Here is a 144,179-nt window from a genome sequence, read left to right on the forward strand (position 1 = left end):
TGCGCTAGTGGCTACCTGAGCAGCACAAATGAAGTCTTTACATAACTTGCCAGCAAGAAAAGCTGCAAATCAGTGAGAAGATTTGATTCAGTTGATCTCAGTTTTGTATACAGTTGTTATGGTCAGACAAAGAGCCAACGCAGCAGTCTGTATGGTGCTGTTCTCAGTAACAAATGTATTGAACCATCACGTCTTAAACCAGGGTTAGGTGTTTGGCCAGTTTTCTTGCATGTGTCATATATGAATATTGTTTTGTAAGTTTGTCTTAGTGGTTTGTAATGTCTGTTATAATGCTGATCCTTGGAGAGTGTAGTATTTCTCAAGGTGGCACTTGCTATGAAAAGTCTGAGGATCTAACCTGTCACAAAATCTAGATGCAAAATTACAATCTCCATTTGCATGTAAAGCCACGTTTAGCTGGGGTGTACTTCATTGAAATCCCCAGGTCAATCATAACATTCAGCCTCTGAAGTGTATATACACAGTGCTTTCCCTTGCATACATATCACTGTACTCGCCATCTCTACTTTATATTCCAGTAATGAACTTCTAACATGTACGCCTTTGCTGTCTCACATATGGTAGAAAGCTGAAGAGCCCTTTAAATCCAGAGCACACTAAGCTGTTGGCTACCAGAGTGATTGCAAAACCTCCATCAAATACTTCTCCTGCTGTCAGTGTCTGGTTTGCAGCACAGCAGATAAAAATGATATGGGCATATTTATGCAGGCGAGGTTCCTCGTGGCCCTGCTTTAAACAGGGGGAGAGGATGTTACGGTGCCTGGAGGGAACATCTGATGGAGAGCTGAGATGGGATCACAGCCAGCAACAGATTGGCTGATGGGCCAAAGAAACTGACCTATAAAGATGACACATTTAACACAAATATGGATACATACAGTATTAAATTAATTTCACAAGAAAAAAGATTACACAGTAGAGCATTAAACAAATAAACTATTTGACCTCATTTTATTTTAATGTTTGATATTAATGTCATTCTGATGAACACACAAATTAAAGAGCTGTATCAATGTTAGGCACGGTTTCAAACTTTCATTATTAACCTACAAGAATGCCTCTAAAGGACAGCTACATTTAAGGCTAACTAAACTTTGAGGTCAAACCTTGTCTTCCATCTGGACACAATGGTCAAATCAAAAGATCCCTTTTCTGTGTCCATTCTTTTAATCTTATTTCCTATCAACACAAAACAAAGGAGAAAAAGTTGATTTATTGAATTATTTACCATTAATGATGGTGCAGCTCAAGAAAACCAGTAAAACCCTTCAATTGGGGGTTTGATCCCTAGCCCATGCAGTGTGCCAATGTGTCCTTGGATCCTTGGACAAGACACTGAACTCTTACCTTTCACCAATATGCTTATCAGTGTATGAGTGAGAATATATATATTATATATGTATAAAGAATTGTATATATTGTAGAGCGTTTTACCTCCTCCACCAGATTTAGGATATTCTTCTGCTGTATCCTGACAGAAAGTCTAGGGATTTCTTGATGTCCTCTATCGCCTCCACTGAGGGAGCTCTTTTTGGGTCCATTTTACTATGTTGCTTTTGTGTTTTGTTCCTATTCCTATTCCTATTACTTCTCTTCCTGGTGGTTCTGGAGAAACCCGATGGTTTAGCTGCTGCCTCTCCTCCAGGCGGCTCCTGAGAGGCCTGGTGGATTAGCTAATATAGTGTCTAAAACTATATAAATTAAAGCACTGTATGAGTGTGTGTATAAATGAGTGAACGTGAAACTCAATAAAGCACTTTGTGAAACCTGGAGAGGTTTAAAAGGCACTATATAAGTTGTGGACCATTTACCATTCTCTAGTGGATTCTGGCTTCATACTTTCAAGCACAGTTCAAACATGGAAATACATGGTATTCATAGGTACCATAGGTATTCTGATTTTAAATTCATTCAAACAGTGACTGGGAGAGCTTAACTGTCCTAACAATTTAGGGACCAGACCGAGAGATCTAGAGCCAAGGCTGGCTTGTACATTAAATTGTTTTAATGATTATTAAATAATGCAAAAAATGTTAATGTTTCAATAAACAACAAACACATATAAGTGATCATAGCAGCACGTTAGAATTACAAAACAGGAGGGCTGAAAGCTATTCAAATTAAATTAGTGACACAGAATTGGATTTGAATTTGTAGGCTGATGGCAAACAGCAACATGAAGTATGAGATCAAATCCTAACCTCATGCTGTCCCACCCTGTTTATGTTTATTTTATTTTTGATTTTGCATCTCAGTTTACTATCTTAGTCATGATCACTTTATAAACCCTAATGCAATTTAAAAAAAACATAAGAACCATGGGCCTAAGCATAGGCCTAGCACAACCACTTTCATGGCTGATACCAGATATCTTCTATTATCATAACATAAAAAAAGAAAAAAAAAAACCTTCCAGAAAGTTCAGAGCTATGTTTTGGGGACTGAAGCACAGTAGTTTTGGCCTAATTCCAAAACTGGCAGCTGCAGGCAGGAATAAACAGCTCCTGAAGAGGTTAGCCCAGATGTTTAAACTGCAGAGTGTTCCTTTGAAAGAAGGCCAAAGAACAGGAAGTTTTCTTTTTCGGTCAAAAGGTGTATTTGCCCTTTTCCTGAGTTCCCTAGTTTAAATTTCTTATTTTCTTCCAGTTTATTGATTTGTCTGGCTAAAATAAAAGTGTGACAGACAGTTTATACAAACCAGAGCAAATATTTTTAATTGCCTACGCTTTTCAAATTATGGCACAAAACAATTTCCCAGATTTCTTTTTAACAAGTTGGTAAAAACAATCTTTACTTGTAGCCTTTACGAGCCTAAAAATACCTCAGCTGGTTAAGTATATGTTATTAGTTTTGTGCACTTCAATTTAACCTATTAGATTATCTCTGTATTATCTCAGAAAAATGGGACAATCTGCAAAATTAACTACTCTGACTTTATCAGACATAAAATGATTTCTATTCTAAGTCTTGTCATACAAAGTCTGATATATATATATATATATATATATATATATATATATATTTTTTTTTTACATACATATTAAAATCAGTATTAGTAACACATCTCTAAGAAATCAGCTTGACGTTACAAATTTCTAAAAGATCTTCAGAACAAATGAAACATAAAATGTGGTATGTGCAAAAAAGTTAATTTTTGTCTCTAATCTGTCAAGCAAACAAATCACACTCATTACAAAGTGGCAAGAATTAGTCTCTGTGATAGTTTTTTAAGTACACTAGGGACATCTGTTTGTCTCTGTAGGAGATAATACGGATGTATTTTATGATGGATGTCATAAAACTCTATGAACCTACAATATACAGATTCTTCCTCCGAAGCAGAACGCTTTGCAAAAACCTTTTGAAATATCTGCATATTAAACTGAGGTAACCAAACACTGGAAACTGAGACTTTACCAACTTCATGTCGATAATAAAAAAAACATTAAAGTTCCTTTTCTGTTACACTGATTATTTCTAATATAAGATAATGTTTGATGATGTCAACATGTATTGTCTTGTCCTTAAATGTCAGACAAATGTTAATCACTTTGTCTACTTTTAATCAAATAATTATAAATATTTCTAATCTTTTTTTTGCCAGGCTTTGCTTTTTTTGTTTTATTCTTATTGTTTTTACAGTGATAGCAGCTGATCCTGATATTTCTGCTTTCTCTGTTTATACTGTAATGTGATGAAGAACAATAGCCCTGCTTGAGGTGATTTTCATGTATTGTTCTTGGAAATATGGCTCTCGGTACAAGAAAAAGGTGCATTGTTTTAATAAATAAATAATTTTCTAATTGTCTTTTGTCTTGAGCTCATGTCAAGAAATAAATGAACATTAGAATCAATTTTTTTAGCTGTGCTGTCACCATTATCTACCAGGAGCTGTTCCACAACAACTGGTTCAATATGAGTTTTCTTTCTCACTTTTTGTGCACAAATGTTCTTTAGTGCTATCTGTTCTTAGCTTATGTGTGTATTATAAAAGCTTGTGGTTAAGGGTTGGCCAGTGACTACAGTTTTGTTTGGCCTGTTTTAGGTGAATCTTTGCCTCAAGCAGAGGAGTTCAAGTATCTGGGAGTCTTGTTCATGAGTGATGATAGACTGAAGCGGGAGATGGATCAATGGATTGGGGCCTTGTCTGCAGTAATGAGGGTGTTTTGCCTGTCTGTCATGGTGAAAAAGAACCTGAGCTGAAAGGCTCTGTTCCAACCCTCACCTAAGGTCATGAAGTATGGATCATGACCGCAAATACAAGATCCTGGATACAAGCATCTGAAATGACCTTCCTTAGTAGGGTGACCAAGCTCAGCCGTAGAGATAAGGTGAGGAGCTCTGTCATCCAGGGGGAACTTGAAAAAGAGCTGCTGCCCCTTTGCATCTAACGGAGTCAGCTGATGTGCTTTTGCCATCTGATTAGAATGCCTCCTTTTGAAAGTCCTCCAGGCATGCCCCACCTGGAGGGGACCCTAGGGGCAGACCCAGAACTTGATGGAAGGATTATCAATTATAGATGGGAAGACCTTGGAATACTACAGGAGGAGCTAGAGTGTCACTGGGAAGAGGGATTTTGAGTTACCCTTCTTGACCTGTTGCTTCTGCAATCCAATCATTATTAAGCATCAGAAAATAGATGAATGGATGGATAAATAAATCTACACAAGTGGCATCCATCCAACTTGAAAAGGCTGGAGGTCTTGAAGAGATTTGCTGCAAAAGACGGCTCTGTAAAGCAATGTTGCAACCTAGAATTTTGATTAATAATATAAAAAATAAAACTACGATATCGGTGGTGGTATACTTGTTTGCTTGACATCTTTCAAAAGTTATAAAGTCAATGCTAAAACTCAAATCTGGTGCAACCTATCTAGAAAAGAGATTTTTAAACAAAGACATATTTGGGCATGAAGCAGGCCTATCAGGCACAAACTAAGGTTGTGCTCCACCATTAGCTCATCATTTGCAACTGACATTGGCTTCCTCTCAGCATCATCTTCCCAAAACAAATAGCACTATTTATATACTGGTACAAACACACCCATTCACGTTCCACTGCTTTTGCATCATAATGCTTAATCTAAATTTGACTTTTCGCCGCTAACACAGCAGGCACAAAAGTGAAAGACAGAAAGTGAAACATCTCACATTTCCCTCAAGGAAGAATTATGTTCAGGATGGTATTTCTAAACCAATAAAGGACATTTTGAACTTAATCAATCATGACTATATCCTCTTCTTTTCATGTTATAAATAAAAAAAAGAGTCCTTCTGGACCATGGGGTGTGCGCTGCACCTTCTCCCTCCTCTTTCATTCCTGGGAAGGTCGGACCCACCTGGGGGTAAATTCTCTGCAGTAGTTATCTTGTGAAGCAACTTAAGGTTTTCTTTTTTAACATCTGGATGCGAAGCACTGTCTGTTGAAATGTTTTATATTAATAAGGTTTTGTATTTTGAATGCAAAACACCAACAGTTGATTTTACACACATTTTTGACAATTTATTTTCAGACGCAACCATGTCTGACACTTTGGAAGTGAGACTGAATTATACTTTTCCCCACACTCCTGTTTTCTTTTTGTGAAGGCAGCAGTTCAGCAGATTGTTAAATTTTCACTGTTCATTTGCCGCAACGCAGCTACCACCACAGTTATTTACATGAACATAGGTGGAGTTTCCTTTAAATGCATGCATAATAGCTCATTTAAATGTAGGCAAACTGCACCGGTGCAAAAAGACACTGTTTGGTTGGCAGCAAAGTTTGAGGCACAAATGTCACTTTGAAAAAGCTTTGTGAATCATATGAATGTGCAAAACCTGTCATTGGACCTGCAAAGAACAAACAATGCATTGGCGAATCCAGGCTTCTGTCTCTAAAGGCATGCTGTCGTGAGTCATGCTGACATTATCCTACAAAAATAACCTTAGACCTTCCACGAAAATATAACAACTTAATGGTAGCATATTTCTCTCCACAATTTTTTTTGGGCCTTGGACTAAATTATACCATCGCACACATATATAAGTCAACAGTAACAAGGGTTGGTTGCATTTGTGTAATAGGTCAAAAGAATGCCATAGTCAATATCAAAAGCTTAATAATGCTTCATGGTGAGATTTATTAGACTCGTTCCTAGGGGTCTTTTTTTCCTTTCCTTGTCTTTCTTTCCTGTAGTCCACATCAAAGCTGCTATTTGCTTTTGTCCCTATCATTATGCCCTTCTATCTCTCGGTCAATGGCTACCTCTCCCAGACATCCAACCCCAATTCAGATGGCATCTCTTCAGGGCCACTCTCTATCCTGCCACAGACACAGAATAAAAGCCCGTAAAATCACATTACTCTGTTTGTATGGAGCTTCTATTACATTAGGTCAGCGAACACTCAACTGTAATTCTGCTACTGTAGAGAAAAAGAAAGTGAATTGAGCACAGCAGCCAGCACAGCTTGACAAATTGTTGCTTGTGGTCATTTTCCAAATGTTACTCACACCGAGCCCACATTCAGAGAGGTGGAAGGACATTTTATAGAGCTGGAAGATGTATGACTTTGATAAAATCTTATAATCTCTCTGCAAGAAAACCACTGGTAGAGTGAAGCCAGAAATCAAGGATAGACGGACAGTGGTACATGACCTCTACTTGCTATGGCCTAATAGCATTATTGTACAGTACAGGGAAAAATAACACAAAGTCTGCCTTCAAATCAGTACTCATTAGATTACTGTTCTCTGACAACATTAGAGCAGACACCTAAATCAATAGTTCAAATCATTTGAAGTGGGATTTCTATAGAAAAAATATGAACAATTAATACCATATCTGTTGCAGATAGCTCTTTGAACAACCTCAATTTGAAAAAAATTGAAGCTGTATGATGCGTTACATTTGTACTTGCAAGTTGGAAATTTAGGGTTCCAAATCTAAAAACATCAACAAAAACGGTCCCTAAAGCTGGACTTCCAGCTAAGAAAGTCAAAGATGCCTCACCAACACAAAGCTTAACATTTAATATGGCTGCCTTGAGCATCAAAAGAGCAAGGATAAACTTTTCATGTTCACTTCTTTCAGTTTGCATGGCAATAAATTAGTCACACAAGGTACTGTACTATCCCAATTTTGAAACATGTTGCTGAAAAGTTTGAATGCAGAGAAATCACTAATAATACTTAACTTGCCCATTGAAAACAATTAGCAAACGATACTGATTTTTCTGCTCGTAACATGGGTGTTTTTGGATGTAATGTCATTCCCAGATCCAAGTTTTCACATCCAAGATGAATGAAACACAAAATAATCTTGGCCGAACTTACAAGCTAATAGCTAGTCTGGCAGGACCAAGAACACGGTCTAGCCCTTAACTCAGTCAGAACTCAGCACTCAGCTCTGTTTTTGAAAACTGAAGTTGTTCAGATAACTCTGTACAACAAGTAAGATTAATATTAGATTAAGATTAATTGTTCATAACTATTCCACAGAACAAACATAATGTAGGTATTTCTCCTTTTTTTTTGTCACAGAATAAACAATGAATAAATCCTGAGGGTAATCAATTATAATCAACTTTAAATGTACACTCATAAGAAGAGTGCAGAAATCCTTATTTTGCATAAAAATGTGTTAAAACTGGTTAAATTTAACACTCTGTAAAACCTTATACCTTTCCTTTAAACATGAATCAGCCAAAAAGTCAGACTGGCGTTTTCTTATCGCACTGAACCAAAAACTTAAAGGACAAAAAAGTTTGAAGTTTTGTGCTGACATGGCTTGGCTCCCTGTGTGTGTGTGTGTGTGTGTGCATACCTGTCATTCAGTGTGCAGCCAAGTAGCACTGTGTGTGTGTGTGCTCTGTGCCCTGTTTATTGGAGTGTATACTTCAGCATCTGCAGCTTTGCCCTTACTATGTGTGCAGAGTGTGTCCATTTTTCTTTTCATTCAGACAATGACAGAATGTCAAGTACTGTGTGTGAGAGGGTAGACAGCAGAAACAAGATTGCTGGCCTCTAGATGACTGCTTTCTTGTGTTTACACCAGCACTCCTTTCTCTACATGAAAACACATGAATAGGGCCACCACACAGCTTATTAATTCAGCCTGGTAGTTTCAATCTGATACAACATGGCGAGCATTCATATTCAAATGAGGCATTTTTCATTTAAAAATAAATCTGAGCTATTCTAAAGGTTGGGGTGTCAATAAAATTGCAAAGCAGCAAAAGCGACTGAGCTATGTCTGAGTGCCCAACTCAGGGGGCTCAGTGAGCATTCCCAGTGAGCTGCTCAGCAGCTGGGTCGGTGTTTGAATCAGGAGAAAAAGTTTATCTTTTTTTTTTATTATTGTTGCAAACTTTTCTGTCAAGAGCACAACTGCCTGGAGAAAAGAACAGCGCCTGACCCATTTTGTCCAAATGCTCCACCTTCTAAGTACAATCGCCCCTGAGTTTGTAATTAGACAAAAGGTAAGCTTTTCTGAAAGATAATTGTGTAATAGAAGCAGAAATGATCATTGCAGTATTAAAAGTATATGTAAAATCTATTTTGTTTATCCCAAGTTAAAGATGCGTAGTCTCTTTGAAAAAAGTAGATTGTAACGAACACAAAATGGATTGTTTCAATAGGCAAATCAACTGGACACTGAATATTGTGAGTTTATTCTTATCACCCTCTACTGAAATCAAAGATGGATGATAACATTTTTGTCAGTGCCTGTGTGTGTGTGTGTGTGTGTGTGTGTTCATCTGTTATCATATTATCTCATGAACCACTGGACATATTTAATAAAACTGGCACAAAATAATCATTGGATACACATCCACAACTGACTGACCTTTAGAATCAGCCTGATTCAAGATGGCTGCCACAGCAAATGCACCATAAAATCCATAAAAAATTCTATAACTAAATCCATTTTATAGATAGCTAAAACATGGTGTAGTAATAGGTGAGATTGATCTACAACACATATTTTAAGCACTGACAGATTGCACAAAAGCTAAGTTTAAATTGTTAATACTTACTATCTGGACAATTTTTATTGAAAGATTCAGAAAATAATCATTAGATGTCCATGTACAATGATTAAATTTGAAAGTTAATCCACCTCAAGATGGCTGCTATGGCTAGTCAACATTACCTAACATAAAAATGGCTGTAGCTCTGCCAGTGTTACAGTAACTGAGCTAAAATATGATGTAGTAGTCGCTGAGAGACATTCACAACAGAAACTTTGAGTGTGGCATTTTGCAATATCACATGAGATTGCACAGATTTTATTTTCAGGGTTTGACCAAAGCAGTTACAACTCTATTTCTCAACCTAAGACAATGTTAGGTTGAGAAAACTCAGGGATGAAAGGCAGCGAGTAATAGCCATTCACTTTTTTTTTCTTTTAATTTTTTGATTGCTTTTATTGAAGAAACCTAAAACAAACAGTTCCTAATTTAGTTTGACCAGTTAGGGATTACATAAACATGGTGTGTTTTTGCACTGCAGCTGTGCATGACTATGTAAATTGGAGTGACCAAAAAAGAATAAAATATAGCTTTGTGCCATGCAGGAACGGGACATCAGTTTCTGCACCATAAATAGTACTGTCAGTTTGGCCAGCCCTAGCTTGGCTCCATTGCGGCTGCATGCAGCTTGCATGTCAACACAACTCTAAGTCACAAGCTTACAGAATATGAACCAAATGGCTGTTGTCTTTGCATTATGCGGCACCAGTCTTGGACAGAAAACAAAACAAAACTAAACTAACCAGAAGAATAAGTAAAAACCTGTGCATCTTCAAATGGTATTTACAATCCAGCCCTGATGTAAACATTCATTAGATACAAAATAATCGTTTCATTAAGATGTCAGGGGAAAGCATATAAATACTATTTCAGTTTAATCACAAAAGGTCAGCTGTCTCAAAAAGTCTGTCTCGTAGTCTTGGAGGCCAGAAAGAAATGCAGCCACAGCAATACAGCTCAATCCAATCCAAAAAAATTGCGACAAACTTCTGTTTTAGTTCCAGGTTCAGTGTTAGCACAAGCTGGCCTTGGCTGGGGCAGGGTCAATTCAGCCACGATAAAGAAATAAACATTTAGCGTGTTTGGGTTCTGTTTACAACATACAGTAAAAATATGTCTTTCAAGGACAGCAGCGTTGTAAATCTGTCAGGACCTCATGTGTGGGACATCAGTCTGTCATGACTTGGACATAAAGGTAGCTGCTTGTTGTTAGTTTAAAGCTGAAGGAAAAAAAAATCATATACAGTTGTCATGGTTTTAAAGATGGAGCACAACAGAAGTGAGATGCACCAAACCAAGCCTGCATGAAAGCCATGAATCTGCGAGCCACTTTATGTTGCTACCATCAGTTGTAGAGAGGAGCTTATGTAGTGACTGAAATTATGAGATCAAGGACACAAGAAATTAGTTTTCTTCTGCCAACCCCTAAGGGAAACAGATAGGGGGTCAGGTATCTTCTCATAGAGCACATTATTAGAAATGTCAAATTATTACTGGCTGGGGTCTCCCTTCCTTTGCTCTCAAAAAAAAAAAGACTCAATTTTTGAAGGTTCATGTCGACAGGATTGCATCACATAATTTCTGGAGACCTTTCATCAGCAAAGTCACGGTACAATACTCCCTACATGGTCTTATACAACGGATGGCGTATGTGTGTTGAGGTCAGCTGTGTTCTGCCTAGCATAGTTTAAACAGCGGGTATGTGAGTTATTGTAGACTGACTGCCAGGACTAACTAGTCTGGCCATTGTCCTCAGAGTCTCTCATCAACAAGGCAATTCCCTTTGTTGAACAGTTGCTCAAACTGTGTTTATACTCTGTTTTTTCCCCTCTATTCTGATATTTGATAGGATGATGAACTTTTTGTACCGAACTGTAATTATTTCTTTTTTTGTGCATTGTATTACTGCTACACAGTTGGCCAACTGAACGATTCTATGCACCAACAGGTGTAGTGGTGGTCTTTAACAGATGATGTTGTAAATGTCTCGTTATGGAGGCACTCTGAGAGGAAAGCCTCTAAAACAGCAAAGAGATGAGAGAGTCGTTTAACAGCTCTTAAAAGGAGCGACAGGGTGCAGCTGTAAACATTCTGATGCTGAGTGCTCCTGACATTTAGTCCAAGATGATAGCAGCTATCAGGCTGCTTAACAGGTTTTTTTTTAAGTGATTGCAAGTTAAATAATGTGAAGAGGGCAAAATAGTTTCAGTTTTTGAAGATGAAATCTGAAAAGAATAAAAACAACTTAGTTTTGTAAATAAAAATAAGAGAGAACAAGACGGTACTGAATTCTGAATGAGAATCTTTTGTTGAATACAAAATGGTATTAGAGTCATCCTTTTTAGCTGATGTATGAGATGTATAAAATGAGTCTATATTTATAATTTATTACCTATATTTAACCTATTTTGTTGGTTTGTAAATAAACACATTCAACCTCTTTTGTAATGGTTTTTATTTGAAAAAAAATGACTGATTTAAGTGAAAGTGTGAATGGTGGTCTGTCTCATTTGACTCTATGTGGTCCTGTGATGGACTTGTGACCTTTCCAGGATGTACCCCGCCTCTCTCTCGTGACTGCTGGAGATAGACACCTGCTCCATGTGACCCTGCACAGAAGAAGCAGGTAAAGAAAATGGATGGATGGATGATTTAACTTAACTTCCCAAAACACTCCCATGTACAAGCCGGTTATTATTTTGGTAACATTGCCCCCTTCTGGAGCTATATGTGATTTTTTATTATTCTTATTTTTTTTAAAAAAGGGGATATCCAGACAGAACATTCAACATACAGTGCCACGGAAAGGTTTGGATAAAACTTTAATTTCTGTGAATAAAAGTATATCTGATCTCCTCTTAGAAGCAACTAATTTCTTAAGTAAAAAAAAAAATATTTTTGTGTTATATATTTTTAATTTTGATCACTTACCACCATAAAAGGCAGGTGATCATGTAATTGCCTGTGTCTGTGTTCACATGTTTGACATCCATCCATTTTTTTACCTGCTTCTCCTTTCCAGGTTGCAGGGAACTGCTGCCTATCTCCAGCCATCATAAAGTGAACATTTTAATGTAATTCTCAGAAAGAAATCAAGGGTGTGCATCTACTGAACAGCCGATTCAGGATGGCCGCCACTTGAAAAACACAAGAATACCTATAACTCAATAGCTATATAACTTTACAATGGTCATCACAACGACATACCTTTACCATGATTTGAACCACACATGCTTTAAGTTTTGAATGGTTGATAACAAGCACTTTGTTAATTTTTAAAACTTACAGTATTTTCCTTTTTACAAGTAACAGCCTCACTAATTGTATTCAGACCGAGTGATCCACAGCAGACTATTTTTGTTTCATGCCATGTAATGTGAGATGGCACCGGTAAACTCGCTCTCACACACACACACACACACACACACACACACACACACCAGGGAAAACGGGTTTCGAGCCAAAAGATAGATTATGCAGTCATTCTGTAGCCTACACTCAAAACAAAGCTTTCAGACAGTTTTAAGGTTTTAAATCTTCTGCTGAAGCCAAAGAGACGGACTAATGAGGTCAACCAGCAGAGTTTTATTTTGGGCTCTGGCTGCTCTGATGTTCCTCAGCAGCTGTTGTGTCTCAGAGTGAGCTCTGTGTCTGGACTCTCCAAAACTTTCCGGCACAGAACTTCACCTGGTAAGTCAACAGCTCTGTTTATTGACTTTTATAGATAGCCGTTTCAAAAGAATAAATCGAACTATTGGTGCTAGCGAGAATTGAAATGAAGAAAAGCTTCTTCAGATCATCTGGAGTCCTATGAAGCTTAAACTTGTCTATTTTACATGGTCATATAATTTATTTATTAGCCTAATACACAATAGAGGATACCTTTTAGCCTTTCTATACATTTTAAGGTATTAAATCAAATTCTTTCGGTTCAGGTTTTGCTTTGTCAGTACACATAATTCAACCATCTAATCTCCACAGAAAATCACAATGACTGTCCAGTGGATGGCAGTGGCTTTTTTTCTATATGCAGAGGTAGCAATTATTCTGATCCTGTGCATACCCTTTATATCAGCACAAAGGTACAGTAACTTTACAATTATAACACAAAAACAACACTTGAAAGTTCTTTTGATAACTTGTGCGTAAGCCATTTTGAGTCTCACTAAGAAGGCAGTTTGGATGAATCACCAGCAGAGAGCATTCATGTCTTTTTTATTAGTCAGATTTAAAACTCACTCTGCCCCTTTTTTTTGCAGGTGGTGTTTGATTTTTAGCTGGAGAGTATGGAGCTGGTTATCTTCATACTGGAACAAGTTTTTCTTTGCAATGGTCATGGCTCTTATTGTTCTTTTCATTGGTAAGGAGTTTACTTGCAGATGGATAGTATAAGTAGAACTGAGAATTAGCCGCATCCAGAAATCATTTGTTCTCCTTTCTATCCTCAGATGCCTTCCGAGAGGTGCAGAAGTACTCCAATCTTGAACCCATGCTGGATACTAAAGCAAACCCAAACCTGTATGATCATGTCCACATGAAGCTGTTCAGGGCTCAGAGGAACTTTTACATATGCGGTTTTTCTCTTTTTCTCTGGCTGTTAGTGTAATTTATGTTTTGTTTTATCATTTTCACTCAGAAAGATAACACATAAGTTGCCACGTTACATCTTTTACCCTTCACTTTCAAACTAATTTGTGTGTTTTACTGTCCTACAGTATCATGCGTCGGGTTGTCACTTTGCTAAATCAGGTTGCTGCCACCTTGGAGGACACCACAGGTCTTCAGGCGCAGGCGGATAAAGCCTTAGAAACAGCCAAAAAGCAGCAGGGGGAAAATCAGGAGTTAAAAAAAGTGAGAATTAGAGGTTCCTCCTTTTCTTTAAGTGTTCATGACCAATAATGCAAAATGATTTTTTTCATTTTTAGGATTTACAGATCATGCCCACACATTCCATAAACCAGGAGTTAGTGTGTCTTATATTCTGTGTAAAAGCTTTTTTCTTAGATTTGCATTTTGTTTGTTTACTTTAATCTGCTGTGAAATTAATTAGTTAAACTTGGTTACTAAGGACGGATATTTTGCTCAGGCACTCCTAGAAGGGGAAAAATCGACATCATCAGCAAAGCAACAACTGAGGCTGGAGATTGAAAAGATGGAAAGTCAACTGAGGGTTGCAGAGGAAGGCAAGTATTTAAATCGCGCAAAACATTAAATCTGTATTTTTATTAATAAAACATTATGATAGGAAATTAAATAAATACTGGAGAGTGTGGACTTTTTCACCTCAAAAAGTGATAATTCAGGTCTTTTGAATTGGGATTCAATCATATTAATAATTGTTTCTGTGTCTAGCTGTGCGGAAGTCACAAGCTGAAGTCAAAGCAATGACGAGCCAGTTTAAAGGTCTAGCACAGGAGTATGACAGACTATTAAGAGAACATAATCAGCTCGAGGTACACAGCACAAACTCTGGTAACAGAACATCTACTGTCTGTATCTAAACTACTAGATTCCTTCTGTTTCATCCACAGAATCTTTATCGCTCTGAAGACAAAAAGGATCAGTGATCGCTGGGAGGAAGTGGCAGCTGGATGAGCACATTTTTTATAAAAGTACATTTAAAACACATAAGCTAATAAACAATATGTATTTTGTTATGAATACACAATAGTAACATTTAAAAAAATGTAATTTTATTAATATTGTAGAACCTGGAAATAAATAGGAAAATATTTTATGCGTCTATTGATGTTTAATAACACCTGAGATTTACAGGTTCTACAGATATTATCAAATAATTTCCCGCAGTAAGAAAAGAAAAGACCGTTGACTTATCTTAGCAGTGAACTCATGAGGTGAGGCAATTTTTGTATAAGATTTCTGGAAAGCTACAATGCTGCTGCAGCAGTCTGTCAACTAAACTGAAACAAAATGCAGTCATTTTTAATGTCATGAGCCACAGCCGTTTTTTCTATATCACAAACAGAATTTTTTACTTTTTAATAAAAAGGATTTGTTTAAGACTTTGCGGCCATGACACTGATTTCAGCCAGGCAAAGCTAAACTGGACTTCTTTTAATAAACCGTTCATTTGATTGACAAAGACATGAAACCTTCTAAACAGGGAAAATCTAATTCTATTTCTTTTCTACAGGCGTCTTGCAAAAAAGACTAAACACAAACACACACAAAAATATATTTTTTAAATAAAGTGATTCCTTTAAGATAGTGTATTTTCCCTGTACAAATATAAATATGTTTTAAAAAAACAGTGTGTCTGTGAACACAAGTGAGATGTTTCATGAAGACAGGAGGATCTGATGATGCTCACAAGTGAGTCTCTCTGTCAGGGCTGCAGTCTGAGGCCAGCATAGACTGTTCACAGTCTGAGCCGCTCTCCTCTTGTCTCAGAAACTCCAGCTCACCTTTCCCATTGGTCAGAAACTTTTCCTCCTCCCTTTTAATATGTCTTTTGAGTAGAGCAAAACCCCAAATGCACAGCAAGAAAGAGACGGCCCTCAATCCAAGTGTGAGGCCCAGGTACACAGTCCTGCAAAAAAACACAAAGATATTAGAAAACAAATCTCTTTAGTCCTTGGTGCGTGTCCAAGTCAGGTTACAAATTTGTGACAGCAGAGAAAATATGTAGATAAAATAAATATAAATATGATGTAGTAAAATGTAATATGTAGTTAAAAATTTAACTATATAGTTAAATCACTGCATATATTATAAAGTAGGCAATGATACTTCTGTATTATTATTATTATTATTAGTTTTATTCTGTCATTGTACTGCATTAAAAAACAAAAAGAAGCAATTTTGTTTTCCTAATTTTTAGAATATTTCTAATTGTTTTTTCATTGTTTTACTTCAAGTTTGTTAGTAAACATCATCACCTTGCAGAGTGTCTATTTCAGGATTTAAAAAATAGCTAATCTGTGGCGCAATTGAATTCTAATTAAAAATTTTAAATGAAAACACAAAAACAAAACACTGTCTATATTACCTAAAAGCTGAAGTGTTGTATATTCTGCAAACATCCTTTTCCCCACATGTGTTGTATCCCCATTTAAGGCAAGTTGAATCAATTATAGCTCCAAAATAAATAGGGGCAGGTATTCCTGCTGTTGTGTAAAATAAAATAAACTCGTTAGGTCACACAAAGAGCAAACTCAAATACAGATGAGTTGGACTTGTTCAAATGGATAAAATATCTAAAAGATTCACATTTTTTAACACAACAGTAATAAACAGTGAACAAAAATGCTTAAATTAAAACAGGCTGAATACACACAAACTTTGTTAATTTCAAAAATATTTTATAATTAGCTTTCATTATCTTTCCAACATACATAACATTATAATGCCATCTTTACAGATTTCTGTGTATCTGATCCTCAGCACAAGCAGACAATACTAGAGAAAGGTTTATGAACAATTGAATTACAGAGGTGTGTGTGTGTGTGTGTGTGTGTGTGTGTGTGTGTGTGTGCCCACCTAGAGGGCAAAAAACATTTCTCATTATGGTTTGTTTAGCAAAACCAAGCTCCAAATCAGAGACAACAAGTTTGGTAACTGTACCAAATCCCCCTAAAATACAAACTGTCCAGTAATTCAAAAGGATTACAATCCTTAGCAAAAAAACTAAACGAGACTCTGGATTCAGGTCATAAAATGAGCAAACATCACACCTCAAAATATAAAACTCTGGTGCTGTGACATAAAACTTTTTCTTGTAACTAGTTACATGACCACAAAGAACATACAGATTTCCCTTTGTTTAAAGATTGGGTTTCTCAATGACTTTTCAGACCATGCAATTACTCACTTGAAGAACTAGTCCAAGGATCTGGTATTTTGGCAGCATATTTGATACAGACCCTATTATTCCAATGGGGGCAGTCCTCGCTGAAGTAATCAGTGCAGACCACAGTCCAAGCAAAACTAGCTGTCACTCATGTCTTGTTTTGCTTTCAGTAGGTTTAATTCCAGTAAAATGTGGCAGGTTTCGAAGGATGACATACTCTGTGTGTTTTTCCACTGAGCCAAGTGAAACTAACATTAACCACTGTGCTGCTGATACTGTCAGTTAAAGAGACTTTTGCCCCCTGGTTGCACATGTCCAGCGTATAACATTAACAACAGATTTAGTGATGTTTGAAGAAAGAAAACCATCTATACACAATCCCAAAGGTCCTTACCCAGGGTCCGCGTAGCCAGTGTGTAGATTCCGAGAGCCAGGGATTTTAACTCGGGCTTAATGCACCTATTGAAACAAGATCAGGGTGGTAAACACGACTTGTCTTTCAACTTACAGAGACAATAACACTGATTCACAGAGACAAATGGAATAACAGAGAGCAGAAACAATACAGTAATAAACAAAACTAGAGATAAAAACTTTTGCTTTTAGTAATTTATGAAGCCTTATTTTGCACAAAAATTCACAGCGGAGTTTTTGACCCACCTAACAAGCAGCATGAAGCCAGGTGTTCCCCCAAGGGAGATGATGAAGGAACTGAAGACCGACACAGCCAGGAAGTATGGAAAGACTCTGTCACAGCTGTCTCTGGGTAAACACTGGCCTAAAGTGGCTGTTAGGTTGACTGGTAGGCCATTAGTTACTTCTACACACCTGCAGTTGTCAAACATCTGACAAAAACATAAAAACGAGTTGAGGAATTATAGTTTTGCTGTAGCACAACAGAAAGCTCATACTGTGTAAATGTCACACGACAGTATGAGATATCAAACTGTAACATGATATTAATCCTGTCTAAATGTCATGCTTTGTTTGTTAGCTGCTGGAGTATGTTAAGGCAGAGGATCTGACCATGTTTTTTCCAGAACCAGTGGAAGACGTACATCCAGCTAAACAAGGGGAGACATAGGTGATCCCGTTCTCTCCACAAACTAGGTCCCACTCTCTACTTGAGCATAAGCAGTCAGAATTACAGTCAGAGAACAGAGACCATTCCTCGTAAGAAATGTCTTCCACTCTGCATTGGAAAACAAAAAAAAGGTAAATACAGCTGATAGCAATACAGTCATCAAAAACAGTCACAACAGTAATAAAAAATAAAAAATGTTTCCTGATGTAATAAGGGGTAACAACTGTTCTTGAACAACAACAACAAAATATTATTTTAATTCATACATGTTTACCTATGTGGTATTAATTCACAACAAAAGTGTTTTCAGAACACAATACAAGACAAATTATCCATACACACATACAGCACTGTTCCCAAGTCTTATTTTTCTCCCTGACATCCACAGGGACATCCCAAGAGACAGTTTGTCCCTGGAGACATCCCTAGAGCAGCACAGTGAAATAGTGTTTAGGGCTGTTGCATTAAACCAAGACAATCCCAGAGATTTTTTTGTGTTTAGTATTTGTCAAGTATTTAGGCTTTTTCTAAAAGTCCAAAAGCATACATGTTAAATAATAGATGATTTCTAAATGAGCCACTGGGGCATTAGAAAAATATAAATATACACAAGCATAGCTATACATACCCAGCATATGAAACTGTGATGCCAGCCACCTTGGAGTTCTCACAGCTCATGGCTAAGAATAAGAGTGACAGGAAGTAGCCCAGTAGTGAAGTCCCAAAGGCAAATTTAGTAGCTCCCAGGACACCCAGCTTGTACTTTTTCATGACAACGGCTCCAGAGAACATCCCAAAGGCCACAGCTGGGATGTTAATCATGCCTAGGAAAGCCACAGAATAAAACTCATTCTTAAAGGGATACAGAATCAGGGAAATAACAAGCAGCACAGGCAGCAACAAGACTTTCCAAAAAGTGATCAAAGCCAGAGCACTCATTCATTTCCAAGTAGACTCATTTATATTTTATTTTAAACAAGAACTGAAGCAAAAGCTGGTTCTGATAACTGAGAAGACATGGAATGAATTTAAAATCATCCAACATGCTACTTACAAACTCTGATCTACATTGTTACACTGTTTCCATATGTAACATGTTGTTAAATTAGCTCCATTAATCTGTGTGATTTGAAATCGGTGACTTTATTTCAGAAAGAACTGTGGTAAACTTGGTTGTCATTGCAAGATTTACATAAGTGGAAAGTGGGACTTGGAGTATAAAATTTTTTATCAAAAGCTGGATCATAAAACACTTCTGAAGACCATCCAGCTCACATCAGACTTTTAGCACAGCATCATGGGCTCTGTCAAAATATAATCTAACAATATCTAAATATTCTACTTACCCATGAGAAAATTAGCTTTTGATGCAGACTGGCCATAGTGTTGCTCAATGTATTTAGGTTTGTAGGTGACCATACCAATGAGAGAGTTGAACTGAATTATTGTCACACACAGGTAAATGATGTACACAGGATTCCTAAGAAGACTCTTCAACGTTGGCACAAATTCTGTGTAGAAAAGATAAAATGTATTAATAATATCTCTGTAATGCATGCATTCAATGTTGGACATTTTTATATTATTCATATACAGTGCAGAAATAAATGGAAACATAGAAAATCAACAAACACTTTCAAATACCATATTTATGTTTTCCAAGGTAATCTATAAACTAAAATAAAAACATACATAAAGACTAAAATGACTGAGTAGAGATTTAATACATCACATTTTGTGACTGCTGGTATACCATTGGCCATCAGACGTAAATTAGCTGGCTCTTCTGGTCTGATCTTGTGGTCCATGTTTGGGGAATCTTTGATAAACCTGGTCTGGTCTTGAGTACAGCTGCTATCATGTTTATCTACATGCACTGGCAGTGACTTAGGCAAGAACCAGAAAGGAACAGCAGACATGAGGGTGATAGTGCCAGCAATGAGGTAGCCTAGCCACCACGCCCCCACCCAGTGGCCATCTTCAGGAGTAATGGTGACTGTCTCTGTGAAGAGATAAGTCTGCAGTCAGTGCTCTGTGAAGCATTGCTTTGTTTAAACCATTATTTCACAAGGCTGCAATAATTATTTATCATTGGCATGGTTTAGGGAAGCAACTTAGCAAAGGCCACTTGGAAAAACGAAAAACGTGCACGGCCTGGAATACAGTTCTTAAAGCCGTGGACATGAAAATAGAAAATTCTAAAATTAGTAAAATGTGGCCACATGACTTGCTCAGTCCCAAACACTCAGAATTTAGGGAGACTGCAACTGAAAATCTGTGTTTTCTCACAACCTTCTCACAATTTTGAGTTACCAACTACTGTAACTCAGTGAGATACTGGCTTTACCTGACATCTTGTTGAATGTACTGTAGTCAATATATTCTAAACTTAGAATATATAGAAAATAGTGATAAACCCAAAGTTTCACAACGGCTTTAGAGAATTCACTTTTTGGTCACCATTGCACTGTATTAGAAGGTTTCAGGTGTTCTGATTAATTTCTTATTGGCAGTGTGATTGCAACCATCTACCACAATCACATGCAAACAGCTTCTAAATCCATCTGTCAAATGCAAAACTACAGTGTACCCAACACTGTGTCTGAATTATACTTCAGCAGTTGAAGTTTTACTCACCCGTGTCTACAAAGCCAATATCGACGTAGATCTTGGTGCATAGTGACCCCAGCAAGAATCCAAATGCAGGACCAATAACGGCAATGGTTTGAACACAGCCTGCAATATACAACATAGATAGACCCAGTCATTCACCGTCACTCAGCTCATATTCACTTTGTTTTTTCAATGCAGATTGAAAAATAAAATAAAAAGACTTTATTTTATTACTAATAATATCATAAGCACAACAGACATTGCCGTGGTACCATATATCAAAACAGTGGGTATATTAGACTTTGGTTATCTGGATACAAATCCTTTTTTCATTCTGTCCTCTGACTCCAAAAGCCCTCAGTCCAAAACTGTTAGCTGTGAGTTAAAGGGATTACCAATATACAGAGCAGCATTCTCAGACTGTGCATAATCATCAATATAGGAAATTCCCAAAGGCTGCACAGGAGTCTCTCCAATTCCACGTAGGACATTCCCGAGTAACACATACATCCACAATGAAACACTGGACTCCTGCTCACAACCTGCAGTTTAACAAGAAACAAGAAAATTACAGAATGATTCAGCTAAAAAAAGAAAAAAATGTGCAAAATAAAAAATCATTAAGTGATCTACACTTCAATATTTAACTATGTTATTTAGTTTTCTCCCTACAATCTATCCCAGTGGTTTTCACACTGTATCACATGTTGATAACTCAACCAATGTCACGTACATCAGAGATTACAGGATAGCCAAAGAAGTCACTTTATTTACATCAAGGGATGCTATCACATAAGCTGCACACCTAGAATTTGTCTACCAATACAGTGATGTAGTTGGAGGTTTGAGTTCAGTATAAACAATATATTCTTTTATTGTTATTTGTTCTTTGTATCACCACACACCTAGTATTTTTCCACTTCAGATAAAAATGAGATAAGAAACATATCAATATACTAGTCTCAGCAGCTAAAAGCCCTCAAAATATTAAATAGAACAAAATTTTAAGAAAAATGTTTTTAAAAGATAAATATGTACAACCATGGGTCAGGAGAAACAGATATCTACCTGCCTTAGGGTCAACTTACCATGTTGGTTTCACTTACCTGCAGAAGGCAGTAAAGAGAGTCTGTCATTGTTATTGGATGACGAAGAATTTACAGGACATGGAGAGAGATGACTGGTTGCATTCTCTGAAGATCTTATTGATGTTTTCATATTATAGCTGTGTATAAAATACCAATGTAACTGTTAAACAAGGGGAGGGAGAAAGCATCAGGCACTGTTAGAGTTAGAGTCACAGCAATATGCAAAGAGATCACACAAAGCAAAAACATCACATTTCTGTGATGAAAGAAATATTCAATAGTATGTGTAAATAACTATCTAACTGTACAGTATGAAGAGTTTACCTACCGGCCACAGGTGAAATGAGGCATTGCGATCAAAAAGGTCCCTAAAGACATTAAGATACATCCAACTGCAATGATCTTGGGTCGGTGGAGTTTGGCACCAAAATAACTAACAAAAGAAATCACTAGCAAATTCCCTGCAGGGTCAAGAGAATAAACAAACAAAAAATGATAGCATTAAAGTTTTAATAAAGGCTGCATACTAAAAGCTTAATGTATTGATTTGTAGTAATCACCTCATACACATCTAAATGATAAGTGTTCACAAAGGTGATCTACTGAAGTTGACCTATTTTCAGTTCATAGATTTTTCTAAAATCAATGGCTGACAAAAATGTTTACAAGCTGAACTATCTATCAAAGTGGTTAAAAAACAAAGTACTCTGCTGAAACTTTAATTTCAATCCCTGAATCCTTTTTATTTTACAACTGTAAATGTCATCCTGTTGAAAATGTCAATGAAATCTGAACTTTATACTTTAAAAAAGATTCAGGAAGTCATTTGGGTCGTCCAAACATTTGGATACCACTCAAACATGTTTTGCTTGACCAGACAGTAAAACCAGAAACATAAAAAGAGCATACAAAGAAACTCACCTATTTCAAAGCTTCCATCTATGATGCCGATCAGGTAGCTGGGAATGTCGAATCGCCGCTCTAGTTGTGTGATTGTGCTCTTCATGTAGCTGCCGGACAGCTCTTTGGAAAAGTAGGCAAAAGACAAGGCTGCAAAAAACATCTACAGAAACAGAAAATAAGAGAAAATATACAATATGCTTCCAATTAGCTTCTTTAAAATTTCTTTAAAACTGTAAAACTTTCATTTCATTTGGTTTCTCTTTCAATGTACAATATATCTTTCTAATAAATTAATCTCAACTGCATAAAAAAAATTCAGGGCAGGAGAATTTCTTCTTGTTGAACAAAACAGCTACAAAATATTAGAAAGAAAAAAAAATAAAAGGAGTAAAAGGCACACATTTATTTATGTTAGAATAAAATTTCATGAACATAGAGTGAAAATGTGTTAATAAATAGGGAAAATGAATCTGCAGTGCAGATGCTTCATTGTTAAAAGGAAGATGACATTATTCATGGGCCACACTGCATCAGTCTCCCACCACCTGTAGACACTGACAGAGGATAACAAAGGAAGGATTAGAGAAACCGGTCCTTGAGGACGCAGACGTGTCCACTGAGGTGACAGCTAATTGGAAACAGGTGGAGGGGTAACCATGGCCACACTCAGAAGCGTGGAAATAACCCAGCCTTGGAACATACGCACGGGCCGACACATGTAGTTTTCAACAGAAATGTGTTGTCATGGTTATTTGAAATAAACATTAATAACAAAGTTTAACAGAGACAAAACATGATTAGAGCCTCTTAAGCTGCTTGGAGATTTTCTGTTTGGAAGAACATCAAACTAATTGTCAGGTGGGGTAGAAAGTGAGGCGAACCCAATGAAAAGAAACTAAAACAAACGCTGACGCGGCAGCAAAATGAAACTAGACAAAATACAAAACTGTAGCAAACACGAGAAGCAAAACATGAGGCGAAACCAGACAGCACATGAAGCGACAACAGATAAGCAACAAGTGAGGTTTTAAAAGCTAGGAGAAGTGGGCAAAGGTGAGTGATTACAAACTTGAGGCAGGTGAAGATGGGCATGGCAGGCAGACAAGTGATAAACTGAGGAGAAATGAATGATGACAGGAATACAAAAAAACACAAGGAGCAAAAACTGAACAAATACAAGACAAAACATGAAGACAATGCAAAAACAAAAGAGACAATAAACCCAATACAAAAGAAACTTAAAGAATAACTTCAACAAAACCCAAATCCTGACAGTAATGTTACTTTCTTTTCTTAGAAAAAGACTTTTCATAGAGAGAAATCTGAGTATTTGTTTACTTCATCCTATATACTGCATTTACATATTAATATACAAGTTCATATTGTATAAAAAAGGGAAGTGAGTGGGTCATTCTAGGATTCCATTTTTCAGTGGATAAAAAGCAGCAAGTCTGGAATTCCTCCTGTTTTTCTTTTTACTAAGCAGCTTTGTAATCATTGTTCAACATTGCTCTTAATCCAATAAAGAATTACAAGCACTCTGTTGTGACGTGCTTCACTGAACAAACTTTGCTGAAGAAAGTTTTCAGTGAGCTAAAGTTCAAACAGTACTGGTTTCTCCTACACTCATCACTATATGTACAAAAACTGGAGTATTAGTATATAACTATTGTAAATGTATATACTGCAGAAGGGGTGAAATACCCAAAACCTCCTAAATTAGCATGTGGTTGTAAACTAAAATTTGCACCAATGGGAGAATCTATTACAGAGGTTGACATGATGAACTGCACTGACCTCCACAGCTGCTAACAGATCATTCCAATAATGACTTAAACAGTGTACCAGGGGAAGCACTAATTAGTGTGGAGGGACAAACAATGGGATCTGTACATAACAAGGCACCTCCTTTTTCAACAAAACAAGCTTCACAACAACACATTGATGTTGCAAGAACCATGATTGTGATGTTCTGTTGAAATAAAAATGTTAAGATGTGCTCAGATTAAAGGACTAGTGGTCTACTCAGATAAACAAACCCACACTTTCAGACTTTGTGCTTCACAAGACTTTGTGAATTTGTGAACAACCTGCTATTAACACAGCCTACTGTGTAATCCTGGATTTATGTAAACTGTTATTTCAAGACAGTGATAAAAAAGAGCTCATACTCCATCACTGTATCTTAGAGATTTGTTGATATGTATGCACTTTGGGGATAAACCAGGTGAAAATATCGATACCATCCAAGCAACAGATCTTGGTGGATCTCTGCCTTCAGCCCATAATCCCTGTCTGAACATGGCAACATGCATTAATACTCCAGTGTCCTTCTCAGCTGAAATACTTCACACTTGTTTGTTTGACCAGTCTCTGCAATGTACCTTAAATCCATTGGCATGACCAGCTTTACTTACTCTACAACCTAATGAAATAACTGAGGAGGGATTAATCTGTTGGTAGGTTGGTCAGCAGGTCAGTCAGTCAATCTGTGTTTTTATTGTCACTGCACAAAAGGTACAAACAGCAGTTGCACAAATAGAAACAACTGCAACTGAAATGCAAAACCTTTGAATAAACACAAAGCAAACCTGAACTTCATATTTAGTCAGGATTTTCCTGAGACTGCATTTTCTTTTTTAATCTATCACTGTTGTCCTGTTTGTGTGAGGATTAAAGTCCTTGTAGTTGAGATTATATATTGTCGTCTTGAAAGTACGGTACCTTTAGTTTGGGGTGGCAGTTCTTAAGTGTAGAAGTAGCGGAGTCGTTCAGCTTCATTGCAACCTTTTCTCTCCGGGCCCACTGAACTCTGCTCTCACTTAGGACGATTTATTCACACCTGTAGTAGGCATAAAATAAAAATAGGAGATTTTTACTCAACTTTTAAAACAAATACCGGTAGATTTAATATTATTGCGTGTAAATGGATTTGGAGAAACTGTATTTGATTACCAGCAAAGCTATTTGTCTTCTTTTGGAGCTTAAAGCAAAGTTCAGGTTTTTAGAAGTGAAGTTCTGTGAAAAGAATATAAACAAGAAATATTATACCAAACCTAGGTAGCTCTTTTCCCCAGTTTAGAGAATCACAATTTAGTTCTGACCAGACCAACAAGTAACCAGCATATCTGAGTAGTACATAGACCAAAGTGAATTGCTGCTGTCTTTAAACAACTTCATTTTCAAAATTGTCGTAAATGCTATTTGAAACTTTCACATAGCCATTAATTTTGCATCACACTATGGTTTATAAGTGCAAATAGAGGCAGCAACAGCTAACTGTAGCACTTTCACTGCAGCTGGAGGCACTTCCTGGAGGATTATCTTTTTTTTTTTCTAGAAAAACAGTGTAATGCAGAACTGACAGCAGTGTAAAGGTTCAGCCTCAGTCTTGGCTTCACTCAGATTAGCCACTACCTTATCTTACTCTATTTCTTAACACCAAGATTATTCAGAGGTATCTACAACATATAAGGTAATATTGCTCACAACCTTTCCACAGAACCTCACTTAAAAATATCTGAACTACTGCTTTAAACTGTTAGATAGTTATGGCTTTCAATCTACTGAATGGAATATAACTAATTACATCTTACCTAAACTTTAAAAACACATAGACAGCAAATCTCTTTTCCCCACAATGAATATTTCTTTGAGTTCTCTACATTATGGATTTGTTCCAATTAACTATTAATGGACAGTATTTTTTCACAAATATACTTCCTTCTCTTCACAGCATTGTGTGAGATTTGCACATGATCACCTGTTAAGTGGGTGGAGTGGTATTAGAGGTATTAGAATCTGCCAGGGTTTGAGATAGTATACACTGCATCTCTAAGTGAGTTATTAAGAGAACCAATACTGCTATAATAAATATGAATTATTCTTACAGATTCATGAATGCAACTCATGTTCCCAAACAAACAAACAAACAAAACCAGCAACGAACTTTATTAAACTATTAATCTATTAAACTAGACAAAAACACATTTTTACCAAACTAAAGCAACCTCACATAAGTAAACAGAGAAATAAAAGTTTTAAAAAGTCCCAGGATTTCTGTGTCATCAGTGCAGCTCTCAGGTAATTTGTGCCCTTTAGGTTTTCTTCTCATTCCCTGCTGCAGGTTGATGTGTGCACCGCAGCAGCAAACTGATGATGATGATGCTTCACCGACCCTGAGGAGGATTTTTCAGAACATGCTGCCAAGTCAAGAAACTAATTTCCATCACGTTTTATTAACACCAAAAACAAACCTACTTACCCAACTCGACTCCGTCCTGCACGTCTCTAATTTCTCATTTACCAGGGAAGCAATAAAAATAAATCCCTCTTGTGTTAAAGAAGCTCAGAGACCTGCTCCTTGTTATTAAATCACCTCCTGCTCCTCAGCAGCTGAGACCTGAGCACATCGGTGGAGTCGACAGACAGACGAGTGATCACTGCTTGCAGGGGAGCAGAAACACCTGATCTCCTCCAAAGCTGGCAGAAAGTGTGACAGCACATACCAGGCTTTCACTGCGCTCCAGTGAGCTCCAAGGGTGTCGGATAAAAACACAACATGGTGCTGTTTGTCTTGAGAACTTAGTGATGAAAACTGTAGCATGTTGGTGATGAAAAAAGCCTACATTTCATACATCGTATTTCTCATAATACTACTACTATTAAAAATAATAAAAATAAGAAGAATGACTTTCTGGTTGCTCTTACATTTCTCTCTTTGTGTTTCAGTGCAGACTCTGTTTCACAACTTAACTTGTACAATTGTACTTTTTTATTTTACTATTAAATCCTTTTCAAACTCTAAGAAAATAGAACATTTGCCACATTGCTGTCCTACTTTGTAGGTTAAAGTGCACATAACTGGTCACTTACTAAACTGGTAGCTTAATCCTATAATTCTCCCCCGTCTAAAGCTTCTATTTGAACCTTTTGTAAACATTACAGAAAAACAGTCTTTCAAAGACAATGGAATTCATATTCCATAAACACTATGTTTATTTAAAAAGACTATATATATATATATATATATATATATATATATATATATATATATATACATACATACATATATATTGTTAACATTTATGACCAGAGATTTTAATTTTTTTTTTTTTAAACGAGTCAGACAATTTTTTCATGTGGGGCATAGTCCTGATTTTATTATTATTTTTCTTTATCTATATTTAAACAGATCATGCAGAGTGAGATCCTACATAACTTAATTTGACTAAAATGGCTACAACTTTGTAATTTCTCAGCATAAAATGATCCTGGTTTAAAAATTTGGAACAAAAAGAAGTGGGCGATATGCATTCCTTCAAGGTCTATGCGTGCTAGGCCCTTAATTCTAAAAAAATACAAGTGCACCTTTGTGTGACAAATGAAAAATGAAAGGACAAAAAAGGCTGCCAAATTTGCAGTGAATGTTTCCATATTATGTAAAAAATGCTAACATTTGGTGGCACACTTGCATAAAAAATTAACTTAACCATCTGAATTCTCTGATAAAAGAAAAAATGTTACCTCTTTTTGAAATTTTGTTGCAAGAAGATTCATTCAGAATGCATAGAACTAAGAAAACACCAACACACAGACGCCACAGAAAGTGTAATTTTGTAATTCAATGTATTCACATTACAACATCCACATAGTTCAGTTTGTGACATTGTCTATGATCTTCAAATATATTCACTGTATGATACATAATACCAATATAGGCACTTCCAGTAAGTCCGGCAATATTGAAGCTACAGTATAGTGTCTAAATTACAAAATGGTAAAAATAAATAATGTATATCTAAAAGAGTTTTTGTAGTTTTAAAATTTCTTTTACTGTACAGCATATATGTATATTGTACAAAATGGAGCATCAACCTGCAAGAGTTTAATTTACTTTCACAAATACTGTGAGTTTGGACATATTAGTACATATGCGGTCATGTGAAAGTGAGAAGAAAAGCAATTCATCGTTTAGTCACGTGTCAGCTATATAAAAATACTCATCTCATTTTGTTTACGTAGTTGTAAAGCTTGTTTGGTTCCCGTGGTTACAGTTATCTTACATGTGTGAAAAAGCATGACAATCAAACAACTGAAGGTGTAAAATAACACACTGTAAAATTAATATAACGTATCGGCTTAAATACAAGAACTGATTAAAAACTGAAGCATGTGTGGGGCAAAATCCATATAATGTTCACTCTAAAAAAAAAAGGGTGATCATGAACAAATTAACACCGTGGACAGAAACTCAATACCATTATACGTGGGTGATGTTGCGCAGCGAATGTTCGGCTACTTTTTGCTGCGAGGCCGATAAGTATGCAGATCAAAGAGGAAGCACTAGGAGCGACAGGTTATAGGACCTTAGAACGATAACAAATTCAGCTGGGCGTGTGCAAAGACTTGAAGCAAAACTTTTTGCAACTCTTTGACCTTCATTACTTCACTATCCCTGTTATGAGTCACATTAGAGAGGCTACTGGAAGAGTAAAAATATATATACACACAACAACAAATTCACAAGGACAGAGATCTGAAATGCACAACCTGGAAGCTTGGACTAGAAGAAAAACATTTTTCCTTCAAGTGAAGAAGTTAAAAGGAGAGTTCAGATCTGTGGAGTTCTGTAGAAAGGTTATGAGCAGTTAACATCTTACCTCCAGTATATTGTTTGTGTGAACTGCCATTACATTTTCAAAATTAGAGTTGTTTTAAGATGGCAGCAATCAGGTGTGGTCTTGGCTTTGCTCTGACTAGCTGTTAGCTTGTAATCAGGTCAATAGAAACTATTCCAGTAGATTCAGGTCATTCTAAGAACTATCTACAGCAGGTGAGACATTAATTGTTTGCATCCTTTCCAAAGAATCCAACTTTAAAAGATCTAAACTATTGTTTTCAAATGTTGGTGTTGCACTGAATATTTCTCTAATATTTTCAGCTTTTTAAAAAAGTAAAAGTGTCGATTGTGGACGTAGTGATGGTTACAGATCATTTAGATAGAATGAGATACATCATCACAGAAAAAAAATCCCAAAAAGACACAAAGGCTGAGGCAAACTCTAAATGACTCAGTGACTTTAAAATATTCGGCTCTGACAACGTTTGTGGTAAACACGTTTGTAATTTCAGACTAATTAGGAGGTCATGCATTTATTGAGCTTATGAGTGGCCTCTTCCCTTTCAGGGCTGCAGCGAAGAGGCTATTCACCACACTTACAACTGCCGTGGTAATGCACGGCCTGCAAGAATACAAGAACACGGTATTCCTTTAGCGCTGTTGAACCTTATGCACACGCAAACTTAGGCAACATTAATCTTCCTGAAGATTTGTTAAAGGAAATCACACCAGGTAAGAGTTGGTCAGTGCAGAAATAGCTACCTGTGTATAGGAAAATTACAGTCAGAAATGCAGGTGGGACATGTTTTCTGGAACTGTTTGCTATGAAAAAGAGAGCTATCGTTTTTACCGTAAGGAGAAATGTATTATTTAATTCAATTGTGTGATTTTCTTTTTGGCCAAATGTTTTCCAAGCTTTGAAAGCTCAACTTTCCCCCTGAATTGCCAAACGAAACATTGTCACACACAGCTCTCTTTGCAGATATAAGTTTGCAGGAGGGCTGCTTTTGAGGGTTTAAAAATAAGCAGAAAAGGCTTTTATACTTTGTTTCCCCAATTATGCACTTACCAAGAGGTGGAAGTATCCTTTTCAAAATCCGATGTTCCTAATTTTAAACAATTTTATGACAAGAGCCAACTTACTTCAAGGAGTAATTATAAAAAACTTAATTAAAAACCACATAACAAAAAAAACCCTCATTTTTAAAATGACAAATTTTCTTGTATTTTTTTTTCTTTTAAGTTTTGCTTGTGGTTGCCAACAGCACCTCCTTACACCTTCAAATGCAGCTTGACTTGTTCCCTCAAAACCAGGTTAGTGTAGCAAAATCTCATCTTTCTTTTCAAATTTGTCAGTAATAAAGGGTCAAGATGGAGGGGCTGAGCTCAACGAATGTCCCATTTCTTTGAATCTGCCACTCTGTCAAGTGAAATACATCCATTCAGTTTCTTTCTTTTTCTCGTAGATCCATGAGGCCCATTCATAAGTATAATTATTATATTATTTTCTGACTCACTGAAACATGCAGTTTAAGTCTTATTGTGCACAGGAACATTACCAATTAATTCAGTGTATGGTGATAATTACTAAACTATTATGTTTTAGGAAATACTTGGACAGTGATTGTAATGTTACCTAGAAATTACATGTGTTCCAAACAGAAATAAAATGTATGAACATTTAGCAAAACTAATTAACATGACTCATGTTGAAAATGTGCTGTCACAGATTTATTCAACCTTGCGTTGTTTTAAAACTATAACTTCTGGATGGCCTATGTTTTCTGGCATGAATTTGCTTGTGTATCATAATAATATTTCCTTGCACTTTTTTTTTTTACCTTTGTGTCAGTCAGTTTCCTGATTGATGGGAGCTGTGGGGCAATGATTGAGTCCCTGAGGTGCCAGAAGAATCAACGGATTCACTGTGCACAGATCACAGATGCCGGTTGTGACTTTCATGATCCAAACTAATGTTTCTGGGGGTTTTTGTGTTTTTCACATCAGTCCTCACAAATGATCCGGATCAGATTTTCCTGAGGGTCAGAGTTTGCAGGGTTTTACATGATGGCAGTTGGTAGATTTACACAACACACTGAGTCCAATTAGAGAGCCTGTATAAGGGATGAACATGGCCACAGGGCCTGAGATCTTAAAAAAAAAAAAAAAAAAAAAGCACCAGCAAAAGCAAGACCAGCTATAACAGTCCTGAATCCATTGACTAACATTCAAGACCTGTCAACCTCTCCTCATAAACTAACAAGTCAGTACATTTTTATACAGATCATTTTGGCATAATTAACTAGTTTCCATCCTTTTGCTTAGGTTTGGAAGTATTTATCTATTTAGTAAAAACAGTTAAGGGGATTAACCCTCCCATGGCCTTCGGGTCATATTGACCCAAACTTACAGGGGCTTCTCTACCGCTCTCTCTTTGAGGGCTTCAGGAGATTTAAGCCACAAAATGAGTTTTTGTGCCATCAGATTCAGGGTATCCCTCTAAATCTACTAAATGAAACTGAAGCTGAGACTTCAGAACAGCAGCTCACAGATCAATGACAGATCTAAGTCCATTTCTGAGACAGATTTGATGTCTCTGAGTCATAAAGTTTTTCAAAAGTCATAAAGTATAAATCAAAGTATAGTAATTTAGTAGGATTACCACTTTTTTTCATTGAATCTTATTCAGTGGCTTATAATTTTGGGATCTATACTGAAATATAGGTTTATAGCGACATCATCTAACATGTAAAGATATGACAATTTAATGAGTTTGTGTCCTTCTGAAGAGGTATTGTGTATGTGAGCACATGTAATTAAACATGCAAAAACACGCTAGTGCACTAACAAATAAACTGTGAAACAGAGAGGAGCCTCTGGTCTTTGCATGACACTAAAATGACTTCACATGATGGGATTAAGTACTTCATATGGGAAAAAAATATCTAATAAAATGTGCATAAAAATAGATTTTGTATGCTTAATTTCACAAGTAAAGAAACAATCCTGTCATAATTGAAGAAGATTATTCCTCATTAGATTCACTCCCTTTGTAATCCACGTGTAGAAAAAAAAAGTACTGTAGCACAGTTTAGACCTGTAAAAAAAAGGGCTAAAATTTCAACACAGGCGCAAGCATTGGTGATATTTATATATAATCGCATTCAGGAAACAAGTATGTATAAACTGGCAGCAAATTTCTACAGTCCTGTGTTTAAAGATCGGGTTGAAAGTTGTGCAACTGCATTTCTTCTACCTCTGACAGTAGCAAAACAGACCATGAATAATCCTTTATTGCAATATGAAAAGGCCTGGTAAAGTGTTTGGTGAAACCGTACAACCAGATTAAATATGTAAAGCACAAAATTTCCCACCCTGTTTTTATCTTCGGTGTAGGCACGCATTTCCCAAACATCTACAGTGTTGTGTCTAAGTAATGTGCTGGCAGAAAGAGGAGTCAGTTCAAAGGAAAAGAACAAACCAAATTCTTCTTTACATCCTTTTCCTGACTGATGCCATGTCTCTTATTGGAGGGAGGGGGGAGGGGGTTCATTGTGGGTCCCTGTCCTCTAGCTCCACTGGAGGTTTACAGTCTTCCCTTTGAGACCACCCTGGGTCCTCCACCTCTTCCTCAGGCTGCTCTCCTTCTACCTGCTCTTCTCTGCTGCCCGATTCCTCCTCTTCCTCATCAATAGCCAGGATCGGTTCTGCTACATTGTTTAAATGGACTGACTCCGCTCCTTGGTCCTTATTCTGGGATTCCTCTTCGATCACCTTCTTCCACATCTCGTGGTTCTCCAGCAGGTGCTGAGTGATCTGACAAAACACTTGTCTCCTTTTCTTGGGTGCCGTTTTCTCTGGAAGGGAATAAAATCTTGGATTAAAAATGTTATAGTTCCTCCTATTTTTTTTTTTCTTTTTAAACCACAACAAATGCATTCACTGCTTACATAAAAGTTATTTCAAACTGGAAATGCACTAAAAGAAATGATTGAATCAAATTTTATTTTTAAAGCTTTAAAGATTGTTACAAATGTCTTAAAGGAAGTTCAACCCAGATATCAAAAGCACAAAATTGGCACAACATAACATTTTCTATCAGCGAACATTTACCAGCGAGATACAAATATTGAGCCCACTGGGTTCTCTAATTTTAATAAAACTAACTGGAACAGTAAGTGTAAAATGGAAACATCCATTTTTTGTTGTTTCTACACAAAACTGGATCTGATAGTTTTCTTCTTTCCTGTATTTTCTTCCAAATTTTATACTTCTCTGACATATATTGTCTGTATAAAAGTTTAATTACATCTATATAAATGCCAGAGTCTGTAAAAGAAAACCCTGACAGCTTCCTTTTCTGATTACTGTAGTTTCCTGTTAGACTGTGATGCTTACGTGATGCTTCAGAGCAGGTGGATGTGTCATCATCATCATCGTCATCATCTTCATCGCCCTCCTCAGGCTCCCCGGTCTCAGACTCCTCTTCCTCTGGCTTGGGCTCCACCCACCGCCCAGGCATAAGGCAGGCCGAGTCATAGGAGTTACAGAGCGGTCCGACGATGTGTGTGATGAACGATTCCTGAAGTTTGGCCAGCTGCGGTGCTGCTCGATCCATGAAGGGGCTGACAGGAAGCCCCATGCTGGACTCCTCATCGCCCTACATAAAGCACGAGGCATTGACGTGAAACTGCTACTGGTGGGACAAATACTAAAATATTACTTACAAAACTTAGTTTTTAATTTTTTCAAGACATGAGGCCAGAGTGTAGAGGAAAGACTGAATAACCCTTTATTATAACCTAAATCTTCTGATATTTTTAATAGACTGATGTTGCATTGAAAGATTCATTTGAATCATTTAGCTGTTTTGCCATATTTTAGTAAAAAATATTATATTATTAATATTAATGTAGAAGATTCACTATAAGACTGAATCTCATCTGGATCTATAATCTGATGAAATCTTTTGAGAGTTGAGCTGAAATGCATGCAGGGGGAACGTATGAAGAGGGTGAGCTCTGTTCATCAGAAACAGACTGATGTGTGGCTGTATCAGCAAAAAATGTTTTCTGCGTGAGGCCCCAAATTAATCCCAACATGAGAGCTGGAGAATATTTAAAATTAATTTAAACATTAGCTCCTCTCTGCTGGCATAGGGAAATTGATTCAAGATGACCAAAACCAGCTTCATACTTCACAACCTCCAGACACACAAACATAATCCAAACATAATTCTCACTACCATTTGTTGGTGCCCTGTGTTGAACAGCTCAAAACAGCTGTTCAGATCTTATTAGGTTATGAACAATAAATATTCTCAGTTGGTGAAACAGGAGTTTAATTCTGACCGGACTGATGAGCTAATGGCTAATCAAACCAAAGTGGATTGCTTCTGTCTTCAAACAAAATAGCATTTCATAGCAGTTCAAGTGAATGCTAAATTATAAACCTTTACATCATTATCAGTCTCACATGACAGTTATTTACATATAATTCTGTGTTATTGATATTTTTCTTTTTAGGGGGAATAACTAGCATCACTATGCAGCCTGGATTGATAGAAATATCACAATATTTTTGTTAGATTACCCCTTGTAATGTGAAGCTGACTTTTATTTAAAGGCACGTAAACTTTTGAGACAGAAGCTGTTTTACAATGGCAGCAGTCCACTTTAATATTGGCCTTGTTTGGATTAGCCAATAGCTTGTCAATCCGATCAAAAATAAATTCCAGTTCTCCAAAATGAGTTTGTTCAAAGAGCTCTCTACAACAGGTAAGACATTAATTGCTTCATAACCTATCCACAAAACGATGGATCCAAAAGATCTGAAGTATCCCTTTAAGAGAACAAGTGGTAATTGTAGTTCTTAATAGTGTAATACAGAAGAAACTACATTATTGCCTGTTTTTTTTTTACCAGTGTTGGAGGCTCCACCTTACTTACAACTGTATGATTGTATCCCCACACACTGCAACATCAAAGCTGTTGTTACTGCAGGATGTTTCTAATGTTCAGCCACTGGTCTTTTTGGTGTTGGTCCAATTAGATCACAGATAGGTTTGTACAGAGCAGGTTTAACCGTATAAATGAAGTAGCAGGTTACATAAGTGCCTGAGCATATTCTTCAAGACCCAGAGTCGATTAACAGGAAACAGCAGGAATTCACTGCCAATGAAAACGGTACAACAACAGAGACAATTGTGTGCGGAATTAGGCTGAGGGCATGTTTGCTACTGCAGCAATAAAGAAAAAAATAAAATAAAATAAGACCGCAATTACAGTCCACAAACTGCATTACACTGACACCAAACCCACGCATATAAGCCAAACCATATGAGTCATTATTCTTACCGCAAAAAAGTAGAATATATAACTGAACAGATGAATAAATCTTCACACTCCTCATACAAACGCAGAAGCAACGTTGTTTCTATCTCAATGCAGAAATAGGGGTGAAAAAAAAATTATAGGGAGAGCGAAATCAATCATGTGTGACGGCTTTGTGGAGCAGAAGTCAAGAAGGAAGGAAAAATATATAGGATCTGTACTTATTTCTGTCGAGACCAAAACAGAACTGATGTAAAACTCTGAGAGCTTTAGTTTTATTTTAAAATCAGGTGGACCTCAGAGGTTGCTGTGTTGAGCTCGCCTTCGTTTTAACACCTCTAAAACCAATAAGGCTTTACGTATTTTAGTAATAAAGGTTGTAGATGATGAATTGACTCCATATATCGACTCCACCCTTCTAATAGTGTTGAAAGCATTCAAACTGCAGTTTTTACACACTCAGAAAATCAAACAAATAACAAGTGGTAACAAATGGTTTAGTAGGTTGTCTGCCTTAAACGCTTGTTATCACCCACTGCAGAAAGCAAAAGTGCGGTGTTTGTCTGTCTGTTAGCAAAATATCTCATTAACCAGTGGACGGATTTTAATGAAACTTTCAGAAAGTAATAATTGAAGGTACATCTAGAACTGATTACCTTTTGAAATCAACCAAATTCAAGATGGTCACCACAGCCAACTCACCTTAGGAAACACGAAAATGGCTACAACTCAGCCACTTTTACAGATATTGAGCTCAAATCTGGTATGGAAGTAGTTGAGAGTCATCCCCTACATATACTCCAAACTTTAAACAATCTTGCTTAATTTCAAATGAAACACTCAGAAAGTAATCACTGGATGTACATCTACAACTGATTAATCTTTGGAGTCAACCTGACGCAAGATGGCAGAGAATCAACCTTAGCCAACACAAAAATGTCTACATCTTAGTCAAATATATAGATATTTAGTGAAAATATGATGTGGTAGTATTTGAGTTCTGCTCAACACACACCCAGAGGGCTAATGCATCTTGTGAGATCATATAACATTTCATGTGACTTTGCATAATGTCATTTACAATGGTTGACCCTTCTCATCTAGTGTTAAAGGCGATGGGCGATATGCATTCCTTCAAGAAATGCTAGACCTTTCATTTGTTCACCACACTGAAGAGCATTTTTAAATTTTAAAACACACAAAATTTTGTTGAATGAAAAAAAATTGAATCAGTATAGGAGAAGTATGACCACTTTACCATATAAAAGTGCATTGTGTGGCTCAGGCATCTCCATTCCTTCATGCACACACATGACATTTCACTGATTCGTGGGTTAACATGTACAAATGAGGCCCTTGTTGCAATCAGAGACAGTTTCCGCACCTGTTCATAGAACTCATTGACGATGCCCTCTGTCCACTGGAGATGGAGATCCTTGCACTTCAGAGGCCCGTTGATGTCAGCCAGTTTAATGCACATCTGGCACACCAGCAACCTGTCATTCTCATTAGACCAGTCGATTCCTGTTGACGGATCATCCCCCACCTGTAGGGACAGCACAGGTTAGTATTTTTTTTCACCTTTAAAAATATCGGTGGACACAATGTGCCATTTCTGTATATCAAAGATAAATCCGGTGGCATGGCTCTTCTGCTTAGAGATTTGTCTATTTATGTTAATTTAAGAGTGAAAATTCAATCCTTATTTCTAGTCATGCTTAATGAGATTCCGATGGGAAAACCATAGGAAGCAGCACAGTTGAAAACATAATGGCTCTTTGAAGAAAGATAATTTGCTTCCAGGAAGAACAGTGTGAGAAACACTGCTGTTACGTTCTGCTGCCAACCCAGCGAACTCAGTGCAGCGCCTCACACTCACAATGGAAAAATCTTAAAACTCTCTCATTCAAAGCCAACATTTGGTCTGCACTCAATTTAGTTCTTGAAATACAGAAGGGTGCTTTGTGTTTTGGACTCAGACTGAACTTTTTTTGCTCCGTACAAACAGAACTGTTCCTAGAAGACCACAAGACAATTTATTTTGACGAAGCTTTCCTTAAGTGTTTCAAGAGCTGATGTATGACAACACAACCTCTAAAACTAACACATATCTCAAAGACTAAAAGATAGCACATTTTAAAAAACATTTTTATCTAGAGATTTCCTAATCTAAACATCACAACTCTTCAGTTTCTAAAGTACAACTTTTATCAGCTCTATTTCAGAATACCTTGCCATTGAACTCTGCAAGGAAATCAAAGTGCTTCTTTAGGTCAGTGGCCAGAATGGCCTCAATAACCAGAAAACGGAAACGTTTAAACTCCACATGGTCCAGGTTGACGAGGAAGTTGAACTCCGGGTGGGACATGAAGAGGTTCCAGGCCGAGGCAGCGTGGTGGTTTTCCAGAACTGAGCGGTCATTGTAGAGCACTGCCTGCAAAGAAACCAAATCAATGTACATGAGCGTGTGCAGGCCTGACTTTAAATAAATCCAAAAATCCTTGGTCATAGCTCATTTACAGGGGTGTTAGTTGTAGGAGTGAGTTACACTTTCATTCAGCTACATTTGAGACAACAGCAAAGACAGAGAAAGACAAAAAAAAACAGTCTCCAATCAATGAGAGCATTACAGTTCAATGGTAATAAGGGGATGGCGGTCTGCATCAGCTTTACCACTCCTCACTCTGATTTAAATCAGAGACAGTTCTCTGTTTTCCTGCAGGTTTCATAACTGAAGTACCTGCGGGGCACTGGTGGCCACGAGGAATGCGTTCGTCCTCCCTGGGTGATCGTAGTCGTGCATTGCAGCAGCCACGTAAAGAGCCATGAGCTCCAGAGCAGGTATGAGGCCCGACAGGCAGCCGTATCCATCTTCTGACACAGTGTAGGTCTTTGAAACCAGGTAGCCCATATGACTGTGTGTTATTCCACTGTCGGAGTCTGACCGCGGGGGGAGCGAGAGAAAGATAGGAGGTTCAGGAGCAGGGTGGCATAAACTACACACGTCACACACACACTGGACTTTTATGGACTAGTGCTGCACTCAAGAGCACAAACACGCTTGAATGTTTAAATCCACTTATATGTGGATCAAAGGGATGAGCCCGGTAAGGCATACAAATAAGGTTAAGGGAATATGGGAGAGGGGGAACTCTAATTTGCCAGCAATTTCATGCTGTTCTAGACTTCAAATAGTGGTTTGTACTTAAATGTAAGTGCCCAAAAGCATAGGGAAGATAAGAAAAACTGGTATTAGAAGAACAGCCATTCCTGCAAGTTGGATGATCTCGTGTAGATGAGATGGCTCACAGTGAGGCTGACGGCAGGTTTAAAAATCAGAAGAATGCTACTTATAGTAAGTCTTTAATGCCATAAATTACTTTAAAAAAAATCATAATATTGTCTTTATGAGCAGCTTAACTTAACAATAACAACTTTAAATGGATTACTAGGGACTGAAGGGTGGTGACTATACCTGAGTCACTAGCAGAACCGTGATCCGTAATGAGGCTGGGCAAACCAGGCACGGGCTGCGTGGTGAGGTACCAGACTGCATGAAGCACATCTGTGGCGTGGACCCTGTTGTGATCTGGGTCAGAAGAGAAAACGAGATCTCTCAGGGCAGAAACCTCTCCACCAGGATGTGCTGTTGAGCTGCATATGTTACGTTTAATAACCTAAAGCCAGCATTTTGTATAAGGTGGTATGATCAAAACAGTAAGGAGTGCAAATTTCCATCTAGTGCCTGCTTTCATTGTCACAGCTGTAAACAAAATAGCAGTAAACAGTAAACCAATGAAAAGCACAATAATACTTACATGGTATGTCTCTGTAGCCGTTCTCAAGGGCATGGAAGTAGTTCATGAATTCTTTAACAGGGATCTTGAAGGTCTCAAACAGGCCAGTGTCTTCAAAAAGCCTGTAAGATACCTAAAAAAGAAAAAAAATCAGATTTTTAGTCTGTGAACATCACCAGACTCGCATAAAAAGACAACAAAAGTGGGTCCAATACCTATTAAATATCCAATTATTATTGCCCGCTACCAAAAGGTGAAGGCAGACAATAATGATTTTGCTCGTGTCTGTGTGCAAAATATCTCATGGAGCACTGGATGAATTGTACTGAAACGTTCAGAAAGTAATCACTGGATGTACATATACAAGTGATTTTTGGAGTCATTCCAATTTAGGATGGCCACCACAGTCAAGTGAGGTTAGCAAGAAAAAGAAAGAAACTATAACTAAGTAAATTTTACCAATTTTGAGCTAAAATTTGATGTGGTAGTAGCTGAGAGTCATTCACAATCCCTACTCAGAGTGATATCTCATAATATCCAAGAGATTGCATGTAACGTTATTTTCAAAGTTTGATCAAAACAACTACAACTCTGTCATTTCTCAATGTAAGATGATCATGGACTAAAACCCTGGCCTGAAATGTGTTGGAATACAAGGAATATGAGACCTTTACTTCTTAATGGTATAACCTGCTAATAAAGTAATGAAAATAAACATTAGGACATTTGATCTTTCCATGTTTTTTGACGTACAAATAGTTCTGCTCTTCTTCAGAGAAATGCCTGATTTAAATTTAAACCATATGACGAACTAAGCAACTGATATATCAACACAATATCACCACTTTCCACTAACCCTCTGAAGACAAAGACAATCTTGGCAGGCCACTTTTTGGTGTATTCACATGAATTTATAATTTCAACACAGTCTTATATCTTTACTCCCACCTGTGTGCATGACTGTAGGCCATATTCAGACATTTGAGGCAAAAGAAATGCATCCTGGTAATAAATATTCGTCTCACCAATGAATTTGCTCAAAATATTCATCACTTTTCTTTTAATGTTCCTTAGCAAAGTATAATCTACAGCTTACTATAGAACATAAAAACTCTTTTTTTCTTGGAAAGCATCAACAGATCTTGAAGTTATGCTTCGTCCTTCACTTCACTACATCATTACAGGAGGACAGCCAACAGAGTGCTGAGATTTCTGGTTTTCAACAATAATCTTATCAACATGTTCATAAATGGGCCTGTGTTTTCAAACCTGTGGTTTTAACTCTCCTGGGGCCTTCGGGTCAAATTGACCTGAAGCTACAAGGGCTTCTTTTCCTCTTTTCAGTTACACAGGCTTCAGGTAGTATTTAACTTTGACTTTTTCAAAGAAGAAATACTAATGTCAGCTTTAGGTGTCTGCAATGACTCTGTCATGCAACGAGAAGTAAACATGAATCATATAAATTTTCCGAATGAACACATTCTGTTTTTTATTGTCTGTGAAAGGTGGTTGATCCTGCTTGTGTTTGTCTTTTAGTAAAATATTTCTTGAACCAAATAGTGAGCTAAAATCTGGTGTGGTAGTAGGTGAGAGCCATCCTAATTACATATTCTAATCTGTAACTGCGCTTGCGAGAGGCAGACAATAGCATTCCTTCAAGACTTGCAAGTTTTATTATTTTTTAAATTTCTTTTCATATTTTAAAAAAAGAAGCTTAACTGTGCTTTTTTTGATCAATGCAAAGAAGTACAAAGCTATGTCAATGTCAGGCATTACAGATTTGTTAACAACATTTATCTTTAAATCCTAAAATAAAGAATAAACAGTACTGTTGACACTGGCTGGCGAGTATTTTCACCTGACTGAGGATCCTTCCACATTTCCCATTAGTTTTCTCCATCAAGGTGAAGATCGGGAAGTTCCAATTGTTTAGCTGACTCATCATAGGCTCCAAGTCCTCCATTATTAGCGGCTCTGGTGCCAGGATGGGTTTGTCCTGCACAAGTGACCCAAAGTAATACCCATTAAAACACAAAAATCCAACATGTTCCAGAAACAAAATGATTAGACATCTGTTTTCCGTTTCAGTCTCGCTAACAGACTTTTACTGTAACTGAGACTATTTAGTGGGGACTGAAGACAGTCTGCTGTGATTTTTACCTCAGGAGGTATCAGTGTGTGGAGGATGACACTCTGGGAGGTGGTCTTGTCTATCGCTGAGACCTCCTCTGTGTGTGCTACATCACTGCTGTCACTGTGATTGGCTTCATGGGTGCTGTCATAGTCTGATGATACAACCACTTGGTCCTCTGCTGAGAGTAAAAAAAAAAAAAAACAGAGATAGAAAAATAGAGATAACAGAGATAGTTTGGTCTCCTTTTATAAAGGGAGACCAAACTGGTAATCTTTCTAACCCAGGGGCACCTGCAGAAAGTTTTCAAAGAGGAGATGAGTTGGGAATCTTTGGGGTGGCACACCAAAACTAAAAGACACAGAGAGAAGGTCACAGGTTCACCTTCAGGCCTTTCTGTGTGGAGTTTGCATGCTTCACGTGTATGCACATATTTACTCCAGGTATTTTGGTTTTGTCCCACAGACCATAAGTGTTAGGTAATTCTAAATTGTCCCTAAATGTCAGTGTCCCTGTAATGAACTTGTGACCTGTCCAGGATGTCCTCCGCCTCTCGCAACATTGACTGCTGGAGATCAACACCAGCTCCCAGAAAGAAAAAAAGTGGGTAAAGAAAATGGATGGATTTTTTTTTTATTTTATGAGATAAATGTTTTATCAAGATGTGTGTTGGTTCTCACCAGAGAAACTTGTGTATCTTGTGTGTTTTCTACAACAGAGCCATTAGTAAGTACTTAAGCCAGATGGCGAGGATGTTTCCTTTTAATTAAAATAAATTACAGCCTCGCAGCTATCTTTATTTGACAACAGAACACACAGCTTTGCTGTGTTTTGTATAGAGAAACTAAAGAAAAAAACAAAATCATTATTCATTAAGGAAAATGTAAAGACGTGTAAAGACGTCTCAATGTGTTTTCTCTGTAAGAGCTGTACAAAGGAAATCACATGGGACGGCCATTTGTTTGGGTTGTTATTATGTTTTCATCTCCTTTATGAGACTTTTCAAAGTTGCTACACACACACACACACACACACACACACACACACTTCTCCTATGCTGTATGGTGGTTGAGGTAATGGTAAAAAAGGAGACTATTTGTATACCTGATCGTGGTATTCTGTCTCCCTTGTCGATGGAGCCTTCCCCATGAGTCAGTCTGATGTATGGTCTCCCACAGCTGCAAAACAGAGGAGTTATGGTGTTATTTAGATAGAATAAAGACGTCATTATTTACTCTACTCTGCAGAACTACTGTGTGTGAATTTTATATTTTTTGGTGACACAAAGGATTGGACTCACTTTTGGGGTATAACAAACAAAACATCACAGTATATCATTCAAGGGTGAAGATGATATCCACATGTGAGGTAGAAAACTTTGTTCTGCTAATCAAACTGAAGAGTTAAGGAAAATAATATAAAATGTCAAACATCTTGATTTCCATTCCTTTTACCAAAGTTAAAATGTTTAGTCAGTTTAGAGGTCAAAATAAAGTATAGAGGGAGGACAGGGATATGAAGAAGAACATGTTTGTGTGTGTGTTTTTGATGAAAACAAAATATGAAACACTTTGTTGTCTGTTGGGCTGCAAAAGTGGGGGATGATCTGTCTTTTATAACTAACTACAGAAGTTGTCTTGAAACAAAACAAAACACCCATCAATCCACTTTCTTTCTCACCCAAACCATTTTCAGGCCACTGGTAAGATGGCGCCTATCTCCAGCAGTCATTGTTTAAGAGGCAGGGTACACCAAAGACAGAATTAAACTGTATTTCTCCAAATAGAGGTCATTCAAAGAACTAGCTATAACAGGTAAGATATTAATCGTTATAAACTTTTCACAGAACCCCACTTCAACTGATCTGAACTATTTTCTTAATGTGCCAGCCAACAGACATTGCAGACGCTGCAAGAAAATACTGATTAATTCATCCACTTAATGCACAAAATGTAACACAAAGAGTTGGAAATAAACAACAAAACAAATCTGAAACATTTGGTGGTTCGGTTATAGATGACTCATTAGTGGAGGAGCTCGCCCTGTTTGACAGACAGATGAACATTCTGAAAGACGGATGAAAACAGTCACAACTACTGAGTCGTTTATAAATCAAACAGTAAATATCGTTCTCATTTTTACAGAAGGGGATGGTTAGCTGCGTGACACTGCAATGAGCCTCCTGAGCAGCTCAACAGCTTTTCCATTTGTCTCCACTGAGGCTACTGTCAGACTGTAGATGGTTCCAATTAAAATACTTCTCCCTAAATGTTGTAAAACCTGCGTTCTCGGCAGAGGAAATGCATGCTATTAGAGGACGGTGTCACAGGGAGCACAAAGGCCTGCAGTGTGTCTATCTCCTTCTGATAAAGTGTTTCTGGAACACTTTCAAGCCATACCCACCCACTATAATGGTCCCGGGGTTTCTAACAAAGAGTGTACTGTTGTGTTTGCATGGCCAGGTTGGACGTCTGCGTCTAATGCCTAACAGGTGTGGAATATAAAATCGTTTGATAGTTTGGCGGGTGAACAGTTAGAACATTATTGTCAGGGGGGTCTGGGCAGGCAGCAGAGTTTGGCTTAAAAGGTTTAGCTTTAATGAAAGTTGAAGAACTGGCAGACACTTTCACTGTTCTGCTAATGCAGCAGAATAACCTTGACTGTACTGACACTGAGCCTCCAGGACAAAATGTAAATAAGGAGGCAGGCAAGTTTCACTTGAAAAGTCTGTCAGTCAAATACCAAATGAGTCCGCTTTTATCTGCAGAAGTTAGCACTGTAGTTACAGTAATTTAACTGCCTCTGTGAGATGTAGACATACATTATGAAAACATATTACACATTCAAGCATGCATGTGCTTCAACTCTGACTGCAAAGAATAACATTTATATTTTATAAAAGAATCAGTTGTGTCTAATATTATCTTTGGGAAAAATAGAACAGCACGAGGGAAAGGCCTGATGTATGTTCAGAAAACTGAGGCATTGACCGAAACAGAAATATGTTTGCACAACATAAACATGTTAAGTTTTGGTTTGCAGAGTGACTTAATCTCACTGGTTGTTTGTAAATTTAAAACTTTAACAATTTTACAAACAATTGTATTAGTTTTGTTCAAAATGAACATTTTAAGTTGTTTCAAAATAATGTTCAGAGTCGATATAATCTCTTAGAACTGACCTAACCTCTTAGCGCTCAGTTTAATTGACTTAGTATTAATAATATGTCTTCTTTTTCCACTTGAATATGTTTTCATTCATTTAACAAGACTGACACAAGCAACAAAATGTTGGTTCATAAAAAAGATTGTATTTTGATCCTCTTAAATGTTAAACACAACTTATGTATATACTTCAGTCTGACTCGGTTAATCTCTGGTTCTCAGCTGCTGTTTTCCTCAGTGACCCTTGTTTTCAGCTACATTCCCATCTGTCTGCAATTACTAATCAACCCATCTGTCCTGCATTCAACAACCACCTTCCCAGTATTTATTCTGTTTGGTCTTCTCAGTTTTTATTTTTTAGATCATCTGCTCACATTAGTCTAGCCATGTCCTCATTGTGCTTTGTTTAGTTTAGTTGATGCAACCTCAGTTTACTTTATTAACACTTTGGAACCCTGATACTGTTTGCATTTGACCAAAAAATATATACTTTAAACTTCTCAGCCAACTAAACTCTGATATGGATGTTAAACACAACCGTCAAACTAAAACTGTGCTGTTGTTTCAAAAAGTGAATACAGTATTGCTTGAAATAAAAAAATGCAAAAAAAAAAGATTATGTACATTTTCAGTGGCTGGTTTAGTGCTGCAAATAAATTGATAATGAAATCTTTGTTGTTATCATTTGTTTTTTCAAGACACATGCATGGATTTGTGCAACTGCGCTAAATTTATGTGACCAAATGAACAAAGAAATCTTAAAGCTCCATTTTTTTTAACACAAAAAGACAACAAATATGAACATTACAGCGGAAACAAACAGTTAAGCTTTATTGTTCTCACTTTAAGAAATACTTGTGGTGACTGAAATAATTGCTTCCTTTTAGCTTCCCTCTAATCTAGACGACTAAAGGTAATTTTGTGTGCTTTTTTATGAAACTAATTTAAAGCCGAGGTTTGTTTCTAAAATAAATGAGCAACCATGGCTGCAAACTCCCTCCTGCTGCTCCAGCTGGCCTCTGTTTGCTCCTTTCTCTGCTGCGTTTTACCCTCAGATTTTTAACCTCAGCCTCCTCGCAGCAGGTTGACAGATTATCTTTGGTTCGGAGCCCAAACGGACATTGTCCAAGCCATGATAAACACAGCAGCTATTATTCCTGCTTCCAGTAATCTACCTACTTGAGCCAGATGACGTGACAGAGATAACGGCACAGCGCGGCCCAGAGTGCAACAAAATGGAAGGTATCAGTTGCGCCCTTTTAACAAGCGCTGTCTGATAACGAGACGATACCGCCGCTTTGAAGTTGGTGTGATTCTTTCTTGGTGCTGTACGTCATCTAAGGCTGACATGATGGAAAAAGTGGGGAGGAAAAGAGAAGCCTAATGTCCCAATTAAGATTGTTCAGATTTGATGAGGGAGTAGCGAGAAGAGAACTGAAAACATGTGTTCATTTTTCTCCAACTTCTCCTTCATGATGTTTTCTGGGTTTTCCAGCTGTCTCTCTGAGGGAACATGAGGACAGATTATTACTGTTTGATCCTTAAATAAATTTATGAATCACTGATTTTTTTGGACAGACACATTGAAAAGTATTACAAAACACTCAATTCTACTCTAGAGGATTGTTTTGTCAAAGTTAAAAATGGAAAGTTGTGTTTTTGCAGTTTACAGATCGCTCTGTGAACGTCATGGGTTCAATCTAAGCAGCCAGTTGTTTTTGTTTGACTGTAACTTTCTCTTAAAGCAGACAATTTGTTTTAAAGTGGATTTTTGTGGAATGTTTGTGAACAACTAATATTTTACATCTTGAAGATAGCTTTTTGAACAACTTTAGCTTGATGAAACTAGTTTTTTTCTGATTGAACTAATAAGCTAATGGTTTGCATTAATGTCTTCTTAAAAACCTCAGATCTTAAAGGTTTCACAGCAGTTCATGCAAATGCTATTTTATAAACCTTTACATTGCTATCAATTTATAATAGATACAAGATACCTGCTGGAAAACCACCATCTAGCTGCTTCTGCTGATATTTTTACTAGCAAATAACCACAAAAATAACAACCTTTCATTAGAAACTCACTTTAATTGTAAACTTCCTCTTACATTTAAGGCATTTGTGAAGGAGCGAGAAAGCAACAACAGAATTAAACTGAAGTGCTGCTCAAAAGAAAGTAATGTAAACAAAACCAAGAAGCTTTCTGTACTTTTAATATCTCTGCATAACCTGCGCCAGAAGTAGCAGCTGTGACAATGTGTGTGTGTGAGTTAATTATAGGGGTTATGGTGACAGCTGTTTGTTTTACGCTCATAAGTGGCCATAGCTAGGGCTCTCTGCAGGGCTGGATGCTTAGATTTACAGAACTTGCTCAAGTATCATGCTGTCAGTTAGTGAACAGAGCCAAACAGGCCACTTCCAGATGCAGCCCACACAGATGTTTTTGGAAAGCTCGAGACACAAAGCAAAGNGGGGGTCAAAGTCGAATGACTCACCTCCTTTCAGACCAAAAATGAAAATAAATGGGAAGAATAAGCATTTATTTCACAAAAAAATAGAGCAAAGAGGACAAAAATCAAGACAAAGTAGAGGACATTTTACAACAGGGTGGAAAAAGCTTCAGCTGCAGGGCCTTCTGGTGTTTAATCTTTACAGTTCAGTAAAGTAAAGTGCTTTTTAGGTAAGACCCATACATCTAAAATGTAAAAAAAAAACTGACGTTTTCCCCTAACATTTAAACATAAAGTTTGAAAGTAATACTTGAAAGTTGTAGTTTGTAACAAAGTAACATGAGCTTATGGTCAGTTTAATTACAATAATACAGAAATAAGATCATGTTTGGGTGGTTTTTCAGACCAGGCACAATCAGGCCAGGCTTCTTAAATTTTATTTTATTTTTTTCAAACTAAAGTTGGACCACAATTTGGACAAAAGAAACAGAACCTGTTCAGACAAAAACCAACCAAACAAAAAAAAAAAACTCCAGCGGTTTCAGTCTGGATCAAAATTTGCTGTAGCTTGGTTGGCTTCAGTGTAATCATTATCACCCACCACCATGAAAGGTAACTGCATGTGTCTGAATAAATGTGTGTGTGTGCGTGCGTGTGTGTGTGTGTGTGTGTGTGTGTGTCTGTTTCTTCGCATAATATCTCATGAACCACTGCACAGATCTTTATAAAATTCACTGAAAGTAATCATTAGATGAACATCTACAACTAGTTGACTTTTAGAGCCAATCAGATTCAAGATGGCTGCCACAACTAACTGATCTTAGCAAACAAAAATGATTACAAGACAGACAATTTTACAGATGTTGAGCTAACATATAGTGTATATTGTAGCTGAGAGTCATTCCTAACATAAACTTTGAGTTCTAACAGATCACACAAAATCTTTGTTTGAAACTTTGGTGTACAAGGCGGTGGATGATTTGCATTCCTTCAGGGAATGCTTGTTTCATTTTGAGGATGGTTTGGGCTATTAGATTAATCATAAAACCACATTTGCTTAAATCCAAAAAAGGAAAACAGTCATGGTAGCACTCTGGGAGAGAAAGAGACCAGTTATTTTGCTTGTCAAAAGGTCTAACAAAACAATCAAGTCAGCCGGAGAGAATTTATGAAAATACCAAAATTCTTTACTGAGAAACAAGATTTGAAAAAAACATACCAAATTAAGGTCAAGAACATGCAGCTGCAGTATCAAAAAGTGTGCAGTACCACAGTGAAACAATTAAATAGATGGGTAAACATTCCTGTGATAATCAGCTGAAATAAAGTGCAATCAAATACCTGCTGAATATTTCTGAGCACTTTTTTCTTCCCACATGTTCAATTGTTATACAACCACCCTTTTCAGACAGAGAGTGAGACAAGGTGCTGCAACAATGCAACATATGATCAAATAAAGCGTGTGAAACTTTTCTATTAGAGCCCCAGGATAACATCACCAACCTTTAAATAACCATAATTTGGGCTCTTAAAATGCAAAACCACACCATTCTCAGATAAAACCCAGAAAATGAAACAATACAGAAGCTTTGCCAGACTAGTAAGAATGATTCTCCAATCAGCAATGCTTAAATAATTACAGAACAAGAGCCATGTGTTTTTATGAGAACAGTTCAGAGTTAGAGTAGGGCTGTAATCATTCATTAACTTGATGAACTAACTCTTTCCACGGCTAAGATGTTTTTAAAATGTGCAGCTACACACTGACTGGCTTTGATTCCTGGCAAAAGCATGAATTAATTAACTTGGGACAGTCATTATTTCAGCACATATATCAACTTTAGTTACAACAATAAGATGTTCCCTTTTTTATTTTTATCTACTCCAAGTTTATCTAACAGAGTAATTACTGCCCTGAGGATATTTGCCTTTAATTGTCCAATCAAATGTAAGCATGCAAAAAGTAGTATTTTTTTTATTATCCACCTAATGCTAGTTTCTAAATTGGGCCTTGCAGTTTCAGAGTCATGCCTCATTTTACATCTACAACTCAAAGTTTTAACCATTGTTATGAGAAGGCTGATGGAGTCTGCAGAAGAAGTAAATAACTTTTTTTTTTAATCTAAAAGTTTGGTGACTGTTGTAAAACATAGCCAAGCAGATTCAAATCTTTTTACATGACCCAAAGTCACTAAAAAATGTGTTTTTTTCTAAAATATGATAAGGAATTTTTAAACTGTAAGCCTTAATTACATCAAAAAGGAAAGCAGTATAACTCTTGTTGCGTGCGCAAACTCTTGCGGGTGACAATTACAGAAGAACAATATAAAGTTAGTGTTAGATTCCCTGCAGGCTGTTCTCAGTGAATCTTTGAGGCAGACATCAGACAGAAAGTTTATGAAGTTCTTCTAGACATTAATAATTTAACTTCAGATTCAGATTAGCAACCAGGTAAAAGTTCCCATGCAACAGTTGATAATTGGACACACATACAGAAACTGAACTTATTTAAAAACTGTCCTCACAGCTTGACATAGCACAAACATTCGAGATGATGGTTTACCCTTATTATAACTCATTAAACATTCACTTTTTTAAGTCTTATTATTATACACCTCTCACAAAGATCACAAGAACCTCCAAAACAGCAACATGACTACTGTCAATTACATGGCTTACATACAGATCTATGTGTGAACCATTACACTGAGTAACCCGAGCCCATGCTGTCTTCAGCATTAATGTGCTCACAGTTGATGTGGGTCTTAGTTATTCAGGTTAATGCATTTGCCTGTGGGGCATATTTCCATTTTGACTCCACACACACACACATACACACATCTTTTTCCAAACTGCTGAGCTGTTACTGTTCACTCACACTGATGTCTTTGGTATAAATGCAGCAACACTGCTGGAAAAACCTAATGACCTTCAAAGCCATGCGTCATACCATTGTAGCTATTGTCAGAGTTCTGCTTAAAGCATCTTTTCCTGAGTAGAATGCATTAATAAAGCCTTTATTCTGTGGTTCTTTTGCTGGGTTAGAAGGACTGTGATATATATTTTCCAAAGAGAGAAAAGTAGAGCTCTGACATCAAACTCGGATCAAAATGATCTGAAATTCTCATATATGTATATCAGAATGTGCCTTAAGTTGCAAAGTGTCCTAATCTGCTAAGGTCTAGTACATCTCTACGAATAAGTAAAATTAATAGTGGCTGGTAGCTTCTATGTGGTAATTAAAGTAAAAATTCAAATCTTTTGAAGTAGGGTTCTGTAGAAAAGTTATGACCAATTAATATCTTTCCTACCTGTTGTAAACAGGTCTTCAAATGACCTAAGTTTGGAGAAATGTAATTTATTAAATAATTTAATTTAACTTTTGGAGAGTTTAATTCGGATCAGGCTGATGGGGTAAAAGCTAGACTGAGCAGGAACAAGATCAAAGCAGACTGTTTTAATGAATTTATTAATTTTTAAGATGGCAACAATCCACTTTGATCTTAATCCCCTTCAGATTATCTGTTAACTCTTCAATCTGGTCAGAATTAAACTCTGTTTCTGTAAATTGAAGTCATTCAAACTGGCTATCTACTATAGTTTATAAATTCATTCTTTATAACCTTTTTACAGAACTCCACTAAGATCTGAATTATTGCTTTAAGAGAGATTTGTTCGATGGCACTCATTGAGTTGATCTACAAAGTCTAAAGAATAGGAAAGTCTAACAAAAGATCTGAACAGAAGGATCGCAGGTTTTCAAAAGTAAAACAATTTTATAAAATTCTTAGATCCATTTCTACAAAACTCAAACAAAAAAAAAAAAAATTGGAAATTATAGACACTTTCCCAGGGTTCAAGACCCGAACCGTCTCCAGAAAATCGATTTGGTTTGTCAGGAACAACCCACAAACACACCAACGCACAGGCCTGATTCTGCTGGAACACCAGTGTCAAGCAGTCACATTGCCGAGGACTGAGAGGGAAAAAATGCTCTTTGAAGGGAAGTTATACGGTCAGAAGAGAAAGATTGATGTGTTTAGAGATGTTTAGATGAATCATTCAGCCTGAAGAACAATTTAGCGTTAATCATTCTAGCGGTAGCATCATGGTTGTTTTGCTACTTGCACAGTACACAAAGCACAACCTCAAAATAATTAGTTAAATATTCAAAACTTGAACACAACTGTGCGTTTCTAAACTTCTATCAAACCTGGATGTTGAATCAGGCTAACCAGACTTCAGCATGACCTTTGATTTGACTTAAAAGCCTGGTCTATGCTGGAAAGCTAATACATTTACTTTAAATGCCAAAAGTATGGGCAAAATAAACAACCAGAACCAACTTGATATTTTTTAATAACTACCAACAGAGTCAAGTTAAGGTGCAACTTGTCTAGGGACGTTTAATCGTATCAAAGTTTTTTCACAAGAGGTATATACACAAGGCATTCAATAAAAACACTATCAGTTATCTAATGGTGATCTGGGTACCTGCAGGTGAGTGATTCATGGTAAGGTTTTATGCTGGAGCTGCGGTCCCTTCGAACGGGTCCGGGCTCGATAGTGGGCAGTCCTGTGGCGGAGGTGGTGGTCGTCCACGTGGAAGAAATCCTCCTCAGAGGATGAAGACTCCGCCTCAGACGCTGCACGTACACAAACATTCAGAGGACAGCATACAGACCCACAGTTAACAGCACTGAAAAGCCATTGCATAATATGACGAATCCAATCTGGAGGCATGCAGTGGCGACAGGAGTATAAAAGTATGAACGTATTTGCTTATGTATTTAGTTGAAAGCTGTAAAAGTACTCCCACTTGTAAGATATTGTGTGTGTGTGTAAATTAAATTAATCAAATAAGTGTGAGTTGTTCGTGATGGATCTGGCCAAGTTGAAACAAATGAAGCAAGTAATAAACTCAAACTTATTTCAAGAGTTGAATAATGACGTTTTTTCCACTGGATGCCCCCCCCTTATTAAGGTATTAAGGAACAGAGAATATTTGCTGGCAGTTGTGCTAATAATGCTCCTCATGGTACATTGTTAAATGAAGCGTCAGTGTTGCATTGCACACAAATTAATTTCATCATATGGATTGCGCCTATCTGCTTCTCATTCTTTCTGCAAATTTCTTTTGTGTCATTTGCTCTGTTTCAGCATCTGTCTTGCCCTTCCCTTGGATTCCCAGTGGTCTGTGCTCTTGGGCCGCCTCCATCTGTTTGATGCCATGCAGCAGTTTAGCACAACAGCGCTGAACATAGCTGGCTCTCTTCTTCTCCTCAGTCTTCTGCAGGGTGACCTACTAAAGACTGCCTCAGAATCCTGAATGAACCCATTCACAATATTGCATCATTTACCGAGAGCTAGCAAACAAACACACACATTCTGATACAAGGTGTAGGTTGATGTCATTTAGGGCTACAGTCACTGAGTTAGGCTCATTTTAAAAGTTTTTCAAAAGTTTTCTTTCCTATACGTTCAAATACGCACATATAAAACCACAAAACCACAGACCAGGATTCTGCAAATATTTGAACTTGGTGAAATCATGCAGTAAATGACAGGATAATGAGTATTTTACTTCTAACTTCCAAACTGAATATGATTATCCATATTAATATTTGTTTTACTTTGAAGTTGCACTCAATAGTGTAAGCTCTGCAGAGACTTACCAAACACAAACACTAGCTACAGCACACTTAAACTAGACCGTCTTCACATACACACTGTTGTTGGGTTTTTGGCTGTTCCCTTCTGCAGGGGTCACCAATGTGAGTAAATTTGCAAGACATGAAATGTTTTACAATTCATGCAACTGTTTTACACCGGATGCCTGGTTTTGAGTTGTGCAAATCCCTGTTTTTCAGTTTATGTATCAATGGTTTTAGTGATCCTGTTTTTTTTTCTTTCCTGCCAGTGTTTCTGTTTCTTGGTCATCTGTCAGCCTGGCAGTCAAGTTTCTGAGTTTGTTCCATTCTCATAGTTCTCCTCTGCTCCCCTGTGTTGCTTGTCAAACACATCTGTCAACCACTAGTAATAATCCCAGCTGCATTCACTCACTGATCAATCCTTCCAGCAGATAAAAGCTCCTTGTTTTCATTCACGCTCTACCAGATTTTCATATTGTATGTAATCCTGTCTCAACCTTGTGGGTTCTGAATTTTCCTCCCTTCTTTTCTCTTTTCACTTCTGCTCATTTTAGTTTTTTGTTAAACTCTGTTAAATATCTTCCACCTGCTGTTTGCACTCTTGGGTTCTCAACACCACCATCCAACAAAACACCATTACATTCAAAGTCATAAGTAAACGGTTCCAATATTCACAACCAATAACAACACAGCTTGTCCAAAATGTTGATGTCGGCATGACATTTCACAATCACCTCGACTGGCAGCCCTTGTACCCATGCCCCTTCAAAGTCTTTGTGGGTGGGACAACAGGCAGATTTTAAAATGCACAAAATAAATTAAGTTGAATGGATTGTTTTTTCCCCCCAAAGTGTTCTAATGATAAAAAGAAAAAAGCTTTTTTGTCAAAAAGTATTAAGGCTACCTTTATAATATTTCTATTTTTTTTTTCACATTTGATCTTGTAAATAACAGTGACACAAAACATCAATGTGAGAAAAGACTCATTGAATATAGATAAACCCAGTCCTATTTATTAAATGTTTTAAAATAAAAATTTAACAACGTTGGGCACGTTTTTGTATAATTTTAAAGAATAATGTAAAGTCAAAAGATGGCTGATGTCATTGGTTATATCAAGCTCAGCATCCCTAAAACGATCTTTAGGCTTTTTAGATGTTTGAAAACTTTAGACATTGCCTCAGTTGTTACTTTGCAGCAGGCACTGACAAAACGAGTTTTGCGAAGTGTGTGAAAGGTATCAGCTTGTGCCACAACTGGATGCTAAACAATTTAGAAGGCAGAAAAGCCTTTTTCCTTCTCGGGTTATTTCTTTTTTTCCCCCTCGACATTTAGAGCTGGGCGCCCATAATGAGGAACACCATAATGACTGCAGTTTCACTTTCCATTCCTTAATGACAAGATATTTGTTGGATGGCCATGTCAAACACCGACTACAAACCAGCCTGCAAATCAACCAGAATGGGTAACTTCAGTAAATAAAGAGCCAGATGCACACGGAGTGTAGAGGGAGTTGAGTTTTGTTGACACATTCTCATGCTTCTTTATAGCTTTTTGAGAAATGTATCCAGCTGTGTGTTGCCTCTCTTATGCTACTCCCCCTTACATACACACACATTCACACACACACACTGTCTGGCTCGGCACATCTGTCATGTTGACACAGCTGTAGCTATGAAAGGGAGAACAGTGCTTCGAGCAGTAGACATGCTCTATTTTTCTTCACTCAACTCTAAGAAATACGCTCTTTCATTTGATGTAAGAAGCTCAGAGAGAAGGAACCCCATCTTTGCTGAAACAGGGGCTAAAAGATTAACACGCGTGGGGAGTGCTGCATGCTATGTTTGACCTTTAATGAAGAGGACTTCATGGCCATTTAGGGAGTATTTCAACAATTTCCAAGTAAAACCATATTGTCTGGCTTTTAAGTACTCTTGATTAACAATACTGAGCTTTGATATTTGGGTAAATTATGCTCACTTTTATCAAGCCTTCCCAGAACTGCATATCTTCTCAGTAAAAAGTAAATCAAGACAATGCATATGTTCTTTTACCTTATGTATGGATGTCTTCTCTTCTTTCTCAGGTCCCTCTTCTGAGTCGGAGCAGGTGTAAGCATCGATGGGGTTAATCAGAGGGGCAGGGCGTGGTCGGTGCAGAGGTTGGAAAGTGAGCTGGGTTGTTAGCAGGCTGCTGACAGCCCGCAGCGATGTGCAGGTGTGGGCAGGTAACGAAGGGTCAGCCAGCAGGTCTGTGATCAGTCCGTGGGCCTCTCCCATCACTGCTATGTCCACCACCACAGTCGTTCCTGATGACTACAGGTTGACAAAGAGAGAGAGGGATGAGAAATAAACATCTCCGCTGCAAGCTATCAGAGTTGGAGCTAATTAAAGGCTGGGTCTGATAGCGGCTGCATGCTGCCAGTTGGAGGCAGCGGGGAAGAACAGGTGTGTAAACTATGTCACCATTTCCCCTGCGAGGTCATCATGTGGTTAACTGTGACACTGGCCAGACCTTAATCCTATAGAGCTTGCTCCTAAACTAAAGTGTGCCACTGTGGTTCCTTCTCCAAACTGCAAAGGTTGGCAGTTCTGTCCCCAACTCTGACACGTGTCAAAGTGTCCTTGAGCAACACATCAACAACACCCTGTCATTGGTGCGGGATCATAGAGAGAAAGGGCTTCACATATAGAGTGCAGTTATTACTAGTGTGTGTGAATCAATGGAAAAACTGCTACTTTGGCCAAATATAACTGTAAAGTCTTTTGTTTTCTGGATGAAGACAAGAAAGGTAAAAACTAAAGCTATTTTCTCTTAAAGTGTGTGAAAGGTAGAAACAGTCCTAAGTGTCTGATTTTTGGCTTTAAGTGAGTATAAGAAAACTGACGTGGTTTTATGTGTCCTTTCTGTCCTTTCAACTTAGAAAAAAACACTCTTTGACTTTTTGTGAAACAAATAGCTATTAGATGTTGTATGAAAATCAACATATGATGCCAACTGCAGTCAAATTGACAAAAATGAGCAATGCTCATTGCTGGGAAGCTTTCCAATCATGGAAGCTTTGTTCCATTTCAGTAGTAAAAGCTCTATGTACCTGCAAAACAGCTTGTGAAGCATTTGTGATTTAAATTATTTAAATTTTGTTTGAAAGTGCATTCTGCTCTGAAAAAAACTACAGTATATGGAGAACAAATGATGATAAGCAATAAATAAACACAAAATCAAACAAAAAAATCAAACAACACAAAAAGAGAAACACATTCAGTCGTAGTGTCCTACTGAGACTACAGCGTTTTGTAAAGCATTTTATAGCTGCAGGATCACACAAAGCTGCACAGTCATGGACTGTACACACCTACAAACACTTCAAGACTTTATTTTATACCATATATGGATTTCTTCCACTTCACAGAAGCAAAAAAAACATGAGGGGGAACAGAATGGTAACTCACAGCAGTCGCCTGTTGAACATCTGTGCAACAAAATTAGACTTTTGCATGTTTACCACAGCTGCACATTACTAAATGGACTGATTAACAACATCTCAACTAGAGTCTGGTCTGGCCTTTGACTGTGCTCTCCTTTTGAACACATGAGCATTGTGTGAGCTTGTCTTGTTTCAACAGGACAAAGACGTTAATTAGTGCAATTGAACAACCACAAATAAGTTCTCAGCTGCCAGTTCGTTCATTCTAATAAGACCACAAAGTTCCACTTTCACCCTAAAAGAATGTTATCAGACTTTCTTCTTAAATGTCCCATTTATGTTCACACCAGCTGCCAGACACCCAGAATTATCCTGTTTAAACTGGCTACGTAACAAGTAGTTGACCTCAGCATCACAAGTGTTAACTCTTTTCACCGTGAGAACAGAAAAAGTATTCCATTTTATTTTCTAAAGCAAGATAAGCCAGTTATACAGTTTATATCAATTTTTCTATAGAGGTCAGCTAAAGCACAAACACCACATATTTCAGTGTTGGCGATATGTTTCTATTAACACATCAGGACTCTGTTTATCTCTTCTAAATTTCAGAAAATGTCTTGTGGCAGGCCGATGGAACATTTACGGAGATGGTTAATGTATGAATCTTCATGTCATCTTTTTTCATTTCCTTGTTCTTCTGGTTTGAGTTAGCGCATAATATGAGAAGATGCATACACCTGAGCTTACACAGAGGCTGATTTAAGTGTTTACCAAAGAGAACTTTGAAGGAAAATGTAGCAGCAAAACAAAACATCTAGCTGGCAAAGAGAATAGCGATCCATTCAGGATTCAGCTCTCAGTACTTTGTAATCTGCAGTTGCACAGCTGGAATAATGAAGAAAACTTCCATCCATTTTTTTTTACCAATTTTTTTCTTTCTGGGTCATGGGGCAATTGGTGCCAATCTCCAGTGGTCATTGTGCGAGGCAGGGCCATCACAGGGCCACATAGACACAAATGAGACAAACAAGGGTCACCTAGGGACAATTTAGAGTTACAGATTGACCTAATACACATGCTTTTGGTCTGTGGATGACACAAACCTGACATGAGAAACGTTTTGCTGTTAGCTGTATCGAGCAACATGTCTTGTCAGAAGCTAGCCCTGGTATTATGTTTAATGGTGGCATTGGGGTTTTATGTTGTGTTTCACAATTGTTTTTTTAATTTACAGAAAGCTCTTTTGCAAAAAGTTGAGTTGTGGGAAATACCCGACATCAACTTAAGTCAGATACCAAACAGGAGCAAATTTTCATCATCTAAAATAAGTCAAACCTTGTAAGCTTACAGTAGTTAAGTGTACACAGCTTCACTTTGGCCTTAGACAGGTAATTATATTGACCTGTTTTTCAAATAAATAGCATCTGTGTTGTGGTGTTGAAGCACAGCAAAGTAAAGTCATTTTTAGCTGCTGTTACACTATCAGGTCAAGCAATAGTGGTGCTCTGCTAGAGATAAAATCATTTTACGCTGTGATATAAAGTGATTTATTGCCGTGAATCAAGATCTCATTGATTTAAGAGGAATATTCCTCATTTTTACTCTCAGCTGTTGTCTTACACTTTTTAAGTGTGAGGGCAAAGTTTTGAAGGAGATCAGTATAAATTGTGAATGTGAACGCAAGAAACTTTGCTCTTATATCAAAAATGTACACTCTTGATTAATGACAGTAATTTACCCCCGTGTTATCATTCTGTTCCTTGTGGCTCCCTGTGGGCTTGGGGCTGGTGCTTTCACCTCACCAAATCACTTTGGGTCAGACGAAGTTAATTCTGGTTTCAGGTGGTGTCAAGGTGAAAAGTGAGGCTTACCTATGCATTTAGGTGGGGAGACCAGGGCCTAAGAGAAGCACACCGGCTTTGCCTTTGGCGGCAGGCAATAATATTTTTGATGGTGTGTGTGTGTGTTCATTTGTCTGTACCATTCACAGAATATCTTGTGAACCACAGGATGTATTTTATTGTAACTTTCAGAAAAAAGTCATCAGGTTGATATCTACAAGTGATTAACTTTTGGAGTCAGCCTTGTTCAAGATGGCTGTCTCACCACAGCAATCTTGGCAAACACAAAAATGGTTGCAACTCAGTCAATTTTATAAACATTGAGCTAGAATTTGGTGTGGTAGTAGCCGATCATCATTCCCAACCCATATTTTGAGGGCAACACATCGCACAACATCTTTGCCGAAAACATTTGCATTAACTGTTGGAGTCAACCTTGTTTGTCTGTTTGAAAAATATGTTATGATGGATTTTAATGAAACTCACAGGAAGTATACATTGGCTGCACATCTACAACTAATTATTTTTGAAGTCAGCCCAATTCCAGATGGCCATATTGGCATTATTAAATACAAATAAAGAGATCATAGAATCATTTTTTGTACACTTGAGGTTATATTTGAATAAGTTTATGGTCTGATAAATTATTTTTATGTAAAACACTAGAGCTGAAATAGGGCAGACTTTTTATTTCCCACGACTGTAGGTTGTTTCTTTACAAGCTTTTTAAATATTTACAAATATTAGAATTTTTCAACAAAATGCTAACAACAGCTAACTAAGCCTATGAGAGCTCATTTGAGTTATTTAGCATTGCTGACTATAGGGAGAAATAAAGCCTCAACCACTCCAGGCTTGAACTTTATTGCATCCCTAAAAACTAAAACTTATAGCACCTTTTGTTCCTAATCTTCTAATCTTCTGCAACTTCAAACTAAGAAATCATTTGGGACATTGTGGAGCAGATTGTACTGTGAGTTACATAATGCCACATAGGGTTACATAAGCATTTCCTGTCAGATTAGATGGGTTTATTTCATCAGTAAAGTCCCCATTTGTAGTGTTTTGACAGGACAGATTTAATGCAAAACACAAAGTGACTACTGGAAGAGAAATGCTTTATTTTTGAAAATAAAAAAAAGGTTTTAGTTTGTTAAAAATCAAAAATCAAAAATGGATAATACAGTTTTACACTAATAAATGCTGTTACCTGCAAGCTGCAATGACAGATAAAATGTTCAATGTTGTTTTTTTGTTGCAGTTGTTGCCTTATTGTTATAAATATTGTTTTTGCAAAATTCCTCAAGATTGTGGATTCTTTTTTGCACAGTTGTGTCACAACGAGAAGGTCCTGGGTTTGATTGCCAGCTGAGCCCTGTCTGAGTGGAGTTTGCATGTTCTTCTTAGTCATGCATGGGCTTTCTTTTGGTGTTGCAGGTTGTTCCCACTTTCCATAAACATGCATGTTAGGTAAATGGCTACTTTTAATTGTAACTAGGTAGAAGTGAGTGTGTAAATGGTTGTCTCTCTCATTGGTCTCTCTGTTGCCCTGTGATGGAGTGGCGACATGCCCAGGATGTACCCTGCTTTTTGCCCAGAGACCTTGGAAGATAGACAGCAGCTTCCTGCTATTCTGCAGGAATTAAGTAGCTATAGAAAATGGATGGATGGATATTTCATAGCGTAATCACAAAACATCCAAACTAATCACAAGTAAGAACAATAAAATTTTATAAAATATTGATACATAGAAAACACTTTCCTGCGTAAAGTTAGATAAAACCACTGGAAAAAAACATCATGCACTACATACAAAGCTTCCACCAGCAATTTTCAAAATGGAAGGAAAAAAGAGAAAAATACGGTACAGCAAAAATATTGATCTAACAATTAAGTGTAAGAATTAGTTGATGTAAAAAGAATTTAAGTCTCGAAGCCAAAAAATATTCTGAAAAAGACCTACTGCTGAAGAACTGTGGTCACCTTATGCTGTTTTTCCAAGCAGTGTTTATTTAAAAAAAAATGACACTATATTTCTGTTTGCAGCAAATTTTTAAGCTGCCCATTTTTTTTTTACCCCACAAGAAAACCTAAAAAGTTCTAGACTTGCCTGATGCCAGACCCCAACTCACCCACTGATCCTCCTAATCCAGCCCATATCCCAGGCCCTCTGGTCATGGAAGTTCCACATATCTGTGTCATACTCGCTCACAACGTCCCCGCTTTCTGTGACATGCTACATTAGATAAAGCTGACAATCAATAAACAAGTTTTTTTGACTTCTCAACAAGCTAAGTAATGCACCAAACCATGCATGAACACTCTGTTTTGACATTTCAGTATAACTAACAACAGTGTTTGTGATCAACGGCCTTAATTGTTTGTGCAAACGCAGACTGGAACAGTATGTCAGTAGACGCGTCATAGATTAACACCAGCACGGCAGTTCATGTAAACTAATCTGAGAGACAGTCAAAACAAACTAGCAATCATTCCTGAAGAGTGAGAGGCTGTTTGTCTCTACAAGTTCTCTATACTCAAAACCAACTTAGCAGTGTGTGTGTGTAGCTTTATTTTAATGTGTGTCTCAACCAAACAACAGTCAAAAGTTTACTGAACTAGATAAAAATAGATCTGTTAACAAACATTTCAGTCAGAACTTTCCTTTTCTTTGTTTTTGTAATTTTTTTTCAGCAGGTATAAAATTACAGTAAGTAATTATAATGTTGGAACTCCTTTCTTTAATACACGGGTACATATATGCATCCTCCTAACCATGAACTTCAGTTTTACATTTCTCACAGGCAACATAACGAATTACAAACAATGGTATCGACCTTTGCAACAACACTGACTCATGGAAATATGACTGTTGGTGTTTCTGCTGTGTCCACATGTATTTTGCCAATAACTGCAGAATGCAGAGGACAGACAAATTCTATTTGGTGCAACAAACAAAACGCTGAGGGCCTCTTTTTAATAAAAATTATTAATGGGGTACACACACAGAGAGGTCGCATATTTGTAATATCTGAGATGGTCCATTTTATGCACTTATAGCCCCTTGGGTCCCTCATCTAAACATACAGTCCTCAAAGCTTCTAGAAGAAGACAGTATCTAAAACAAATTGTGCAATGCTGAGAATATAATGTTTCCCAGAGGGGAGCAAGAGACTGAACAAATGCGTCAAGGTTCTGCTGGAGAAAGAGATCCTCTAATCCTCTAATATCTTAATGAGGTAAGCAAAGATGGTAAGGATAAAAGATAAAGATGCAAACACTGAGGTACCCAGATCTAATCAACTCTATATATTTTGTATTACTTAATATGGTGGCATCCAATCCTGGTCCTCGAGGGCCTCTATCCTGCATATTTTAGATGTTTCCCTGCACTTCAGCAGGTCATCAAGTTCTGCAGAAGCCTGTTAATCACTCAGTCGTTCAAATCGGGTGTGCTAAAGCAGAGAAAAATCTAAAACATGAAGGATAGTGGCCTTCCAGGACCAAGATTGGACACCACTGACTTATGTTCCTTACTGATTGAAACAACCAGGAAGTATCTATAGGCAGCCATAAAGATAGCAGTTTAAATTTTCTAAATGCTAAGTGAAAGAGCTAATCAAAACTTATTTCACTTGCTTAAATAGAAAATTTTGTTTCCTTTTTGGCTCATGATCCAGATCTTGCGATCATAAGTGAATGCTGGAAAGTAGATGGACCAATAAATCGAAAGCTTTGTCTTTTGGCTTAGCTCCTTTACTTCCAAAACAAACCAGAACAACATCTTCATTACTGAAGATGAAGGCCCAATCTGTCTGTCCATCTCTTGCTACTTGGCATGGCACTCGGAGATGATTCTGACCCTAATCTCTTAACACGCACTGCTGTGAACATCTCCATAAATGATGAGGTAATGGCTTGAACACACTAACAGAACCCTATCATCTACAAAAAGAGAGAAGACCCTGACGTTCCCAAACTAGACATTCTCCTCTACTTGACTCTGCATTCAGATCCTGTCCATGAACAGGAGTGGAAGCAATGAGTGGCCATGGCAGAGTCTAACTCACACCAGAATCAAGCTACATAACAGGGCCTCCGTGAATCAATGTGATACAGACATATAAGTCAATCTGTTCATTGGCTTTCGCCATATTTCTTTACTCATGTGAGATTTTCAAACAAGATCAAGGAAACTTGATCAGCAAACGATGATCTGAGAAAATGTTTTGCACTGTTTGACCATACCACTTATCTAGTCATTCGTACCACTCAACCCCTTAAAACTTAGGAATGTGCTGGAAAGGAAACATGGGAATGTATTTAAAAATATTTGTGTCTTCAATAAAAATGCTCAGCATCACTGAAAAAGTTATCATGTGGTCTTCTTTTTCAGCAGCTGGATATTCAGCATTATGATTTAGCATGATTACATGTGTCCAGCTGAATTAACTGAAGACAAGTTTGGTGGTCAGTGGACTGGTGCTGTGTGAGTCACAGCAGTGGGACAGCACACAACTTCACTAAGATACTCCTATCGTCCTATCGCACTGCTTTAGCTACTGCAGCCAAAACTAAACAGAGTAGCACTAAACTTCCAAGCTCACAACCAACCCACACCACAACTGTGACCCCTTACATATTCTAAAACACTGAACCAGGTTCTCAGCTGCAGCTAGGGTAAAATTATTCCATATTTTCTTAAAACAAAGCTGGTGTTTTAGGTATGTTGTAGAATATCAAAACAAAAAAGCTAATTGCTTTGTAAAGATTTACTGGAAAAGGCTGAGGAAATTGACCCCTAACATGCAACTGCGTGAATTCAGTTTGGTTTTATTCACATATTTCAGCTTGTTTGAGTCCAACAAAAGTTGTTATCCAAGACAGGAAAAATACCGGTCATAAGTTGTTTCAAATCCTGCAAATTGACATGTGAAATGAAACCAAGTTGTTTGGTTATGCAAAAATTACGGTGAAAGTGCAAGCTTATTTGTCTTTCCTAAGTGCCTGAATTAAAGGGAACTGGACTCAACACAAACTGAGCACCGTGGTGTTTGCAGTCAAGCGCAGCGAGGCGTGCACAAACCTTTACATAGAGGAAACCAAGCAACCCCTTTACAAGCATCGTGGTACAACACACAATTCAACTGGATTCCAATGTCATCTATGTCTGCCTCATACTCTTCCACCCTTTCACTGATTTAGAATAACAGTCACAAAACCCAGGCCTACAAACATTCTTTTCTCCAATAATCTCTCTAGCCACATTCCAAAACCCACGAGTATTCAAGTTGAATACAAATATTTGAAGAGCTCTTTCCATACATAACCTTACTGTCAGTTCCTAAGCTGAAACATCCACCACAAGCTTTAGAAGGCGGAGGGAAAAAAGATGTGGTTTGGAAAATGAGCTTGCTAATGTGTGCATGTTGGCGAATATAACACAGAGGAGATCAATCAAGTGCTCTGGTCTCCCTCTTTCTTCCTCTGTGATTTGTGCACACTATGAGGCGCTGGGGCATAAAAAGTGTAGCCTGACCAACAGCCGGGTCCAAGACAGCAGAGTGGAGGGAAAACTGCCACAAGATGGAGAGAGATGCCAACATAAGCCAGGACTTCTTCCACATTTTGTCAATGTTTGGGCCACTACAGGATGAATGCGAAGCTCGTTTACAGACACAAAAAAGACTTGAATGACCAATGAATCTAAATGACAGTTTAGGCAATGCATCCATCAAAAATATGTGCCTGCCTACTAAATCCAAATAAGCCTTTGGCAATATTTTTAAAAAGCAATCAATTTTTAGAGAATTCTTTGGTTTAATATTACCTTACTACTGATTTGGAAAATATTTAAATACTTGACAAGTCTTTGCATTTAAAGGAAAATTTTGTGCAGTTTGTTTTCCAAGTTTCTTGCTGCACAGTTTTGGCCATTACTCCTAAATAAAGACAACTCTGCTGCATGCACTGGTTCCCAAACAAACTGCACACCGTCAGCACAGACACAGCATCCATTTATTCCTGAAGGATGTCCTCCTGATAGGAAAACATGCAGGACAGGATACATTCATACTCTTATGTGGCAATGCCAGTGCCAAGGGCATTGTTTATTCTTCATGTACTCTGGAGTCCTGCCCTGTAGCTCAGTGGCAGCTCAATACATCAATTTCCAAGCCCAGGCACATCCACAAATTCCCCTACCAACAAAAGATGGGGGAGGTTATCTCAAGGATGTGCCTGTATGTCCATCCTCTACAAGCTGTTTCCCCTGAGCCTTTCCAGTACATCTCTTGGCTTTAAATTGCTTACAGCACCTTAGAGGCAAACCACAAACCTCTTTAATTGAATTAATGCCACAACAAGGACTCTAGTATAGAGTGACAGCTCTCAACATGATGTTTAAGCACATGTAGAATAAGTAGGTGAACATATTGCACCTGCTGAAAGTTTTCTATTAGTGTTATTTTTAAAGTGTGTTAAGCAGAGCCATTGAGCTCAACTCAGGCACCTTCCTGTGTCTGTTGTTAGTCTTCTCTCCTTTTACTTAAAGGGATCGTTCAGATCTTTTGATATGAGGTTCTGTGAAAAGGTTGTGAACAATTAATATTTTGCCTGTCGTAAATGACTCTTGGAACAACCTCAGTTTGGAGAAAAAGACTTTAATTCTGACCGGGTTGATGAGCCAACAGCTTGTCTGACTGAGGCCAAAAGTGCTGCCATCGTAAAACAACTCCGATCTCAAAAACCTATAGAGGTTCATGCAAAGATTATTTTATAAACCACTATCAGTATCACATTTGACCATTATTCTGACAAAAGAGAAACAAAAGTCAAACATGGTTTTCTTGCTGAAAGGGCTACAACTTGCTGTTGCTGTCATGTAAAATTATATGTAAATAACTGCGATAAAATAGCATTTTAATGAACTGCTCTTGAATTTTTGAGACTGAAAATGTTTAAAGGTGGCAAAAATCTGCTTTGGAAATGGCATCCCTCTGAATAGCATATAGATTTCATTGCCTTCTGCCTGATATTCCATACTGATAGTGCTCTGACCACTGTCTACTGCAGGTAAGATACTGACAACTTGACAGAACACCACTTGAAAAAATCCCAGTTATCTTTTGGAAAGTTTCTATGTCTGAGGACAGTGCTAACCTGTGATCCTCGGAGGCCTCTCTTGTGGTCCCAATCTGAGCGGGAAAGAATCTGTGGGAAAACAAAGACAGAAACATGTTCAAACCACAGCCCTGCACATCCGGTTTCTGTTAGCGTTTTACAACAGGGGCCCTAATATAACACAGATAAACTACACTGTGACAAAAATAAGGATGAGCACTAATGGTTATGCAAAAAATAAAATAAAATAAAGCAAAGTAGAGGGTGTGGGGAGATGGAAATTCTCATTAGGCAAAAATAAGTTTTCTTTTTTTTCTAAACTTTCCATTAAGCACACGTATCTAATGCAATTTCACCGTCAGGTCTGGTTTACTTTAGCTCTTATTTACTGCCTTAGGGGCATGTGGAGGCTGGGGATTTTTTTTATTTTGCCTAATTACCAGCCACTGTGTCCTCCCACAGGCCTCATAAACCCATTTTCCACTTTCCTGGGATTCTACACACGCATGAGCGCAGTTCTGTCATTGATTTTTGGGTGAATATGATACTTAAGAGGTTAAGATGAAACTCTTCCACCTTTCTGTAAGTTTTCTCTGCACCATAATGAGGGGCTAACACAGCATGCTGGTAAATTGTTGCTTCAGACCAAGCTCAGTATAAAAACTAATTTGAAAATAATAATAGTAATTTACTGTGTCGGTGGAAACAGCTAAGTAGTGTCATACTGTGTGTGAAAACATTAGGTAAACAATTGCAATAGGCTTGACTATACAGCTGAATTGTGTTGTTGGTGTTTCCCCACAGTGCTTTGGTAAACCCCCCAAAGTATAAAAAAAAAGTTCTTGCCTGTTATATTTCAATATGACATCATTTAATTTTACTTAAATTCACTGACAAAAATCAGCAGCAAAATTGTCAACAGTTGTCAGTAAAAATGTTTATTGAACAGTAATAAAAATAATAAAATGAACAAAAATTATTAGACTGATTCACTATCTTGCTGCAAAACCACAAATATTAACAAACATTTAAATAATTCATTATGAACTGTCTCAAGCTGTCTGGTTTTAGTCTAATTCTTTCCAAACACTCCAAAGTTTCTTTTCCCAGCTGAGCTGCATCAACTTCCATCCAACAAAGGAGAGCAGAAAAGGAAAGCTCTCATGTGAAATAACCAAGCTGTTTACAAATTTGGGAGTCTGTCTACTCAACTGCACTATGGATATTTTTAAACTGATTCTTTTTTTTCTCTGTTCCCACATTCTAACAAAAACCCTGAAACATAAATGCCACCCCACTAGGTGGTGAGAACAACCACATCAACAACATAAAATATGAAAAAAAGAACTTTACTAAAGACCTTCCTCAAAAAAACTGCAGCTTGTTATTTTTCTTTCATATTCTTTAAAGTTTCCTCTCAGTCAATGACCATTTCAGGACCCAAAGTTTAATGGTGATGGGATCAGGATGAAGTCAGGCAGACATAAAAACAACAAAAATACACTGAAAACAGCTTCATTGTTGTTTGGTTTCTAGAACATATGGTCCTAGAAAACAATGGAAACAGGAATTGTGTTGCTACATCATTTCTTAAAACATTTGTAGTTTTGCTCCACACAAAGACAACATCAATTTTCAAAATCATTACTTTGGAAAGCATTTTTAAAGTTCTAATTTTTTTTTTTGACAGAAACATTTGCGTGTGAATGGGAGGTGCAAACACAGCAGAAAATCTGTCTTCTTTAAATTTAATTTTCAGTGTATTGTGGGTAGGACCTAAGTTGTAAAGAATGTGTCTATCATAGTAAGAAGTGAAGTTTATGGTAGTGTTGTCATAAAGAAAAAGAACATTTAAGAAAGTGTACTTTAAAATGTTGGGAGTTACAGCAGGTTTAAACTATGGAAATTTGTTTTTTGTAATTATTCAACACATTTTGATAAGTGAATGCACCTTTGTCACATTTAGTTGAGTATAACTGGTTTGTTGGCCTCGTTGTTTGTTGGACACCTTTTGTCCTTCGCCAAGGTTCTGCTCAATAATGCAGTACAAAATGTGGTGATCCCAACAGAAAGCAAACAACCTTATCCACGCCCTTCACAAAAAAAGAAAAAAGCTGTTGCATGAAAGCTTTTCCATAGCTTGACATTTAAAAAGAAAAACAAATGCTCTCATAATGCATTTACTTGTCTAAACGCAACAACTCTGTGCCTAGATGTTCTGCACATGAAAGCTCTCTCAAATGTGTCATCTCATGGTCTAAATAAAAATAAAGCATACTAGATGTAAAAATAGACATTAATTAGCAATCTGCAGCAGAAAAAATGCATGTATGAGATGTAAATCACTGTAAATAATAGTGCAGTCACTGTTGTTTGTCCTGTTCTTCGCTCATCTGATGACAGGTTTTTACTTTTACAGTATAAGAGCTGGCAGCGAGATCCTCTAGAGTTGCAGCAAAAGTCCTGCTCCATTAGGAGGCCCTGGTATCAGTGATGCACTCCAGGCGCGCGCGCGCACACAAGCAGCCTTTCAGTTTTCTGACAGTCTTATGTAACTCAACCTTTCATCTCCGCACTCTGAAAGACAGACCCAGACTATGCTGAAGTCGCAATGCACCCTTTCATGTGCCAAAAAAAAAAAAAAAACAATATCAAAGCTGAGCACAAAATTTGAGGAGCACAGATAGCCCCCCTACGAGGAGTGAAATTAGAGGCCACAGTGGTTTTCTATTAGAGTAGCTCTGTCAGTTTCTGTGGACATCTTTGTAGAAAAAGTACAATAAAAGGTTATACAGCATCTGTTTGTCACAGTTAATCTTCCACAAACTACGATAATTAAAAGAAATGTGACAAACAAAATGTTATGCTAAAGAAAGAGCAGAAGAGTCTTAATTCATACTTAAATCACATGACAGGTCACTGCCAATGTCATTCCTGAAGAGATAAACCCTCACATGACTGATTTCTTAGATCTCTGCAGGTTGTTCATGGAGGCCCTCCAGGCAGTACAACACAGATGAAGCAGTAAACCTTCCAAATGGATTTGCTTTTGTCCTGCAGCTCCAGTACACCTACTGGGAAAAACAACCTTATACATGTTATGCCCTTTGTTTCACCTTCTGCCTTGTTCATGATGGCGTTCCATAACTCAGACTACATCAGGTTTTCCAACTCATAGAGCGATATTCTTGATTTAAAGCTGACTGAAATGGGCCAAGAGAAAAAGAAGAAAATGTTGTTTACCTTTAAAATTGGAAGTACTGTATGTCTGTCACTGTTCCAGCTAAACAAAATAACGTGACACACTCGAAGAAAATGAAACATTTTAATGAGATTCTGTCAAAATATGAATAATTTGGGGGATTAACTTTGCTGCTATGGTTAACAAAAGCAACCAAAAACATGTTAGAAATAAATGAAGCCAAGTTCTAGTTAAAGGACTAGCATTTTTTTGAAAGAATGCATTTTGATTGTGGCCTTTCAGACTTTTAAACTAAGATCACCTCTATATATGGTAAAAAATGACAGAGATGCAGCTGTTTTGGTCAAAATCTGGAAAGAAACACTGTGCAGTCTCATTCAATATCATGAGATGTCATGCTCAGAGTAAGTGTAGTAAATGACTTGACTACCACACCCATTTTTAGCTCAGTATCTGTAAAACTGACTGAAATATAGCTGTTTTTGTGTTGGTTAAGCTTGCTTAGCTATAGCGGCTAAAAAGCTCCAAAGGTTAATCAGTTGTAGATGTACAGTACATCCATTGAATACTTTCTAAAGGTAATGTGACAATGTTTTAAACAAAGATCTAACGTGATCAGTGTGTGCACGGAGTATGAGTTGGGGCAAGTAGGGCGTGGGAGCTGTGGGGTCTCAGGACAAAGTTAACAGTTTAAAAACTAATACCCATAAAAATGTATATTTACTCAGAGCAACTTAAGGATGGTTTAGCCCCAAAATTAATTGTTAATCTTGTTCCTCATTTCATCAACACAGCCATTCTAAAAACGCTTTAGGGTCCATATTGAGAGGAGAATTATTATTTACAGATTTAATGTAGAGTTAAACATTTGCCTCAGTAACACAAATCTCAAGTCTGTGCCGACGTAGAGCAGCCCAGTTCTCTTGTCTTTATGTTCAAAAAGCTCTAAAATCCCCTGGCAGATCCAGTAAGTGAATAAAGAGGAGGTCTCTGAAAAAGAAATAGTACAGTAAGCTCATGTTTGTGACTGAGTGGCAGTCTCTTCAATCAAAACAGCAGGAACCAAGTAAAAGCTCCCAGAATTCCTCTCACTGAGAGTGTTAAGAGGGCAGCGGTGACAATGCCAACATGAAGTAATGTCCATCTGTGTGGCATGCTGCCATATCTGTGAGCTGCTGGACAAACACTAGCGTCAGAGCACAAACTATTAGAATATGAATGTTGTTTAACTTGCACCTGATCACTTCTCTCTGGTCGTGAAGAAGACAGCGAATAACCCCACAGATAAACCTGAGATATCATAATCAGTCAAAGTTTTATCAGCTTTTCATAAACCCCTGTATATATTTATTTCTGGTGGACCTCATTTACACAACATTTCTAGCCTTGTGCAATTATGTTAAGATGCGTCTTTAGTTGTATTTAGCCTGTTGGGGTTTTAGATTTATTGTGATCCAAAGTCAATGTTCATAAAGAACCCAGACAGTGACAAAAGGAGGCTGGAGGAGTTCGTCCCTGCTGCAGAGGAGAGGAGGAGAGAAAATGCCGTGTGCTCATGTTCGGGTGTGGTTCGGTTAATTAAGATGGTGCTGAAAAGCCACAGAATCAGTCAGCGTGGTTCCCACCGAGCTCGACCAAAGGTTTTTATGAATCTTCTCTCAGTCGACTTAAAGTTACAATGCTCTCGCCTACATCCTGCAAGGACATGGATTCTCCCGTTCGCCTTATTTCCAAGGTGCTCACACACTTACACATCCATTCATAATTAACACTGCCTCTCCTAAAGACTGTGGATCCTTTCCTCTTTTACCACTGCTTTGTTCTTTTATCTCTCCTCTCTGCAGTGATGAGTGCAGCGCTTCATTCAGTCATCCCTGCACTCACTTTCACTTCAGCCAGCAGAAAGTAGGTCAGCTTCCTCCAAGTCACAGAGGCCAGAGAAATGACTGAATAAAAAAGTCATCAAGGCTAAAATGTTTAACTTTTATTTATGGTACAACCACAGTAAGCATTCCTCTCCACAATGTGACAATAAGATGTAATCTTTTTTGGCACCTGCAGGTGGAGGTATTCTCATAATAAGTGTTTTCTTGCTGATTCCTCTTTTTTTGTAACTTCCTTCATTGTGTGTAAAGAATTGATGGTGAATGAGAGTATGCTGCAGATTTTGCATGTAGGTTAAAAGAGAACACACACAAAAATGATCAATATCTTTTGCAATATAGGGCAGGAAGCAAATCTTGTTGGATTGCCAAGTTTAAAAAAATGATATGTGGATATAAGTGCAGTAAAAAAAAAGTGTGCATGCCGAGTCAGCTTTCCCACTTTTGTTTTCCTGTTTATAGCATTTTGGACTATTTCGTCTCACTTTCAGCTATTTCAGACATTCAGGTATCACAGTGTTCAGCTCATTCTGAACATTGAGTTTTGACATTTGGTATTTGTAACTTTTATACTTTTTAATTTTTAAACTTTATTCACATTTTTCACCATAGAGCTGCATTGAGAGAAGCTTTGAGCGCTTTGAAATTTATTTCAATTTATTTCTTTCTACTACTGTTCTGCTGGTTTGAGCTTTGAGATATTTTTTTTTTAAATTGAGCTTACAGCTACTGTTTTGTTATTTTAAGCTTTCAGCTACTGTTCTGCTGGTTTTGTTTGGTGAATTTTAGCTTTTTTTCTGACTGTTTTATCTTTAACAATTTGGTTCCAGCAAAGTCAGCATTCACTGCATTTTCAAAGAAAATAATGCATTTTATCTAGTTAAAATTATTTTATGTCCATTCTTTATTTCGATACTATTATTTTGACTTGTATGCACTCAGCTTTATTATCTAGTAATGAACAATCATCCTCCTTTGAAAGTCCAACTCTCCTTAATGGACAGTATAGATGATAAGAGAGTGAAAACACATCTGACAGGTATGTTAACAGTAAATAATGAAAGTACGATGGTGTAGAAAAAAACAGAAGGTACAAACTTGGGACTCAAAGCCCAGACTTTTTCAGGTAAACCCATAAACCTCATATTGTCCTCTACAGGCGTGTACGGGCCATCGAAAGACACTTATAAATCCTCCCCTGCCTGCCAGCTGAGAAGAGAGTACGGAGAGTCATTTCTAATCAAGCTGGCTAATGTTTTACAGGTTTTACTGTGGGGGTCAGTAATTGTGAGCCATTTGCGTCATCACTAAAGGGAAGGGAACTATTAAGGTGGGCTGCCAAGGCCAGGGGAGGGGGCTGTGTGCTGGGAATGAGGAACACGCTTGTGTGTGTGTTCGAAGATTTCACATATACAGCTAAAAGCATCCCCAGCGTGGTACACTCTGGTTCTCACGCCTGTAAAACACACACTTAACCAACAATATCACACAGTGAATACGCTAGCAAGTACAAATATGATCCCCTGGCCTCCCACTAAAATCCTGGCTTCTTCTTACTCCTCGTCTACTCGTCACACGTTCAAGCAATTCTGATTTCTCTTGGATTTGTATATTTTATGCTTTCTGGGAGACACTAATCCCGATCCTAGAAAAGGGTGGTGTACAAATCTAAACCAGAGGTAAATATATCAGTCTCCCAGAGAGAAAGCATGTGCCACAGGGAGGCTGTGACCCAGAGAAAACCTCAGCGGGGGTACCCTATATTCTGATCTCAAAAATGATCAAACACAATATAAAGCTTTTGAACCAATAGTGGGATATATTATTAATTTTTTATCTATGTGAGTTGCATAGTTCTAAATTTATTTTTTTTTAAATTAATATTTATGGTAACACTATTTTTCCCTCGCTCCTTTCCTCCCAGCTCCTCATATTCAGAGGGGATCTGGCTCAGCAGACCTGGCAGCCCATCTCCAAACAGCATGCCAAAGCCATTAGTGTATAATGGTACAGTCAGCCTTACTGCTGAGACCTGGAGAGCTGTGAAGGGAACACAACACTCACTTATTTGTTTGTTTTACAAGCCTCTGCCCAGTTCAGGCTGAGAGGTGCCAGCGGGCTTTGTGTGGTTTAATTCCCGGTTAATCCAAACAGTACGCGGCGTATCACCGACGGTAGTTATTATCGGAGGCCACAGCACGCTTCTTCCAAAGAGTTATGCCAAAACAAATGAGCTTTGACACCTTAAATTATTTATTAAGCCTGAACTAATCTTTCTTCCTCTAAACCAAGCTAGTAATGTCACTCAGTGGTTGATTTGTCAACCCATAAGTGAAGGAAATGGAGTTTTGATCATAAAAGATGATTGCAGCTGCCATGAAGTCACAAACTGATTTACAGTTCGGAAGGCAGATTTTCTTTTGGCCGTTGCCATCTTGTAGATTGGATTTTTGGTGCAAGTTGTAATTAACAACCACAGGAAACAATATAAAATCCACTGGGTAGCAGTCACAGTACAGCATGCATGTCACTCAGACCACTCACGTCTGCATTTATGCACTTTAAGCCTGAACACAGTTTAAACGAACAACTTCAGTTCAAGTTGCTACGAATACTGAAAAATCTATATTTTAATTATTTAAAAAAAATAAACAAGTTTATTTTCACTGTCAAGATAAAGTTGTTGTTTTTTTTGTTTTTTTTTTACATGAAAACTTCAATAGGATTGTCTTCCTTTTGGAGCATCCATCCCCAATGGATGTTCAAAGAACAGCAGCTTTTAGCTCTACCATGATCTCTTACAGAAGTTTCTACCTGGTGTTTGACCAATTAGGTGTCAAGAACTCGTCAATATGTTTGCCTACATGCTGGATTTGTGATCTGCCTTTCGATATTTTACTATAAAGGCAAATTGTAACACCAGTAATTGTAATTGCCTGTGTGTCAGAGTGTGTGTTTATGTCTATTAGCAAAATATCTCATGAACCAGTGGGCAGATTTTATTGAAACTCAGAAAGTTATCATTGGATATACATCTACAAATGATTACCTTTAGAAGTCAACCAGATTCAAGATGAGTGCCCCAAGAAATCAGCTTTAGCAAGCACAAAAATGGCTATAGCTCAATCAATTTCACAAATATTGAGCTAAATTTTGGTGTGGTATGACTCCTAGCTACTATACTATAGTATTTAGGAGTCATCCCAAACACATACTTTAAGTACTAACAGATCACACAGCATCTTGAATATCATGTGTTATGGCTGATGTTGTTTTCAAGATATTACAAAAATAAAACTCTGCCATGAAGGGTAGTGGGTAATGTGACCTCCTTCAAGGAATTTAAATTAAGCAATGGAAAGTGTACAAAAAGAGGGTCTTGGACAACAACTTGATTTGGTGGTAAAGTTTCCGAGTAAAATGCTTTTTTATAAAGCTTTAGTTTAAAGGTTATATTTCTTCTGCAAGATCCAAAAATGTATAAACATTTAAATGATGCAGAAGTGGCCTTTTTATTACAACACCGGGAAACACACTGAGCTGAACAGCTGTATAGTTAATTTAGGCTAAATAATGAAGTTGTAGTTTTACTCTCTGAAATAACACAGACCTAGCTTGAGGGTCCAACTTCAGCTTTGCTGTAACAATCAGAGGCGGAGGGATAAGGTTCTCAGAACATAAGGTTCAGTCACAGACGGTGTTATGAAAGTAACATGGGAATTGGGAATTTGTGTATGAACGCTGGCTCCTGTGTCGGCATTATTTCATCTCTTATTAACTGATCTGACTCAGCGATGTGTGATTTTTTTTTTTAATTTCTTCAGTTGTTCAGAGAGAAAGAAACACACACACAGTCATGCACACATCGACAGCACTGTTTTAGCATTCACAATCCTATCAAGATTCCCACAGGACTCCAGTAAACAAACAGACAGCAATTGCCTGCTCAAGCATATAGTATTAAATCACAACCCTTTGTCGTTTATAAATCACCAACGTATAAACAGAAACATACTGTAAGCCTCAAATGAACAGCATGTGTATCTGTGTGAGGGCATAAATCTTTGCTTCCTCTTTCTGCAGGTGGAAGAATTTACATTGCAGAGCCTAATCCACCAGAAGAGGCGCGGGTCAATCCCAGGGGGAAACTCTCCAACATTTAATAGTAAAATGCTTAGTTTGTCCCTGAAACTCTCAAAGGGCTCTGGTTCCCCATGAGGACAGAAAGCATGTTTATGTAGGGACCAATGAGGGGACTGGGCCTGCGTGCTGCACTCTGGTGGGCTTCTTGCTAGCAAATCCATAGAGAATAGACCATCATGTTGATAGCCATTCTGAAAACCTGGATTAAAGCAAAAACAACAGGATAAGATATCGGAGATGCTGCTTGTCCTCAGGGAAAAAGAGCTGCAGGACGAGTGACAGAAAGCCAACTTTTCCACACCCCTACTGGGGCTTTACAGAAGCTTAGTAAGCAATAAACAACATATATTGCCTTGAAGCTTTCTGCCTGGTGCTTCTACACAAAATATGTTGTAATAACCTAAGCTAGTGTACTGAAGCAACAATATGTTGTCATGGTATCTTGCTGCAGGTGGCAGAGGTAAAACATGACGTATGGTTTAGAGTTGCATTCAAATCTGACAAGAGGTTTCTGAATAAAGCCCTCAAACTAACCGGTCACAGTCAAATGTTACAGGCACCATGTGCACTACTCTTAATGTTTTATAAAAATATTATTTATTTTATCCATTTATCAAAATAATAGTCATCCTAGAGACAAGTAGAAATTTCAAGAAAGATGTTGAAATATTCATGCCATGCCAGTAGGTGGCTAAAACATCAACAATAATGACATCAAAATGTAAAAAAAACAACCAAAAAAAAAAACAGGTAAATATTCTTCATAAACAATTGTATCTCATTTTCTTTCTTCTTGGACTTTCTTTACAATTCTCTCTCAGTTATTAACAATTTCAGGCCATGGTAAGAAAAAATGGCATCAAGATCAGGATATAGTGAGACAAATGCAGGAAAAAAACTGGAAAAGGGACCCATTCTTGTTTTAGTTTTTATGATACAAAGTGATGCAAAAGGAATTAGGGTCCAGGAAGTGGACACACAACATTTTGCATAGAAATAGCTCTATCTGCAGTTATTTAAACAATTTCTCTTTTCGACACAGAGGAAACTTGCCTCCTGGCATTTATTTGCCACTCTGGAGATGCTACAATGGTTATTATTATTATATTTTATTCCCATAACCATAGAAGCCATACATTTACACACTGAAACTATAAAAGTAAAACAGTCAAGTACAATAATCCAATGTATCCTATTTTAGCTTTTTTTTCTTCCTGTTCTGCTTACAAACTAAATAATTGTTACTGAACTATAATAAAAAGAAAATACCAGCCCAGTCCATTGTTGATATGTGTTAAGATGTATTTTATTCATGTGTATATTTGATGTTTCATATTTATATTTTAAAGTGCTGTCTGTTGAATGTTTTCTAATTACCATAATAAAGGGCAAAAGCCAAACCACTTCAAAGTGTTTAGAGTTTGATCGCCATAAAATGTTTCGCCACCTTTTCGCCAACTCCTGTTGTTTAGCTTTTGATGCCTCACGGGTAGTAAAAGGCTGGTTTACGATAGCTTTTTGAACTGCTGTATCTAAATCAAGATTAAAGAGAACTATGATGCTGAACAAAGGAGCAATGAACAGCAGAGTCAGGTAAAACTTCCCTGTTGTTCAGTACATTATCAATCAGTCCTACATTTTCTGTCACAGAGCCTACAGGTTGTGTTGGGACTGACTTCAGCTCCTTCACATGAATGAGGTCAGTCACTGCATGTAACTCTCAAGCTTAGCTTCTGCTGCAAAGCAGCATGTCATCCAGTGAAGCGCTGTGCTGGTCATTCACAAAGCTGCAGACATACGTTCAGCATGCTTGTTCATTTAAAACTAGGGTTGTGCATCTTTGGTTGGTGAACAATATGATATGTTTTTTAGACACACTGCCAATGATCTGTTTGTTACATTAAAGATGCACAGGCAGCCAAAGGATACGACACAATACAAATGGCCCCTCAATTAATTCAATGTATGTTTGATTCATCACAATGCACTTTGAAGAAAAAGAAAGCAAAGCAACAAAATGATCCAACGTAATGAGAAAAATTATTCATGAACACACTTTCATAACACCTGTATGGAAAAGTGTAATATTTTAAAAAGCTGCCAGGTAGCAAATGTGCTCTTGAAGTAGCTCATCAGATAATAAGACACTGTTCTTTACATAATATGAACAATAAAAACTAAAGGATCTGTTGCCGGTAAAAATGTTAACTCTTTCAGACATGTTGCCTTAAATAAGCACAAGTCTCTGTCATGACAGTAAAATAGCTTAGCTGCGGTGAAAATTTCAAGAGAAAGATGACAATAACTTTAAAAAATCACTTCAGAACACTTTGTGGCAAATCCTAATACTTCACATACAACTACAGATTGATCAGTCACTTTCAGAGTACACCAAATTCACCCCACATGCTTTACTTTAAGGCCTTTTTCTGGAATATCAGTTGATCCATATAGGATGCAGTTCTCTTAAATACTAGGAGAAATTTAGAATAATCTCTCCATTACAAAACATGTTCAAAAATAATGGCAACAGAACCAGAATGAGGAGAGACAGACGCAGAAAACAATGTTAAAAACGGCTCCATTTTAGCTTGAAGTTAGTTTGAAGTTTTTAAGACACAAAGGGATGGCAAAGATGCGCAATGATCATCATTTCTGAAAACTTCTGTATATTGATTCCATAGGTAGCCACTGAAAACTGATTTTTTAAAGATCTCCTCTGTAGAAAGCCATTTCAAAATTTTTTCACCAAAAACCTCCATCTGGATGTGGACGAAGAGGCGCAAATGCAGCAGAAAATCTCCAGTTTTAAAAATACCCGGTGTAATGTGGACGAGGCCTTATTTCCCCTGTTCCGGAAAACTACAAGTGTAAGGTGCATTCAGTGACATGAAAAGAGCCGTGCCCTGAAATAAGATTGAGGAGCTCAAAACATCAACAAATAAAGGAAAATAAAGAGGGGTGAGTTCAGGAACAGCAATTCTACAGCTCCTGATAGCATCTTATCAGTCTTAACTTGGTGTTTTGTTTGTTTGATTTTTGTTCAGATAACTGTCTGTTTATTTAACAGCATAACATTTTTTTGTGAACGGATTGTTTAGAGAATCTGTACACATGTCTGCGTGAATACAGATGTGTAAAAGCGTGCATGCATGCATGTGAGCTCAGCATCAGCATAAAGGCTGACCGCAAGCTACAAAAATATTGGTTCACAAAAAAAAAAAAGTTTCAACATGGAAGGAATGCTAGCAAAAACACACAAAGCATTTGTGTCTTTTTTCACACTCAACAACACAGAGAAAAACGTTCCTGAAAGGGATCTTTAAGGAAACTAAATCTTCTGGATCCGAACTGCATGGGCCTCTTGCAACACCGGGCCTAATGGCTGCTTGTGTTTACATAGCCATGTGACTGAAGCTGCGATACGACCGCTGACGTCAGCTCACATTCCTCGCATTCATCAAACTCAGTTCTCACTGATATTGTCTCAGACACTCTGAGACAGAGGGAGCAAAGATCACACATTATAAAAAGCGGCCATAATTCACTGGGCCTGTGTTTGCTATATTTATCTTATCCCGATAAAATAAATAAACTCTGCTTTGCCATCTGTTTTTATAAACAGTTAAGCACTCATGAACAGACATTGCCTGAAATAGTTCTCCTGTTCCAGTTAAAACATGGAATCCATGAATAATTGCAAAACTGCTGTCAAGAGAAGGATACATAGAGCAAACAACATGCATAAATATGAAATTCTGAAATTCTGACAATGGAGATACTGGAGTAATGCGAGTTGGAGATGAATCTTTTAAATCTGGCCTCCAGTCCTGAATGAAATTATCACCTACAGTTTTAAAAAAAAGAACAATCTTCATGTGTTGGAAATTGTCTAATGTGATAAACTTTTAGGAACAGTTAATAATAATAACAATAATTTAAAAAAAAAACACATTTAGACTTATCGAAGCACTGACGTCTTCATGTATAAACAAGGGTCTAAGAAACAAGTCAAGAATCATATCACAATTCTACAGCTCTGAACATAAACATCATTGTAGTTATTAGATTAAAAGGTCTTATCAAGAATACTTTTTGGACGATTCACAGCTTTAAAAGGCAACATTAGCTGCTGGTTCTGTGAAACCTTCCGCCCTAATGCCAGTAACTCACTTGGCTGCAAACTGTTGGAGACTAGTTGGTGATTCAAAATTACGAGAACAGAGGTGAACTTTCAGCTGCAGTCTCCCTGAATAATGAGTGTTTGTGACCAGAGAGCAGTAAATTTTTGAAAATCATGGTCTATTTTGGTGTCTACAGCTTTCAGAACTGTATTCCAGGCTGTGCACGTTATTCTATTGCCCACCTCAGCTCACCTTTTACCCACCTCAGCTTGCTTTGTACCCACTTTGGCATCTGCACTAACATTTATACTTTAATCTACTGGAGTACACTTTAGAAATGGAGATATGTGGATTAAAACCAGTTTTTTTTTTGTTGTTATTTTTAGTATTATTTAATCTCAGCATGGTTAGACCTGGACATTTGGAGCTGTGGCCTCAGATCATTTATTAATAACCCCATATTAAAGACAGAAGAAATTTAATTCAGTTTCATTCAAATCAGGCATTAAGCTCCTAAAATAGTTCATAATTTGGCCTCCAAACAAAGCCAGGGAATGTTGTGCTTTCTCTACAAGCAGGATCTGCTTCGATACACCTGCATTGAGAGTCTTTGGCTCGTGTGTATTTACACAGCGACTGCAGGAGCTGGAGAAAATAAACAAAATGTTATTTTATGTGGTGTGAGTGCACCCCCGGACATCTAAGATCATCATCACAAACCTGGTATTGCTCAATCGGCTACGGTAAAATACCACTACTCCTCTCATTTCTCATCCAGTGAGGCATTCAGGCGAGCCCCGAGCAGTATCAAGCGCTCAGCTAAGCTCTCACTAAATCACTGTATGGCCACTACTGCGCTGTAGAACCTTTCTTGTCACTTTTAAGGTTAATAGATGTTTTCCTCTTAACTTTTCATAATAACAAGTTTGCTACTTTGCTGTTTAATGTTTCTCTTCAAGGTTGTTAGAAATAAGGAACATCCTGCCAGCATCCACTGATGAGAACCGTAGAAACTGATTGAAGCTTTTAATATCACACGACACACAAAGAGATGGTCGGATGTCTCTGGTGGATACATCATGGGAATAGCTTTTATTTGAGCAGCTGCTGGCTGACACAAATGTGGGAAGTGGTCAACCTCTCATCTTCGGTTAGTTGAAACTGTCTGCTTCAATAACTTAGCTGCAGCAAGCAGAACTACATATTTAGGCTTTGATTTTCTGTTCAGTCATGACACCAACGCTAAAGGCTGAAATTAAGAACTGCGGCATTTAAACCAGATCCTGGTTAGCTGTTTTTGTAAAGCAAAAATGTGTTTGTGTGTGTGTGTAAAGGTTTGATTAATGAAAGCAAGATTTTAAACAATTTCTCAGATTATAAAATTTTAGAATACATATCAGTAAACAAAGCAAACGTGGCTTTTAATTTTGCAAAAAGGGGGTTTTAAGCTTCATTGCAGGTGATTCCTGCCTAATTATACAAAAGTTAATCAACAATAAAGAAAACAAAAGTTCCTAATTGGAGCCTGTTTTGACTTGGAGCCAGTTTTGAGCCAGCATCATTATTCACATTAACGATCACATGAACGAAAGCTGCTTTTGAAAATACAGAATAATAAAACTAGCATTCCTCAAAGGACTGCATATCACCAGCTGTCCTGCGTGCTGAAAATTTTTATCAAAGATCTTACACAATCTGTGGAAAAAAAAAGCTACTGAATCACTTAATGATTAGCAGAAAACAGGTATTTTTAGCTTCTTCAAACCTATTTTAAAATTATTTCAAAATGATTGCAATTAGGTTTGTTCGTTAATTATTGTACTGGGAACACAAAGTCTGTTTTCAAGAGATAATGGGTTTTTACATTGTCTCAATAAAATAGAGAAATATTTATCCAAATCAGAACTTAAATTAACTTCCTAATAAGAGAAACAAAAGATTTTGTGTAAACCTAATAAAATAAGTAAGATAACAGCATTGGAGTAAAGACTGTTGTAGCAGTAAATAAGTTAGGAAAATGCCTCTTTTATTAATTTGTTTAAAAAGCTTTAGGGCATTTGGTCAAATAGTTAAATTTACATGATAAAATACTTCTCCTTTTTTATTTTACAGTATCTTGCAATGCTCACTGGTTACAACTAATTTGATTCAATCATTTTGATGCCCAGCTTCTGTTTCATGGTCCACATTTGTCTGTTTTCTTTGTCCTGCTTTCTGCTTTTCATATTTCAGTTTTTTTCCCTGCATGTGGCAGATAGCATCCACCAGCACGAATGCTCCTGTGTTTCTTGTTTTCCTCTTGTACTGAGTATTCCCATGTAAAGTTTTGTTCCTGGTACTTTGTTTTGTTTTATTTGAAAGGAGCTCATTTGCTGCTCATCTTTGTGCGTTCCTCTTGACTCTGCATTTAAGTCCAGCTTTACTCTGCCCCCGTCTGGCCCTGACACATTGCTCCCAGGCATCATTTACCTTTCATTTACCATGTTTTGGTTTCTGCAGCTAAACCCGTGATTTTGTGTGGAATATTTCTTTTACAGCTTTTACAGTTGAGCTGGCTGTCATTAAAAAAGAAATGTCACGTGCCCACAAATACAGTAAACTCTTTCAGTAATTTTCCACACACCTTTTCTCCTGTTAAGAGGTTATAGGGGGTCTGAAACCAATCTCAGCTGTTTTATGACAAAAGGCAGGGTACACCCTGGACACGTGAAACAAACCATGCTCACACTCATACTTGTGGCCAGGTTATAGTGCCCAATTAACCTAATATGCATGTTGTTGAGGAAACTGAACTACCTGGAGGAAAACCACAAATGCACATAGGGAACATATAAATCTCCACACAGAAAGCTGAGAATCAAACAGATGACCATCTTGTTGTGAGGTGAGCAGTCTGAGCACTGAGCAGTCCCAGTGGTCATCTTCTCGTGCCTTTCAAAACGTCCCCACCACCACCATATCTGCTGTCTCATTTATGCGGTCGTAAACAAGACTGTAATCTTGCTGTTCTTAGAAAAACACTTTTTCTTCTTCTTGACAACATGATGATAACTAACTTTCCACCCCACTGCTAAAGCAAAAAAAAAAAAAAAAAGTTTAAGACGACAACAACAACTCTTCCTGGGTTTCTTCATTCTTCATAAAGAGTCGATGCTGCAGCGCAGCTGAAGAAACAGTTTGCCGAGACCTTTGCCTTTCACATTCTGCTCCCCATGCCATGCTCCAGAGACACCACACAACAGCAGACTCAGCTTGCTGCCATCTGAAGAAGCAGCAAAAACACCGCGGAGACATAACAGAGGCTGGTCTTGACTTCTCCATCACTGCGCTGCCTGATGGTAATTTGTTATTTTCCTAATTGTCAAATCAGTAACAATGGTGGGATAATTACTCAAACAATGAGATAAAAGATTAGAACTATTTTTAACTTCTTGTTCAGTAAAGGTTCACATGCTGTAAAACTCCAACAAACTGTGCCTGAAGCCTGTGAGACTTCTAATCTGTAATTGCTTTTAATTGCTCTTTCCACGAAACATGTAACAAGCTAAAAAAAAAAAAGGTCAGTTTCAGCTTTGAATATAAAAATGCTCAACTTGACAGGACAATCTACAAAAGTATCTCAATAAATTATCATGATGGTTTAAAAAGAGTATCATAAAATTGAGTCATAAACATCCTTAACTGCAGGACTGATAAAGATCTGTGCTACTGTGTAAAACGTGAAATCAAAATGGCCGTCGTAGAGGTTAAAACTGTGGGAAATCTCTTTTCAGTCAGAAGAATCTGTGTGTTTATAATGTGCATTTCTATACCAGTATTAAAGTAGACTATTTTGCTGACAGACAGACAAAATTGACTCCAAATATCCATCCATTTTCTTTTTCCTTGCTTCTCTTTTCCAGGTTGTGCTGCTGGTGTCTATCTCCAGAGGCGGGGGACACCCTGGACAAGTTCATCACAGGGACACACAGAGACAAAAGAGACAAACAATCGTTCACACTCACACCTGTAGACAATTTAGAGTTACCAACTAACCCCTAACGTGCATGTTTTTGATCTATCAGAAGAAACGGGAGTACTTGAAGAAAACCCATGCGAGCACAGGGAGAACATGCAAACTCCACCCAGAAAGGCCCCAGGCTGAGAGGCAAACCTGTGACCTTAAACCACTGTTGTGCCAGAGTCTCAACTACTACCAGATCAAATTTTAGGTCAATATTCGTAAAATTGATTGACTTATATATTGTAGCTTTCTTGGTCTTACAAGTTACACTGAACTAAGATAACCATCTCCATAGTGTAGCTACAGATTTGTCTGTATTTGTAAATGTATTCACTATTTCTTGTTTTCATTCTTGTTTTATTTTCATTGTTGCGTTCTCAGGACTACACAGTGAATGCTCAGTGAAACAGTGTAAGATACAGAAGAGACGGGACAACATCACATTCTGTAATGGCGTCTCAAAAAGATACTGTGTTAAAGTTTGTGAGTTTAAACATCATCTCCGATTTCATTACAACCGCCACAGCATTCTTTTCACAGAAAACCTTTGGGTGAAACCCTATTTCGAACGTGCTTTTCTCAGAGAGTAAATGCACACCGTCAGACTCTATGTTGTCCTAATGTTCATCTTGTCCTTGTCCTTCACTGGGTTGGATCTCTCTGCTGAGCTGGCAGTGCCACTCTAAAGTTTGGGGAACCAGGATGCCTGCGATGGCAAAATGTGCTTTGCCTGAGGCACTTTATGCCCTCCACTGTGGCTCGTTGGTTCATGGTTCAATAACGCGCTCAGAAATTCAGGTCAGAAACTCTTCCCAGATTTAACAATACACTAATGGATATGGCTCTGAGAGTTCCAGCCACTAAAAGTTAGGGCCAAGTCAGCCAGAAACCCAGCCGTGACTCCAGGCTATCCGGGATTTCTTTTTATGTTTGTCATCTCGTCAGGCTGCCTCTCTGGTAAACCACACAGAGCTACACATGCTCACTAAGTGCCACTGGTGGTTTCTTTGTTTCCTTCCTTTTCCTCTCTGTCATGACTGTCATACTTCCATAGAGTATTTGCTGTCATGCACCTGTGTGGCTCTGTGCACTACAGTCTTAATTATTCAGAAAATGGGGGTGGACATTTGCATGGCCTAAGTCCTGATGTTAGGGAAGAAATACAGTCAGTCCCAGCAGTATGAAAGGGATAGTTCAGAACGTTTGAAATGTGGCTCTGTGGAAAAATTTTGAACAACTAATGTCTTACCTGTTGTAGCCAGCTCAACAACCTCAGTTTGGAAAAAAAGAATTTAATTCTAAATGGACTGACAAACTAACAACTAGCCCAATCAGACTCCTGCTGTCCTAAAACAGCTCCACTCTCCAATGACACTATAAACATCTATACAATGGAGTTCATCTGAGCTTTTTTTTCATAAAGGTTTTGAGATTTTTGTTGTCTTAAGATGGCTTCAATCCAGTAAGCTCTTTGCCTCACTCAGAATAGCCATTAGTTCATCAATCCAGTCAAATTTAATGTTTATTTCTCCAAACTGAGGTAATTCAAACATGAAATTATTTGCTCAAAACCTTTCCATGGAGCCCTACTTTAACACTCTTTAAGCCCTCAAAAGAGAGAGATAGAGGTAGAGAAGCCCTTGTAACTTTGAGTCAGTTTGACCTGAAGGCCACAGGATTGTTAAAAGGTCTGAGCTATTGCTTCAAGCTCCCAACATGTCACCCAGACAACAGCCAGTGTTCACTGTTAATCACCAGTCAGGATCCCAACTAGATGAATGATGGAGTTCAGAATCCGTATGACACAATAGCAGTGTCAGGCCATTTTTTTTATTATTATTATTTTTTTACTGTAATACCCTATAAGAAACAGGAAGAGGAAATGGGTTGGGGATAGTCATAGTAATGCTTTTAGCCCTGTCCTCTGAGCACTGACAACAAACATAACACAGAGTCATTAACAGCTTTGCTGTGAGAGTGTTACCCAAACAGACCGGCAGCTCACTAGAGACCCAGGCTGACCCGATTATTGACATTTTGATAGTTTTCAAGCTAAAAATTTGGTTCTCTTGGAAGTAGTACATTTTCATTACTCATGCTATTTATATACAATGCACTCTGTATTAGAACAGAACAGAAAATAACTCAAAAATTGCAAAATTGCACGATTTGACTAATAGACTTGCTTTGAGTTCCTTAACATTGTCTCGTGGCTTTCCTGGGATAGAAGTGTGTTAATCTCACATTGGGTTGAAATCCACAAGGGAGCAGGTTTCTATTTCACGCAGACCCGTCTTTTCAGCAGGGAAAGAAAAAAAGGGACGAGAAATAAAAAGGCAAAACTGTAACAAGACAGAGTCTGTAGAACAGAAAGGGGTCAGCTGTTTAGTGGAACTCAACGGCGCATGAAAGTCAGGAAGAAAAATGAATTTGTTTGACGTGGTAATAGGAGAGGTGGTTCGGTTGAGGATTACACAATTCAAAGAGGAGAAAAAAGTATCGGAGAAGACAAAGGACAAAGGAAACTCATGGTAAATCATGAAAGAGACGAAGCAGGGAGGCAATAGGCATGATGTAAAAAAGGGAGGGTGAAGTAAGTGACCATGGCGACATGTACTGCAGGAAGAAAGAAGGAGCAGAAAAGTCTGAACGTTTTAGACCCATGGTAAATGTTAGGTGGTGATTCTTACTGGAGGAGTCATTTCTCCATTCTGAACCAGAGCTTTGAAGGCTCCGGGACAAAAGGGGAGAAGAGAAAAAAAAAAAAAAAAAAAAAAAATGAACACCCTCCCCAGAGTGGGGAGCAAAGGGTTACCATGGAAACAGCGCTGACGTCAGAGCATGCATTACGTGATTACTCATAGAGTCTGTTAAGGAGCCAATAAAACAAGAGACCATTACTCACATGCAGAGAGAGATGGTCAGAGCTCAGGTTACACATATGCTTCAATATGCACACATACTAGAAGCACGAAGTAACACATGTTCACACGCAGCACCGACTCATTTCCAGCTGCTCTTAAATACAAGGCAGACCCCATGATACACTTTTATTTATTTATTTTACAATTCAGGCTCATTAAACGCTCCGCAGATTTAGAACAGCTCCTGATTTGGACTGGGAAACCTTCTAACTCGCTGTTTGTTTGAAAACCCAAGTGGCGACGAAGTCTGAACTACCCTCGCCGAGAGCTAAACGTGTCCAGCCTGCGAGTGGGAATCTGCCTCTCCATCCCAACCGGCGGGGGCACAAAGACTACCTCATCAGTGCAGACACAAGCAGGATATCACAGGCAAAATCTGCATGTTCTGCATTCCACTCACTCTGACCCATGTCTGACAAAATATATCAAACACTGGCGCTGACATGTACACTTGTGTGTGCTTCACCTAACCCCCCCCCCTCCCACCCCCACCCACTCACACTCGCAGACACACACGCACATGTGCACATTTCCTCTCGCCATCTCCCACACATTCTCCTGAGGGAGTTAAACCACTGTTAGGGCTGATAAGGATCCAGGCAAACACAGTGGATAAACAGTCATTCTGGTAATTAAGAAGCACTGACCTATCAGAGGAGAGTATGCGCGGACAAATATGTGATCCAGACTCCATTACAAAGGCCGCACACATTCCCACCACAGAGACCATTAGGTGAGTCCAGACAGAGGTGAGGGGGAGCTCAGAAATCTGGAGAGGGAGGACCTTTTTATTGTTTGGAGGTGAAACGAGCAGCGACAAATCAGTTGTAGAGACTGGGCTAATGTCGCAGATTACAGTGTTTTGGTTTTTGTTTCGTCAAACTGATTTGAACATTCTTTTCACCACAATGATACAGCAGTAATGGAATGCACATAAGCACAGATCTGATGCCCGCTGTTGCTTTAAAACGAGGTTGTCTCGCTTGCTCTTACAAGGATTGCCTAATATGTTTTTAAGCCACCACTCTACGCTGTTGACACAGAACCCACAGCTCACTAAAGTAAGATGCAAACAAACAAATCCTTCATGCTGAAGGACGCCAGCACTGTGCTGTATATTGTGGAAGTGTTGTTTGAAACATCAAACAGCACTTCAGAACATCTTGGTAAAATGTTCAGGGACAACTTGTGCCTTTTCCGCACCAATTTATGGCAAAACAGATCTTTATGTGAAAGAAAACACAAAAATCAGACATCATGTTTGCTTTGTGTTTGTTGTTTTTGTTTTATAATAAAAAGAAGCTTTGAGATAAAAAATATCCCTTGTTAGTAACTTCTCTTATTTATTTGTTTTCATTTGTGCCGAGTCAACATACTTGTAGACAGTATTTGCTGAGTCATATTTTATCTTTTATTTCAAGACAACTGTTTTTTTATCTGTGCACCCATTATTTTTAAGCATTTTAACTCATTTGAGACCATTTATGAAACCAAAAATGCATTCTTTGAAAGAATGAATAACACCCACTGCCTTGCATGCCAGAGTTTTACAGAAATATCTCGCTGGAATTAGGTGATGGGGACAAGTCTCTGGTACTACCACCACATCACATTTTAGCTCTCTATGTGTACAACTGGCTGAGTTGTAGCAGTTTTTGTGTTTGCTAAGGTGGATTAGTTGTGGCAGCCATCTTGAATCAGGTTGACTGCAAAGGATCCAAAATATTAATGTATCACACTTTTCTTATGTCAGTCAAAACTGTAACAAAATGATTAGTTAGCAAATTAGACAAATACAGGGGTAGAAAAAAAGCTTTGTTTCTACATTTTTTTGCTTTGTGGTTTAGCTGATGCCAGACTGATACAGCTGAAGTGACCAGCCTTATGAGCTTGAGAGAGACCAGAGAAATCACAGAATTGTTTGTTTCTGTATTTCTAGCGTGGATAATAATCCCATTTCCCATAAAACATGCATGAGTGTCTAACTCATGTAGCTTGAGTGGAAACATATTATTAGCACTGACAAGAAATAATAACACGTATTTCTGCACATCAGCAGGTTTTTTGAGGAATAAAGGTTGCCAAAGGTCATGGCAAATAAGTGACGTGAACATTATCCGATAGAATAGTTTGGGATTTTGTGTTTTTGTGTGTGTTTCTTTCTTTTTTTTCAGGTCTAATAACTGTGAGCAGGACAAATGAAGTGCAGATGTAACAGTTATCCTTCAGGCAAACTCATTAATGATGTTTACAATGTATTCTACGAACTATAAGGTCTACCTAAAGTAGGTTTTAAACGGCATTGTTTTAAACAGTTCAGCTTCCTGATTGTTGTTAATTTTATCGTTTAGTTTTAGTGCGAAATAGGCAACTTGATGACAGACTCGGTTCACTTGAAAACTCAAAGTGTTTTCATCTTTTGGATGAGATAAACTCCTATAAAGCAGAGTTTATCCACCCACGTAAACAACATGTGATACGGCCTTTATTCATACAGACTGCCTTTTATTCAAACTGATTATCGCCACCGCCAAAGGCAAAGTGGCAATATCTCATGAACCAGTGGATGGATTTAAATTAAACAGAAAGTAAGTTACAGATGGACATCTATAACTGATTAACCATTGGAATCAATCCCATTCAGGATGGCTGCCTCATCTAAGCAACCTTAGCACACACAAAATGTTTATAACTCTGCCGACTTTACAGATATTGGCCTCAAAGTTGGTGTGGTAGTAGCTGAAAGCCATCCCTAACACATAATCTAAGTGTTAATATATTAAAATGTTGAATCAGTGCTGTTTGTTAACAAAACATTTCAACTAAAGACACTTTGAAAAAAAGAAAAACAATCATTGGATGTAGATCTACAACTGAATAGATTTTGGAATCAACCTAATTCAGCATGGCCGTCACAACCAACTAACGTTAGGAAACACAAACAGTTCTACAGATATTGAGCTAAAATTTGTATGACAGTAACTGATAGTCATCCCCATGATAGTATTCTCTGAGAGCTAAAGCATCTCGTGAGATATCACAATGTTAGATAAGGTCGTGAACAAAAGATTTGACCAAAATGCTACAACTTTTTCCCCATCTCATCATAACATGGTCTAAATTTAAAACTCTGGCTAGAAAGGTGGTGGGTAATATGCATTATTTCAAGAAATGCTACACCTTTAAATAATATTATTTATTTATATTCATGGTCCACATTCCATGTCAACTGAGGGTAAAAATTTAAGTGCATCAACATTGTTTGCCGGTGAGACTTTAGATAAAAAAGAGGAAGTTGCCTTTTCACTCTTTGAATCAGTGGCTCTATTCAAACATGCAATGATGCTTATTGACACAAGGAAGACATCCTCATTTAGCCTCTGCTGTTCCCCTTTGGTGATTCACACAAACAAAACCAAGGTGGCTTGGCACCACATCGGGTCGACTCAAAGCCAAAATGATGCAATGCATCAGTGGGAAATCCAAATATTCCGCCCCCATTTTTCACTTTGTTTGACATAAACTAAGGGTGTTATTCCTAATGACAAACAACAGACTATGTTCAGTACAGCTCAGTGATTAAACAAACAAAACCCTAGAAAAAAAAAAACAGTGAACTGAATTTCAAGTAGCTTTCCAGAAACTGCAGCTCCTAAAGCACAGGCAGGGCAGAGGTTTTTGTCTGAATCCAGCTCACCCTGGCAGAGTGAAGGATTGTGGGTAAATGTGCATCCATTTCATAAACAATGCAGAGGCTTAGCAATTACGTATGATGTTGCTGAAAGCGGATAAAGTTAGTGTGAGCCGGGGTAGGCAACATTCCCTTAAGATAAAGAACTGTCCCGTAAAAAGATGTGCTACGTTGACAAGAAAACGCCCTTTGGTCCTCATTTTAAAAAGCCTTTAAAAAAAAGATAAAAAGATAAAAGCCTTTAAAAAAAAGATAAATGCAGCAGGTGAAACAGTGATTTTGTCTAATCAAGGCTGAAGAATCGTGTTCTTTTACGAAAGGAAAGAAATATTCTTTGTTTACCTGAAGCTACTGAGAAGTTTGTTTAAGCTGCTTTTTGTCTGTTAAATTTGACAACATTTTATTGAAAATGACAGAACAAACTAGACAAATTGCATTTTCTGTGTAAACACCATCTGATGCTGAGTGCTGTCATGATTTTAGAGAACTTTCCTGTTAATCTCGCAGACATGTTTTGCAGTGTAGCTACATAACTTGATGAGACAGCTGTACTCAGTTTTGAAGTTCATTTCGTAACAATCATTTAGTTGCCATTGTATAAAATAATTCATTTTTGATGACTTTCCTCACTAGAAAAACAGTTCAATTAAAAAAATAAAAACTATTAGTGCATTTCTGATAACATTTTTTATTCTGTTGTGCTCTTTGTGTTTCAGACCAGCAGTCAACAGACACATCGTTTCTGCAGCTGAGAGACCTGAAGAGCTCAAACCAGGTGAACTTGCTTCTGTGTGAACACAATGTTACATGTTGGAAAGTCATCCTGCCTTAGTCCACATCTGTATTTTTAACTGTCCTTAATGTTCGTGACGCAAGTTCAGTTATTGCATTTCGAACAATTGCTCCTTGTCACTGCTGTGCCACAAATGTGACTGAGCTCTGGTGAAAATCTGATATACTATACTCTGCATCATCACTAATTTGGTTACAGTGATACCACATCTGAGATGATCTGATTAGAAGCTTACAAACCCAGTAACACTCCCTGCCTTTGTATGTTGCAGTGAAAGTCTCTTATTTGTGCACTGATTAGTAAATGCATACAGAATGTGTATATTCATGCATTGCAGTGTGAACTGAACATATGTACTTTGTGTGTGTGTGAGTGTGTGTGTGCTGAATCAAGCTGCAGTCCATCTGGCAGACCCGTGAGCTTAATGAGTCTTGTATTCATGCAGCATGCACAGCAACATCCGCCGCCTGAGGCTCTGACCAGGTGCTCTGACACAAACCATCTTTGAACAACATGAGCTGGACCCAAACAGAAGAGTGTCTTTTGCAACATCACGGTGACCAACAACATACCACAGGCCACTTTGTTGCCTTCTAAACCTCACTCTCATAATAGGACTAACTGAAAATGATCAGATTTGGGAAGATCAAGTTACTTTTTAAATGTAATTTAATACTGACTAAAAGTTTATTCCAGCTGTAGGAATTAGTACTTTTCACTGTGTGAAAGAATTTAGCACATTAGCTTAAATCTACTTCAACAAAAGAAGAATGTCATATAATGTACATCAAACAAAACTAACCTAACAAACCAAGGGTAAAGTTATATCACCTTCTTCTAAATCTTCTTGGCTAAATGCACATTGCCCTCCACCCTGTATGCCAAAGTTTTAAACAAAGATCTTGGATGATCTGTCTTGTTTCGATTAGATGTTGTAGCTAACTCTCAGCTAATACCACACCACATTTTAGCTCAATATGTGCCAAAAATGACTGTTATAGTCATTTTTGTTTCCTAAGGTTGATAAGCAGTGGAAGCCATCTTGGAATGGGTCCATTTGTTTTTTTCAGTGGTAGGTGTGCATCCAATGATCACCTTTTAAGAGTTTCAATAAAATCCATCTAATGGTTCAAGAGATATTTTACTAACAGACAGACAGGGTTGACTCCAGCAGTATGTGCTGGGGATAACTTTCAGCTACTACCACACCAAAGTTCAGCTCAATACGTGTAAAAATGAAAGAGTTACAGCCATTGTTGTGTTAGCCAGGGTCAGCTGCCTGTGGTGGCCATCTTGAATTGGAATGACTCCACAAATTATTCAGTTGTAGATGTACATCCAGTGACTACTTTCATTAAAATCTGTTCACTGGTTCCTGCCATAGTTTGCTAACAGTCAAACAAAACAAAAACAAACATGCGCATGCAGTTACATGAATGCCTGCCTTCCATGATGGCAGGCGATAATTAGAAAACTGAGAGATGAGCCGATGATTTACAAAGAAGACGACGCATCATGCTCCTCTTCAGAACTGCTGAGGATGGGTCACAATAATTTTGACAGAACTGTTTTTTAGGACAGTACAATCCAATTTTAGTAAGTAATTTACAGTTAGGTCTAGATAAAGAAAAAGTCCTTTGGAGGTCTTACAGCTGTTAATAATATATGTATTATTAACAGCTAGGTGTTTGTTCCTCATTTTTTTATTTTAACTTGTATGTAAAAAGGAAGAAAGTTATGAGCAACAAATAGTGTTTTGCTTTGAATGGGGTATAAACTGGAGGCAATGCCTTATTCTACCCCCAAAAAACTCTTAAGAAAACCCCTTATTTTGTTTTCTTAAAGTCAAAAGTTTACACCGTCTCAATTAGGAGCCACACTGGCAGCCACTGCAGTTGGAGAACTGGCAAAAATAATAGTTTCTACTGATGACTGTTTGAACTCTTTTATATTCATACGTGCTCTTCAAACTTTTTCAAAATAAAAGACTGATTTGTAAGGGTTTATGATTCAAGAAATGTTAGAACATGTTGAAATTCCAATTTCTTAGAATAGAGAAGGGTATGTTTGCAGTCTGAAGTGTGGCAGGTTGCTGCAACCTGCAGCCAGGACTCTGTAGATATGAACAACTTGGCTGGCAGACTGCTCCCAAGGTATCAGTGAAGGGCATGAAAAAGACTTTGGCAAGAATATGTATGTGTCTCCAACATGTGTCATCTTAGATTCTGTAAAGTCCAGCCCCTGTTTCCAGATTTTTTTCCATCATATGACCACCATATGTAAAAAGCCCGCAAAGGGCCACTGGATCCTCATCTAATCGCCTGCGCAGAAGCCACTTTCCTGGAATAATTCCTCCTGTGTGTTAATGTGTGTGTTGACGTGTGTGTCCCTGCCTCTCTCTGGGTTTGACATTCCACACATTGCCTTCAATATGCTTCACCACTGTCTGGAAACAACAAAAGATGCTGGCCGAGACGTGGGGAGGGAGAGGCTGTATGTAAAATTGTGGAAAAAGGGAACATAACGGGAAAAGTTATGCTGCCGTTTGAATAAACGTTGTTGAGGGTACATGAAAAGGGAAGTACGTAAACCTAACAGTAGTGGAGGGAGGAGAAGGAAGGAGAGAGTGAGAGCAGATTATTGACTTAAAGGCAGAATCAAAGCTGTCAGTAGCTTCAGAGACACTGTTTGTGTTGTTTGGACTGGGCTTTCTGGAGCGTGCGGCGCGATGATGGAAATCTTACACTCACTAAAAACAAGCCCACTGATCCCTTCATCCAGCGGCCCTTGAATCAGTTTTCAACATTCCACCAGCGTGCATATGAATGGGTGCTTATTACATTTGTGGCCCCAGCCTCTTTTATGAGAGTGTGTGTTGTATGTGCGCACGTGTCAGTGGAAAATCAGGAATAATCTTTAGGAGCATTTGGTGTTGCTGGTTTTGCTCTCAGGTTGCTGCCTCTCATCAGACCCGACAACGCACATACCAGTAATAGTAAACTGAGTTGCCTCGTGAAAAGTTGTGAACTTACAGTATCACAGACAGAGCCAACTGCCTCCAAAAGTACCACCATTTTCTTTGTTAGTATTTGAATGATTACTTCAAACACAAAGATTTGCTCAAATTACCCCCTTAATGATATAACCTCCTCCCTATAGAAGAAAACAAATCAATTACCGCTTAAATGTGTGCTGGGAATTACTCTCAGCTACTACCACATTAAATTTTAGCTTAACATCTGTAAAAATGGCTGAGTTATAGCCATTTTTTGGGGGGCTAAAGTTGATTAGTTGTGGCAGCCATCTTGAATTAGGTTGACTCCAAGCCATTATGTAAATATCCATCCATTGATGACTTTCTGTGAGTTTCAGTAAATGTGTCCAAAAAATGAACACACGAACATACATTATCTCCCACCTTTCATGGCGTTGGGCAATAAAGATTAACCTAATATGCAAAAAATAAGCTGTAACAGTGTTTGAATGCTGCAAATTGCTCTCCAAAAACTGAAAACGAGCAGATCGTGAAGCAAAACATTTTATTTTTTATATCTATATGCAACATAATTAACAACATGTTGCCACTAGAAAAAAGTGTATATGTGAATGGTTGTCTGTCTCAGTTGTCTCTATGTGGCCCTGTGATGAACCGGTAACCTGTCCTGTGTGTACCCCGCCTCTCAATAAGTGTCTGCTGGAGGGAGACGCCCTCCCCCGTGACCCTGCATGGAACAGTGGGTAAAAGAAAAAACTGTAGATGGATGGATAATTTACATATTCCATCAAAAAAGTTCCAAAAATATGCTAGGATACCAGCTTCACAACATAAATCTGGGACACTGAAAATGAGTCGGATATTTGATGTTTTATCCAGCTAATTAAAAGCCAACACCAAAGTCTTGTTCTGACAAAACGCCCGTCTGTGCCGAAGTGAAAACTGTTTACATTCATATGGTGACTGATTCATCCAGGGTTTTATTTTGAACATGTTAAAATGATACAAGAAATAAGCACAACAAAACATAAAGAAATTAGTCAAAAGAACAGTAAGTGCATATCACTTGTTCAAGAAGGACTAGGAAAAAGCATGAACAACATATGAAACTAAAGAACAAAAAAAGATGTACTTGATGGAAAATCCAAGACATAGATAGGGGAGAAGAAATCTGCAGTAGTTTTTGGTCTGACAGTATTTGGAGCAGTTATTTGTAGACATGTCTGCATCCTTTATGCCAGCTTTCCTTTTCTCTTGATTTAGTTTTTATTCTCTATCATCTCCTGATGGAAATATTTGTTTCACAAATATTTGTCTATGCTAATTGCTCTGCATGCACTGCACCGTTTAGCTTTTAAACTCGTTTCTGTTTGATGCTGGACACACAGCATACAGAGGGTTTTTTTTTTTTTTTTTACTCAGAACAGCTGCTTGTTGCTGCTTGAAACCAAAATGGTAAAGTTGGAGGCCAGAAAACCAAAACTATTAGTTAATTTATGCTAAAGCTCTCTGGAACTTTGAGGGACTGCAGAGTCAGGAAATAATTTTCTGTGGGTTCACATTGTGGCTATGAGTGACGCCTACAAGTGGTCACATGATCCACTGTTTACAAAATATATATATATATTGATTACAGATCTTTTTAAAATTATGTTTTTTTAAAAAAGTAGCTAGATTGAGCAGTTTTATTCCTTTACTGAAACAAACTGTGACACGCATCTTCCTATTTTTAATAAATGGTGCAAAGAGGCAATAGAGTGACTATTAAAGCATCTCAATACCTAACAGAGCCCAACAGCAACAACAAAAAACTTTATGTAACATTTTAATGATAGCAAAAAGGATGAGAAGAAACCTGTTGGAACCAGTAAAGAGATGAACATCCAGTTTACGTTAAAAGAGCAAAGTAGCTGAAAGACATAATGTTGAAGCTGCTTCAGGCCCCCTTCTACCCCTCTGAGACCTGTTAAGAGAAAACCAGCAAGATACGACCTGAATGACCCACTAACAGCCTCCCGTTCATCATCCTCCACCTCTTCTGCCAATGCACAGCAGACAACCACATCAGTTCACGCCTGCGTACAACCGCAAACCCAAATGAGACCCTGCTGAAGTTCCCGCGCCATTCATTCATTTTCTGTGGGCATTTTAATGGAAAATAGAGGCAGATGAGAGCGTGCATGCAGAATAGGTGTTAGCCTGTGTGTTCACGCACAGGCTCATCTGTGCAACATCTGCTCCAACCAGCCCAAGGCTCCTCTCCTCTTGAGAAGTGGGTCACGTTTCCAGATGACGTCAAAAGTCCTTCTGCCTCTCCAGTCTTTGGAGCTCTGCCAAAACCACCGCATGCTTACAATGGAAATCCTCTCTGTGAAGTCATGATGAATCGCCGAGCAAGCTGAAGTTCTTGAAGGTTAGTCCCCAAGTAGGTCTGGCCATGTCAACAACAACAACAAACAACAAAAAGGGCTGAAGAACTAATTATTCATGAAAGAAAGCAAACACAATGGTAACCTAAAATGTCACTTTAAATTCAAGAAAAGCATCATTACAGACAGAACATGTTGATTTCAAATGAGGTGGCTACATGGTGTGTCTTCAAACCTTTTCCCCTGTCAAAGAAGAAATCAAAATGATCAAGAGAAAAGATATGGAGATGATTCACCGTTCATACCAGGAGGACTTAGTAACCAGAGAGAGTAGAAATAAAACCCATCTAAAGGAAAGTTATTCAGACAGAGAGCATGGAAACAAAAACATGAGGTAGTTCTGGACTCATAAAGATACACCTCTTTATCTCAACCACATGAGCCCAAATTTTCACCTTCTTCATTCAAAACATAGATACTGACAAAACATGAGGCATTCTGTTGTTTATATAAAAATATATACAACAATTTGTTCCAAAGTATTAGATGAGTATTGATTGAGGTTTTCCTGATACAGTGCGTTGCATCTTTTCCATCCTCACACAAGTATAAATGAATTTTACCTAAACTTATCTGAGCTATCTCCAAGACAATGTAGGGCTTAGCAACAAGCATTTGTGTTCTTAAAGCAACAATTCAGATTTTTCAAAGTGGGGTTCTGTCGAACCATTATAAACAATTAAAATCTTTCCTGTTGCTCTTTGAATGACCTCAGTTTGGTGAAAAAAAGAGTCTATTGTTGACCAGATTGATGAGCTAAGGGCTAGTCAGAGCGGGACCAAGAACAAAGTTGATAGCTTTCATCTTGAAACAAAAGTTTGTTAGTGGTTCATGTCAGTGCTATTTTGTAAACCTTTCCACCTCTGTCACTTTCATTGTTATATACAAATAAATCTATGGGTATCTGCAAGAGCAATTAGTGGCAGCAGCAGCTAGCTGTAGCAATGCAGTCTGGTGCACTTCAGGAAGGAGCATCATAATATTTCTTTTGGAAAAAAAATGTGTGTTGTGAAATAGACAGCAATAAAAATAGATTTCGCAAGAACTGTTGTGAAATTTTTTAAGACTGGAGTTGTTTAAAAATGGCCAAAATCTGCTTCGAACCTGGCCTTACTTGAACTATAAGCTTAATAATCTAGCCATAAATAAGCTCTATATTTCCAAACAGAGGTTGTTCAAAGAGCTATCTACAACAGGTAAGATATTTATTTGTCATAACCTTTCCACAGAAACTCTGTTCAAAAGAAATGGATTCTCCTTTTAACCTACTTGTCTACACTTCTCATCACACTAAAAAACATGTCATCAGCAGCAGTTTTCTGAAGGATTTCTTTCCCTCATTTTATCTGTTAAAAAACTTCATTTTCTTATGCTGACCATCTGCCGTCCCTGTTTACAACGCGGCGAATAAAAACTAGCTTTACTTAGCATCATCACAAGCATTACAACATTGGTGTGCCTCCCAAAAATGTACATTATTTAGACTCTATTTATGCAAATTCAGCGCAGAACCACAAATATAACTCTGCTCGTTTAATAATTGAAGGTAAATGTAAAAACACAGCTCCTGACCCACATTCTAAGACTCATGCTGCTGTGAGGGTGAAATAACCTGACTGACAGACAGATGTACAGACAGATTTTTTTTCTCTCTCTCGCTCTCTCAAACATATTTGGAGAGTAAAACATAGCATTGAGCAGGGAACAGCAGAAGCCTTGTTGGCTGCAGAGACAGACACGGAGAGCCAGTGAGGCAGCGGGTTGGAGGGACAGGAAGGGCTCACCAGGCGCAAGTTACAATAACACGTTTCCCTGCATCACGCCACCGAGCTGAGAAGTCATGCAGCCTGCTGAGTAAACTACTTAGCACTTGGAATTGAAGGATTTAGTTTTGAAATTAAAATATTTATCTCACCCCTTACACCCTATCCTTCTTCTTAAAGTTGGAAAAAAATGTTTATCTAGATAAATTTAATGCTGCAAGAACAGTTTGTGCTTTACATTTGTGGAGCGTATGTTTACTCACAGACTGTACTCACAGCTTTGACATGCTCACACTTTCCACGCTCATTTATTTGATACTTGTGCGTAAGACTATGTCTGATTCCGCTAAATTATACATCAGATAGGCTAAACAAAGCCCAGCTTTGAACATCATTTTGTTTGTTTTGATTGATGCAAATAAATTAAGACCTACTTCAAACATCTTTTAGAATCTAAATGTGAGCTTCACTAGATGGGCTTAAAAAAATATATCTTTGTGTGGGTTGAATATATACAAATTTCACAAACTAAAAGAAGCCTGTTTATAAGCGTTTAATGTATTTATTTATTGCAAAATTTCAACAAACCAGTTGGGCTAAATAAAGTGCAAAATCCTTTTGTTTTATGGGACCACATTTTAACTATCAGGCTCCACAAAGCCCAACTTTGTTTTTTTTGGACCACTTTACATGGACTTGTCTTTTTTTTTTGTTTTCTTTTTAAACTTTTTATCATGTTTTGTCAGGACAAAATTGGGCTTCTTGAAGAAAACAAAGCTTCATTTTAAACATTTTCGTTTTGTGGGCTAAATAAAAGCAATGGCCGGCAAAGATGAAATAAATAAGGAATTAAAAAAGACTTTTATGGGCCTTAAGGGAAAAAAAAAATCTTCTGTTTATATTTATGAGATTACTAGTGGACTTCTTTTTAATACTGAATAAGTAACAAACTCTTGGCTGTATGCCTAAATTATCTTTTAAAATTTGTGAAAATATAATAAGTATAAATATCTGTCTATAACGCCTAGATCAGATATCTGATCTGAAAATGATGTCTGTATAAAAGTCTACTACCATCCTGGGGTTGATGCAATTCCAACTCTACTGCAGCAAAAACAGATTTGTGGACACACTCGTTGTGATTTTGCTGAAGTTTGTTGGGGCTTTTTTTCCCTCAGAAATATGACATGCCCAAACTTTAAGCTTTAGATGTTTAACATTTTATTGCTGAGTTCATATATGTGATAATGTGTAAAAAAAAAAAAAACATTTTAATTGGCTGAGCTGAATCTGCACAAATTAATTGCTAAAACAAACTGATGAATGTAGCTAAGTAGAAAAAGTGCCTCCCTTCAGTGAAACAAAAACAGCAAAGTAAAAAAAAAAGTCTGTACCGTGAACATGTACTTAGATGCTTTTTATCACACGTGCTATATGTTAATAAAACCTACTCTGAGGGAACATTTTTCTGCTGTTGTGTTCAACGTGTGTTGAAACTTGGGACATGTAGCAGTTCCATGGTTAAACTGAGACCCAATAACTTATGCTGAATGTTCAGTTTAATTAAATCTCTTCATTAGACTCTCTAGCTGAAACCAGCCAGGCAGTGAAAGACTAACCACACTCATCTATCACCGAAATCTTCCTCCCTTGTCATCTCCTTAAAATATATGATCAATTAATAGCTGACTATGTTTGGATTTATTGGACAGATGCAGTCAGAGGGGTTCAAAATGTTCCTGCTTGTCAGATGAATTACAGCAGCAGCGGCAGAAGTAACCGCTGCCTGCTCCGTTTCGAACACAGACACAATGACCGATGCAGGACCTGAGGGAGAAGCTGAACTTCCTCCCTGAACTCAGACGCAGATGAGAGGCCATGAGATCAGTTTCTGGGACAGTGTAGTCCCCAAATGGGAACACTGGGACAGCAGAAAGTTAGGAGTTGCTTCTCCCATTTGTTTTTAACATGTTATGCTCCCTGCAACCCGTGCACACACACGCCGTGGCAGACACTTCCCGGGGGCAATGTGAGAGCGTCCATTCATTTGTTAGAGGCCAGCTGCACACCTGGTGACAGCACCGGATGCTGGTGTTGGCTCAGGTCATGATNGGGGGGACTGCATGGATGGGCCCACAGCCCAACCTGCACATTCCAATTCATTACAGCAGTGGGGCAAAAGCAGGAATGTTCCTTCGTGTAAAGGATTACTGTATTAAATGTGAGCTCAGTGTGATTGAAAGGCCCTTCAGCTGACAAACACAAATGAAAAGCCTGAGGTGCAACACTCCGTTCTCCACGATGACCTGTTTCCATCACTTGAAAAGAACGAAACGCTTGTTCCGAGTCGCGTACAAGTGTTCAGACAAGATACATCTAAAACTATTTATGCAGAAATATTAACCTTGTTTTAAAATCAGGTTTAAGTTGCGTTGTGTTTTTGGAAAATTCTCACTTTAGCAAGCTGGTTACTGAAATTGGCCAACATTAAACTTGCTTGACCTGTGTTATTTGTTTATTTACATTTCTAAACAAACCATAGCTATGTGGCTAAATTGTACTACCAATAGCACTTTTTATTACTGACTTAAGATGACTCAAAGTTATCTGTTTGTAATATCTGAAAAAAGCGTCTAAAGATAAAGTCAGAAGAAGCACAAGAGGCGTTAGAAGCCACATTGTTGTGTGTAAAACTGGTTAATGTTTCTCTGGAAGAACGTCTGTGTCGCTCCTCTAAGCTGTCACTGTGCAAAAGTTCGCAAAGAAATGGAATATGTCAGACATTTCTGTAGGTTTAACAGAATTAAACTCTTTTTCTAATTTCAGGAAGATTGTATTTTGTTTGCCAGACTTCACCTTAATTAACAGAGTGTAACTCCAAGTACATATCGGGTTTTCAGTGTGGGGAAATTTAAATAATTATAACTTCCTAAATCTTCTACAAAGTTTTGAAATACTTTGGTTTGTCAGAAATGCCAAACATGCAGGACAAACTATCTGTCCCTCACTCTCTGGTCACAATGTTTCTGCTGGAATTACTTGATATTTCCTTTGGCTCCATGTGTGACTCTTTTTTTTGTGTAATTTCTCATAATTTATTTTCTTTTCTACACTTGACACAATTTTTTTTATATATTTTCCTACCATCTGTCTGCATCTGCTCTTATCAGGCAGTGCCATCAGAACAAATAAACATGACTATTCATATTTAAGCTTTTGCTGTTGCTGTTGATTGTTCAAATAATGGCTCAAAACCAAAACAGTTTAAGGTGAACATATGATAGTGACTCTCGTGATGTCACGCATTCCCTCTTCGCCTTGTTTGTTGAAAAAAATGAAATTTAAAAAAAAAAAAAGAAAAATCAGCAAGAAAACAAAAACCACCAGCGTGACTTCACATGTTTTAAAAACATCAAACATCTGAGAGGTTTGGCTTACATTGAGGAAAAAAGGGTTTAGGAGAAAAACATGTTTTCACTTCTGAAAATAAATAATCATCAGTGGTATTTTTATGGAAATGATTTCAAAACTCTTTGGTTGGTTTGTATTTGTTATCCAGCCTTACGGTGTCTACATATACACTCACATTAACAATATATATTCAAGTTTGTTTTTTTCTGTTTTGTTTTTTTCACATTTATGACATTTGTAAACATTATCACATGAAGTACTCTTACGGTAACAGAAAACCGGACAAAAGGGAGCAAAAAAAAACCAAAAAGGAGAAGTTGGACATGTAATCCACTTCTGAACACACATGAGGCTTCGAGTTGTACGTTTCTGTTCAAAGGCGAGCCAGTTACCAGGAAGCTGAGGTGTTAATATGCGTGTTAGGATTGGGAGGCTTGTGCATATCTAGCACTTTTAGCTGCGTAAGGTTGTGTCTGTGGTTTGAGGCCCTCCGTGTTTCTCACAGCAGATTCAAACTCTTGGGCTGCAGCAGCTGGCAGCCATCAAGCTGCTGCACACACACACACACACACACACAGACAGCCGCAATTTCCATGGTAATCAGTTGGGAACTAGAAAGTAGCAATGCCAAGGGTAGGGAGGAGAGGATAAAGTGAAATTTGGTTTAGTCCCAGGCCTCCGGTTTGGTTGGCTCAGATGATCAGAGATGCAGCAAAAGAATATGAGCTACTTTTGTTTCTGTAAAATGAAGGTAATAAAAGAACTGGACACAGATGGGTGAGTCGTGTAGTGAAGAGTTTAAAGGATAATTCTGCTTTATTGCAAATTGGGTTTTACTTCTGTAGCTTTAAACCATCATTGCTATTTAAAGTTTTCTTCGCATTGCTAAGATTGAGGAATACAGAGAAACAGTTCAGTTACAAGTTTAAATAAGCTTGAAATCACATTTCTGTACAATATACATAAAATCAAGCAAATATCTAGTTGTATTAGTTGAACTTTGTTGTTTTTATTACCCTTTAGTGAGCAGCTTATAGCTGCAGACAATATAATCTTCTTTTTTTAGAGTTCCCACTGTCATCTGTGTCTTCACAGTTGCAAAAACCAACTCTGTTCTACTTATACTGCATTATTTTTGCATTTTAGGATGTTTTTGATTCCCACGGCAGTATCTTCTGCACACTTGGATGAGTTATATGGCATTATGTTGGCCACAGACTTTTTTATTTTAACCACAAGATGTCACTTAATCCTCCTAAACGCCACTCATATCTAAGTCCTTTCTTTGTTTTACATAGAAGTCACAGATAAACATGTACATAAAAACATATAGCAAATGACATATTAATAAGGTATCACACAGACGAATCAGTAAAACAGCTGCAATGTACGCAGGAAGTTGTGATAATAAGCTCCTTACAAATGCATTTTCATTGAACCATGATACTTTTCGACCAGTGACGACTACATAATGAGACAGTAATGGAAGCTGCTTTAAACAAACATAAAGTCTTTTAAAACATGACGTTTGACATTTCAAGTTTCAAAGTGAAAGTGAGCTGGTGGGGGGTGGGGTGGGGGTGAGCCTGCTGTTTTGCTTGGATGGTAAACAAAACCTTAAATGACCTACTTTCATTCCAACACTAATTCCTGCACTGCGTTCCTCCTCTTCACGTACGCACCGGGACTGGATGGGGGGGTTGGAAGTGTGAAGCTGATCATTAAAGCATGAGACATAACACGCTAACGCTTGTATCTTTTCTCCTTCCTTTTAAGTGCACATGGAGGCTTTCATTGGGACCTTTTGCAACCCGGATGTGCGCCCAGTTAAAAAAAGTTAAAAAAAAAAAAAAAAAGCAAAAACAAACAAACCATCACATCCCATGAGGCCGTATGTTTAGAATACAAACAAGCAGTTAAGAATGAGAGTGTGCAGCGGTAAATCACTGCCCTCCAGGCTATCAACAACCTCCATCCAAAATACAATTCAATTACGGACGGTGAGGCAAAAATAGAATACGAGGAAAGCATTTACACCAGCAATGGTAATTGTATTTGGATCTCATTCCACAGGAAGTCATTATCATAGGTTTCAAGAGTATCTTTATCATCCAAGTTAAGAAAGAATTTCCTCCTCAGGTTGGGATAATATTTGTGTTGGTGTCAATGAGAGGACAGGGAGAAAAGTGCTTCGGAAAAGGAGTGAAAATTATGGCAGTGGAGGGAGTGGCATCTGTTACAGAACGAAGAAAACGATCTGAGGAGCAACTCACTCCCACTCGCTGCCTAATCAGTTCTGCTGCAGCTTTGCAACTCAGGTAGGTTCGGCAAAAAATAAAAAATAAATAAAAACAACCACTCGCTGTGTTGCTGGAAACATGGCAGACTGCTTCTCTCTGCTCGTAAGGGGAGAAAGTTCTGTGACTGCGCTGATGTCTGCAGCAGGAGAGAATCAAATTTCCTTTCACGCTGCGAAAAGCGATCCACACCACAATTCCACACTTCGTCCCCCAGTTCAATATCCCGAGCTGCGAGAAAGAAAAACCGGCTCGTCGTTTCTTCTTAACCCGAGGAGAAAGAAGAAATATCCAGCAGGAGCCCCCGCTAACTGCTTTCAGATTAGCTGATAATCACCTTCCTGATGGGGATGATGACCCCAGTTTTGCAAAATACTTCTGCTTAGAGGGCTGATGGATGCTGGCAGCAGAAAGGTAATCAAAAGGAGGGAAACTGAATGTTTATCAAGTCTAGTTTCCAGAATGAAGCGCAGATTTGGAGAAGGGTTTGGCGGAGCGTCAGAGGGCAACATTGTTACTTTAAAGCTTGTGAGGATGAGGAGGCAGAACAATTCCTTTTTGCTCTTTTTATTTCAGACTGAACTGTTTTTATATGGTAACAAAACCAGCATTCCCCGCATGCCGGAGTTTTAAAGAAGGATCTTGGGCGACTTGTCAGAGCTCAGGGTGCGTGACGGAGACGATTCTCAGCGACTACCACACCAAAGTTTAGCTCAGTATGCATAAAACGGACAGAGTTGCAGCTGTTTTTGTGTTTGCTAAGGCCGATTAGCTGTGGTGGCCATCTTGAATTGGGTTTGCTAACAGACAGACAGATAAACACACACAGACACAAGCAATTACCCTAATTGCTCGCCTTTTATGGCACAAGGCGATAACTGTCAATCTGGAGGAGCTTTTTGTAGGACTTCAAGGTCCGTTGTGAGAACTTCCAGAAGTGAAACACGTATCAAATGCAAGCTTCCGTCCAGCTTACTGTATTTCACACCAGTCTCCAAACACTTCAGACGCACAGCAGTAATGTCAACAGAAACTCAGTAACAAAGCTCAGATCCTTGCCATGCCTTTTTAAAATATACTAACTCTACTGAGCAGCAGCAGCGGAGCAAACATGTCAACCAATCTCTTTAGTTTGAAGTTCTTTATTCCTTTTATTATTATTATTATTATTCAGGCACAGTCAGACACTCTCTGCTGTCTGACACCTCTCCTGCTCTCATCACCATGTGGGGGCTTCATTGTGGGCTTCCCAAAAGTGTGTCAGACCCCCCCCCACCCTTATAGGGGAAACCAGAACCCAAGGTCAGTGAGGTGATGACTTGTGTGGATCAGCACGGGCTTGTTTACACACTGCAGACCACACAGACAAGAAGACACGGCCGGGACAGCATATGTACGCCATGTGTGTGTGTCTCAATTACAGGCAGGCCATGACTGGTCAACTGCTTAGGAGACACATGAAAAGGATCAGTCGGGCTTTTGCCGTGGAAACTCTAATATGTTCCCCGCTTTTACACAATGTACAGTCTGAGCGCTGCCCTCTTCGTGTCCCACAACAAAAAGCCGCGACAGAGAGCATCAAAGAAGCAGAGGGGAGAGAAGCGCACCCACAGATGCCCGAATCGTCTCAGGGGATTTACTCGGTTTGTCTGGTAGTTCCATCCTGCTCAGTTTTAACTGAGGGACAAAGGAAAAAAAACAAAAACAGAAAAGAAAGCAGAATGTGCTAAAGCAGTAGTTCAAATCTTTTGAAGTGGGGTTTCTGTGGAAAGGTTATGAGCAATCAATATCATACCTGTTGTAGATAGCTCTTTGGAAGACCTCAGTTTGGAGAAACAGAGTTTAGTTCTGACCAGATTGATGAGCTAACGGCTAGTCCGAGTGGGACCAAGATCCCAGTGGATTGGTGCCATCTTAAAACAGCTTCAATCTAAAAAATTTAATGCAATTTTTAAACCAGCCACTAGCTGTAGCTTGTTCAGTGCTGCCTGGGCACTTCCAGCAAAAAATATCAAAAGATTTTTTTTGTATAATGTGAAATTTCTAAAGGTGTAAAAATGTATAAAATGGCTAAAATGACATTTGCATTAAATGCCCTAAAACCTTTGAGTTTGTAGTTATTTTCAAGACAGCAATATTCCTCTTTGGTCTTGGCCTTGCTTAGACTAGCCATTAGCTCATCAGTTTCATCAAAATTAAACTTTAAAACTATCTATCTTATCTTTAACAGGTAAGATATCAATTGTTTGTAATCTTTCCACAGAACCCCACTTTAAACAACTGAAATGTCCCTTAAATTGCTCTGTTTTATTCATTTTGCTGGTTAAACGGTCACACCCTATTACTTTCCCTCTGGTTTTATCAATGGATGTGAGGCTAGATGCAAAACGCATCAAATCATTTTTTCAAGCAACAATGAACAGAACTAAAGAACAGCGTTGACAAGACAAATAACACTTTGAGCTTTTTTTGAAACACCATTTCAAACATGTTCAGAGTTACTCTTGGTTAAATCAACCCGTCGTTTATGATCATGTTATGTTCAAAGCACACCACTCAATATTCATTCAAAAACAGACACTTTGTCAGTTCCAGTAAACAGCTAAATTATTTCCTATCAGCAACGGTAGGAAATGCACGCATGCACCTCAGCTCCATTAAACTTCAGACGGAGAGGCAAAAAAAAAGGAAACAACTAAAAATAATTTCATTTTTTAAACTTGTGAGTGCAGCCTCAAAGAAAAACACTAACTGCCTCCGAGAAACGAGGACATCTTTCAGACACTGCAGCCTCTCATCTCCGAACACATCGTTCAACCTTTGATCGCCCTAAAACTTTGATTCCCCTTCACATGTTCAGCTTGCTCATTGATTACGACTCAATACAAGTTTATTAGAGGGAAACCCCCGTTCCACCACCTTCTTCTACCGCAGGTGTATCACTATCAGAGGTTTACACATTCATTCTAACTGATGTAAAAACACAGACACTCAGGCTTAGAGATCATGTCTGACATAGTTCATTAGAGATAAGATGAATCACTGACATTATAGTCTCAGCTTTTCTCTCTCATCAGCGCTCGAAAGCACAGGTTCAAAAATAGCAAGCCATTAACAACTAAAAGCTAAACTTGGTACCAAATTTTAAAAAAAAAAGAGAAGATGTGGATGATGGATTATAAAACATTTGCACATATGTGATATTCTGTGGTCTGATCTGAAGCCTGCAAGGTTTTCTCAGAAAAATATATCATAAAACTGCACAATATGGTGTTTTTTCACTTAGTTGCTTTTGTGTTTAGAGAATGGGACTGGAAAACATGGATAACATCAAACAGAAAGTGGGATTTAATCAGATTTTGGAAAGTGACTCAACAGTGAATCCGTATAGTCAAAAATGATAATGCTCAATAATAATAATAATAATAATAATAATAGGTCAATGAAAATACTGCTCCTTTTCTAATTGCAGTGAGCTATTATCACCATTAGTCTGTTATTATTCTGTAGCATGCGTGTTTTAGAGTCCACAGCTCTATGTTCCAATTCACAAAAAAGATAAAAATAATTTATTGAAATTAGAATGTGGTCATTATTGGCAGTTGATCTTTTGCCACAGACCCCAAATCCGCCACGAGGTGAAGAAAACAAGCCAGAAATAGAAGAGCTGAACGGGACAGAAACTTCTTACCTGGTCCCTCTGGATGCATGGTAGAGAGGTCCGACGATGGGACTTACTGTTGGACTGACTGTGTGCCATGTCGGAGGCGATAACAGAACTGGACCTCCTGCGCCTTTTAAATACAGGGATCACTTCCCTGGCTCCAGTCACGGGGGTGCAGCCCTCCTCGCGCGTCCCTTGTTTGGGAAGGAGCCTGTCAGCATACCTCGCCAGCAGGATGCCCAGCACTCCGAGCAGGTACGCCACGTACGGTCTCCACGCGGCGCGCACTCGGTGCAGCGACAGGAGCGAGACGGTCCGGACCAGGCTGATGAACACGATCACCGACGTGCCCCGGTTCAGCCGCGCTACCATGAGTGCGCCAGCGGCCACGCAGGCGAGCACGACCACGGCCGCGGCGTTGGCCGAGAGCAGCTGCTCATCCGTCCCGTCCAGAAGGGAGCGGGCCGCGACTTCGCCCAGGTGGCACAAGGTCAGCAGGGAGAGGACGGTCTGGATCAGCGCCCCGCAGCGGATCAGGTACACGCCGACCCAGAAGAAGGCACATACGAGCGTGAAGAGCGGCGAGAGCGCACTCCAGCAAGTTTGCAACAGCTCCGCTGCGCAGCCTGAAACAAAGTGAAGGGGGGACGATGAAAGGGAGAGTGTGTGTTCAGCTCTGCTGCTGCTGCTGCTGCTGCTGCTGGCCTCAGCTGCTCTCCACTCTGAACATCTGAGCAGCGCGGCGAGAGAAAGACACAGCGACCCCACACACACCGCACTCCAGAGGCTCTGGGAACTCCATATTTTTGTAAACATCAGCCCCGGCCACGTCTCGCAGTCTCGGTCACCGCACTGTGGGGTGGCACGTGTTTTCACATAACTATTGCGATCCGGTGCGCTGTGGGCTTTCTCACAAGTGGCGCCGCTGTGCGCACAGGTGCCGAGAGCCTCTGCAGACACCGCCATCATCACTCATGGCAGATATGAAGTATGAGGAAGTCTATAATGCGTCCATACGAGTGTTGCTACGGGGCAGTAACAAAATAGATGTTAGTCCTTGTGCGCATTTTTAGAAAAAGTAGAGCGAAACCGCGTCTCTCCAATTTACGCACGGAGATGTGCTTCCAGGGAGTGCATGCTTCTTTATTTTTTTTCCAGATTTAGGATGAAGAACTGTTGGGCCAAAACGCTTAAAATAAATAAATAAATAAATAAAGGGAGCCCGGATGACAGATGCTTTACAGATCTAGGGCACTGCTTCTTTGCGCGCGCGCGCGCGTCCCGCTTTGCCCCTTCGAGGCGCGCCGTCTCGTTCACTTCTTCTGTCATTCTCTTTGTGGGCTCCACCACGGCCCGGGGTCCGCGCAACAGCAGCAGCAGCAAAACATCTGTCCCTTCCTGCAAACTACTCAGGCAGAAACCATCTGTGTGTCCACTCTCTCTCGCCCCGAAATGACACCGTTTTGCGTCCGCTCCTTCCGAGGATAAAACGCGGCAGAAGGGGATTTAAGCTGCTGGTAGGGGAGTGCGAGAGTCCTCCTCGCTGTTTCGCGGCGTTTTCCGGCAAATCCGGAGTGTTTGTCTCCAACCAGCCGCGAGTCTTGAGCTCATTCACACCCCCAAGTTCCTATACTCCACTCAGGGAGCAGCGAAGGAAGCCCCAAATCCTCAGCCAGTCCAGCAGGCGTAGTTCTCCATCTGACTGAGGTTTTAGTTTATCTTTGTCTCCTTCCCTAGCTATGAAATATGTCGTTTAGTTAAAAAATAAACATAATCCTTTCATTTAACAGGACAAATAATCAGCAAAATTAAACTTGTGTAATCTAACCCCGATTCCAAAAAACACGTAGTGTAAAATGAAAATAAAAACAGAGTGCAATGATTTGTAAATCTCTCAAACCCATCATTTATTCACAGTAGATCATAGTAAACATATTGATTGTTTAAACTAAGAAATTGCACTTTTTTATATAAAAAAGAAGCTAATTTTGATTTTTATGGTAGCAACACATATCAAAACAGTTGTGGCAAGTCCATGTTTACCTCCGTGAAGCATCCCCTCTTCTTTTACCAACAGTCTGTGAACATCTGGACCTGAGGAGAGCAGCTGCTGGAGGTTTTGGAGGGAATGTTGTCCCATTCTTGTCTGATGGAGGATTCTAGCTGTTCAACACTTCTGGGTCTTATTGCTGGATTTTCCATTTCATGATGCGCCAAATGTTTTCACTTTGTGAGAGGTCTAGACTGCAGGCGGGACAGTTCAGCACCAAGACTCTTCTAATGCAAAGCCATGCTGTCATAATGGATGCAGTTTACGGATTTGCATCGTCTTACTGAAATATGCAAGATCGTCTTTTGGAAAAGACGTCCCCTGGATGGGAGCATAATCGTTGTTCAAAACACTGTAAATAGCTTTCATTGATGGACCCTTTCCAGATGTGGAAGCTGCATGAGTGACACAAATGCACCCCTATATCATCAGAGAGGCTTTTGAACTGTGTGCTGATAACAGACTGAACAGTCCTTTCAAATTTAGATTTGTCAGACTACGAAACAGTTTTCTTCTTTGCCTCAGTCCATTTTAATTTTAACTTTGGCCTAGAGAAGACAGCAGTGTTTCTGGATGGTGTTTACGTCTGTCTTCTTCCTTGCCTGATAGAGCTTTAATCAGCATTACTGGATGTCACAGTGAACTGTGTTTACAGACAGTGATTAGTGGAAGTGTTCCTGAGCCCATGCAGTGATCAGACCTGTTTTTAATGCAGAGCTGCCTGAGGACCTGAAGATCAGAGTATTGACTGTCAGTCTTGTCCTTTGAGCTCAGAGATTTCTCCAGATTCTTACATTTTTCTGATATTGTTTGATACAAAATGCTCCTCCAGCTGTTTCCTGTTTGTATCACTTACTTTTACAGCGTTTTGTTGCCCTTTACCAGCTTTTGTCAGATGTGTTGCTGCTTTAAAATTCAAGACAACCTTTTTTTTTTTTTAAAAATAGCCAATTTTTTTAGTCTAAGCATTTGATATGTTTACTATGTTCCATTGTTGATAAACAGGTTTATAAGATTTGCAAATTTTGTCTGAATTATGTTGTAATTTAAAAAGCTTTTAATTGGAGTTCCTCTATGGGAACAAACATAACATATTAGACTATGTCATATTTTTATTTGTGGCCTTGGTGTAGAATTTGTTTTTTTCTTTTTTTGCAAGGTCTCCAGCGTTGAAACTACATATCCTGCTTTGACGTATATTCGCGTTTAACTGAGGAAAACTGTGTAGACGCAAACAAAAGAAAGTTTGCATGGAAAACAGTTTGCTTCCTGTGGAAATTCCCAGAATAGTTCCTGCAAGTTTTGCCTCCAAGTAAGGGTGACCCATAAGGGTCACTGAAATATTCATCCCATCACGCCACTTTAGGTGTCACTGATGAGGGTGTGTGTCACAGCGGGAGGCTGACATCAATGTTTTATTACATACATTAGTACATTAGTGTGAGGCACATGTGTGTGTTCCCACAGATGTCCCTGTAACACTCTCTTGGGATTACAGCCTCAGGAAATCCAGGCCTACCATTCCTTGAAGGAATGCATATCACCCGCCGCCTTTTATGCCAGAGCTTTAGACAAAGATCATCTTATTTTGAGAAATGATGGAGTTACAGCTATTTTGGTCAAACCGTAATAAACAATGTTATGCAAGAATTTACACCCAGAGTATTGGTTGTGAATGACTCTCAGCAACTACCACATCAAATTTTAGCTCATTATGTGTAAAACTGACTGGGTTATAACCATTATATGTAGGCTAAGACTGATTTGCTGTGGTGGCCATCTTTAATTCAAATGACTTCAAACGATCATCAGGTGTAAATGTAACTTTCTTGCAGTTCCATTAAAATTTATTAAATAGTCCATGAGATATTGTGCTAACAAATAGACACAGTTGACTCTTATAGTTAATGGCAAAGTTTTAAACACAGATCTCGCACAATCTGTTAGTGCTTGAAGTTTGTGCTGAGGGTCAATCTTAGCTTTTTCACACCAAATCTTAGCTCAGGAGCTATAAAAAATGACTGCATTATAACCATTTTTGTGTTTAAAATGGTCACTTATCTGTGGTGGCCATCTTGAATCAGGTTGACTCTGAAGGTTAATCAGCTGTAGATGTAAATCCAGTTATTACTGTCTGAGACTTATCTGTCCAGTGGTTCATGAGATATTTTGCTAACAGATGAACACAAAGAAACAGCAAAAACATTGGTGTCTGCTTCTTTGTCTTTCGGTTTCAATAACATGAATCTATGTATTATATGCAAACAGACATTCTCAGAAAAAAACAGATCATGTAATCACAATCATGTTTACTGCCACAAAAACAAAAAAGTATGCACACATTTTTAAATCCAAACTTTTCTTTGTGCAGCAACTAAATTAAGACATGATGTTGTGTTTTAGACAACTTTTCTCTCTTGCTTTTGCAGCCCTTTACTCCTCCCTCTAGTCTTGTAATACCTGCGCTCCTTCCACCAAACTAAAACCTGTCAGCACGACTCGGTGCCACAGCCTGCATTCCCCTCGTCGGCTGTGATTAGCAGAGGAGCAGAGGAGAAGACAACGCGCTAACAGCGAGCGATAGGAGCAGGAGGAGGCCAGGCCCGCGACGTCCATCACCTCTCAGCACATGTTTACCGAGCGCCCGGCCGTGCATCACGGAGGACAGCCACCCCCGCGGCTCCACAAGCAACCTGATTTTTGTCACAATCATTTTTCTTTCACCTTATCGCAGCCCAGGGGTAACTTTTCCTTGGGAAGAGTTGAAACAATGTTGCTTTATCTGAAATGGTTTATTTTCTGGGTGACAGGAACAGAAACATTTCCTCTTCACAAGCCCAAGATAAGAACAGGACAGCAGAAAGAACGAGCTGAAGTCAGAAAGAAAGCAGCCGCTCTCGTGTTGGGATAATGTTGGCCTTTGAATCCAGGGTCAAAAAGTCGCCCTGGAAACTAATCTCTTTGTGTATCAGTCTGATGTGCGTAGCGAATTTGATTATGTTATAGACTGAAAATAAAAGCTTAAAAAAAGTCTCCGCGATCAAAATGAAATGGGTTTAATTTTGCTTTTCCCCATAACTGGTATCATCCATAACCAGACTGTGTGATGCATCTTAGGCTAAAGCCCATTGTGAAATCTTGTGAAATCGTCTTTCTCTCCGCAAACAGGTCCAGAGGCCATTCTGAATTACCCATAGGAATTTTAACAACTGGGGGATTGCACATGTTACTGTCTTACCCTATTAGGCAATAACGCGGTCCATTGTGAAACAGGAACCTATTATGAGGAGCAATTCATCAGACATCTGGTTTTGATGTTGCGTGATGGGGGCAGTTGTCAGATGTGACCTCGCTCAGACCTGCGCTGGCTTCTGTGGGGCGGCCGCTGACAGATCAGACCCAAACTCAGTTCAAAGGCCCGTTTCGAACTCACTCGTTCACCGTTTAACCTCTTCCTCCTTCCCCATGTCTGTGTTCAGTAGAAAAACACACTGATGCCATGATTTACGCTTCAGGTAGCCAGGGTTGTAAACAGCTTCGACGGTCATAAATCTGAATATGACAACTGCACTTTAAGCAGAACTGTAATGAGATGCAAAGAGCCATTAAATATTACATGATTGTGCTTTTTGCGTCAGCTGCTGCATGACTCGGGGTTTAAATTGTGCACACCAAAAGGACAAAAAAAAAAAGAAAAAGAAGAGTGAACAACTAAATGGAGTGATGGAAACAAGTTTACATTGTGTTTGGCACATGAGTGCATAGAAGGAGATCCATCACAGTGTGTTTACCAGCCCTCATGGGCAGCAGTTGGCTTATTGCCAAGTTTCCACTGAAGTGCTGTGAACGAACATCCATCTCTGCATACACACACACACACACACACACAAAAATGCCACCTCCATCATGTACACAGACGTGTGTACACAGTTGAACAAGAGCCTGCAGAGCACGAGCCTTCGAGGCAGGGCATCTGAAGAATCAACAAACATCCTTTTTTTCTTTTAAAAACATGCGGGTTGTTTCACAAAAAATAAATAACAGTTTTTGTCTAAAAAAACATATTTTGGAAAATACAAGTTGATTATTATTTACAAGAAACACATTCTGAGCTGTTCTCATGAATATTGCACCCCAGACATGTGTGTGTACTTAAAATAGTTCAGATTGACATGGGGTTCTGTGGAACTGTCATGAACAATCAGTATCTTACCTGCTGTAGATCATTCTTTAAACAACCTGAGTTTGGAGAAAAAGTTATATTTTGATTAAATAGTTATTATTTGGGAACTATTAACAATTATTGTTCACTGTTAATAATAGGATTTATTTATCACCTTCTGCCAAAGGACACAAAGAAAGTGATAATGTTTTTGGCATGATTGTGTGCACTTGTCTGTTGTGTTAGTAAAATATCTTGTATATATATATATATGTATCACTGGGTGGATTTTTAGGAAACTCTCATAAAGTATTTATTGAATGTATATCTGCAACACAATACCTTTTGGAGTCAACTCAATTCAAGATGGCCACCACAGATAAGCAACCTTTGGCAAACACAAAAACTGCTGATAATTCAGTCAGTTTACAGAGATTGAGTTAAAATTTGGTGTGGTAGTAGCAGAGACTCATATCCATTATATCCACTAACAAATTACATGAAATATCTTAACGTTGCATGGATTGTACTTTACATCCTTTTCAAGGTTTGGCCAAAACAACTAGAACTCCATCATTTCACAACATAGGATAATCTTAGTTTAACACTCGTGGCATGAAAGGCGGTGGGCAGCTTGCATTCCTTCAAGGAATGTTAGGCTTTAATTATTAAACGTTAAGGTAGAAAAACTCTTCTCGGTGTATTACTTTCTCATAAAACTTAAGTCTTGTAAAGAGAGTATTACTACTTAATGACACTGTAGTTGTAAAAAAAGATCATTCACATTTAGTGGATAATTAGTGCTTTATAAACATAGACTGTTAACTATAGTACCTACACTGTGCATGAAGGTGGAGCATGTCCACTACAATAGGACATTGGATTTTGAAGACAATAGGGCAGAATATTAAAACGTATTCAGGGATGGGGACTTAATTCACTGATGGGTTGGAGTGGGGTGGACAAAAAATGAAACAGTGCCTCAGATGAATAATGCAGATCCAAGGTTAGGGTGGGAAAGGAGCCACACATTATTGCAGACACACGCAGAAGAAGTCAGGGCACGTTACATACGTGAATTTTGAAATTTTCTGTTAAAAGTTTCCAAAGTCACCCAGCAGCTGCAGCTCATTCAGGTCTTGTGGCAAGTAGGCTGGCACGGGCTATGTTGCATTTCTTTGAAACAAAATGTCTACTGGAGCATGAGGTACGTGCTCGCCCAAGAATCCTGTCGACATTCTTGTTACGTACGTATCTCCGCTCCTTTTGTTCTGCAGAGTATCAACATGTTTCCTAAGCTTTTGCAAATTAGTCTAAAGAAAGCTGTAGATCACAGCCTGGCATGCCAGGCAGTTCAGCGTAATCGGTCTGTGTTTGTTCAAGACATGCCAGGAAAAACAGAGTGTCCACCTTGTGTGAGACTTGTCCAGCAAACAAAAGCCAGCTTTCATACGGACATCTGGGAAGCGTGAAAAACGGCCAAGAGAGCTGACTGCTTACTTTCAGTTTTTCAACGTCACATTGCATGTTTTGCTAAATGTGAAAAAAAAAAAAAAAGAAAAATGCTTTTGGGAGTCGAGTTTAGTCACTTGTCAGGGGAACGGGAGGTCATGAGTAAAGTGCTTCATGGCAATTTTCCAGTAAGGGAAAAAAGATTGGAATGATGGGCAATTTTTTTTCCACACATACACACACAAAATTATTGAGCATTATGTATTGTTGTTGTCACAGTTCATCGAGGTTGAAAACAGACCGACTCGAGGAACTCGAAGAAAACAAACAGCTGACATGGCAGCAAATGCAAACAGAATAACAAAACACGGCAGAAACACAGCGGCAACTCAGGCATGGCATGAAAATACACAATACCAGACTGTACATGGTACAGGAGAATGGACATAAAAAGACAGGAGCTGATGAGGTAGAGTGGAGACACCTGAGCATGATGACTAACTGGGAATAGGTGAGAGTGGGTGGGGCATGTGCTGAGGAGCAGAAACTGACTGAAGAACGGTGAACAGTGGACACGTGGAACAACTGAAACACACAGAAAACAATAACAAAGGAAATAAATCTAAAAATAACACAAAAACTGATTATAAACAACCCAAAAGACACATAAACCTGACTGTTGTGTTCCCAGAAGTAATTATTATCACCCGCTGCTATGAAAGGGGTTCATAACAAAATATTACATGAACAAGGGGATAAATATTAATGAAGTTCTCAATTCTCTCTGGACAGATTTTAACAAAACTTGTGTAAAGCACTCGTTCAATAAACACGTACAGCTGATTAACTTTTTGAAATCAACCCAATTTAAGATGGCCACAACAGCAAACCGATCTTGGCAAACACAAAGACGGTTATAACTCAGTCGTTTTTACAGATACTGAGCTAAAACTCGGAGAGGTAGTAGCTGCGAGTCATTCACACAGATCATGTTAGATATTAACTTCGTCATTTATCAAAACAAGATGATCTTAGACTAAAACTCTGACATGAAAGGCAGCAAAACATTCATTCTTTTAAGGAATGCTAGTTTCATTACTATTGTACTTGTCAATAAAAAGGTGCTTTTTGGATTAAATTGATAAAAAAAAAAACAACCCACGGACACTTATACTGATGAGACACTACCACTCTCTCTTATTTAATGAAAAACCACAAAAACAGAAGCTTGATAATCCTGCCACGTGATGCGGATGTATTTTTAGACACGACAACTGAGTGGTTAACATGTTCTAGATCTAAATTCAGTAAAATGTCTAATATTGAAGCTAAGTGAGAATTTTTTCCCCCTTTTTTGACAAAACATGAGTACTGTTTCGACATTCAATGCAGGATTTACAATCAAACTTAAAGTTTAAGGCTCCAAGTCATGTTTTGAATTGCAGTTTGAGCCTGTATCGAGACGGAAGGTCAGATTTCAGGCCATCATATTTTACTCACATTGCTTTGGTTGGCAGATCGCTTTATTATTCTGGAGTGTAAATATGCTAGAGGAGAATGTGTCTAGCTGCGTAAAGATGACCGCATACACAGAGAAATCTGAAGTGCGTGCTATTGGTCTTTCAAATACGAGACACAAACAACCACTGAGGACAAAAACTGAAGAAATATTTAGGGCATCACTCTGAATTAGCCAGCAGCTGTGGACTTTCAGTGAGTTAGTGTTCCTCTTTTTGGACCAAAAACTAAGAATTTTACATAAAACCCAGCTTTTCCCAATCACACATAAGGCAGCTTACTTAAAAAAATATTTCTGCTCTATGATGATAAGGACAAAGTGAAGTTTTTGTTTTGTTGACCTAACTTGGGGGGGGGAGAGAAAGTAGGAAGAAAAAGATAAACAATAAGTTGACATTCTTGCCCAAAGAGTTTGTGTTTCACATGGCCGGACGTCGTCGCTAAATTCCGACAGTTTCGAATACTTTGTAGCTTTTATTCGGGACAGAGGCTTTTAAGCTGCCATGCATCCCCCGCTGTTTGTACCATTTATCCTGGTTGCCATCACAGAGCGCGGCGCCGGCACGAGTTATGCTGTTCTTGGCGCAAAGAATAGGAGGAAGTAATCCATAAAGTGTGTGGTCCCTGAAGAGGACGCGGGCAGATTTAGGCTTTCATATACAAACTCTCGCTCTGCACTCTCGCTCCATCTTCAATCGCTAACGTTTTATGGGAAACGCCAACGCGGTTGATACGCCAAACCAGGCTTTTTAAGGAAAGCTAATTGAGAATATAAAGCGCCTCTGGCATTCACTTTTTCCCCTTCATCAACTGAAAAAAATGACCATTAAAAGCATTGTGAGGACAGTTGTGTAGATGGACAGCAGACTTTAAAATACCTTATTTAGTTTTCCCTTGGGGCTGTTTGACATCATTTGATGTCTAAAGTAAACTGACAAAATTGAGAAATCTTGCTAACAGCATACGGTTGTTATTTGATTAGAGCAAAGCATTGTAAACCTCAAAGAAAAACCGTACATGGTCCACTGCACTGCAAGGTAAGAAGGTAAAGAAGAAGCGAATAAAGAAAGAAGTGATACAGTAATGCCAAAAAATATAATTACACTAATAACACAGGGTCAGAGATCCAGGCATGTGCTGTATATTCTCTGCATGATTACAATATAATTTTGGTTAGATGACTTCATCAGAGTATAAATTATTAGCAAAGAAATTCTAGATGTTGTAAAATTTGTGTAAAAGAGAAAAAAGCCAGCTCTTGCTTTCAATTTTCATATTCTAGTCCAAAGAGGAACACCAAATTGCAGCTTTGTCAGTTTAATTTTTTACATCACAACGCAGCAGAATTTACTAAATGTTGCGCTGGGTGACCATGCTAACTACTGTTGGCAATACAAGCAGATAAAGACGTATTTGCCAGCATTTTATGCATTCAAACACTGTAGCAACATGTTCTCTAAAAGGCAGTGTACAGTACAATGTGGGTGACTGATCTTCTAGGATATAAATGAACAAAAAGTGCAAATATTTGGGGAGGTGTTTGCAGCAGCTATCACCACTTTTTAATGTGCTAGGCAGATAAAAATAATTTAAATTGCATGGATGTCATGCTCATGATGAGAAAGGTTTTAAGGTCAGTCGAGAGAAAGACTGAGTTATCTGACCAACAATGACAAGAAGTATGTAAGGCAAAGTTTTCAAACAGAAGAAAATTGTACCAACTGTCAAGCATGGTGGTGGTAGCATCATGTTGTGGTACTGGTGCATTGGACAAAGAGGATGGAATAATAAAGAAGAAGGATTAAACTTTTCAACTTCAACTTAAATCAACACGTAGATGATTGAAACTTGGACACAAGTGGGAGTTCTAACAGGATAATGACCCCGAATACACATCCAAACTGGTTTCTGGATGGATAAAGCAGGCTAACTTCTAGCCTTTGAAGATTAAGCTTAAAAGATGAATTTGTGTCAAGAAATCGACCAATTTAAATGAACTCTACCAATTCTGCCAAGAAAAGTGGTCAAATATCCCAACAGAATTGTGCCAGAAGCTTGTTGATGGATACAAAAAGGTCAAGGCGCATCTTGCTAAGGTATGTTTAACCAAATATTAGTGAGAGTGTGCATATGTGTATCAGTTCTTGTTTAATCAGTCCTGGAAAAAAAAAAAGTGCAATAAAATAATTTAAAACCCCAAAATGTAAGTGTACGTAAACCTCAGACAGTAATAGTTTTGATGGAACCACAGCTTTCTGGATGTGTACACAATAGTAGAAAAATGTTTCAGCCTTTAGTCCTTTCTTATAATCCAAAAACACTGCATTTTATGCAGTGTAAGCATCACCAGTCCCAAGCAAAAGATGTTTCACAGAGAAAAGGGAAATATTTATTAACTCCAAGGTACCAGCCTCATGTTGGTAACTTTAAAAAAAATATTTCCCAGCACCTTGACGATTTTCCTGTATTAATTTTCATCATATTCACGCATAAAGTCACTTCCTTCAAGTTAGTCAAACATACCAACTACTCACAGTGTTTACTCGTCACCATGGAAACAGACACAAATAGAATATTGTTAGTTAGTAGCCCAGCTGAAGCATTTGACTGGATTATTATGGTATAAATGTAGTGCTTTGTTGGTAACAGAAACATATTTGGCATCGTTTAAACAGAGATTTCGAGCGGCCACACATCAAAGACACGTGTTTAAATTTAAACCTTAGATTTCCTTTTGGTATTTTAAAGCCCAAATTAATTTCTCTAATTAACAGACGTATCACTTGCCCTGTTCTGTTGTTTCTGGGTGTTTAGCCTGCTCTCTTGTTTCAAGCGAAAGAGATTTGGTTTTTTTTTCCATCAGGTGCGTGTGCGCCCCGGGACACGCTGAACATTACCCGGTGTCAGGAGTGTTTATACGAGCCTGGTGCGTGCACAGGCGCTCTGCACCAACAGATCCACGATACCCATGAAAGGCAAAGTGAGCTGAGATGTCTCACTGTTGAAACATGCACATACAGTAAGTTGGGGCTTGAATAACACCAGCTTCAAACACAACACTGGAATATAAGCATCTGTTAGACACGAAAATAATTGGAAGGAGGGAACGGTTATAGCTTGGCTCATTAAACATCACATATAACACAGAGGAGCAAAGAAAAAAAACAATGTCATTAACATTTTTTTTTTTCACCCTGTTTTTATCTGCATTCAAGCAAATGAAACAGGAAGTCCTGGCTTGGATATTCATTATTCATCACCTGGATGGCAGCTCCAAAACACTGACCTGCAACTTTGGAGGTGAAGGTATGGATAACCATAACCATCCAAGGATAACATTTATATACTAGATATAGATATACAACTTTTATATATTTTTTGTAATTTACCTCCTCTTTCCAAAGTGCAGTTTTGCTTGGGAAGTATTGACACTGATGAAAATAAACCCACATTTTCTGTTTTGTCCTCACAACACTTTCCTTGTGATTTAGCATCTCGGCCACTATCCTCTAAACCAGATGTGGATATTAACAGCTAAAAGAAGTGCATATACTAGCTTTTATATCATTGGCATGTAAAAGAGCAGCATTACAGCACTCTTTGGTATTGCTATGACAATAGATTTTTAATATACTGTATTATGCAGCCCTAAAGAAATATTTCAAGAACTCACAGCTGTGAGTATTTAGCCATTTTACTTGCAAAGAAAATGTTAAAAACTCCCAATTCTTGTCGCTCATGTGTAACACAAGATCCCTGTTTGTGTAACGCCTCGTTTTTATTCTTTATTGACTTCAAACCTAACTTTTACTCACTCTTAGGTCAGATCTCGGCGGCCGATTATGTTTAAATTTAAAAAAACACTGAAGTGAAAAACAAACCCGCTCGTGATACATTATGCTAGGAATCATCCTTTTTATTCTTACCAAGTAAAGAGTCCCATTCGATGTGTAAAAGACACAAGTAAAGTGCAAAAGAAATGTCCACTGGTGATACAATGTTTTGAAAGCTGTGCTGGTGTTGACAAAGTTATGTATTCATGTTCATGTGCATATCTCGCTATTTTAGTTCTGTGTCTCATCTGTGATTTACTATGAGACTGTTTTGTGGACAGAGTTTAAATAGAGCTAGTACATTGAGTTATTTTCTCAGATTCTATGCTGCCAAGACATTTCTCTGGATCTGTATTATTCACAGCATATTCATCACTGTAACCATTCAATAATTAAAAGGCTGAAATGACAATTGTTAAAAATTTAAAACACCCTCTTTCTTTTTTTTTTTTTTTTTACCAAACTTGTGGACTTTCTAGTTCCTCTCTTTGTTCTACCAGTTTGATGTTGATGAGGCACATGTCACAAATACTTACAATTAAAATAAAATTTCTGGTTCACAGACCAAAGAAAGAAAAGGGAACAAGTATGGAAATGTAAACATGTCATCAAAAATTATATTCTAGGATTTAAACCATGACCTTGTTTGTTATTTTTTACCCAGTTTTAGGCATAATATGGAACTGTCTTGGATTTTAAAATATTAAAGCTCGAGCACATTTATGGTTTTAATTATTTAGCTACCCCTTCATCTGACATCAAATCAAACAAAAGTGCTTCCTGTGCTGCAAAGGAGCTAAAGTGAGACACTGGAACAGCAGGAGTTTCTGATATGTGCCCAGTGTGTCTTGTTTATGGGTTTAATAACTTCCAGAGGTTAAGGTTGTTTCCTGTCTCTGTGCTGTCGAGCTCAGACCAAAGCAAACCTGAACTTTCCAAGGGCCTTTCTTCTTCGCTTTGCCATAGCATCACTGTTTATGAAAAAAAGAGGGCTTCCATATAGTCCAACAGGACTTGGAGCTCTCAGGCAGCACAAACCATCAAACACTGGTTCTGATCTAATCTGTGCTGGACAAGAAAACTCAGCAGAGCTTGTTATTAATGGAGGGGATGAGGAAAGTGCTCCTTCCTCTGTACATGCACTCTGACTTTGGCCTCAGAGGGCAGATAAGCCTTTGTGCTAACTAACCACTCAGGAATTCATAGATAAGTGTGTTAAGGGATTGATTGTATGCCCGCTGTTGGACGTACGAGTATGTGAGTGTGCGTGACAAGTCGAGCCTGCAGCTATATTTGCATGCGTATGAGGGCATTTCGTATTTGTTTGCCTTTGGAGCTGAAATCACACGCACATCAGAACATCTGGGAAAAATTGTATTTTTAGGTTTCCTTAGGTTTCCTTAGCTGGTCTGTGTTGACTGGCAAGAGACGTTGCATGGAGTTTCCATTTCATGAAGGGATTTCATCGACCATGGAATGACCCCAGGTAAGCAAAAAGCTAAATGAATGTTATCCTCTTATGTTTAAACCTGGCGCTTAAAACTAGTAGGAGGTAAATGTTTGTTTCTGGTAATCAAGAAAAGGGTGTAAAAAATGTTATTTTTACTGCTTCATGAGGTTAATTAGCATTGTATTAAAAATATACTGTGTTTATCAATGTGACTAAGTGACTGGGATTTTTTCTGTAATGACACCTACTGTTAAAGAGTAAGACTGCAGGAAGCACAGTGCATTACAAGAGTTAGTCAGGTTGATAAAAGATAGTGGAAATATATATATAATATAATATCTCGTAGGCTACAATCACACCTTCATCTTCAGCTGAAAGGTTGGCAGTCGGCTGTCCTCCACGTGGACATGATAAGGCTAATATACTGATAGGCTAATTTCTAAAATAATAATAATAACTTTTAGAAGTGACATGTTGCTTCTTTAATGTTACTGTAACATTACAAACCCTTTGTTTCCTGTTTAAATCCCTTTGTGCCGTGATGTGATATTGCTATAAAATACTGCCTGTCTGTCGCATCTTTGATCCGAGAAAATAAGAATGAAAATACATAAGAAACCTTTAAAATGTCCCAATTTACATGCAGTAATGAGACAAGATGACAAATCTTTGAGGCAGGTGACAGTACTGTACACCACAGACTTAGATGTATTTAAAAAAAATGGATACCACTCAACCCTGTGAGTGTGTTCACACAGCCATAAGAAAATAGTAGTTTTGTTTTATAAGTCATAATTTATAATAGATGTTGCAATATTTAAAAAAAAAAGTAGTGTACAGGGTGGCTAGATGCTAATGTTACGGTAACCTTCAAATGAAACAGATTGTTTGTAGAGTGTATAATACTAATATTTTTTTAAAGCTATGTGCATAAGTAGTGCATTTGTATTACTACGAGCTGCCCTGCAAAAATAGAAAAGACCAGATTTTCATTTACAGGAAGTTAATTATGTGATATTCACCTTTTCATAGACTATAGTCTGAAATTTACCTTTAGTACATGTTTGTTATATGTAATATTCTGTGTTTTAAAAGTGAAAGCACCACACAATCCCTATAAACAAGGGTCACTGTTTTCGTTTTTTTAATGAGAAGACAGCAAGCTGTCCATGACAACAAATCTGCTCCGTGTTTGAAAATTATCATTAATATTATTCATATTATTATTATAAAACGGTGAATTCAGTTTGACGAAAAATGTCAATCACGCTTAATGTTGACAATGCCCCACTTTTTTTTAAAAAGGCAACTTTTTACTTGATTGTTGGATGGAGAGACATGCCATGTGTATCATGATGTAATGCTGATATGAATTTCAGACACTTGTAAGAACAGTACATTTACAATAAGCATTTCTTAACTATAATTAAAGCACACACATACGCAAAAAAAACAACCTGTGCCTGTGGAGATTATGAGATTTCATTTATAACATCTTAACAATATTATAGTTACAACCCACCAAAGCTGACGTTGGTGAGTTGATGCTACATGCCTGAACTGCTACAAAACAAATGTGCCCTGATTCGTTTAGCAACATCTGTTAAACGTCCTCCGTGTGACGCATCCTGCTCTTCATACAACAGAGTCGCCGCTTCACTGCTAAAGTGTGACAAATTACAGAGCATTTGAAGTCAATGCTACTAACACAGAGCAGTGGCAGGAATGTTGTTAAAACTGTCATTTGGAAACTCTCGTTAATGCTGGGATGTGACACGATAGATTGTCGCAACTTACCAACAGAATGCTGTTCCCAGCATGCTGCATATTCTGTTGCTGACGTCAAAAACGCCTTTGTGACAGAAATAGACTGAGATGATGTGCTATTAAAACATTCAAAGTAATATAACTTTTTTAACTTCAAACACATGCTTTATTTTTTTTAATACAAAAGGTCTTCAGATGATCCAAAATGCTTCTGCCAGTTATTCGTATTTCTTCAATTGTAGTTTCTCTCCATTAGCTCCCTTTCAGAATAGATTTTAAAATCTTACTGCTAACATAAAAGCTCTCAACATCTAATCTCTATCATATATTAAAGATTTTATTGTTCCATATTTTCCTAACTGAACACTTCACTTTCAGACTGCAGGTTTACTTGTGGTTCCTAGAGTTTCTAAAGTAGAACGGGAGGCAGAGCTTTCAGTGATCAGGCTCCTCTCCTGTGGAATCAGCTTCTTTATAGTTTTAATTCATGAGGTTGATGCTTTGTCTACTTTAAAGACTAGACTTAAGACCTTTCCTTTGTGTTAAATCCTATAGTTAGGATTGGCTTTGGTTTCCTGAGCTATACCTTAGTTATTCTGCTATAGACTTAGTCTGGTGGAGGATGAACTGACCACATTTCTTCACTCTGCTGCTGTTTTTACTTTCTCTACTCTCTATGTTGGAATTTACAATTAATGTCACCATTACCTTGTTCTTTGTTTGTCCTTACTATAGAAATTCCTCCTGGCCCAACACTTCTGTGTTTATCTGTGTCTTATTCCTGTCCTCCCAAACTCCAGCTGGTCGGGTCAGATGGCTGCTCATCCTGAGACCGGTTCTGGTTCTCCTTGAGGTTTGTTCTTGTTAAAAGGAAGGTTTTCCTCTCCACTGTCACCCGCCACCCTTGGCTTGCTAAGGACACAGGAAATGCATTAAAGTGAAGATTTGATACAGTCTGCTGGTTTCCATAGTTAGCCAACTTTTTATTTGTTAGCATTTTATGGTATACTGAATCCTATTGTATTATAGTGGGACTGAATTAGACTGGATATAATTGGATTTGACTCTGGGTCTGTTTTGAAGTAAATTGCTTCAGGAACCTGTTTGAGTCTCGGCTGTGCGAGACATTTTGTAGGAATCTGTTCAATGTGTGCCTGGCCTCTCACCTGATGGCAATTAGGGAAGGCTTTTGCTCTGTGACCATGAACTAAACAAAGCTGGTTTAGTAATTAGATGTGTAGTCAACCTAGATAATAATTTGAATCATTATGTAAAGGATCCTGTATATTTTATGGTGATATTAAGTGACAATGTCACAATATCATAAAGTTGTGGATACACTGCAAAAACATTACAACATTGTTTATTGCAGTTTTGGTGATGACACAATATTTTTTTATGTGTTTTTACTGTATAACATGCAACGTATGGAGTGTCACAAATAACATCTTGCAATACATTTGTGTTAGTACAAAGAGAATAACTAACTGGACCCCCCAAATCACCAGTTTTTCTTTGTGCAACAATCAGATCTACATAATATCAGATGTGGAGACAATATTTGTCAAACAGCTTTTTGGTAAATCTTTAGCAACAAACACAAAAATCCTTCAACACACTATACCTGAAGTCTAACTTGTTGCATGCTCGTTACCATAGAAACCATCTCAACCAAACAGCGTTTTCAGTCTAGAAGTCCATTTAAATGCAGCTAACACAGCTCTGTCAGGATTACATAGAGCTAATTTAGATTAATTGTAGCTTTTATTCCTTCCCACTTATTGTATAAATTAAGTGTGACAGTACTGGCCGGAGTCTAGCTGCAGGAATAGTTGGTGTTACTACAGTGAGCTGACATCAACACACAAGGCCTCCCAAAGGCAGGTGGTTTTAGGCTGCAGAGATTTTGACAGGCTCCATTAGCCAACACTTAGCTGTGATAGTGACGAGCGAGCGCAGGCTGGAGCTCCCAGACCCCCCTGGGTCCTGTTTACCTTTCAGACTGCACTGGAAGAGAGTCTATCTGACAAGGAAGAATCCAAGAGATGCAGTCATACTAACACTGCAGGACACCCACCGAGTGAGGGAAAACAATCCAAAGAGAGAAAGAATTGAAATAATCTGGGGTTTTTTTTCTCCTTGCTGATAACCCCATGTGATCTCAGATGATGTGTTGTTGATAGCCTAAACCCAGCGACCTCTGACCTTCATGTAGACAAGTCAAATCAAGTCCTTGACCCTTTAGTGAGGAGGGTTCTTCTGAGCTATACCCTGTCACAAAACTTGGGTTTTATCTGGCTCCTGATCTGTGCTCAGGGCCAAATGTGTACAACTTTCCAGCTGGCCTTTGTGTCTGTGCAGCTATCAACATGGAAATCTATTTGGTCAGCAAATGATATGCTTTTGTTTTGTTTTTTTGTTTCTTTGATTGCTTGTTTTTGTAGAACACCGATCGTGAATGCTAGACGCTGAACCTGGAGGACATAGAGTGGAAGGATTATAATTGCGTATAAATATATAAATACAATTGCACCATTAACCCAACATTAATACTAGGGCTTCCACCAAATACAAAAATAATAGACGATGGCACTTACAAGATAAAGTGTGCTGGTTAACATTTTAGGCCAGTTTTTAAGTTTACGGACTTTATTTCTTTTTTTCCAAAAGTACAGAAGAAGAACATCAAACTCTTGTAACTGCTTTGGATAGGCTGCATGTTTAGAAAGCCAGCATGCTGATAAAAAAAGGACATTCAGTCATTCAGCCCATATGCTACAGTAAAACTTTCTGCTCTGAGCAGGGCTGGGATGTAAAATTCAAGTTCAGAAAAAATCCTTTTTTATGTAAATCTTGTGTTACAGAATAAAATAAAATAAACCTGAAGAAAGAGAACCAGTCAGCCTGCAGTTTATAGTAAATTGGATACATTTTGAAGGCGCTGTAGTTGTTATTTATAATTTAAATCAAAAGAACTCAAGAGGAAGACTTTTACAATCTACAAAATGTGAGGTTTGACGTTGTATTTTCAATTGCTTTCCTTTCACAGATGAAAAGGAAGAAAGGAAGTTTCAAAAACTACTAACGTAAAAATCTTTTGAATAAACTGAGCTGTTTCATCTTAAAATCATACTAGTAGCACTTGAAAATAGAAAACAGATTGAACATTATTGTTTGCATGTGCGCAAATCCAGAATAGAGTGCTTGAAACTCCTGCTGCTCATCAATCACCTCTGATTATTTAACGTCACTCATTCTGCAGGAAGACATGTACAGCAGTGGGGTTTTTTTTAATATATACAGTTGTCTACACTTTTGTTTTCAAAGAAAAGTATTAAATCTGACATAGTTTTTTGAAAAGTGCAGTTTTTATCTCATTTCAAACTTGTATTTGGCTCTTGGCTCAGACTGAATAATAACAACGGATCTTTTTCTAAAATTAGTTTTTGTGCATCTGGCTAAAAACAAACCAGGTAAGATGAAAAATGACATACAAATTTTTAAATGTATTTATTTATTTGTCATGTCTGTGTATTCAGAGCAATATAATGAACAGGACATTACTGGACACAGAAAATTTCAAATATCAAAGAATGTATCCAAAGCACATCATTTCTCAGAATTTAGTAAGACCAAATCCAAAATGTCTTCAATTTATAGTCATCTGATTAAGTATTATGGTCTGAAAACATGTTCTGCTTGATAAAAAAATAAAATAAAATTGGTTGGAGAAAAATAAGAGAAAAGAAAGGACTTTTTTCATTTTCATTTTCTTCATCTTTTTCTCTGCTGCAAAGTCGTTTTTTGCAAAGATTGTGACATTTCTTTGATTAAACAGTTAAGAAGTTTCTACAGTCTTTTAAAAATAAACTATTTAAACCAAATACCATTTTCTTTCCTACATCATCTTGAATTCAAAGAATCTGTAAGAGGTACTGTAATACTGGTTTGTAATACAGATACATTATTTACTAACAGGACTAGACTTGTTGCTTGTAATTTTGTGCTACTTTTTTACATTTAAGGTTCAAATTAAACCACGTAATGCCTCCGCTTTATGTGTCGCTGCACTTTTGTAACTCCTTCAAACTTTAAACTTTTTGGTATTTATGTGCTCGTTGCAGTTGCTGACACTTAAAATTTCACTGACTTGGCAGATAGGACAGCCTCTGCTGGACTCATTGTTTCTCTAACATTCTTATTTTGCTGTTCTGACCTTTTCATTTATAATGGCCATGATCCTTGATTAATTCATTCAAGCCCCACAGAGCAAGACTTCATACAGGAAGCTGAAACAAGGAGCGCTTTCCTGCCTCCGATATTCTTTCGAGATTGAATTCAGAGCCGTGATTTATGTTCCGTTCAGGAGGCTGCAAATCAAACTTGAAGGATTTACCAGACCCTGTTTTTTTTACCTATGCAATTTAAAATTTCTGATTATTGTACTAAGCACTCAGCTTGTCTTCATTAATGTTCTGAATGTATACCTGTAGATGATAAACTGTAAACACGAGTCAGTTCCTTTGAAGGCTTCGTCTTTGCAGTGTTTGCGTGGTGGCATTAGCTGGGCACCATCCAAGTTGCATCAGAGAAGCTCTCACAGAGGAGCCGGCTCTGCTGCCTCATTAGCCGACGCAGTGGCTGCCATCAACACCACCACTGTGGGCTTCAAAGCATAAGCTCTCGCCTGTGATCTGTCTAAATATTTCTTTTATGAAAGCCTCATCATATCAGGTCTTTTATTACCAAAAAAGGTCAGTGAGAGAAGGGCCAGGACAGGAGAAGAAGAGACTCAAATCAGGTGCAAAAGCCGAGTCAATGAAAGTGGGTAAGACATTAAGACCCTTTAAGGTCTTAACGTCATGAACAGATCCAGAGGGCTGTGAGAGATGAATGAAAAATGACTTCACCTGACTGGTTGAGTTGCTTCTTCTACAAGTGCAACATATTTATTTCAACTCACTTTTTTGTAGAAGCTTTAAAGGTTTCAAGTCCACAGAATCTCCCGAACTGCATGCAGAAAAAAAAGCCTACATAAAGAGTGATATGGCTGTGGTTTAACGTGATGCACAGGCAGTTCCCATCCAGTGGGGTGGAATTAGTCTACACTGCAAGAACTGAGAGTCGAAAGTGAGAACTAGACATTGTTTTTTTTTTAATTTTTTTGGAGAATAAATGTGATCATGATAGCCTGGGTACTCCAACTGACATACCATCATCTGCATCTGGCCTCCAGGCATGCTTGTGGTCTCTCAAGAAAGAGTGCGAGAGAGAAGTCTGCAGTTGTTTAAAGGTTACATAACACATACTTGGAGCTGATCTATTTCTCAGATGGGTTTTGGGGTGACGAAAGCAGCCATGGTTTTGGTTAGTCTGGAGGATTTTAATCACATATCTCTCTGTGCTGTCTGCAGCTGAGCGCATGTAAGTTTAAGTTCCGAAATAATGAAGGCAAGAACAATTTAAATGCACTAAAAAGTGTATAAAAGAACTCGCTCACTGCTCTTTTTTTGGGATGCAGGAGTGTGATGCAATGTAAAAATGCCAGAAGCTACGGAGAAACTGTAAAATGCAAACATGCTAAAACATTCAGAAGGCCCAAGACATTAAAGTATATACAGTGCGCTGTGCTGTAAGTCATAAATTATTAGTTATATTAAATATAGAAAACTGTATGTTGCGACCAAAATGAGCTTCTTCTGATGGAACTTGCTCTACTGATATAGGTCCATAAATATAGTTTATTGCCATTAATATTGTGTATTTTTTTCCTTCTTTGGTTGTGTGGCTGATATTAACTTATGATTACTGGCTAATGATGTACTAACAACTGATTAATTTTTGGAATCAACCAAAATCAAGATGACTCCTACAGTTAATCGACCTTAGCCAACACAAAAATTGCTATAAGTCAGACAATTTTACAGATATTGTGCTAAAACCTGACAAGAGTCATTCTTAACACATCTAAATATAATGTTACTTGGCTAAAAAAATAAAGGTGGACATTCAATAAGTCCTGATTCAATAAAATGGTTATAAATGAGTCATTTCTCAACATGACAAATTAATCTAAAATTCTGGCATGAAAGGCAGCAAGCGATATCCAGCCCTTCAAGGAATGCTGGGATTTAAATTTGAACAGAATGTTAAAAATAAAAAAAATAGATTGATATCATTTAAAGAAATACAAAATGTTTTTAATGTATTGATTTTTTCCCCCATCCGACCATCCAATCATCCTCTGCTGCTCATCCAGAACCAGGTCAATGGGACACCAGTCTAAGCAGGGATCTCTTTCCCCAGCTCCCTCTTCCAGCTTTTACAGGGAACTACAGAACTGCTTCTAAGTGAGTCAGGATTATGTGAAATATAATCTCTCCAGCGAGTCCTGGATCTGCCCCGAAGTCTGTCAGGGGAAAACATCCATAAAAACCCTCTCTTGATGATTTCCAGAAGGCAGCCTTACCTGATGACCAACCCAACTCAACTGGCTTCTGCTGCCTCACCGCTGAGTTTGGCAGCTTTATATTTGTTGTCTCGTTGTTCTGCTCTTCACCCTGAACATTTGTGAGGAATGGAACGTTAGCTCTCTCTTTATGACTACAGACACGTATAGCATCGCAGCCAATGCTGCCTGAACCTGCTTGCCAACCTCCTAGTCCTCCCAATCTCAAGTTGGCAATCCATCCTTTTTTCTAACTGAAGCCTGAATTTTGGAAGTGCTCATTTTAGTGGAGTCCAACACTCACAGGAAACAAGACTGACTTACCACCAGAACTGCAAACCAAGCTCTCTCTCTCTCTCTGATTGTACAGATACTTACAGACATGTAACCAGAGACCCAAAACTCCACAGGAAATGACAAGGGACATAGTTATAAACAGGTCTATAAAATATATAAAGATTAGTTGAGTAAACTCTTGGATGCCCTACAACATCTTTATGAGGGTCAAGAACTGGTCCAGTGTTCTGCTGGTTCTGGAATAAGGCCACGGGATCCCTGACAGACGCAATGTGACTGCATGCCTGGTTGGATTGACAAGTGATCATTGAATTACACTTAATCTGGCTCCTCACCTAGACTCATTTTCTCCTGGGAGACCGTACAGTGGCATTCAAACCCCTTCATCACAAAACAAGTGTCATTTTACAGAGGAGTGTTTCTTCCACAACACCTAAAACATAAAAAACCAAGGCATGCATGGAAGTTCTTGGCTCCACAACCCTTCACTCAGCCTATATAGTGACCCTACAACAAAACGAGGTGTTGAAAATTGACACAGCCCTGCCCAGTAATATGGTTGACATAATATTATTCTATCTACAGTTTTTTTCAACATGTGTCCAATAGAAGTCTCTAACTGTAGATATTCATTAACAAAGGCCTTGGCATGCTGGCCTTCAGTAAAAGATCAGGCAGATGATGGATACTTCTTCTAACTTTTCAGCTTCTTATTAAGTCTTTTTTAAAATTTTTTAAATGGTAAATTCAAGGTGATAAAGCCACCACAGTTGCCCTTTAGTGCCCTAAAACTCTCAGCAAGCTTCTGCTTAGTCTGTGTCAACAGCCAGATAAAATCCTTATCATTCACTGATATATTATGTTGTGGACTGCATGGTTTTACTTATTTCCCCATTGGTAGAAATGGAAAAACACAAAACTGACATTAGTAAATTAAACAACTGAATTTATTTAAGTTGTTTGAAGACCAAACTGTGTGAAAACCTTAATTTAACCTTTTTAAAATTTAAATTCCCACTCGAGTGCATTTCCTTTCCACAGTCTCCCGCAGAGGAATGCGACACAGAGGCTGAACTCAGATGAGCGAAGGCTGCTGTCACCATAATCAGCCCAGTCAAAGATGGGAACATGTGTCATCAGAGGAGGACTTAAGGGTATTATAATTTAAGACACTCTGCTCTCCCATTTTCTCTCTATCTCTGTGTTTATCTCCATGCCCTTTCCCCATCCTCGGAGCTGCTGCCACCTCCCGCATTTCCGGGAGCAAATAGGTCCTTTTCTTTAGTCACTTTTATCTTTGAATGTCAGTCAGAGAAAGAACAGAGAAAGAAACGGCTGTGCTGAAACATTTTGAAGAGACGTGATGGTGTCCGCTTCGGATTCACCACAAGCAGGACACGGGAGATGTGACGCTCACAATATGGTAATCATATTCATGAATAGGAAGCATCAATTATCCAATCACATGTGGCACAACAAACTAGAAAACAGCTGTTTCACACCGTGTCTTTAGTGCTACATCTGTTAGTCCAGTAAAGGACATGTCGTTCCAAATGTTTCCCCCAAAGGAGAAAATGCAACAAAACAAAAAAACAAAGACATCACACAGCTGATTACAGAGGCTGAGTGGAGAGAGAGCTGTCAGTGGCTACAACGTAACACCAGAGACACGACATGTAACAGAGCTGTTGTCATTACGAGGCCCAGAGAATCACATTTCTTTAGTGGAGCATTATAAATCAGCTGAGTCACTGTTTTTATGCCGTCTCTGCACTGTAGGCTTTTATCGTCACCATCTAACCAATGTGCACCTCACAGATGCAGGCAGGAAGGAGGGAAAAGGTCTGATAAACAGTGCTAAGGGCAACACAATAATTTGTCACAGCCACTGCTGGGGTTGGCCTTCTACTCTTGGCTTAAAACACCGAAAAGATTAATTACACCACACACATAAAAAAGTAATACTGAGAGAAAAAATAAATAAATCCTAAATAAATCCTAAATAAATCCTGATGTTATACCAGTTGATGCAACTATTACAATATTTATTATTGTTGTGTTAAAACATTTTAACATCTTAAAGCCATACTTCAGATCCTTTGAAGTGGGGTTCTGTGGAAAGGCTATAAACAATATTATCTTACCTGTTGTAGATAGCTCTTGAAACATTTTCAGTTTGTAGGTGTTTAATTCTGACCGGACTGACAAGTTAATGGCTAATCCAAAACCAACGGGTCACATATTAACTGTTCATAATCATTCAGCGTAACCCCACTTTAAAAGGCCCGAACTATTCCTTTGATTTTGTGTCTATATTAAATTTAATGCCAAACTATTCTGTTACTTGGAGCTCTAAGTAATCCCCATTTTTAAAAAAAAAAACGGTTATTTTAAATGAAAGAAAAAAAAACTATAATTCAGTGATTTTCATGTCATTTAAATCCTACTTAGACAATACCAAATGTTTGAAAAATATCTGTTTATCACTTGTTGTTAGCAACATCTCCAAATAAGATGTGTAATTACATATTTACTCCTGAGCTGCATCAGCCCTTTAACACAGTTCTTTGTATAAATAACTAATCCATTATTGGAAACAAATGCTGCAAGAGAACAGAACATCGTCAAAGGACATCGATCACTTGTGATAACTTTGGGAACACACCTGGTAACTTGTAAACAAGGCAGCAATGAAAACACAGACCTAGTTCAAGGAAAAAGTAGAAAAATGCTGTTCCACTTCTAATGTTTTTCACATAAATCACAGCTGTCAGATTTTCAAGCCCTGAACACTGACTTTTTACATTTTCAATTTAAAAAGAAAAGAGGCACTTGTGTGTGATAAAGTGGTAGCGTGAATCAGACAGCTGCTCATCAAAACATCTCCCAATGATAGAAGCCTTCAGTTTATCCACAACCTTAAAACTGAACCGGCAGTGGTGGTTTTCATTTTTTTTTCAGTTTTTTTTTTTTACTTTATGAAGCAATTGCAGTAATACCATATTGTGCATTACATGTTCATGTGAATAAAGTTTAAATTCTGGCAAAAATATTACAATATTCTTGCGAAAAGCTTCCCAGGCTGCACAAGAACTGCTGCAGTTAGTTGCAGCTTTTTTTTAAAGCTATAATTACTGTAACCATAACATTTTATAAAAACTGTCTAAAGCACAGTTGATGCTGGGATAACGGTTTAGTGTTTGCTTGAACGATTCTGAATTTTTTGAGCTTGGAGAAGTTTTAACAATACAATAATCCACTTTTGATCTTGGTCCCATTCAGACGAGCCATTTTCTCAACAACCAGGTCAGAATTAAACTATTCAAAGAACCATCTACAGCAGATAAGATATTAGTTGTTCATAAACCTTCAACATAGCTTTGCTTCAAAAGATCTGAACTGTGGCTTTAAGGACTCAGAATGATCAGATTCTGTACATCTAACAATCTGGATCCATCCTTCAAAAAATTCCTAAGCAAAGGCAGAACATGATCATCTCTCTTTCATTTTTAAGCTCTTCTCTAACCTCTCCTATCCTTTTTTTTTTTTTACTGTCGCTACATTTGCAGACACTCTTTTGATGTCAAGTCAAATGAAAAGAGGATTTTTGATCTTTGTGAAGAATCAAAAGTTTCCTTTTTTCCCTGCCAGGTTAACAGTTAAGAGCCCAAGAGAGCAACTCAAGTCACCTATTTCTCACTTATCTGCACTCAGCAGGGAAATTTAAAACTCGCTGCCGTATTCAGGTCCACGGAGGGAGTGTGGTCAGTGTCTCTGTCTTTGTGCTCTCCTTGGTTTGACGAACACACGGCTGAGCTGTGATCAATCAGGCCTGCACGGGGGACATCCCAAATGCAGAACGTCATTGTCCCTACGCTTGACTAATACGGTGCTGTGCTTTGTGGTGTCATTGTGCAGTGAATACTTACAAAAATACAAGGAAACATGAAGTGTATATCTGTAAATGTTCTCCCATTCCCTCAAGCTATTTGTGTTGCTTCCTTTCAATCAGGTAACTGCAAATTGTGATAAAAATGTCAATCATACGCATCTTTTAACTCATCGAGAATTGAGTTTGTTTTCCTGCACTGTCAAGGTGCATCTCTCATTATAAGATCTGGCAGGATATTTGAATAAAATACATTAAAATTAATGTATAGGTATAAAATAGCAAAAAATAGTTTTTTTCTGACAGGTTTGTGTTAATTGACTTTAGAGTTGATCAATGACACTATTCATTTATGTACAGAAATGTGTTTTCACTGTTTTTCTTACCTCTAAAATGGTGAATATAACGTGTAGAGGAGCTCATCAGTAGCAGAAAGTGATTCCCTTCCATTCACACTCGTCACTTTTAACATCCCTCAACGCGTGTATTTTTGGATGCAAGAATGTTAACCAAGCATTGCTAATGTATCGACATTTTAAAACATTTGAAAAATAATAATGATCACAATAAATTAATACATTAATATATCTGGACTACAGCTGTGGTTGTTGTAAAGATGTGAAGTATTTGATGAACTTTCAGAAAATAATCAGTGGATGCTCGTCTACAATTGATTATCTGCAGGAGTCAACCTGATTCAAGATGGCTGCCTTAGCAGACACAAAACTGGTTGCAACTCAGTCAGTTTTACAGGTACTGAGCTAAAATTTGCTGTGTTTGGAGCTGAGAGTTATGCCCAACACATACTGACAGATTTCACGACCTATCGCTTGCTATCAGCATAATGTTACTTTCGAAACTTTCATCATTCCATCATTTGTCAACAAACGACAAAAAAGTGACATGAAGCCTAGAAGCCTTAGTGACAAAGTACGATAATTATAAAAATCAACTGATTAAACACTGATTTCATTTTATAGTGTTATTTAAACATACAGGTCTAACTCGAACTCAGTTACCTACAATCCAGTGGATTCCAGTTTAGTGCAGATTAAGTCAATCTTCAAAGGTCTCAGAAAAAGTGAACAAAGAGTAGGAATGTATGATCAAATGGGTAGGGCAGTGAGCTCTTTAAGACCACTGCTTTATAGGAATCCAAGCTCTCCAGATGAGATACAAATGTCACATGATGTTCACATAAAGTTCATGATAGAAGTGCAGCGCTGCAGTGCTACATTATCTGTTGTGACCTTCTTCTCGTTTATTAACTTGCATCATGGCTGGCTGATGTAAGCTGGCGAACACAAAGGCAATCTCAGGAGCTGCATTCTTTCCAGAGCTCTGCTCTCGTCCTACCATCTTTACTTCAGGGAGGACTATCCTGCTGTCTCTAATATCCTCTGATGTGGTCCACACACCCCTTCAAACATCTGCACCTCCCTTTGCCGGGAAGATTACGGAGCTGTACAGCTGAGTGCAAGACAGAATGAGCGGTACTTAAGAGAAGGCATCAGATCAACATACTTTTTGTGGTTAAGTTGTAAGGGAGATGAGGGGAGTTTCAGCAAAACAGTTCCAGAGCAACCATCAAATTCTCCAATATGCCCAATCGTTGGTCTCATCTGAATGAAATAGGAAGAAAAAAAGGGGAGCTTCCCATCTTATTCAGGTCATCCCAGTCAAATCTGATGATGCCTGTTTTTGCATTTCAAAGAAGCACTGAAAGGATGGCCTCCTTTTTCTGCTTGCGGTAAAAGTTCAAATCAGTTTGGGACTCAGGCTCCATGACCGACCGGGAGTGTGGAACCGGGGATCAAAATTTTCATTTGGAGAAGATGCTCTCTTTCCTTTTGGGATCCACGTACAAGAGGTATACTCTTACCAGCACCCTGGATATAAGAAATATCTGTGATACAAAGAAAGGCGAAGATAAAACAATTTGTTTTTACGAGATAATTGAAAACGTTCAAACTGTTAAATCTCAAAGACAGAAACAAGAAGGGGAAAGAAAATGAAAATAACTAAACTGGAGAGGACCTAAATGATCGAGAGGAAAAATAAATAAGAATAATGAGAGCACAATTACAAGCTGAGAGTTTTGATCCAACAAATGTCCAGCGGTCGGTGCCTCCCCGGTCATCCATCACCAATAGTCTGGACTTGGTGTAAACACAGAAAAACACAGCACATATTGCACTGCTCATGTTACAGGAGGAGAGCTCAGTGGTTCCAAATTAACCCCCACTAATGGTTTGATAGCTGGAATATTTCTCCATTATCTGTCTGTGTGTCAGGAACACGACCGGGTCACTGGATCACAGACTGCTCACTGTTTCTGCTCACTGCTCTCATTTGTATTCTGCTCATCTTTGTCAGAGACTTTTTTTTTTAAAAAAAAAAGGTCCTAAAACAAAACGTGAATTTAACGCTGCATGTAAACCTTGTGCCACAGACATATGGGTTGGCATATGACAAGACATCTAGTAAAACCATATTGACTTATAGAAAAATGTCATGACGTTATATAGTTACAAAATCATTTATCAGTCAAAATGATTCAAGAGAAAAAAGACAAGTGTGATCTAAAGGTATGAAAAGACAAATGAGACGAAAAAAGAATGTTTCTCTAAAAAAAATTGTTTTTCTCATTGTGTGCAGCACTTTATTATAAAAATAGTAATAATAATAGGACATTCTTTGTGCATACACATTTCTAATCCTATCCTATCATGCTAACAAACTCTCCTAAGAGACAAGGACATGAGGGAATAATTTACTTTGGTATGGTAATAATTAATATAGGTGAACATAATCTGTGCATGTACATAATTTGCAGAGATAATGTAAGACACATGCGAGGACATGCACACTGATTACTGAACATGTGAACCATCAGAGCATCTGTGTGGCACATGTTCACTCAAAACAATCAAGATTACAAGTCTTCATTGTCTTAAATCTCCCATAGTTTCTGTTGTATATTTAAAGGGACAGTCTTTATTTGTGTACTTATCTGTTTGCTTTTCATTCATGTTGCTGATGTTATATTCCTTCTACCAAAGGAGATTTTTATTTTTGCCCATGTCTGTGTGTTTGTTTGTACCATTACCAAACTATCTCATGAACCAGTGTATGGACTTTCATGAACTTCTCACAAAGTAACTATTGGATGTTCATCTACAACTCATTACTGTTTGGAGTGAACCCCATTAACGGTGGCTGACTAAGGTGACTGTAGCTAACAAGAAAAATGGCAACAATTCAGCCGATTTTATGGATCCTGACCTAAAATGTGTAGTAGTAGCTGAGCATTGTTTCTGACCAATACTCTAAATACTAACTGAATGCACAAGATTTCTTTTTTTTACTTTGCCATTAACATTAAGCTCTTTCATTTCTAAAGGGGCTTTTGAAGCTATTATTATAGAAACCTTTTTAAAGATAAATGCTGCTGTTACTCGGTCTGCTAGACCATTTAGTTTTCTCTGGCTGCTCGACATTTTAGTAAATGATTACCTCAGTGTGCGTATTTTAACTGTTCTTGTAAATATGTTCGTTAACCTGATGACTTGATATAGTGTTTTTACTGCCGTTTTATTTTTATATTCTTGTGTTGTTATACGCCCAATTTTTTCCCCCCCCCTACCCATTAACAGGTTTTGTCTTTTGCCAGGCCACAGTTGTAAATAAGAAATTATTCTTAATCTGTCCTGCCTGGTTAAATAACAAAAAAAATAAAACACTATTGGAGTCAGCTGTTTCTGCCTGGTTGCAAAATATCTCATGAACTACTGGATGGATTTTTATGAAACACTCAGGAAGCCATCATGTTCATCTACAACTGATTAGCTTCTGCAGACACCCCAATTCAAGATGGCAGCCATAGCTGATCATCTTTAGCCAACACAAACACGGCTATGACTGAGAGTCATTTGTAACACAAACTCTGTGGTTTACAAGATCTGATCAATATAGGTAATATATATCATCCTGTCTCAGAATAAGATGATTTTAGTTTAAAACTCCAGCCTGAAATGCAGTTGGTCCTTCAAGGAGTGCAAGTCCTTTATCCATGACTAAATATGTTCATTGTGTTGTGAACACATCTCCCTTTAAGATGCAAAAATAATAAACTTGAGCGGCATAACTTCCTAAATACCATCGGTGCAAGTCCAGGAGTTTGTCTTCATGCACAGCAGGTCTGGGTTCTGCAATGTGGACAGCTTGGGTGGTGACGTCATGGCCGACAGTTGCAGTGGATCCACAACAGCAGCTTCGTGCGTCACTTGGCTCACGCCGAGCCCGAGAGAGGGACGGCAGGAAGGAGACAGGTAGGACGGGGGCTGAGGTGGAGGACGGAGAGGAGGATGCTTTGGATCATTTAGTGGAAGTCAGTGGGACCTGTGCCAGGGCGGCACTGAAGAGAGTTTAGTAAGAATAAGGGAGGGACGGCGGGAGGATAATGGAACAAAGAGTGAGTAAGAGGACACACAGACAGTTTGGTAAACATCTTTTTGAAGAAACGCATCAAACCAGGAAAAAAAAAAGCAAGAGGGGGTTTGTTTGTAGAGACAGAAATGATGCAAGAAGGGCCACAGTTCATCAGATGATTATGAGAACTATTTATATATATATATATATATATATATATATATATATATATATAAGAAAAAAGGAGGAACATTCCTTGAACAGAAGTCCTGCTGCTTGAACTGCTGCTAATTAGGCACTCTGGTGCAATAATTAAACTCGTATGCAACTCTGTTAAAAAGAAAAACTCCCTTCAGATTTCTTCCGTCACATTGGGGCTTTTTAATTTGTGGTTTTTGAGCTTAAAGAGAACATGAACAGAAAAAATAAAGGAAGTTTTATGGCCCAGAGACACAAAGGATGAGTAGAATGGACACGACGAAGCAGGAAGTCGAGCAACTTTTAGGCTTTGCGCGTGGGTACCTCTGTTTAATTCCAGCGCGTTCCACTTCTTTCCTCCATCACAGGAATGTTTTTGCTTATGATGCAGCTGCTGCCCTGAGTTTTCTCTCCATATCAATGAGCTCTCGGCGCTGCCTCGTGCGTCATCACAACAGATGACTCTATTTACAGTCAACTTCGCACTTGGTCGGTGAACACTCATGTGAAAAATGTACCGAGACGCGCGCACTCACTCACACACACACAGGTTTGTCACATATGTATCTGAAGTCATGCTGTTACTGTTGTTACTGTTGACACAACAGTCAACACAAATAATAAAAAAAATGTGTGATGGCCCTGAGGTGCAAAATGCTTCTAAAAATTGCTATAAAGTTTAGAGAAACCTCAATTAAAATACACTGAAGATTTCAGACTAAAAAACAAAACACATCAAGATAATAATACTTTATTGTTTATTTTTGTGGGTTTTTTTTGTTTTTTTTTTTCCTGAAATGTCACGTTTTTTATTTTGTGTGTATGCTTTTTATTTGGATGCCATTAGTTTCATTGCTGTGTTCTTTTTCCTCCTCAGAAAAAAACAACCAAAACCAAAACACAACAATACATGAGTGAGTTTTGAGATGCACTTCATGTATTTGTGAGGGAGAGAGGGACAATCCCAGCCGTTATTCTTTGACATCACACGACTAAATGTTTAAGTGAGTTATTTTAAAAAGAAAATGTTTAAAAAACGAGTGATCTGATAGAGTATATCTCTTCAACTCAACTTCTCTGCCAAAATTGCTCATAAACCGCCAGACAAATTAAAATAAAATAAAAAATTAGAAATTAATCATTGGATGTGCATCTACATTGGATTAACTTTTGGAATTAACCTGATTCAAGATGGACACCACAGCTAATCAACTTTAGCAAACACAAAAATGACTGTAACTCAGTTAATTTAACAGATATTGAGGTAAAACCTGGTGCGGTAGTAGCTGAGACTAATCCCTAACACACACTCTGAGTGATAATAGATCACGTTTGATCTAGCATAACATTACTTTCAAGTCTTGACCAAAAACGCTAAAACTCACTAAATTTTAATCACAGGATGATCTTAGTTTAAAACTCAAGCAGCGGGCGATATGCATTCCTTCAAGGAACGCTAATCTAAAGGTCAAACCCATCAACTATTTCTGCTCTGAAGTAAAGTCTGTCATAATTTGGGCTTCTTGTAAATGAACAGATGAATAAATCTGAAACAAAGTGTGCATCAGAGCAGCGGACGGTGATTTTTCTTTGCAGACAATAGGTTTTGCAGCGCAGAGCTTAAATGCTGCAAAAACACAATGAAGTCTGGTGTGTACGGGAGGAGCAGAGAGTCGGCCCCCCCATCAGACAAATGAAATGAAAGAAGAGAGGCGAGAGGAAGAGAGAAAGAAAGAGGACAAGTTTAGAGAAGTACTGTTTATTTGATGAAACAGTGATTACGATCAGACAAGGTGAAGGGAGCTCTTTTGTCAAGATCCCTGAAGGGGGTGGGGATCTGGAAAGACATACAGACGGAGGATGTAGAACATGTGGACGGAGGGACTGAGAGATGGAGGGGTGTACATCAGGAGTAAAAAAAAAGCAGAGAAAACGTTGGCTTTAAAGAGAAAAAAAAAAAAAGAAACACATCTGGGAACCATCAGGGAGCTGAGAGAAAAATGCTGCACTCAGCTGAAACTCTCAGCCCCCCTCCTTTGCTCCGTTTCCCTGCTTCGTATCCAGCTAACACCTTNAAGTTTTTGATCTATAAACTGTAGAAGAAGTGTAAAGAGAACAAGGATCAAAGAAATAGTTAAGGCTACTGCGAGCAGCTCATTAGGGTCACCACGGTAACCGCACTCTCACTCCCTGTTAGCATTCAAAAAAAAAGACACAAAGCAGAGGGAGGGAGCAGAGCACTGGAGAGCAGAGAGTCCTTGAGTTCTCACTCCATCAGACTGGAAGGACTGCTGATCATGTATTGTTAGCTAACAGGATTCGTGGATTAGGGGTTGACTCCTACAGTTATCGCCACGGTTTTAAGTAAAGATGCTGCACAATGTGTTGTTCTCAAAGTGCGTGTTGGCGATGATGCTAGGCCACTACCACACTACACAATTTCGACTCACTAATCTGTAAGAATGGCTGAGTTATAGCCACTTCTGTTTGCTAAGGCCACTGGATTGTGGCAGTCATTATGAATTAGGTGAACTCCAATATGGCGTTGACTCCAATAGTTAATGGCAAAGTTTTAAACACAGATCTTACTCGATCAGTCAGCGTTCAGAGTATAAGTAGGGTATCAGTCTCACCTACCAATACGCCAGATTTCAGCTCAATATCTGTAAAATTCACCGAGTTACAGACATTTTTGTACAGGTTGAAGTTTCTTTGCTGTGACTCTAAAGGTTTATCAGCTGTACATGTTTATCCAAAGGTTACTTTCTGAGAGTTTCGTTTAAATACGTTCAGTACACACACACACACAGACAGAGGCAGAAAACGTTATCGCTTCACTTTCACCTCCTGCAACGGGCGATGACGAAAAAAAAAACCAACACGAGACATGGACTTTTCTGTGTAATCAGAGAAGTCTGAGTGCGGGGCTGACACCCGTCCATATCCTCTTCTAAAATGTCACGATTCATGTGATGGCATTAGCGGAAATGTCAGTCTTAATGTCCCAGAGGTTCGGCAAAAAGGGCAGACTTTATTCTTCCACCGTGACACCAGTGAAGCTTTTCACTAAACCAGCAGATCCCTCGGCGAGTCTCGGTTTCACCCTCAAGGGACGAAACGAAGAAAGACTGCAGATGGTTCGCCGTGCATGCAGACAGCCATCTTTATATTAAACCCAAACATTAGTAACGTGGGTCTGCTCTGTCTTGAAGACTCTCGTCATCCGAGTTGTCGTTCCTTTTTAGGTTTTCTCGTTACTTTCCGTCAGCGTGTGACTGCTGTACAACAAGCAGAGTAGAAGCTCTGTGGTAAAGAAAGCAGGGAAGGGCGAGCATGGCAGTTAAACTTTTACAGCAGCCATAAAGTCAAGAGGGTCATAAAAAAATATCCAGGGAACATTCTCTGTGGACCACCTCATCGCAGTCGTAGATGGTTTGGTGATAACTATCAGACTCAACTGGATCACCGCGCTTTGCATCCACTGCAGCAAAATTTGACAAATTTCTTTGAAGGACAAACAAAAAAAAAAAAGATCATTTACTTGGGAAGGGGATCAGGCTGAGTAAGAAAGTCTGCATTTCTCCACAACTTATGACTCGAGATACTAAATACAATAGGTTTTTTTTTTTTTACATTTTATTATAGTTAAGTATAAAGTTTTTGTGTAACAGTAGTCGCACTTAAGGGAGTCAAGCTGCTTTTAGGGTCCTTTGCTCATCCATCAACACAGTCTGATTTAACGAGCAGAACAGAAATTTAAAAACAGAGCTGCAGTGAGTTTTAAACCACCGGATGCTTCATTTTCTCTATAACATTTAATTTGCAACCTCGGCCCATCTGGCACTTAACGGCTGATTATGAGTCATTTAATCATGTTTGCCAGCGTGTGTTTTCTGCTCTGCCAGTTATCCTTCCACTTCCTAAAACAGCTATAAGTCAAGTTAGACACATTGTCACCTTCTTAAAGGGATAGTCTAATCATTTTTGAAGTGACGTTCTGTCTAATAGTTAGTACCTTATCAGCTGTGAGAGAAGAAAAGGACAGAAATCTTCGTCCAGGCTAACGAAAAAATTTAAACGAAACAAAGTTAACACTACAATTATTTAACAATTATCTACACAGTGTCATCGTATTAGACTTTTTGTTGTGTGATAATACTTAATATAAAACAAAAAGAAGGTAATTTGTCTTTGTTAAGGTGGAATTTTTGAAGTCTGCATAGTGATATGTTGACAAAAATCTTAGGTTTTTTTGCCTTTTTTCAGTTTGTAATTTTTTTTGTTCTGCTGCAGCGCTGTCGTTTGTCATCCTCCAAATTGTTGTATTTAAAAGCTTGATATGAGGACAGCTCTGAGCCCTCACATAGGAACGTGTGCCTCAAACTGTTCAAAAGTGGAGAATAGGTTTGGGTCTTCTTCACCTCTGCTGGAGTCTGTTACCCTGACCTTACAGAGTTGGTAGTGCGTGCCAGTTTGTCTCATTCAGTGTTTTTTTTTTCCACTTTCCAATATGTACCTCACTTTTTTTATACTCTATGAACTTGTGCCTTTCTTCCTTTTTTGTCAAATTCATTGGGATTTGTGATACAAACAGCTTCTTCATTTATCTTTATTTATTTATCTACAATTTTCCATACCTGCATTATCTTGTTGACGGCTGCAGCAGGGATTTGAGTCGAAACTTTCTCACTGCGAGGTGACAATGCAAACCCCTCCACCACAGCCGTACAGCACTGTTTTATCTCACAGAGCTCTGTTTGACACAAACAAAATGAATCGTGGCCTTGAAATTTCAACAATTTGGACAAAAGCTAGCTGATTTTCTATTATAAGTAGACAACAGGTTAACTAGTTGAACGTATCCAAATAAGTAAATGTTAAATTGAATCAAAATTACACATTAATTGATAAATGCAGGTAAGAGTTACGGTCAAACTGAACATACAGTAGCTCAGTTCGGTGTGGACAGTGACAGCCAAGTATTGAAATTTAGCGAGATGGAAAATTCCTATAAAAGCCATTAGTAGGAGGCCCATCCCCATCAAAAGTGTAACAAGTCCAATTTCTGTTGGTAATCCCTCTACGAAGGAGCACAATGAGATGTAAATTGCTGTCTCAGAAAGGCAGGCGGGTTATTAAAAGAGAGAACAGGTTGAAAACGATTCAGGGACAACTTTGGTGATTTATTCATACAAAAGCAGGGCAGCCATGGTCCAAACATGCCAACACGGGCATGTCTGCATCCATTACTGGATCCTGCGTGATGCATTTTAAACAGCAGATTAATCACTAAACATGATCCTAAACGTGTCTCCGCACTCATTCGCAACATGAAGACTGTCGTAGCACACCTAATAAATTCGTGTAAAAATAGATATTCACCAATTAAAAAACAAATTACCACCAAGGTTTCCTCCTGGGCATTTTAAATTAGCCTGATACACGGGTTCTGTAATAAAACTTTAATGCAACCCCCCTTCCCCACCCCCTTTTTTTTTAAACTCAGAAAAATGTTAACCATAAATGGCCTTGCAGTTTTTTTGTTCTTCTTCTTGTATAGTTTTCCGAAAGAAACCATTTTCACGTTATTTCCACTCACCCACTCCCTCACGAGAGAGGCATATACCAACATGTTGTCTTTCCCTGTTTCTAATCTATGTGCATTCACGTGTGGCTCAATCTCAGGGTGAGATCAGCAGGGCACCGCAGCAGAGTGAAGGTCCTAACCTCTGCTCTGCTCTAGAACAACACTGTAATAACTATCAAACTGGGGGGGTTCAAAGGATTTAAAGGCAAAAAAAGATCCTGATGACTCTAACCAGCCTTACAGTAAGGGAAGAATTACCTTAAAGGGATAGACTGGTCATATCTGAAGTGATGTTCGGTCAATATTGTTATCAATGTGACCAGTGAGGCGCTGATCAGGCAGACTAATACCTTTGCAGCAGTGTTGTCAACTCCTCAGTAAAGAAAGCAGCTATTGGCTTTCCTAAAATACATTTAGTTTCAATTAGTTATTTGAGGCTTTAAGAAAAGAGTCGTGTTACACGGTTATCGACGGCATCGCAGCCGAGGGTGTGTCGGCAGGACGTTCGGTATCGAGGGCACAGCCCCACATCCCAAAAACACAACAAGGCTGCACCCAAAGAAACAGATGCGTTGGCTTCGGTATTGAACAGTGGGAGAAGGCGGAGATGCTTCGTCCATCTTTATTAACGTCGACCGGAGGGGCCCACATCCGCACCGGCTGCTCGTTTGAGAAGAGGAAGAATGATACGTGCTTTCAAGCCATAGTCT

The 144,179-nt window shown here is 38.2% G+C and overlaps 4 protein-coding genes across 7 annotated transcripts in view; 2 read left to right on the plus strand and 2 right to left on the minus strand.

Annotated features, from left to right (window-relative positions):
- LOC108230176 (G-protein coupled receptor 22-like) overlaps positions 1–2,973 on the plus strand; it is a 10,791-nt gene extending 7,818 nt beyond the window's left edge. For both annotated transcript variants that reach the window (XM_017406174.3, XM_017406176.3), the window contains exon 3: positions 1–2,973. This exon is cut by the window's left edge. The gene's annotated coding sequence lies outside the window, so the exon portion shown is untranslated.
- A 9,462-nt stretch (positions 2,974–12,435) lies between these two features.
- LOC108229845 (B-cell receptor-associated protein 29-like) lies at positions 12,436–15,849 on the plus strand. Of its 2 annotated transcripts, none has more exons than XM_017405537.3 (8): positions 12,436–12,723; positions 13,015–13,115; positions 13,293–13,393; positions 13,482–13,635; positions 13,749–13,884; positions 14,120–14,216; positions 14,386–14,486; positions 14,565–15,849. In XM_017405537.3, the coding sequence occupies exons 2-8, from the start codon at positions 13,024–13,026 to the stop codon at positions 14,598–14,600; spliced, it is 717 nt and encodes a 238-aa protein (XP_017261026.1). In that variant the 5' UTR covers positions 12,436–12,723; positions 13,015–13,023; the 3' UTR covers positions 14,601–15,849. The 2 variants fall into 2 exon arrangements, with proteins under 2 accessions (XP_017261026.1, XP_017261027.1); XM_017405538.3 differs by having other exon boundaries at positions 12,440–12,723; positions 13,482–13,629; positions 14,565–15,054.
- Positions 14,705–25,646, minus strand: LOC108229844 (solute carrier organic anion transporter family member 1C1-like). The gene is made up of 15 exons (XM_017405535.3): positions 25,487–25,646; positions 25,256–25,373; positions 22,550–22,691; positions 21,957–22,089; positions 21,647–21,765; positions 20,936–21,082; positions 20,565–20,663; positions 19,681–19,929; positions 19,274–19,438; positions 18,556–18,751; positions 17,870–18,035; positions 17,504–17,688; positions 17,238–17,302; positions 16,043–16,160; positions 14,705–15,583 (listed from the first exon to the last, which is right to left on the minus strand). Exons 2-15 carry the CDS (start codon positions 25,310–25,312, stop codon positions 15,361–15,363), a joined length of 2,064 nt encoding a protein of 687 aa, XP_017261024.1. The 5' UTR covers positions 25,313–25,373; positions 25,487–25,646; the 3' UTR covers positions 14,705–15,360.
- Positions 25,647–28,135: 2,489 nt separating this feature from the next.
- LOC108230157 (cGMP-inhibited 3',5'-cyclic phosphodiesterase A) lies at positions 28,136–107,981 on the minus strand. 2 transcript variants are annotated; one of them, XM_017406134.3, is made up of 14 exons: positions 106,415–107,981; positions 65,105–65,155; positions 54,730–54,990; positions 51,519–51,670; positions 42,518–42,591; positions 41,443–41,591; positions 41,141–41,278; positions 39,304–39,415; positions 38,961–39,074; positions 38,226–38,425; positions 37,716–37,919; positions 36,870–37,031; positions 33,552–33,813; positions 28,136–33,010 (listed from the first exon to the last, which is right to left on the minus strand). In XM_017406134.3, exons 1-14 carry the CDS (start codon positions 107,354–107,356, stop codon positions 32,703–32,705), a joined length of 3,129 nt encoding a protein of 1,042 aa, XP_017261623.1. In that variant the 5' UTR covers positions 107,357–107,981; the 3' UTR covers positions 28,136–32,702. The 2 variants fall into 2 exon arrangements, with proteins under 2 accessions (XP_017261623.1, XP_017261622.1); XM_017406133.3 differs by having other exon boundaries at positions 41,443–41,594.
- Positions 107,982–144,179: the final 36,198 nt, after the last annotated feature.

Source organism: Kryptolebias marmoratus, linkage group LG11 (assembly GCF_001649575.2).
Source record: "Kryptolebias marmoratus isolate JLee-2015 linkage group LG11, ASM164957v2, whole genome shotgun sequence".
In the NCBI taxonomy this organism is placed as follows: domain Eukaryota; kingdom Metazoa; phylum Chordata; class Actinopteri; order Cyprinodontiformes; family Rivulidae; genus Kryptolebias; species Kryptolebias marmoratus.

What these genes read in the sequence shown, in the direction of transcription:
- LOC108229845 (XM_017405537.3), top strand. Translation starts at nt 13,024, where the DNA reads ATGACTGTCCAGTGGATGGCAGTGGCTTTTTTTCTATATGCAGAGGTA. An exon ending in CCCTTTATATCAGCACAAAG is followed by an intron (nt 13,116 to 13,292) that starts GTACAGTAACTT and finishes TTTTTTTTGCAG; the next exon opens with GTGGTGTTTGATTTTTAGCT. An exon ending in CTTTTTCTCTGGCTGTTAGT is followed by an intron (nt 13,636 to 13,748) that starts GTAATTTATGTT and finishes ACTGTCCTACAG; the next exon opens with TATCATGCGTCGGGTTGTCA.
- LOC108229844 (XM_017405535.3), bottom strand. Translation starts at nt 25,312, where the DNA reads ATGAAGCTGAACGACTCCGCTACTTCTACACTTAAGAACTGCCACCCC. An exon ending in AGATGGAAGCTTTGAAATAG is followed by an intron (nt 22,090 to 22,549) that starts GTGAGTTTCTTT and finishes TTGACCCTGCAG; the next exon opens with GGAATTTGCTAGTGATTTCT. An exon ending in CTGGTTCTGGAAAAAACATG is followed by an intron (nt 17,689 to 17,869) that starts GTCAGATCCTCT and finishes TGTTTTTGTCAG; the next exon opens with ATGTTTGACAACTGCAGGTG.
- LOC108230157 (XM_017406133.3), bottom strand. Translation starts at nt 107,356, where the DNA reads ATGATGGCGGTGTCTGCAGAGGCTCTCGGCACCTGTGCGCACAGCGGC. An exon ending in TGGCCACCAGTGCCCCGCAG is followed by an intron (nt 37,920 to 38,225) that starts GTACTTCAGTTA and finishes GTTTCTTTGCAG; the next exon opens with GCAGTGCTCTACAATGACCG. An exon ending in CACCTGCTCTGAAGCATCAC is followed by an intron (nt 33,011 to 33,551) that starts GTAAGCATCACA and finishes ATTCCCTTCCAG; the next exon opens with AGAAAACGGCACCCAAGAAA.